Source organism: Homalodisca vitripennis, chromosome 3 (assembly GCF_021130785.1).
Source record: "Homalodisca vitripennis isolate AUS2020 chromosome 3, UT_GWSS_2.1, whole genome shotgun sequence".
Lineage (NCBI taxonomy): Eukaryota > Metazoa > Arthropoda > Insecta > Hemiptera > Cicadellidae > Homalodisca > Homalodisca vitripennis.
The window spans coordinates 75,839,452-75,961,347 of record NC_060209.1 but is presented as its reverse complement, the minus strand read 5'-3'; the positions used below and the strand labels follow the sequence as shown (position 1 = coordinate 75,961,347).

At 33.4% G+C, this 121,896-nt stretch overlaps 1 protein-coding gene across 1 annotated transcript; it reads right to left on the bottom strand.

Annotated features, from left to right (window-relative positions):
• Positions 1 to 2,636: 2,636 nt before the first annotated feature.
• Positions 2,637 to 51,100, bottom strand: LOC124357070 (vam6/Vps39-like protein). The gene is made up of 16 exons (XM_046808476.1): positions 50,876 to 51,100; positions 48,042 to 48,218; positions 45,773 to 45,873; positions 42,499 to 42,705; positions 41,533 to 41,713; positions 38,684 to 38,922; positions 36,128 to 36,257; positions 27,224 to 27,369; positions 22,104 to 22,214; positions 20,821 to 21,043; positions 17,356 to 17,528; positions 16,325 to 16,538; positions 14,417 to 14,565; positions 11,637 to 11,915; positions 10,843 to 10,937; positions 2,637 to 5,353 (listed from the first exon to the last, which is right to left on the bottom strand). Exons 1-16 carry the CDS (start codon positions 50,943 to 50,945, stop codon positions 5,278 to 5,280), a joined length of 2,571 nt encoding a protein of 856 aa, XP_046664432.1. The 5' UTR covers positions 50,946 to 51,100; the 3' UTR covers positions 2,637 to 5,277.
• Positions 51,101 to 121,896: the final 70,796 nt, after the last annotated feature.

Sequence of the window (121,896 nt, the reverse complement as noted above, 5' to 3'; positions counted from 1 at the left end):
GGTCTTAATTTAAGATAAATTTAGTTTTCGTCAACTTATTCAAACACGTCATGCCATGGCCCATCAGCTGCTGATCTACTGTATTTATTTATAATGTTTGTTTTTCTTGTTTGAGTTCTAACCTATTGTTTTTTCAATTTATGTAAATATTTATACATTTATATTTATCTGAAGAAGTGTACCTAGATACACGAAAATTTATAAATGTTTCAAACCAATATACCGTGGTTTATTTATTAAGAAGAGAATAACCTGTTTCTGTAAATATATATATATATATATATATATATATATATATATATATATATATAAATTAAATTGTATAAATGACAATAGCCTTATTTAATTTCAATAAACATTGAATCACAAAAAGTAAGACAAGACTTGATTAAAAACCTATGTTTATGCTGTTCCTGTTGTTTATGGCTGTTCCTGAGCCTTACAAAATTTCCTTTCATAACCATCATAATTTAACACCATAGTTTTCCTTGCTTTCTGTATTTTTAGAATATAATTTAGATAGCACAAGTCTTTTGGTTCAGGTTATGTTATTGTAATAAATAAGAATTTTTATTCAATAACAGGTAGGAAAAATTAGCCCTGCATTTTAGAAATGTTTTATTATTTAGTTACCTTAAATAATAGCACTGATTTTTACTATTTCCCTTGACCAACGTCTCTGGACCATTGTTCAGCTTGTTCAGATCTCATTATGTACATCTACATGTGGTTTAAGATTTTACATGACTTTCATCTCTATAATAATTTTTTGAGGTGATTGTCTGACCTCACGCAGTACTTTAAACTAGGTTTTTGATCCAAGAATGTAATTGACAGCTCTATATAAAGCACTAGCTCTTTCCCACGGCTTGGCACGCTTTTTGTAAGCTTTGCCCATGTATGTGCACTTCTGGTTCAAATGAATTATATTTCCAACGCCGATGTAGAGTTTGTCTTGCTGCCACGATCAAGAAAATCTGTATATGTTTATAGCCATTGTACACGTGTACATGTATTTTTTTTTAAATGGTCTAACACTCAAGCTACCAAAAATTTATCTTAAAGACAAATATACATCATAACTTAGCGCCTTCAAATAGTGTTTGGCTATTTAATATACATAACTATTTCGTAATTGCAGTTTATTATCTGTAGACGCTTTGAATACTTTTGCGTATAAACCTTCTCCGCAAAAAAATACATATACATACAAATTTTCATAATGATCGGTGAAATAGATTACAATTCTATAAAAAACATACAAATATTCATTTATATATATGTAATATTAAAAAAAAACCCAGCAGGGATCACTTCTGGCTGGTTTATACCTTCCAGTTGAACCCACCACTGGGCACAGCAAAAACCGATGTGTCACTTAAATCTGGGCAACCTTATGGATGTCCAGGAGTGGCACATCACTAACCACAAATGTTGAGACTCTGGGGTTCATGGGCAATTCGATAGGTCTAGTCTACTGTGGGAGATGACTGTTGGAGTTGGTGGGGTTTGTTCCTTAACTATCGGAGGTTCTTCCTAACCTCAACAAGGGTATGCCACCCCCTGCCTACTTTGGCTGGAGAGGCTGGTTCAGAGCTGGCGTCCCCTTCTTCCGGGGTGACATGACTTTGAGATGTAGTGCCCTAATTTTTCCTCATGTATCTTGATAGGAGGCAGCCCCTAACCCCAACATTACCTATCCTGAATATCCTGTTACTCCAGAATCAGCACAAAGATTCTTACGTGCAGTTTATATTTCCAAAAAGCCAATAAACTTTAAGTCTAACCATATTCACAATCCATTATCAACATAAAACACGTGAGAAAAGATCAAATTCAAACCAGGAAAAGAATGAGCAAGTGATGGACACCAATCAAAGACTGTGAAACTGGGTGCAAATGCCCAGTCTTGTCCTTACCTTGTTCTGTTTCATTAGTAGTGGCCTTATTGTGATCAATTTAAATCCGTGCTGTGATACCTTGATCACTGAGACTTTTGTTTCTAGAAAACTATTTTAGGTAGTGGTCAATTTTTTATCATATGTAAACAATTTAAATCTTTAATATGAAAACTTGATCACTGATACTTCTGTTTCTAGAAAACTGTTGTAAGGGTTTCTTCACATACAATGATATCCTGCTCCATGGCTCCTTAAGCCTCTTCTTCGGTTTTACTTTTGAGCCTGAACTGTTCATTGACTTGAATTTGAATTTATTTTCAACTAGCAGGCTTTGATTTACCTCTGTGATTCATCATCAATACTAATTCATAATCTGGGTAACTAATTCATTCTCTTAGACAACATTATCAACATACTTACATCCAATGACAAATCAATTCACTACTGGAAACGTGACATCCGTTTTGCATACCAAATGATAAGCATATCGTTTTCCCTTTTTTATTAAAGAAATTGTGGTAAGTTATTGAAAAGAATGAATACTTTACAAAAACAACAATAATATTTATTTAATTACAAAAATAAACTTTGGTAGCTAAATAAATTTAATATAGTTTGTATTTCCTACCAAATGAAACATATTTACAAATCGCAAAATATGAATTAATAAAATAATAAAATTCCAACATTTATCAAATATATTTCTATTGTTTACACCAATAATAATATAATACATTTCAGTAATTATTCTCTGCTATTTATTAACTAAGCACAGTCAAACACATTTTACCACAAGACATAAAAAATTAAAACGCTGTTTGATAATCTATATCTTTCTGATTTTAAGCTGTAAAATTAAAGAGTAAAAAACATTTACTATCTAAAAAGACAATTACAAAATATGATCAATAATCACATGGCATTAAAGTATAAATTTTAATCGTGCATATTATTGTAAATGAAATGGTACATTTAAAATAGGTTGGTCCATTATAAGAATTCTTAGACACAAATATTGTAGTAAATTTATAATCAACCCTTTATAATTATCAAGTAAAAATGAAGTGTAGTTGATATTGCATTTTTTTAAAGAAACATTTTGCCACATTAATCCATTTGTTGCTTTGTGATTTAAGATTAAATGTTGTTCCAAAGTAATGAAGATGGTTTAACAATTCCATGAGGAAAAAAACATTTATATCACATTCACAATAATGGGATTAAATATTCTAAAATAGCTGATCAACAACTACATAGTAGAAATAAGCCAGCAAAATAAATGATGCTTCACTCATTGGTTATGTATTGGAAAGTTCAAAAGACTTTATGTATTATAAATTTAACTGTCAAGATTTTATGCATATACGAAATTGCAAAACGAAAAGAAAAAAATAAACCAATAATTAAATAACTGTCCAAATATTACATTGTATTTTACCTCACTTAACTGCAAAGTATCAATATTTAGTATTAGGCAAATAAAGCACATATAGGGGAAATCCTGTTAAAATTTAACAGTTCAGACAAAATAATATAATGCACATATTTGAGAAGAAAATGTATCACCACTTAAGAGATGATTACTAATTTTAAAAAGTGTTTTACTTCGGTTTATTATTTCCTACATACCAATACATAAATTATTCCTACATCTTGCAGGAAGTTACAATTAGGTAATGGAAACCTGATATTATTTATTCAATTGTCATTTGACGCCAACGTCTGATTGATCAGCCGTTGGGGAAAGAAATAATTTTTGTTTTTATTACTATCTTTTAAAGTTTGTTTCTAATGGTTTGGTTTTTCTTTTGAAGTAATTGAGTACAAACTTTATCAATTTTCAGTTGGTATCAATAATGAACTTGGCACATGTGTTTGTTTTTAGTTATTGTACTCACGGGGCCTGGCACCCCCTGACAAACTGCCTGATAGCAAAGATAAAAATTATTCTTTATGTAGCTAAGTACGTACAGCCAAAGGTGGCGTAAGGAAAAGAAATAAATTTGTAGAAATTACAAGAAAAGTATTGACCCTTTGTGTTTTTCTGAACAAAAATGTTAAAAAAGTTAGTTAACATGTACAAATTTGTAAATATTTGCCATTAAAATCTTTGATAAATTTTAAGTGAACATTGGTGATGTACAAAAGAAACTTTCAAATTGACTACTAGTAGTGAATATAGCCAGTATTATCAAAATATATAAGTACTTCCAAACTTATATGATATTATAAAGTAATGCTTGTAATAATGGATGTTAGTGTAATAATCACACTTATTACAAGAATTTATTGTAAATCTATTTTTCAAAAAAGTTCTATAATTTTGTAAAGAATACGACGTAACCACTTAATCAATTAAAAATATTTTCAATTGATAAAAATATTTTTTGTACGGATCTTCTGGTCTAAAGTGATTATTTTATGAAAGATTCTTTTTTCGTAGTAATTGCCAAATACGTAGTGTACATAATACACTTTTAATTTATACTAATGTAAAGCCAATCTACAAACAAAAACATCTACAAAAAAAAATTCAATTTATATAAAAACTATAGGCAGTGCGGAGAGAAACTTAAAGCATTATAAAAGTGTACAAATATGCCTTAGCAGTATTGAGTACTACTGGCCTTTAAGACACTGGCATCCAAAGGGTTAACTTTAGGTATTTATAAGTAAAAGTTTCTCTAAAAAATTTATTTTTATATCTTTAATTTAATTAATATATAAAACTAATTATAGCCTAGAAACTTAGGAATATGAAAGATCATTCTTAATATGTGATAACAGTGCAAGATATCCCAAACGATTTAATCAAATGCAATATTTTGAAAGATTATGCACTTAATTTTCAATGTAAACTAAATTTTATCATGGAAAACTATTGCTTGTTTAAATTATTATTATCTCTGCTAATAAAACCAATATGTTGATCATGACCTCACTTTATCGCTGTCACTAATAGAATTTATAACACAATATTTAATCTTTAATTTCATTTATATCGCTCACTATTTCATTGCCATGGACTAATGTTGGTTTCCATTTCTTAGTATCAAATTGAATTCAATCTGATCAAACATATGGTGCAGGAATGACTGTAGTTCATATGTACACACTAAGCACAAAATAGCCCTAACTTTGTCATACTCAAACAAAAAATGACTAGTGTTTCTGTATTCTATGCAGCAATGCTGCAATATAAGCAGGACCAATATTTTATGCTAACTTGAATAATTTCATTAAATTTCTCTCAGTTATGACTGATAATATAAATAATGTCTCTAAATATAAAAATAACCGTCATATGCAAAAAAATATAAAACTCACATGATATAAGTATAGCTAGCACTAGTATTGCTTTAAACCTAATTCACTATTATGAATTAGTGGCTGCTCTTTTTTCTTGGCAGGAGTAGTGGACAATATCTCCGTTGGGATAACGAACAAAAGCACTGAAACATATGGTACATCATTTATTATTTCTATGTGGTTTCTTTTCAATAGATATTATATACAACTTAACATATAAACTTTATTAATCCCTTACCAGTTTTCCTTTTTTTACCTTGAACAATGTTTTTTAGTTCTTTTGCTGTTTTTTACGGTGACAGGTATGTAGAATGTAGATATATACTTTTTATCCAAAAAAGTTATTTTTAGAGTAATTTAAAAGACATTTATTATTTTTTATATCATCCACTAAGTTATTTTCAATATCAGTGTTCTTATAATTATTATGTAAACAAAACCAATTATCTATCTGGTAAAAACCATTAGAAATAAAGCATTAAATACTCCAGGACGGATGACATGCAACAACACTTGGTAGCTATTTGCACTGTGTGACTATAATAGCAGATTAAAAAAGGTGCAAACACTTATAACAGAGGACCAATGAAGTGCTGATATCTAGTAGAAAAAGCCAGAACTCTTGCGTGATGGGCGGTTCTCATATAAACGCTCCTTGCATAATATTACAGAATAAAACAGAAACAATATAATGATGCGTAATATCACATCAGTAACACACTTTTACATGATGGCTATGAACGTAATATTAAAAAACCGTTAGAGAGTTAATAACAATAATCCACATTCAATCTTTTCTGTTTTGATGTTTTACGTTTATTTTATTCGTAGAGCCCTATTTTTAATTTATTTTTTTATTTTTCTTAAAGACGGTTTAAGCCAAAATACAGAAACTGTTTATTAATGTCTTCCTATTTCTTAATTTGATTATTTCTAATATATATATATATATATATATATATATATATATATTATTTTTATTTTTATTGTTTATTGAAATTAAATAAGGCTATTGCCATTTTATATAATTTAATGTAAATAAAAGTCGTTTGACAGGTATTTGGTCTTCCAATCATATGTTAGTTTGCTTATTTAAAAAACGCATATGTGACAGATACGGCCAAATACAAAATAATTGAATCGGAAAAAGTAAGCGCTCTGTGGTGTAATGGTAGCACATTCACCCGGCAAGTGAGAGATCCGGGTTCGACTCCCGGCGGAGCAAGTACTTTTTGTGATTCAATGTTTATTGAAATTAAATAAGGCTATTGCCATTTATATAATTTAATGTAAATAAAAGTCGTTTGACAGGTATTTGGTCTTCCAATCATATGTTAGTTTGCTTATTTAAAAAACGCATATGTGACAGATACGGCCAAATACAAAATAATTGAATCGGAAAAAGTAAGCGCTCTGTGGTGTAATGGTAGCACATTCACCCGGCAAGTGAGAGATCCGGGTTCGACTCCCGGCGGAGCAAGTACTTTTTGTGATTCAATGTTTATTGAAATTAAATAAGGCTATTGCCATTTATATAATTTAATGTAAATAAAAGTCGTTTTGACAGGTATTTGGTCTTCCAATCATATGTTAGTTTGCTTATTTAAAAAACGCATATGTGACAGATACGGCCAAATACAAAATAATTGAATCGGAAAAAGTAAGCGCTCTGTGGTGTAATGGTAGCACATTCACCCGGCAAGTGAGAGATCCGGGTTCGACTCCCGGCGGAGCAAGTACTTTTTGTGATTCAATGTTTATTGAAATTAAATAAGGCTATTGCCATTTATATAATTTAATGTAAATAAAAGTCGTTTGACAGGTATTTGGTCTTCCAATCATATGTTAGTTTGCTTATTTAAAAAACGCATATGTGACAGATACGGCCAAATACAAAATAATTGAATCGGAAAAAGTAAGCGCTCTGTGGTGTAATGGTAGCACATTCACCCGGCAAGTGAGAGATCCGGGTTCGACTCCCGGCGGAGCAAGTACTTTTTGTGATTCAATGTTTATTGAAATTAAATAAGGCTATTGCCATTTATATAATTTAATGTAAATAAAAGTCGTTTGACAGGTATTTGGTCTTCCAATCATATGTTAGTTTGCTTATTTAAAAAACGCATATGTGACAGATACGGCCAAATACAAAATAATTGAATCGGAAAAAGTAAGCGCTCTGTGGTGTAATGGTAGCACATTCACCCGGCAAGTGAGAGATCCGGGTTCGACTCCCGGCGGAGCAAGTACTTTTTGTGATTCAATGTTTATTGAAATTATATATATATATATATATATATATATAAATATAATATATACATATATATAAAGTATGTCATCAACTAAAAAAATGTATAAAATTTTGTACAAACTAGTAATTTAAAAACTATACTTAGCAATATTTATTTTCATTGCTGTTCACCCTTTCATTTTACCACTGCTAATAGATCCATTTCTGAATTTTAAGTGGTATAGAATTATCCCCATCAGTGGCATCTATCGGATATCCCATGATTTTTTTGTTGTTTGTGAGGTGGCAGCCTGTAATAATGTAATACTAGCGTTTTAGATATTATGTGCAAGCAATTTAGTAAACCTCTGCACAAAGGAAATAATCGGCCTGCCACTCGGGGAAATTATGACCGCCACTTATTAGGGTTAATGGAAAAGAGAGATCCACTATTTACCATTAGATATGATGCCAGTCAAGTACATAGATGTACTTTTTATTTTACGGTGTGAATCTATGTTCACATAATCCATTTGTATACTCAACTAAAATAAAGTGCGAGGGCACAAATTGTCAAATAAGATAACAGTCTTATGAAATCTTGTTTCAGCAATGGCACTTTCCACTGGTTAGTTGTCAGTTCCATGATTATGGCATGCAGATATATTTGACCTATATTATTTAGTTCAGTTTATAATAATGTGTGTTAGCTTCATAAAGTACGTTTTAGAGAGAGTGTATATGGACTTAATACAAAACATAATTTTGGTGATTCCTAAGTTATAGCTGTAACAACATGATGGTATAATTTGCTCATTTCAACCTAGATATAGGCCCCTAAGGCCTATATAAATTCACAATCTACAATTAGTATTTTCAAACTTTAATCTCAGAAGCGTCGACTTACCCATTTAGTGTTGATCGCGTAGCTACCAAAATGTGATCGATCACAGAAGGATCAATTCGAATTTTACCATTAAAGGCATTCTTATTTGTCAAAGATCTTTAAATTATACATCAATAGAAAGCATATGATTTGATTTTAAAGTTTAGTGGTCTTTGACTTTATATTATTCTATTTATAGTTGAAAATCTGTGTGTTTTTTCCAAATGGGATTTTGTTGTTATTCCCTGTGCAGCAGAGATTGTTGTTTGTAAAGAAGTTATTTTGTTCTTTGTTCGGAAGTTTTTTATTCAAATTGAGCAAAGTTTTATCATACACTGTTGATTGTATAATACGAGTACTTCAAAATGGATGATCGATCCTTGTAGTTCAAGTGATATTTATGACATTAAAGTGGAATCTGATACGACTGACTTTGCTAAGCCTGAAGTACAAGTGTTGTATCATGTTTTTATTTTTGTTTTCATGTTAATTTTTAAATGTGAAACTGAGTTATACACAGTTTTACATCAACTAACTTCATCAAAAGGTAATTTGCATGAGAGCCAATTTTATTATGGTTATTTCATTATCTTGCTTAGATACTGAAAATGGGTAAAAATTTGCCATTTTGCTCTTATTTCTGTAAATACAAAAATTATTTCATTTTTTATTTTTGAATCCCTTAACAGTATACATTTTTGTGTTCACAACTAGATTTTCTACAATTTGGTTATTTTGGGCTCTTGAAACATCTTATATTTTATTATAATACAGATAATTTTATGTAATATTTTTTTCACATGTCAAATACTAAACACAATATATACTGTAAAAATATATTTTTTTTATTTTACTTCAAAACTATGTAGCTTTATTCTCTTATTCTTAACATGAAAAATTATATATAACACTTTACACACATAAGATTTTACATGAAATTTACAAAGAAACACTGTAAATCTACAAAAATCAGAGCTCACTTTAAAATTTCCGATATACGCTTCCTGAGTTAAATTTTATTTGTTTACTGATTTATACATTAAATATGAACGTTTGTATCAAATGGGACTATAGTCAATCAATCAATCATATTTTTATTGCTTTCAAACAATTTTACATTGTATTTGCAAACGTCAATAAATAAAGCTAAAAATCCTGCAGTTTGCTATTCTAAGATTCATTCACTGCTTGCATACATACATTAAATTAAATTCTCCCTCTCATTCATACATGGCTTCAGTATTGGTACTAAGTTACGAAAAATTAGGGGTCCCAGCGGCGTAACATGAACTCATCTACAGAGTAAAACACTTCAGACACTAAAAGGTCCTTTAATCGAGCTCTAAACAGGGTTGGGTTGCTGACATTTTTTATGCACTCAGGGAGATGATTAATTAATCTGACACCAGCTTGTGAAGGAAGTTGTTCAAATGCCCGTGTTCTATCATGTTGCATCCTGTAGCTGTCCCCACCTCTAGTATCATACCTGTGGACATCCCTTCCACGCACTAACTCTCATCGGAATCGGCAATACAGAGCTACATCCAAGATATAGAGGCAGGGTAAAGTCAGAAAACCATGTTCCCTGAGATCATCGCGACACGACTCTCTAGGATTCAATTTGCACATGATTCTAATGACTTTTTTCTGAAGCCTGAAAACTCTATTGAATCTGATCCTGGCACATCCACCCCAAAGGCGTATGCCATAGGTAAAATGGGGATATAAAAGGCCAAAATAGGCGATCCTTAGAATGTCAAAAGAGCAAACCTGTGCCAAATTCCTCAGGGCAAAAACGCCTGAAGCAACCCTTGCACATACATGCCACATACATGCTCAACATGATCGGTCCAAGTTAATCCTCTATCGAGATACTGTATATACATAAAAATCAAGTGGATTCCACCTCCTCTAAAAGGGTGTCTGCACTGATAAAGCTAGTTTATATTTATAGCGTCTGATCTTGCTTCGTGGAAACGAGTCTGGTGTTGTCAATTTTTGCTGTAACCTACCTTAAGGTTATGAATTTAGAAAGAGTATAGGTTTTACTCTTGGAGATTTGCAAAGAAAACTTCATCAATATATTATACCTGGTTTAAAGTACAATCGTAAATCATGGATTGTTTGCCAAAGGCGATAAAACTACACTATTTTAAGTTAATTGACAGAGCATGAAAACCCGCATGTGCATTAAAATGGTACAGGAGTACCACCTCAAGTCCATAGTTGAGCTAGTTACGTAAAATATTCACAAATTAGACACTATGTATGTTTAGAGCTTATTTATTTCTTTTAATTTTAAAGTAAATTTTGAATATTAGGACAAATAAACATTTTGACAAAAATAAAAAATATATTTAATGATCAAACACCTCTAACGGCAATTGTTTTTACTTATGCTTAAATAAAAAATCTAGTAACAAAACTCAAAATATTAATTATATTAAACAAGAAATAATCTTTTTTTAATGTCTAAAAGAAGTACATAGAGTATAAAGAGTACACATAGTTCTTACCTCTGGTTTCCAAATCGTTTCTTACACACAGGACATACATTAGTTTCAGTCATCAGTACATTTTGTGACTCGTACTGCATTCTTGTTTCATGTACCTGAAAAACAAAGATATAATACACATAATTGTAAGCTATAAAGAAAATAAGATGAGCTCTTTTGTTGCTGTATCTATCTCACAAACAGAAAACTGGATGAATGATAAGAACTATTAAAGAAGAAGTAAGAACTATTAAAAAACTTTTATCTAAAATAAATAACATTTTATCCAATGTAAACACAAAGATAAGTTGCTAGCTTTGTAAAATGGATTATATGTATTACAAATGTTGCTACTATAGGAATACTTTCAGCTTCTAAGTAGGAATCATTTTTGCCAAAATTATGTGTGAGAAGTTTGGTTTGAAACAAGTGGTTGCAAAAATTCGTGCCAAAATTACTAACCAAAAGGTTGCACAGGACTTTTACGAAACGATGAACCAATGCTGACTTTGGACTGTTCCCGAAGTTGAAATCAGTTGAAGAGATTAAACTGAATGTGAGTGATTCCGAAGGAGACCGAGGAGGCTATGTTTGATTGTGATTGGTAACCTAGTTTTTCAGTAGTATCAAAATATCCTACACATTCTGGACAGCACTCATATTTCAAGAAGAATTGAATCAGCATCAAAATATGAATTGAACTGAAAACCTCGGATAAAAGTGGATCAGCCTCTTCTAAAAACTCTTCAAAATTACTAAATTACACTGACATTGCAACATAAATTTAATACATCTGTATTATTGCAGTATAGTACCTGTAAGTGTTCAGCGTAGAGAAGCGCTTTAAGCACCTGGGTCTTGCGCCGTTGGTTAAGTTGTTTCTGCAGACTGGTCATGAGGAAGTGTTTTATGCGGATGAGAGGCACAGAGTTCGGCAGCTCTTTGAGGGCCTTGAGGGGAGGAATGCGCTCTGCATTCCCCTCCAACAGTGAGAGAGCTGTCTCGAGGTCTGGCTCGAGGGGGGCAGAGGGGGTGATCCCCACCAGCCAGTTGTCTGGAGGACTAATCAGCAGTCTCATCAGCAACACGTACACCTGTCATGTGACAGCACAAACCTTATTATGTGGTTACAAAGATTACATTGTTTCAATGATCATTGTTTTTTTAAGAAAGTCCTGATCACAAGTTGTGTTTACACAGTGTCCACTTAAGGCGCGCCACTCTCACTCCACCCTCTCTTCCCACTGTTTTTGTTTTCTGTACATGTTACTAGTTTCATTACTCAATATGTTATGGTGCTGTGTTAATTATTGATAGCTACAATTATTGCAAACACTATTTCCTCACTCTGTTTACAAACACAAAAAATATACATAACACTCACTGAAGCATAACAAGTATTTTTTTTTTAAATAAGTAGAATGGTTTAATGAATGACAATACATTTTGAGAGATATTGAGAAACCTTATCAAAGCTTAGGCAGGGGCTACTTTCATACACCTTTGTTTGCTTCATGACTTCCTGGGAGCTGAAAGGCCAAATGAACAACAACATAACTCAACAAGTTTGCATGAAAATCACTGAGTCTACACTCGAAAGTCCTGATTTATCACCTACAGACTAACTTTTTTAAATAACTTGACCCTTTAGTGCCAAGTTTTCATCAGTTATTATAGACTACTGCCAGGAGATTCTACTGGTCGTCAGAATCTCCTGATTCTTCATATTAGGTCGTGGTTGGTAAATTGAGTCCACATCCCAATCACCACCATCCTCAGAAATGTTACACACTGCCAAAAGCCTAACTCACAACCATCTGGACAAATTAAAAATAGATAAAACCTTGTTATTATTATTACAAGTAATTCCTGCCATACTGACTGAACCACAATCAAAATATAAAATTTAAAAAAATTGCAGTAGCAACTTCAAAAAAGCAATTTAATGCTAGAAAACAGTAACGTTCCGTTTCTAACATCCAAGTAAAACTTCACCTCTCATTATTGTTCCTTAGCTGACTACCAGACTATAGAAGCAATTAAACAGCACTACTGTGGATTTGTTGTAGTTACTCAAAACCTACTCTGTAGAATAATAATACAGGAGCAGTCTCTCAGATTGAAACAAGTGATATTTCAAATTCATTATAAGACATTGCATTTACAAGTGCCTCTGATACTGTAAATACCCAATAACACCAAGCACATTTTGTAACTAGACAATTTTTTTTATGTTAAAAGTTCCTTAAAAATTTTGTTTCTCTGTTACTTCCTTCAAAAGATCAAAATATGTCTCTTCACATACAATGAATATAATTACTAGTTGAATGAAAATCAGCAGGCTTACCTCGAAAACTACCTTCTAGGGTCCGGTGAATGAAAGAACACATAAAAGTACACATTTATCACGAAATTAGAAATGTTAGATTGCACTAAAATCTTTTTCAACCAGTAGAGAGTATTCTAATTGTCTGTTCATTTTGTATTGCCGAGTCACTGTGGGAAGCAGGGTTGCCAATTGAATTATTTACTTTTATTCTAGACAGTTATCACTGTATAACTGTGGACAATGTACGAGTACTATATTAAGTATCTATGAAACTTTTCGCTTGCTGCAGGGAGTAAAGGGAGTGACTTATGTTAGGTTTAGGTTTGGAGCATTTCTTGATTTTTTTTTACCCATTGGTTTGCTAGTTCCCATCTACTTAACTGTGAGGGATTGCAGTCTATTGGTGAAGATTTTACTATTGTGGATTTAAAACAATTATTGAAATCTGTCATGTTGTGGCTTGCAGCATATTTGGAGACTGGTTTGTCTTTGTAGCCTACTTTGACATTTGTCTGTGCCCAATCATTCTTGTTCTTATTTATTGGTTGTGAAACCTATATATTGTACAGGACAATGTTGGCATTGAAGTCTGTAAATGGGATTTTCTGTAGAGCAGGTGTGGTATCCTTATATTAAAAAAAAACCTCCTTTGTTGATGAGCATGTGCAAGTGTCAGTAGGCTGGTTTGTGGAACATGTTTTGCATTTTTTGTTAATGCATGGGAATAAACTTTGGGTTGTATTGAGATTGTTTTTACTATTCGTTGTGTTAAAATCAGGGATTTTAGGATTGAAAAATAATTTTTTAGATTGGGGGGCTGTTTGAAAGTGGCAGTGGGAGCAGATGTTAAGAAATCCTTTGTATTAAAAGAGATTCGTAAAATTTGAAGCCATCTTTTAATATAGAATTTAGTTGTTGTAGGCCTTGGTTAAATGTTATGAAAGAAATGATCAGATTTGGTTCTTGGTGGGGGTCTGCTTCTAGATTGGCCAAGGCGGGTTTGGTTCCGGACTCATACAATGAATATATATCATTCTATGAGTATGAATGATACTGAAACTGTGCATATGCTGGTATTTCAAATAAAATATGAATGTTATTAGAATGAAAGATTGCCTTAGTTAAATTCTAAATTAATAGCACAATGGTAATGAAAACCATGATACTGGGGAGTCATCATACGGTTTGTAGATGAACTGAACATGTAATTTGGTTTTAGACTATATATTTATATATATATATATAGAGAGAGAGCTTTCTACTCACATCTTCAGCACCAGGTCCACCTTGCTTGTTGACTTTGTCACAGTATTCTCTAGCCCTCTGAATGTCTGACAGAACTGACACATATATGGACAACGCCTGCTCGTGACGCCCTAGTTTACCTAGGATAATAGCTCTTTCTTCAAACAGACCTGCATAGAAAAATGAATTTTGATTACATTTCACACAAACATCTAAGGATATTTGATGGAAAAATGGGTTTAGTAAACAGATTATAAAGCCATATTTTGTTTCATTATCAAATCAACAAATGTAATTTCTTTCCAGCTGTATTTATTGATTTTAAATAGTATAAAACAGTTCAAAATGTATTAGCATTTCAGTACTTATTAAATTTGGATCTGGATCAAATCAATTTCAAAATAGAAAAAAAAATGCCTCATCAATTATGTTTCATCATCTCCCAAATATAGTTTACATTTATAATTATGCTAACAATGTTGTTTTCATTTCTTTCCATTCAATATAATTTCCCACTACCTATTTTGACAGCGCATTTGTTTTATCTAGAAGTCTCTAAAATTTTGAAGTATTTACAGTCAGATGCTATGGTAAAGAAAAAATCTGTTATGCTATATTAGAGATGTCAACAGCACTTTTTAGTTTTTGTTGGGTTTGTGTATAGAAAATAGTTGAAAGAATTTTTTTCTGAATATAATATGTTTCAATAATCAAATATTCTAAATTTACTATCAACCTCTTTAAGTACATACACTTTCCTTCAAATGTTAAGTACTTTTTCCTCTTATTAAAAAGAATGCATAACAAATTTCTATAAATTTGCTTTGTATGAAAAAAAATAAAAACATTACATGATGTTTGTATTCATTAGTTTTTAACTTTATACTTGTAAAATAAAAACCAAAATGACATTTATATTAATAGTGTTAGCACAACGTGGGTCAATAAATTAACATAACAAAAAATAATATACATGCTAACCCAGTGTATATTAATTTTTTTTGTCAAATTTAATATTTTTTGTACCACGTCACTGTAGTTACAGATAAATCAGGTCTATACACCAAAGTTATACTCAGAGTCTGAATTTGGTTCCACCACATCTGACTTTAAACATAAGAATTGTACATACTTCAATGTAACAAAGTACAAGTATAAAATAAATCTGCATTATACACAGCACAAAATACAACATTTTAAATGTTTGCTAAATCACACAAAAATATTGTTCATACGTACGAATGAAACAATGATGACAAGAAAAATCAGCAGGTAGACTATCTATTGATTGTTACAAATGATAGTCAGACAATCATTGTCAACAGTAGATTCTAAAGAACTTTGTTATCAGTAATGTAGGTTTAATTTAATTCCAGATAAAATTCTTTTTATGCACGTCAATTTCATTACAGCAAAATATAACTGAGTGCATTGTTTAAACATTGCAACACCAATACTTTAAGTTAAAAATTGAATTTTGAATAGGAGTTTGAAATTAAGGATGGTTTTAGAAAATCAGTTTTTACAATCAACTCCTATCAAACCTCTCATGTTAAAACTTGACTTTTCACCATCTTCAATGAAAGATTCCAGATATAACAGATTTTTACGTGCAACAAGTTTCAGATTAAATTTTGAATATACTGAATTCATACTAATTCGGTTTATTCCTACAAATTATTTATGTTTGTTAACTCTAAACACTTTTTTATAGATTGAAGGACTTTTAACATGTTGACTGCATTGGACATTCTGTGTATCCTAGATCACTGTCCTCAAGCTGGTATTACTCTTGTGCTGCAATGTTAATCCAAGGGTATTAAACTCAAGCAAAAAAAGCTCTGTTTGGATCTATTAAATTGAAAACTTTTCCTATTGTAAAACTAAATATTCAGAAAATAAAATAATTTAACCGTACTGCTAGCTTACAATCAAATGGGAAGTGCACCAGTACTGTCTCCGGAATGTAGTGTTCGGACTTGTCGAGGAAGGCCAGCAATTTGGCTCGCATGTGCTGAGCTGCTTGCTGCTCTTGCTGAGTCGCATTAGCCATCATCAAAGCTTGCACCTTCTCCTTGTACTGGTGAATCAGCACGTTGTGGAAAATGGAGTTGGTGTCCTTCCACGTGTGGATCACATGCTCCTACACAAATCATTTTTTAACAATTGAATTGGCTGTGTCAGCTCCTGTACTTACTCATATTTTTCAGCGGTTTCTAATCTTTTTAAAAGTGATTTGCATGAACATTTTTGACAAACATATGAACAGTATACTACTGTCTGAACAAACATCATGGGACAATGATACATTATCTTTAATGTTTATCATCCCTCACTCAAATTACTTGGTTTATCCCTAGAATATTATTTATCTTTATCAGCCATTACAATATTAAGAAACATGTACTAAAAATGAATCAACTGAATAATATAAAAATAAAGGAATAATGGATGAAGAAAATTATGGAACAAAAATTTTGGTCACATAATGTACCAATATTTGCAAAAAAGTCTTCATGATAACCATAAAAAGAAAAAGAATTTTATAAGAATCTAATGAAAACTGATTTAAGCCATTAGGAAATTTGTTCTTTGGTTAAATTGTCCCTGTTCTTAAACAAAAAACGTTTGTAATGTTCTTATGGACAAATGAGCTAATTTCTAAAAATTGTGCTCATTGAAAAAATATACAGCAGTATTGCAAGCAGAGACAAGACAGCTAAAATGAGACACCTGAATGTACTATCTTCTGCATAATTATTGAAACTAAAATAAGCCCATCCCAAAATCAAAGTGCTTTCTGAACGGTGAACATATAAGTGCTTTATAAAAAAACATTCAACTTATTCAAAAATGTATCAGAGTAAATTCCGCTATATACCAAATCCTAAAAATAAACATAATTGTTTCATTTTTCTGTCTACAAATAATTGAAAATACTGGTATAGAGAATACAGTACCAGGTAAGGAATGACTAGAGATTTCTGAGTTCTGAGAAGATAATCGAGAACTTTGGGCCGTGGAAGATGTTCCACCTCTGCAGTGTCTTCAGTGAAGATCTTCAGACCATCTTCAGGATGTGATTCCAGCACCCAGCCTGCAAACTGGAATATAACGTAAATGTGCTCTTCTCCTGCAACAAAATAAGTAAAATTTGTTTAGACATTGGGTCAATAATTTTGATACAACAGAGAGACTGAATAAAGTATCAACTTCACTTCATCATAAACTCCAAAGGCTTGATATTAGCTCAAAATTTAAAATAAGGTCCAGTTAACATATGTGTGTGTGTTCTCTTCCTTAGCACGGAGTGAGATATTAAGTATGTATACACTCCCAAACGGCGAGATCTGTTTTCACAGTAAGGTCTGATACTCCGGAGCTCAGGTTGAATGTACTGCTTTTTCATGTTCCTGGCGGTTCAGGGATCATGAATATACCCGATTTGAGGTGGACTTCACCGTGGTGGATTTTACCATACTGTGTGTGGGTATGAGCTTCCGAAAGTTGCCACCAAGTTACGACACTATTGCGCTATACACACTTGGATTAATATTCCTGTCAGACCATGCAGGTGTTTGGGTGAAATTTATAATCTAACAACTGGCAGTGATATTCTACTAGAAAACAGAGTGGGTTATTAAAAATGTTTAACCTCAAGCAGCAGGCATGATGAATTATCTTACATTATCTTATGTTAATTGGTCAGTTTTGTATGACATATTTTATATAAATGTCTGTTTCTCAATGTTTGTAAATATTTTGATGTCTTGTTTTGATCTCTCATGTCCACAGATTTTTGTGAAACCAAAGGCTAAAATACTGTAGGTCTACCTAAACAAAAAATTAATGTTACTTGGTATACACGGGAATTGCAAAACATAAGTAAGGCATTGGTGGCATTGTATGACATTTGGAAATTGACACTATGAGTCGAAGATAGAACTAGATTTTAAAAGCATTATAATAATACAGTTAAGAATGCAAAGATATATGCAAATGATTCTCTCATAAAAACACTAAAATCAAATGTAAAACCACTTGGAGTCTTGTTAAAAAGGAAACTAGCCTATCTAGGTCTAAAGTAGGGCTTTCAACATCATATCACATGAAAGGTAATGCCTTGGGGTGGTTCCTATCTTAAGTAAGATTATTGAGTCCTGCATGTTCATTCAGCTTTACAATTACTTTAGCAAAAATCACTTATTGTATCTTCACCAGTACAGCTTTAGGCCCAATCATTTTACTACAATGGCAGTAGAAACCATTGTGGACTATATTATCAATTCTTTTGAGGACAACTTAATGGGCAAAGGCTGCCTAATTGATTTCTGTTAGGTATTTGATAGTATTTCACACACAATTATGTTGTGTGGAAAGCTTGAATTCTATGGTCTAAAAAGCAACAAGCTTAAGTTAGTAAAATCATACCTGTGTAACAGAAAACAGAATAAACAATTGTTCCTCAGCTGATTTAAATACGAAAGCAGGTATCCCACAAGGATCAGTTATTGGGTCTTTCCTATTCATACTGTTTATTAGTGAATTTTATTAACTCTTTGCTTTCCCAGTATTATAAGCAGATGACACTATCTTACTATGTTTCATTAAAGACTTTCCTTGCACTTAAAATCAACTTAAAATGTCTTTTAACAAGTCTAAACATTGGTTTGCCTGTAATGAATTAGTCATCAATGAATCATAAACAGAGTTAATTAATTTTTTATAATAATCTTGTAAATGACTTTGAGGTAAAAAATTTAAAGCTTCTTAGAATATATATATATATATAATAAATTTATAATAATATATAAATATATAATAATAATTATATATATAATAAATTTAGCTGGGAATTTCATATACCATAAGTAATTATAATGCTGTCTTGTGTCACTTATTTATTAGGAAAGCTTAAGACTGTTGTCGGTACTTGAAGGCTTGGTCACTGTTTATTATGGACCATTCCATTCTGTGATTATGTATGGGGTTGGATTGTGAGGGAATGCAACACTTATCCTTAAAGTGTTTTATGGCAGAAAAAGGCACTGAGATTAATTAACTGTAACTTGGCTCCAACAGAATCCTGTGAACCTAGTTTTAAGAAGCACACAATTTTAACTCTACCTTAAATGTATATTTTTATTAATTTAGTCCATGTAAGTTGAAATATTGCTGAATCTAAAAAGCAATCCAATATTTATAGCATAACACCAGTCCAAAAGCAAATCTAGTCATGCCTCATGTCAGATTGACATGTACCTTGAAAAGCCACACTCACCAACAGTTAAAACTATTAAAAAGTTAATTTTTAAGACTTAATTAATTTGACTTAATTAATTTTAAGAAATGCATTTGTAAAAGTTTAAAAGATGAAAAATTTATTCTGTAGAAGAATTTGTGAACTATGACTTTGAAATCTAATTGACTTCATACATAACTTAATTATCTCAGGTACTAATTGCCATTATTTTACTTGTATGTTGACTTGTGGCTATTGCAATGTATCTTCGATTAATGGCATAAATAAATTTTATTCAACCTTATATCTTATTATTGAATCTTATTAAATTAAAAGCCATTGATTATATATTATGTTGTGTTTATATGAGGTACACTTGGGGGACTTTATAATATATAATATATAAATATATATATATATATATATATAAACAAAACAAGGGGTTAAAAGGTGTATAAAAGTGTCAATAGACTTACTTGCTTTTACTTTGAGAGTTAATGCCTAGAGACTTTATATATTATTTTTAGTATATTACTGTACAATTGAAACAAAGTGTTTTTAAAACATTGACACTATATTTCAGTGAAAACCGTCTTCAGGAGCAAAAATTGTATAATATAAAAATATACAAGAAAACAGTACAAATGAAAGTAAATAATCAGTGAATAAATGTATATATATTTTACAAACAGTTTTGTTGATCATGCAGCAGGTAAAAAAGTCTGTAAGGTAGGAACCATGATTTTCTCACCAGAAACAAGTACACTCTGACAATTCTAAAACACAGCCTTGAATTTACAAGTAACAAGCATTTTCTTAAGCTGGTTTATTTTACACTGTATTCAAAATTTACTACACAACATATTACTGTTTAATACAATACCCCAGAAGTTAGATGTTTTTACTAGTTTAAAATTGTCCAGCAGAACTCTGTACAAATTCCAACAGGATCCTCTGTTTTCACTTGTATGAGTGTCCCATTAATTTCTTTTGGTGGGTGTTCATTGGGTTCTCTGTAGTGAACACTCCTTCTCATACTGAATATTCTACATCTAAGAAACAATAACTTTTAGGATTAAATGCAATACAGTTTTCCTCAGCTTATTTCCTTACGGAACACACTATTTCTCTAATGTCTGTACTGCAACCCCTTCATCTTATACAGTATGAACACACTATTTACCTAATGTCTGAAGGTACTGCACAGTGCGTTTGTGACCCCGCAGATTGCTGTCTGGCTGATTTGCCTGTTTCTGCAGCAATTCAAGTGCTTTGTGGTGCAACCCCTTCGTCTGATACAGGATGATCAGCTCACTGTACTTGTGGTGCTTCTTGAGCGTGTGTTCTGTCTCCTCTAGGTGGCAGTAGTTGCGCCTCAGCAGGGGTGCCACAAGAGCATCATTTGTCTACACATCAAATAGCAGTTAATGACTAAAAACCTACAGAATTCCATGGCTCGGTTTTGCAAGTAGTGTGTGCCAAGATAAATATCAACCTACTAATTAGTACCTAGACCTAAAAATCTAATTTTTGGTGTTTAGAAAGATTTAGTGCTACAAAAATGCACATTATTCACTAAATACTACTTATACAATGGTTTGTAATAGTATTGGCTGGCTTGGTTTTTATTATTTTTTAAACTTCTAGATTGGGACTGGGCAGCACGCACAGACTTCATTCTATGTGCTATACATTTACTTGATTTATATATATATATATATATATATGAACAAAATTGTGATAATTTCAAAGAAAATAAACGTATATTTGAATTTGGTAGGAGTTAGGCAATGAAAAAGTACTGGAAATTGGAACATGCTGCTGAATCAGGCTTTTGTGTCAGAGAGTGTACAGAAATGGCCCCTGGAAGTTAGGATATGTGGTCATAATGAGCTGGTGATGCTTGTGTAGGCACAGTCCTAATACTAAGAGTTTTGAAGAATGATCAGGTCAGGCGTAAATATGCAAGACCTTGAAAGTAAAGATATGATGTCTGTACATTGTAATGGTGATAACCAATGTCAAAAGTTGGATAACATGGTTGTGTTGGGTTGAAGAGTGTGTAGGGAACACTCTGACATCAACAATTTAGTGATACATGGTAATATCTGGCTGTCAAATCTTAGAATAAGTTGGGCAGAGTTTGACACTCTCAGACATGTAGTGAGCTGTTTGTTCGGAGTATGTTGTCAAGACTCCATTATGCCTGTATAAATGTGCAGTTCTGTCAAGCTGTCCTGTTTGATAATGTGTTTAACAAACTTTGAATTCTTGTCTTAGTAAAAAGATCCTTTTTTGATATTAATGTTTTTATTTTACCACCATAGAAATGAAATCTGATGTCACCTATGAACAAGAAATTATAGATAAATCAAACTTTTACCTTCTATTCAAATAGTTCTTAATATATTCAGACTTGGTTTTCTATCATCTAAGTTGTCAAGATTATTACCTTTCATGACTTACCTGTAAATAGCACTTTAATAGGGTTGTATCAATAATCTGCATTAATTGCTGAGTTGATTTAGATTCAAAGCTCTTATCTCCCGATTTCTTCTCAAGTATTTTTCTCCTAACCTAAAAACAAAATTACACATTAATTACCATCAAGACCTTTTAACCTTTGTGAATGATAGATATTCTGGTATTGTTATAACAATATAGCCCCATGAACATTGTAGAAGATAAACTAGGTGGTGACAAAAACATCACAGAATGATTTTCTATATTTAAACAGAGTTTTGTTAAAAGACTTCTCCTCCCATGGCTGGTAGCACTGCTGGTGACAAATCAGTCGAGTTGGCTCTTTCTCTGTTCTCCTGTTGAAACCATTATCCAGATTGTTTCCATTAGTGCTGTTTTTATTTATTTGATTTTGAAATGTCAGCTATAAATCAACATGGAAATATTACATTTACTGTTTTGCTTGAAAATATCTAACTGAGGCTCTTTTGAGTCTGAAGATGGAATATGGAGAATATTCAATGAAAATAACAGTACAGTGTAAGAGTGGTATAGCGTTTTTACAGCGATCACACAAAAGTGACGTTCAGAGGGGAACCTCTCTATTTCAGCCTGGTAGTAATTCTAGAAAAAATTGATCGTGTTTAAGAACTTGTTTGCATGGGCATGTTAACAGCAATTTTCACTAAAAGTTGAAAATACATTGTGTTTGTTTGTGCATGGTTCTAAGTATTGCTTGTACAGAAAGAAGTTAAAATTGTTTCCAGGGATTTGATTGACATAGATGATGAAGATGACAAAGTTTATTGAAGAAAATATTACAGGGTTATGAGACATGATGCTTTCTGTACGATAATCAGACAAAACATATGTCATGTGAACAGAAGGACATATTCTGCTTAGTCAAAAGCCCAAAGAAAGTGATATTATAGGTGGTTTATATATATATATATATATTTTTTTATTAGTCATACCTTGCTAATTTGAACCTCTTTAGTTAAAAAAAACCTCTAAAAAACTCAACACAAAAGTTGCCACATGAAAGTGCAATTTCCTTTATTTAATTGACATTGGGACTCGGGAGTCAGCGTCAGTCAACTGATACGTTAGCTACTTGTGCCATGTTGCTGCATTACTGTACAAAGATATTAAGTGCATGTGTAGTGACATAATGGACAAGTGTGTGTGCACGCACACATGCGCATATGTTACTACAGTATTTACCGAAATGATTTTTAAATGGGGAGCCTATAAATCTTTGACTATTGAGGAAAAGATTAAAGTTATAGATTCTGTGAAAATTGGCAATAAGAAGAAAAAGAACAGACAAGACTTTAGCATTCACAAGTGAAAAATATCATGGAGGGAAACATAGCAAAGAACGTTTTACACTGTTATTAGCAACAAACATGTCAGGGACAGAAAAGCTCAAACCTTTGATGTTAGGAAAACCTAAAAAGCCCTGCTTTGCTGGAGTAAAATCATTTCCTGTTGATTATGATGCAAAAAAAGAAAGCTTGGATAACTGCTGATCTGTTTAGCAAATGGCTTTCTAAATTAGATAAGCATATGATTAAGGAAAAACATAAGATACTGTTATTCATCCACAACAGGCCCATAACGCTATTCCATAAATGAAAGCTGGATAAGTACAGTTTCTTTCTGCAAATACAACATCTAAACTGCAACCACTAGACCAGGGTATTATAAATAACTTTAAAACTTTTTATATGAAAAATGTTGTTAGAAAAATTATTTTTGCCATTGACAAAAACACATTCACTTCAATCAATTTATTTTAAGTAATGCGAATGGTTGACAAGAATGTAACACAGAAAACTATTGCTAACTGCTTCAAAACCTGTGGATTTGTAAAGCCATTAACAGGAGAAAAAGAATAAAAAGAGCCAGAAGAACGAGAAACAGAAGAAGAAGAACCAGAACAAGTTATTGGAACGAACATAGAATTAGAGTGGAAACAAAATCAGCAATCTAATATTAAAGATCAAATTACATTTGAAGAGTTTTTAAATGTTGACGCAGATGTAGCAGTTCCTGGAACTATGACTGATAAAGATATTGTGAAGTCAGTTACACACATTGAAGATGAAAGTGAAGAGGAAGGGGAAACTGAAGAACTAACAGTGATGGCAAGGGAAGAAAAACGAGCATTATATTTACTGCAAGTTTTTCTTGAACAGTCAAGCAATATTGATGACAGTGTGTTCTCCTCTATTGTGACCATTGACAATATAATTGACTTTCAAATGTTTCAGTCATTAAAACAATAAAAAATAACTGACTTTTTCAATAATTTAGTAACTGACTAAAACATGAATTGTGTGCCCTTTAACAGTACTGTATAAATTTTGACCTCTGTAATTCAAAACCTCTTTATATCAAAACCTCTACAATATGAACGAAATAGTGTTTCCCTTGAACTTAGAATTAGTGAGGTTTTACTGCATGAGGACTGGCTTACTACGTTTTTATTCCTAATGTACAAACTGTTAACCAAGTATGAAGATTCTGAAATGATTACCAAATGCCATCAGAAATATGTGCAACTACAGATTGGTTTTTGCCATATGACAAAACTTCACCACATCTGCTTGACTTGCTTGTGAGACAGTATCTTGCCAAGCACAATGTAATGACTTTGGAAAAACCCTCCCTAATCTCTTGACCTGGCACTAGCAGAGTTTTATCTTTTTACTAATTAAAAGATAATTTAAAACTGAAATGAGACAATCCAACTGAAGGGGTTTTCAAGAATTGGATTTCAATAGGAATGTTATGAACATTTATGTGAAAGGTGGTGAAATGAGTGTATGAATGTACGAGAAATGTACTTAGAAGAAAATAGAATATCTCTGTACATATTTCCATAATTTGTGATTGACCAATTCGTTTTTGACTTTTTCTTGCTCATCAGGGATCTAACTTGTTGAGACATTAATATCATCATTATGTTCTTTTGGACTTACTACAAGTTTATTGTTAATATCTATTTTTAGGCAAAGAATCAAGCTTTAGATCAGCCTAAAAGCATAGTACACACATAATCTACCACTTATTTGTGAAAGTATGTATGTATATTAGGCCAAATATATATATATATATATAATTGTCACATAATCAGTAAGCATTATATAATTTTAGATAGTTCAAATATTTTACATTCAAAAAATTGTACACTGCCTCTCCATAATTTTTTGTTTTGGTTTAATTGTTTTAACATGTTTAAAAATAAAAATAATATAGCCAAAAGAATAAAAGTAATATAATCCAATGGCGGTTTGCACTGAACATACTATTTGTAAAACTATGATGCTTGATTCAAACATTGAATCAAATAACATTTTACCAAGTTTAATGAGTTGATTAGAATATTTTACAGAAAAGTACAATGATTCAACTTATGATTTGGCTAATGAAATGGTGGGAACTATCAGATTAAAATCATGGTGAAATTTGAAACATTATATCCAGTACGCATTGTATGACTGATTTCACATTTACAACTGATGACATTCAAAGGAAACAAGGAAATAAATCACTACATAATCTAGATTATGCAATGTCACTAATCATTAAATCGCCATTTCATACATCTTTTAGTTGTTTATGTAATTAGTTCGTAGATTTTTACAGTGTGAAGTCATTGTATGATACTACTTACATTTACTTATATAATGACTGACAATTCACATGTTTATTTTGTGTATTATATGTATTTTTAAACACATGTAAAGCTAATAAAAATAAAATAAATAAGCCTTGCAAGTCTACTGTTGTATAAGTTCCGTCCTATTGAGCTAAGAGCAGTTGAAATACAGGAAAAGGAACAGATTAATTTGCTGGTGAAAGTTTCGGTAAATGCATGCATGAGTTATTCCCAGACAGACTTATTTACGGGAATAAGAACAAAGATTATTATTATATCATAACCTCAGATGTTAAATTTACCCCCATTAAACATAGAAAGCATGAGAATCTTAACCTACTTGTGTAACTCCAACAACTGGCAACAGTCCTTAACCTAAATTCCATTGTGAACTCCTTCTCTTACATGCTCTGAAGAAGCCATTAGCAATGATGACATACCAGTGATTCAATATGTTAATTTTGCATCTGACTATAATAATGGTTCTTTCAAGTGAGCTTTGCTGATTAGTCTGTTTTACTGTGAGATGTGCATTTCTAAGTAAGTAAAATTTTGAAATTCGATTGCTTCATCAGTGTGGTTGTTGTCCAATGTATAGCTACATAATGTTAGCAAGCCACAAAAACCATCTATTATGTTTAAATTCTGTTATACGTATATAAAATGTCTCCACTGATTGAGGATCCTGCCAACTGAGAAATATCTGTTGTTAGTCACTTTCTCAATGTTAAAGGCATGAAAGCAAATGAAATCCATTGTCAGATTTGTCAAGTGTATGGAAAAAAAACAAAATGGATGATGGAATAGTACAAAATGAATAAGATATTTTAAATATGGCCAAAAATGTTTAAGATGAATAACAGTACTAGCGACCTTTAGTGATCACTGAAGATTTGGTACAAGAAGGAAACTAATATGAGAAACTAAACAGAAGCTTCATGATTTTTTTCATTAACAATATTATAATGAAAAAATTAATAACTCTCTACGATTGTCACTAAAAGTTTAAACTATCGAAAACAGAATTGTTTTTCTCCATGACAAAATGGGCACAAGATCATTTGGGAACAATGTGACCATCCTCCATTCATCACCAAGTGATGTAAGTTTTGTAACTGAAGAAACATCTTGAAGATCACGTTAAGATGATGATGATGATACTAAATGATCGGATTACTGTGGCTGTTAAATCAAATGGAAAATTTCTATGACATTGATACACAAAAGCTTTTGATATGATAAGTGACTTAATATGGTGACAGTAAGTAAATTAGTTGATTAAAGTGTTAGCTTTTAGGTAAACATTAAATTGTTACAAAAAATTCATATAATTTTTTAGTATCAAAATAGTAGTTAAAAAACAAACTTCGTATTATTGGTGTAGAGCTTTAAACCAAACTAATGTTTAGGGATCAACTGTCTGATGCTAATGTATAAAAATTTATAACATAGTTACTTCAGTTAAGTATTCAATGAGAGCAAGCAATCCACTCTCCAAATCCATATCTTCCAGCAACTCAACGACCTTCACAGAAGTCTTGGCGTCATCTCTAGCTTGCTGTGGCAGTAACATGGGAAACAATCTGATCACTTCATATGGATCTGCGACAATCATGACATAAAAAATTTACTATAGGATTTCATCAATGTTTGAAACGAAATAATACTATTAGCCTACTTTAATTTTGATATCTAACCTATTATTAGTATATAATTGGAAAAAAAAATTATCTGAGCTAATATGAGCATGGCTTAAGAAATGAGGTTACAGAAAAGAATGAACGAATTAGTTTTAATAATACTATACAGTATTTTAGAATTTGAGCCATATTTACATAATAATAGAGCTCTATTTTGAATCCTGAGATTAGTTGAATAGTCTACATGACTTAACTGTAAAGGAAAGAAATAGATTCTAATTAGTTATATTTTCTTAATTACGTATACAAAATAATTAGTTTAAAGTTTGTCTATGACGATGGATGGTTTGAAAAGGATTCGGACATTTGCTTTCATAATATAATACAAAAGTATAACACTTTTTAACATTATAACAATGGCAAATGTCTGAAATCCTATTAACCTTTCAAATTATTGTTTATTTAAGTTTAAAACTATGGCTTTTTTATTAATTAAAGCATCCATTTAAGATCCCACAGAGTAATAAAGGTTTTTGCTAACATTTCTATATTTACATATCTGTATGTAAACAATTATTCTATCCCAAAAATAAACATATTTTTAACGAAACTTGGCATGCAGGTGATATTCATGAATAACATATATTTAAAAGAACTTTGTAATAATTAAAATATTTCATATTTTCCCCACAAAAGGATATGTTTTTTTAAAAGATTTTAAAATTACACAAATTACATTCCACTAACTCGCTGTTCAATACTGAATATTAATTTTTGTTAATTAGCTGGTCTTAATAAGTCTAGCTTGTGACGAATATCTCCAATTACCTTTTTCCGTTTTCTCACAATACAGTCACATCTCAATTATCCCATTGGTAATCAATGGAAAGCCTTCCTCAGTTAACCCAAAAACAAGGTTAAAACAAAGGCAATACACTTTATTGACATGTTCGTTGAGAACAGTACATGCGTCATTGGTACAGATTTCATGGTTGTATAAAATTTACATAGCTTAATCTAAGTTACAAGTTTAAAAATTCACTTTCTGAGTAAAACGGTCTCTCTTGTAGCCAGGCAGTTAATGCTTTTTTTAAACGTTTGGGTGGTTCATCCTTTAGGGATTCTGGAAGTTTATTGAAGTAGGCTGCTCCCTTATATGATGGTTTCCTGGCTGTGAGGCTCAGGTGGTGTACAGGCAGTGTGAAGTCAAGGACATGGCGTGTGTGATACTGGTGAAGGTCTCTGTTTCTAGTTTTTCTTGAGTGTACTGCATGCAGAATTACTTCTAGGATGTACAAGTTTACTACTGTAAGGATCTTCAATTTTCTAAATGCTTCCCGGCAGCTTTCTTGGTATTGGAGTCCTTCTAGAGCTCTTATTGCTAGTTTTTGCTGCCTGAGGATCTTCTCCATGTTGCAGTTAGCTGTTCCTCCCCATAGTGCTATACCATATCTGAGATGTGTCTCAAATAGTGAAAAGTAGGCTGTTTTATCTGTGTCTTTATTGCTAATCTGTTTAATTCTGCGTATTACAAATATGCTGGTGCTTAATTTTTTGCAAAGCTGTTCAGTGTGTGCTTTCCAGGTTATATGTTCGTCAATTAATATACCAAGGTGATTTGTTTGGTTTTTTGTTTCTAGGTCAGTGATTGGAAGATGTGTATTTTTTTGCCTGGTGGAGAAGTTTATTTGAACAGTTTTATTGTCATTTAGCACTAAGTTGTTCGAGATGCAGTATTGTTTTGTTGTGATTAGGGCGCTGCTTAGACTTCTGGCAAGGTGTTGCGTGGTTTTGTTAGATATTGTTATGACAGTGTCATCTGCGTACATGGTTGTGTGGCAGATGCGCTCTAGGTAGTCAGGTAGGTCGTTCGTAAGCAGTAGGAACAGGACCGGGCCCAGCACTGATCCTTGTGGCACTCCCATCTGCATGTCGGCAGTTTTTGACTGAACTTTTTCTAATAAATTGTTTTTAGTGTATTTCCACCAGTTGTTTCCTGTTGTTTAGGTAGTTCCAGAACCAATCTGCAGTTTTAATCTTTTACACCCATGCTTTTTAGTTTTTGAAGAAGGCGTTTATGATTTAAGCAGTCAAATGCTTTTGTAAAGTCTAAGAATAAACTAGTAGCAGTGTGGCCCTCTTCCAGTTTGTCTATGACATGCTCTATAAGTTGAATCAAGGCCGTGGTTGTGGATCGTCCTTTCATGAAACCATGCTGATGTTTAGTTAGTAGGCTATTGTGCTCAAGATATTGTAAAAGTCTTTCCAGTACTATTTTTTCAATAATTTTGGAGAAGGTGGATATGAGTGATATTGGTCGGTAGCTAGTCATGTCGATGGTTGGTCCTTTTTTGTATTTCGGGTATACTTTTGCTGTTTTTAGTTTTTCAGGGTAAATCCCTTGTTGTAAGGATATGTTTATGATGTGTGTTAGGGGATCAGAAATTTCTTCTTTACAGATTTTTGCTAGTTTTGATGAGATGTTATCTAGGCCAGATGAGGTTTTTGTTTTCATGGAGTCTATTGTTTTCTTCACTTCTTCTTTTGTTGTTGGTTCGAACTGAAAAGTGTTGTTAGTGAGTGGCGGGGGATTTTGGCTTGTAGTATTTGTGGCATTTAAGTGGCTGTTTTGGAGAGTTCTTTGTGCTATTGAGGAGAAAAATTTGTTAAAGCAGTCTGCTACTTTTGCAGGGTTGTGAAGTATTTTTCCATTGATTTGAAGGTGTATTTGGTTGTTCGTTTTGTGACTGGCTGTCTTCTCTTTGTTTATTATTTGCCATAGGGCTCTGGGCTTATTTTCGGAGTTACTTATATGTGCTGCTACCAACTCTTTTTTGAGCTTTTTGAGCTTTAAGTCGTAGTCCTTTTTCCTGGCTATTGTCTCTGTTTTGTCTTCTATTCGGCCTGTGCACTGCTCTTTTTCTAGGGCTCGGATGTACTGTTCCTTAAGTCTTGTGCATTCAATGTCCCAGGTCTGGGTTTTGTTATGTTTATTTTTGAAGGTCTTCAGTGGGCAGGTGTTGTCAAGGGTTGCTTGGATGATATTGTGGAATATGTTGTAAGCTGCGTCAGTGTTGTTGGAGTGGTACACAGCATCCCATTTTTTGTTTGGCTAGATTTGATTTGAAGTTTTCTATTGATTTTTTGTTGAAATTTCTCTTCTTTGTTTTAATTTTGGTGGGACAGTGTTTTACTATGGTTAGTGTGGTTAATTGTGCTGTGTGGTCAGAGAGGCCGCTTTGGATTACTGATGTTTTTACTAATTCTGGGTTTATGTTAGTGCACACCCAGTCTATTGATTTTGAAGTTTCATGGGTGATTCTTGTGGGTGGGAGCTGCATCCTTACCAAGTCAAATGCAGCGAGAAGTTCTTTTAATTTAGTGTTATCACTGTTCTCCTGCAGATTGTCGGCATTAATATCACCCATGACTATGATTTTTTTGTATGTGCTAAGTGCTTTGTCCAGTACATTTAATAGTATATCGATGGCATTGTCTATCTTTGTGCTTGGCGGTCTGTAGACCCCGAGGACATTTATTGTTTCCTTTCTAAGTTTGATTTCGAAAAGGGCTGACTCACAGATAAGTTCAGTTTCATCTGAGCTGGTTTCTAGTAGTTTTTACACAAATTTTTGTAGGTCTTGTTTAACATAGCCTGCCACTCCTCCCTTAATGTGGTTCTTTCTCGTAAAGCCTCCAACGAGAGAGTAGCCTTCTATGTTTGTTCTTTCTAGTTTTTTCTTGATTAAGTCCATGCTCTGTTAATATAATAAAGTCTGGTTTATTGTGGCTTAAAAAATGATTTAGCCTTTCAATTTTGTTTGACAGCCAGTTAATATTCTGGTGAAGTAGAGTGAATTGATTAAGATTTGTGTTTTGTTCTGTTGGTGTAGCTATTGTTATGTGTGTTCTTTTCCCTTCAGGCCCGCTTCTAAAAAAGGGCTGTTATTTGGTAGTGTGGTGTATTTAGGGTTTTCAGGGGATGGTAATTGTCTGTTTGTTTCAGGGTTTAAAATACTGTTCAGAGGTGGTGGAGGATGTAGCGATTTTTGTTTTACATTTTCCAGTTTTAATTTTTTAGTTTGCTTATAGTAGAAGTCAGTTATGGTTTCACCAGAGTTGAGTTTTGTGGCTGTGATAGGAGGGGCTATTGTCACTTTGAAATTATTTTTGTAAGTTTCATTTTCGTGTGTGGAATTTTCGGTTCGGAGCTTTTTAATGGTGTGCTCTGTTGTATGTGACTCTGTATTTAAGCCTTGGTTCGATCTGTACTTTGTTATTTGCAGTGATGCGCTGTAAACATTTCTCGTTTTCTGTGTCTTTGATTTTTTGTGTGGGATTGGAAATTCTTCTTCCTGTCCTTGCTTTGTTTGTTTAGGTGTTCTGGAAGTCATTGGAGTCGGAAGTGTGGCTGTTCTCAGGCATTCAGTTTTGTCAAATGTCATATCTTCAGTTTTGTTAAATGTCATATCCTGTTTTTGTGTTGTAACACTCAGGTTCTCCAGCTTATTAAGTCGTAATTTCAGTTCGGCTAATTGTGTTAGTACATACATGTTTGTATTCATGGCCGGTGTTTCATTATTGCTTGTCTGTGTTTCTGAGTTTTTCAGTATTTTTTCAGATATTGTGTATTTGTCCATTGTGTTTCCCTTTTCAAAATGAGATTTGCGTTGCATTTCTTGAGCCCTTTTTTCTAATTTGGTAATTGTTACTTCTTTTTCTTTGTCATGCTCTTCAAAGTTCTTCTTCAGCTGTTCTTGCATTTCTTTTTCTTTCACTAGCTGCTTTTCCAGTTCGTAAGCCAGATTTTCCAAGAAGTTATTTCTGTTCAGAATGCGCTCCTTTTCAGTTTCTAGTTGTGCTATTTGTTCTTCATAGATTAGTTCATTTTTGTTTTCTAGTTCTAAGATTTTTGCATTTAGCTTACAGTTCTGTAGGCTAGTTTGGTATAGGTCTTGTTTAAGTTTCTGGTTTTCAGCAAGTAGCGCACTCCCTACCTCTGCAGCTAAGGTGAGCGATGTTTCGAGGTCAGCGTTTTCTTGGTTTTCAAAGTTTTTTACTTTGGTTGTAATTTCCTCTATTTCAGTATCATGGATTTTAGGGATATTTAGGCTCGTGTTATTTCTTTCTTCCGTCTCTAAGATGTCGCATGGGGTGTTTTCAGATAATTGGTTCACAGGTGATTTTGGAATGTTAAGGCATTTCTTGCACATCCAATTTTTAATTTCATTTGTTGTTAGTTTTTTTAGTTGTTTGTCCTTAATGTTAACACAGCCTCCATGGTACCATAGTTGACATGAGCCAGTGCACTTAATAGATGAGTATTTGACTCCGATGTCACAGGCACCACAGGGGTATTTAGAGCCACTAGTTTTAATTTTGGACATTTTAAAAGTCTGTTTTATAGGCTTTGGCTGCCTGTCTGTCGATTTTTGGTGGACAGGTTTAATTAAAATATGAATCAAAAAATCAAAAAATGAGTCAAAATAGTTAAATCAATCAAGTTAGTATTTATTAAATTTATTTTAAGTATTTTTATACTCCTATAAAAGATTAACAATTTAAATACACTCAAGCCAGTAATATGAGTTAAAGGGAGCCATTAACAACGTTAAACTAGTAATTAATTGCTAAATAACATGGTTTTCGGTTTAAATCACCTAATAAGAGCATTTGCAATCCATTTATATCGTCTATTTAGTTGATAATAAAAACATGTTACACAATTTAATACCAATAAAAATTAATAAACAGTGTACAATATTTCAAATTTTACTGATGAGTTATGATTACTTATTAACTCGTTGTAAGAAATTTATCTTGTTTTTTTTTGGTGTATTTGCAGCAGCTTCTTTTTTTATGATTGTCCAACATAATCAGTTTGTTACTAAGTAAACTGTCTTCATGTCCTCCAAATAATCTAGCAAACATTTGTGATTTATTAACCCTTTTAGTGCTACAGCGTCTACGTCGTAGACACTGCGTTTATGTCTAAAAGTGTTAGCGTCTACGTCATAGATGCAGCGTATTTTTATATATATTGGTTCAGTTTATGCAATTTACTGGCTGCAAACGATGACAGTTCATCCAAAAGCCATAGAGTAACGATATTTGTATATTTGATTGCTGACGACCAGCTGTTTATACGTCTTTGACATGAAATAAAAAGAAGGTCAGTTTGGATGTTTACGTTGCGATCGAACTGACACTGTGCTTTGTTTACTCTGTCTTATCTTATTTTATCCATTAAAATGTGTTATAATTTTGAAATACTACTTCATTAGTATTCCAAATCATTGCATTACTTCATTTTTCATTTGTGTTTTCCGTGTGTATTATATTTTACTAAGTTACAAACTATGTCTATTAAGAAAACCAAATTACTTCACCTTTTTTATAGTCTTATTACTGAATAAACCCATTATTTAGGTAAAAAAGTGTTAAATGTGCTTGAATTTCTTTTTTTTTACAAATAATAAAGTTGGTAAAGTATTGATGCTAATAATAGTAAGTGTATTACTTTTTCTCTTGAGCGTTTCAAACATTACATGTAGAGCAAAATTTGCCAACATATTTTATTTTTCATCCACACTTCTTATTTGTTGTGTAAAAATAAAATAATACATATGGAATTTGTTTAGTTTTTAGTTGCTCTTTCCGATGGTAGCATTAGAAAAATAATATAAAATTGTTTACATACTAAAATTGTATGCCAAAGTGAAAACAAAAAAAAATTATTAAAAAATTTACTATTTAAAATTTTTTTATAAAAATGCAAATATGTAAAAATGTATTTTTTTTTATTTATTTCTGTTTATTGGTTATTTATCTTTCATAAAAAAAAAGTAACAATATATGACCTCAAATAAGGAAATAATAAGGAATTTATTAAAACTCTGCATTTATGCACTAAAATGCTTAGCACTCTTGGGTATGGCAATGCGCCAGACCTCTTAGCACTAAAAGGGTTAATGCTCCATGTGTGACCTTGGGCTCAGCTGAAAACTCCTCCTCCTCTTCAAACCTTTCACTTTCAAAGGCCAGTAAGCTTTTTCAACATTTAATCATTCATTGACATTTAACAAGTTTGTAACAAAGTATGCAGGAAAACCAATGGGGGAGTCTAAAAATAGTCACAATCAAAACACTTGCTAGTGAACAGAAAGAGTGACAAAGCACTAGAACATAGGCTACACGTGTCTGTCTGTGTGTTATTATTACTTATTACAACTGTCATTTTTCACTCACTACACTGCCTCGCTGCCACTTGGTTTTAACATGATCTCACCTCTTATCCATAAATGCTGCATGGCGGCTAATAATCTAATATTTCCAATTAGTATTAAGAAAACTCAATTTAAATAACTTTTTTAACCCAATTAATTCACAACACAGTCGTTCCTTTCCCAAAAAATCAGAAGTTGACTGTATTTTATGAATAGCACTTAGGAATTAAATCACAAATGCTTAAAATTAATGCCAACTATTTATCAACCAACAGGGGTAGTGCATTTTTTGTTCCAAAAATAACCAATTTGTTAAAAGCATTAAAAATCTCAATAACAAAAAATCTCCAGGGATTGATGAGATTCGAGTTTGTGATTTAAAACTTATTTAAGAAAATAAACAAGTTTGATTCTCTGTGATCGAATTAATATTTCATTGAGGTCAGGAGTGTTTCCAGATATTTTATAGATCACAGTGATTCGACTAATATATAAGGTTGACTCAAAGAGCTCAGTGTTGAATTACCACTCAATAGCAATTTTGTCTGTACTAGACAAAGTATTTGAAAATATGTATCATTTTACTAACCAAATGTCCTGCAGAATTATTTTCCTTAAGAAACATGGTGTTTGGAAACAAAAAGGTACAGAGACAATTTTGTTAGTTTTAATCGATGTTTTAAATAACAGCTTAAACTGCAGCAAACATAATAGCACTTTTTATAAATTACTCCAAAGCATTTGACACATTAAACCATAGCATTTTTATTTTCAGTCAATAAGAAATATTTATTTTTTTTTACATTTTAGTTTAATTTCCTTCAAAGAAATAAAATATTAACTGTTACTAAACATGTTATAAGGAATAAATCAACAACCAAACTAGGTATCATTCCACTGGCTGAAAGCACTGCAAAATTACAATCATATTAGTAAAACTATACAAAATGCCTCAAACCTGGAGCCTGGTCCTTTTGGTTAGTAACTAATTTCAGGCGGTCTCTACAGGGTTAAAATGTAAAAATTCTCCATTGGTAGGTTTCTTTTAATTTATTTTTTAGCCTAAATTATTTCCAGATTTTATTCAAAAATTAAACATTATTAATAATAAAACACTTTTTTATCATTTCTACGTTTCATATTGAGTTTAGGTGATGCAATAGTTCTAGTTAGAGTGTTTGAAATGATGGTGCAAGATGGGAGCCAAATTAATTAAGGGGTTCCACAGTAAAAGTTTGCACCAGGTGTCACACAAGCTGATACTGGATCTCGTTAAAATAGTAAATTTTTCCACCAACCACTGACATGAAGAAGACAATTCTTAGTCAAAACAATGCTTTGAACCTGCTTACAACAAATTTTTCACACACTAATGCGGAGATCTAAAAAAACTAATATACTGTAGTAAAATAATTAATGCATTAATTGTTATTCCTGTAAAAATGCATAGCAATTAAATTATTATTTATTGTACAACTGAATGTATAAATTTACCTGTGTCTAGTTTTAAAAACTCTTTCATTGAAACATGAAACTTCTTGTTGTGGAATAGATCAAATGCATATAAAGTCTTAATTTGATGAATATTCTTAGCCTTTTCTTCTTCCAAATCATCTGACAAATTCTGAAAAAAAAAACATCACAGCTTTGTCAAATACTTCAAGTTTGAAGCTTAAATGATTGTAACTGAGTTAGTAAATATTAAGAAGCAAAAGAACTTAAGGAGAGACCAAAACATGTTTGTTACAATAAATTATCTGATATGCTTCTCTAAAACCTTTTTTAAAAGATAAATTTAAGATGTTATAACTAAAAAAGAACTCAAATGATACAACCAATTTTACAATACACACAACTTTTTGTCTTTAAGACAATGTTGATGTCTTGGCATATGGTGTACAGGATCAGTTACCGTATTGGGCCTTATGTTGGGTGGGATCCTTTTGTGTAGGATCGGTGTTGGCCCTCGTTGATTGTCTAATGCAGTGTTTCCCAAACCTTTTGGACCCAAGGCTCCCTTTAGGTCAATACTACTTTCCGCGGCATCCCACCCCCTCAGCTCAACTCAATGATAATAAATAACAATAAAGAATTTTGACTTTATAATTCACTTAATAATTAATTCACACCAGTACAATATTTGCCTGTATGCCTAATGTTTAGTATTAGCATAATATTAGCCATCATAAAAATATCAAGTAAAAACTGTGTTTTTAATAAAACTTTTTTATGTAAAACCATTTACTATTCACTGATTTTTAAAGAAGAACACTATTATTATATTATTGTCAGAATTGGAATAGTACAAGTAAATATAAAGAGGGACGTAAGTAAAGTATTTATTTAAAGTTTTACACAAGCCAATCGGACATATTTGCTAAATGTCTCTGCGAAGGATGAGAATTTCATTAAATTAATACATCAAAATTTAGACTGATGTTCAAAACAGCAACACACACATGTTCCAAAGTTTTTAAGTTTGGCTTGTATTTTGATTTTATGACTGCCACATCTGAGAAGCCCTCCTCAAACAAGTAGGAAATAGCAGAGGGTATCAACACAAGCAACGCTTTCCTGGCAATTTGCATATTTTAATCCAGTCTTTAATGAAGTATCTATTTGGAGTTCAACCAGTTGTTCACTCTCTCAACGTTTATATCATTCTCTTTGTTAAATGGATTTGATACCCACATTATCAACTTTGCATCGTTAATAGGGAGATATTCATAAATATAAACTCAGTTTAGAAAGATCTTTCTTCAATAAACTGTTTCAAGGCAGAAAATCTAGTGTATTCAACTTTAGTCTTGGTGGCCTTCCACAAACCGAATTTCTTTTTAAAACCTGTAACAGATCAACATTGATAAAATTCAAATTCATATGGTTCGCGCGGTGAGAATGGTAAGTGGAAATTGATGTATAACCTGTAGATGCAAATAAGGATGTTTTTCGTTCTATTCAATCATATCGGTTTGGGTTGGAGGTTTGGAGCTAACGACTTCCGTTGATTTCCGGTGTGTGACCCCCGTTTTGTGGGCCTCAACATTTGGCGGAGAAATCTCAACCATAAAAGTGGAGTATCTAATTCAATAGTGTATGTTTTGTTCTAAAACTTTAATTTGTTTGAATAAATAACACCTCGACTATTAGCACAATTAAATAACGACATGTATAACAATTCAAATTGCCATCATGGGGGATTTAAAATATCAAAATTCATTTTAAATCCATCAACATCAAATGACCAACAAGTGGGGTTTTCAGAATAAATATAGATCTATAAAACAAACCTTCCACTTTGTCTAAAAGTTTTAAGATATTTGTGTTCTTTTCTTGCAACTACTTACTTAGTATGTTCAATTTTTCAAACAATTCAGGAAGAAAAGCTTTCAACAGAAAGTTCCTATCAATAACTTTATCAGCAATGACATGGTTTTTATCCTTCTGGTAAGCATATATTTCGTGTCTCAGCTCAAACACTCTAGAAAGGGGGTTACCAAGAGACATCCTTGAATCCCTCTTTTCAACCCGCCATTGAACTGCCACTATCAGTAGACTACATATTACAAAACATTTTTGCCAGTCAATTTCATGCTTATTGGCTTGTCTGGGTGGAGTGATGTGCAGCATAAAGGTAACATATTCCAAGATATAATAGTGGTGACCTTTGAGTCTCTCACCACAATGGTATTGATTCGATGATGTAGCAATTTTTTGTTTATGCTTAATCGTTTTAATATCAAAGTAATTTGTGGAGCTATATAATTTTGTATGGCATTATAAATCTAGTCTAGTGTAAAGGCAGAAGTAAACGTATATTTTAATTTTTTGTACACAAAATTATATTTTTTTAAACACTGTCGCTCAACCGCAAGACTTCGAGGTACCCCAGGGCGCCATGGTACACACTTTGGGAAGCACTGGTTACCGATTCTGGTTCGATAAAAAATTACCGATTCTCTAGCCGATCTCTAAGCCAAATATAAACAACTGTAATACTGCAAAAGGACATCATTACTTATGATAATAAATAAATCAATAAATACAAACCGTCAGTTTGACTGCCAACTGGAACTGTTTTTGTTCCAGCAAGACATGTATCTGTTTGGTGACTGGCAAAGATTGTACACACCACACATGTTCAGTGGATGCCACATACACAAGCCCCTGCTTGCAGTAACAAGCGAGGCGTGCCTTCAGCGGCAGACTTTGTATCAATAGGTGAGGCTCCACAGTGCGCACCTCTATGCTTTCTGGTAGTAGGGCCAACAGGTAAGGCTCATCATATGCTGCAAATACCCACTTTAATTTCAAAATTGAACAGTATTATAAAGTAAAGATTATTTGACATCTTTTGTCATCAGATTTTTAAATCTGTTATTTCAGTGTGATTCAATTTTTAGTTAGGATCAGTTGTGGAGTGATAAAAGGCTCTAATCAGAAAAGAAAATATTTATTTGGCTCATCAAAAGTATATGATACAAAACACTTACATAGCTTGTGAATTTAAAGTATTCTAAACTATACATTTCAATATTATTTCGTATATCAATACAAAAATTATCCTTTCTAAAGAACCATGACAAAAACTACATGTACATAATGCCACCCACAGTGATGTCACTGGGATTAAACATTTAAATATGCAATAAACATGGGCATATATGTATATTGCTTATAAAAGTGATTTTAAACTTAAAATGTTTGAAAATGTTAAAACCAGCCTTCTTCACGATAACAATATAAAGATAATATATTCTAAAAGACATAATATTTATACAACTACACAAATTTTGAAGTTGTAAAAAATAAGAGACTGTCTATTTGTTTTCTGAGTGGCTAACATCTGCATAAACAAGCAGCAAATGCATGGCATTATACAGACATAAATATAGAATATACAAACTTCATGAGAAATATTATTTATAAAAGCATAATAACTTTGTAATTAGGTGATCTACTGTACAGGATTTTAGTGATCAGTAAATTGCATAATGCTCCTCAACTGAAATTCATGAATGAACGCAGCACACCAGCTGCGCAACAGAAATGTAAAGGTAGGAAATACTTGTACTAACTGCAAGTAAAATACTATTTACAAAAGTACGGTCATTTATCAATTAGGTTTTATATTTACGGCAAAAAAGCTTTAGCATTCCGTAATTTGTATAGTGATGATCATATGATGAATAATTATGCAGCAGATCCTGTTTATCAATTCTCCAATCTGAATCTTTGTTGAAGATTCTATGAATTAGAGATTCGGCTTCAACACATCACTATTTCTTTCTATGATTAACTTAAAGCCTTAATGTTTTTGACACCTGAAGAAGAGAATACATTTCCATCTCAAAACTTAGCATTTTTATTTTTGAAACATTAATGACGGCAAATGTCCAAAGCCCTAAATGTCTTTCATTTAGTAGATGAGAAAGTTAAAGAGAACCGACGGTTCTTAATAACAATGTTTCAGACATATTTCTACAAGTTTTCCACAGATACAATTATTGTTACTGAGTAGTCGGTTATCAGAATCATCTACTTTAGTGCTAGATTTTCTTCACTGGTAGGATGTATTTTTGCTTATAGTTTAGATAAGCCGATCACTGTTAAGACAAGTGCCTAAACAATCATTTGTGGAAAATATTTAGAAAAATAGTTTAAGGTAAAATCTTTAAGTAATATATAAAATGATCTTGCACAAATGTATTTGTGTTTTTATTTTCAATTTGTGATATTTTTCTATTAATCTATCAAACGCAGCATGTTAATATTACTAAAGTAATAAAAATAATAGTGCAGAACGTATTGATCAAAAAATTTTAACCCTCAAAGGGTTAAATAAACTCTACATCATGCTTGATCCCCTAATGCAGCCATCATCATGGTATACACGAGTCCTTAGTGATAACAAAGTCTATATACAAGGTATGTTAAAAAAATAATGAGAATTTTTTTATTTTTGAAAAAGATATAATATATTTATTTGTCTAAATTAATATTGTTACTGTGGTAATAATGCCACTTGGTTCAATGCCTAGCAATGATCACATTTTCTTCAAAATAGTCTCCATTTGATATTATGCACTTGTCCTAATACTTCTTCCAATTCTCATGTTGAACTTGAAGATAGTATTTCCTATTGACCTTGCGGAAAGAATTCATGATACACTACGCCATTAAAATCGAAGAACACAGTTAGCATAAACCAAGGTCTACTGCACTTATTGAGTCTTTTTTGGTCTTGGCTATCCCAGAATGCCTCCACTAGGATAATTGAGGTTTATGCGGTTTTAATGTAATAACCGCAATCCCACAATTAGTTACTTGTTATTACACGTTTCAGTAATTCTGCATTGTTGTTGACTTCATTTAGTGACTCCTGAGCAACTTCTATAGACCGTTGTTTTTATTCAAAATTCAAGAATTTTGACATGCCAACATCATACATGACTTTTCTGATCTTAATAACCATTTCTTTCATTTATTTCACGCTTTCATCGGTTTTTCTTTACGGCCTTCTTTGACATATTTATACCACTTGTAAAGCCTTTTACAAGTTTTACTCATATGAAACTTACCATAGATCTGTGTTAACATTTCCTGCACTTTGTTACATTTTATTTTGTTTTTTACATAAAATTTGATACAAATTCTTTAATCAATTTGCTTTACCAAACGAAAATCGTTTAGTTCATAAAACAAGTCTAACCTTAGCAATTGTCACTGAAAAAGTAAAAAATGAATACAGCTGTAAATGTTACTATATTTCAGGAGCATGAGTACCAGCATAATAAAAAAAGTCTACTTACCCAGCGTGCAAAACTTACAAATTCCCCTTACTTTTAGAACACACCTCGTATAGTCATACACATAGCAATAGCCAAGAAGTGTTTTACCTTGCTGGATGGGAACCTCAGACCACTTGACGGCCAGGTTGAAGACAGCATCTCCGGCAGTGTTCATCAACACACTCTGAGTGTCCTTGCCCAGCACGAATGTGTCTTCTGATACCTTGGTGACACTAGGCTCCTGATGTTTAGTCCCTGTTGGAAACAGGTCCTTCTGGGTTTTGTCCAACTGTAAACATAATACCAAACACTGTATACATCATCCTATTGTCTATTGACAACTTAGTGACACTAGGCTCCTGATGTTTAGTCCCTGTTGGAAACAGGTCCTTCTGGTTTTTGTCCAACTGTAAACATAATACCAAACACTATATACATCATTTCACTGTCTGTTGACAACTTGGTAACACTAGGCTTCTGATGTTGGAAACAGGTCCTTCTGGTTTTTGTTCAACTGTAAACATAATACCAAACACTATATACATCATTTCACTGTCTGTTGACAACTTGGACACTAGGCTTCTGATGTTGGGAATAGGTCCTTCTGGTGTTTTTTCAGCTATAAGTATAATTCTAAATACTATACACATCATTCTACTAAGTTTTTTTGTACTATTATATAGACTTCATACAAATTCCTTAAGTGCTGAATAAATTCATTTCAAAAAACTTATTTCATTACTTCTGAATATTTCCTTTAATACCTATAGTTAGTTACGTGGTAATGAAATAACATTATTGTACAGATGAACCGAATGAGTATCCAATCTGCTCTGGCTATTGAGTTAACATCTATTACAAGGTTAGCCAATATTAGCCACCCCGCTATGCCCCCAATACATTTCACACCAATGTTGGTTATATGATTGTACAGCCAATTTGTTAACCAACCTCTACATAGACAAAATCAAATTCAATTACATGTAGTTATTGCAAATAATTTAAAATCCTGTCAGTTATGCATTAACTTCTAAATTCAAACATATAAAATTAAAAATTAAATTAACAACTTACATAGACAAGTGAATACTCTCCTTTGAAACCCACACAGATGGTCTCATTGCACCAAACCAAAGCACGAGGAACATCCTTAACTGTGATATCATCCTGCATTAATGGGTGGAAGTCTCCATTCTTCCAGTAGAAAAACAGGAGTCTTCGCTTGACAACAGCACACATCCGAACTAGCACTGATGAGCCACCTGTGAGGGAGGTAGGGTGCTGACAACATAGAACCAACATATAAATAAAACTGTTGTCCTTGAACTATAAAATATACATATAAATTACTTCATCAAATAAAGGTTTAATTTATAAGAGACATGTTTGTAAAGTAAGTACCATTTTGGAATTCCACTTTTGTTGCACTGCAGTCGCCAATCACTATTTATTATGAGGTGATTTATTCTTATATACTAGAATGCAATATTGATTTTAAAGTACACCATTTGATTTGTAATTTGTTGTGAATCAAACATTGTTGTTTATAAACATTTTTAATATTTACTGAATCCATTATAATAAAAATATTTTTGTCACTTGTAGCCTGTATATAATTGTGTCCAGCCATGAAATTTTACTATTTTTGGAGGCCTAAAACCATTGCATTGTTCTAAAACTGAGAACCACTGTGTGTTAGTTAAGTTATTAAGCTATTGCATTTTATTGTGAATTTGTTGCATTGTTCCAATAGGTAGTTCATTAAACTATAGTTTATGAAAAATTTAATAAATTCCATAATATATCATGGAGAGTTAAAAATGCCAAAACAAAAATTCATTAAATCCTTTATAATCAGCCTTATGTATCACATCATTGTTTTATATGATATTTCTCCAGTAATTTTAATCACTAACAATTGTTTAATTTTCCCATAAATGTAATACAAACTCACGTACGGTTACTGTAAGGTAAGTCAGATCAGAAAACTGTATAAAGGTGAGGCAACTGCCACTTGTCGGCGGGTCTAACCGCGGCTGCAGCTTGCAGAATTGTTTATTTACTTTAACTCACTTTGTGAGCCAAACAGCTCATACAGAAAAATGTTTAAAAAAAGAAATATTGTTTTAATTTAATATCTCAAACTTCTACGCTGATGAAACTTGAATGACCAAACAGTAAATAACTTCCTCACAACCTCTACACTTATGCCATGGATCATAACTTTATGTGTCCCTAACACATTGACTGCGGTAAAAATATTTTACCAAATATGAGCATGGCTGAACCAAACTGAACCCTTAAACAAACAATGGCACGCGGTCGCCGGTGACTGCTCCGCACGTGGTGCAATAAAACAAAATTTATTAAATCAATAGATAAAATTGTGTAATGTTAGGACAAAATAATGTGTAATGACAAGTAGTAGATAGGGACACAGTGGTCTCCTTCTCGCTGACATGGTTCCTTAATTTTATCTACAAGTCAAAGGCACAGCCATGGGAACAAGGATGGCTCCCTCTTTTGCCAATTTATTCATGGGATTATTGGAAGAAAAATTCCTAAATTCACAGAACCATCTTCCTTTGGTTTGGTTTTGTTTTATTGATGATGTATTTTTTCTGTGGGATCACGGGGAAGAACTCCTTCAAGAATTTCTACATACATTGAACATGTTTTCAACCCTCATATTAGTTGGAAAGTTTCTCATGAAATTCTTACTTTCTTGGACGTAGATGTTTTTATAGAGTCTGGTTTGTTAAAAACTAAAATACATGTAAAAGACAAAAATACTATGCAGTATTTGAATTACAATAGCTGTCACCCCACTTATGTGAAAAAAAGTATTCCGAAGAGTCTTTCTATTCGTGCGAAAAATCTTTGCAGTAATGAGGGCGATTTTATTAATTATATCAATAAATTAACTTGTGGTTTTACAAAATTAGGATATCCCGATAAAGTTATCAAGAACAATTTGAATCAATCATCAAACAAAAATAATAATCCTTTTCTCCAAAACGATCCGAAATTCATAACAAAATTTTATCGTGGCCTTCACAAAATAAACTCAATTATGAGGACAGCCTTTAACCTACTTCAAAATTCTCAAGAAACTAAAGACTTATTTTCAAAATCTCCAAGAGTTGTATTCAAAAAGCCCACCAACAGATGTTAACAGATGTTGGTCTGTACTGATCCTCTAAAAAAGATAAATAAGGAATCACAAGTCCTTTGGTTGTAAATCTTGCCAAAAACCTCGTTGTGGAACCTGTAAGATCATGTCTACAAGTAAAAATTTCAAAAGTAATGTAACCAATCATGTATATCCTATCAAAGGTATCAACTGTAACACTAAAAACCTTATTTACCAATTTGATTGTAAATTTTGTAAAAAACAGTATGTCGGCCAAACATCAAATCCTTTACGTATACGAGTAACTGGCCATCAATTTGACATTGTCTATAGCGATATAGAAAAACCTTTAGCCAGTCACACTATCAATGCCCATAAACAAAATCATATAGAAAATTGTTACACCATCAAAGGCATAGATCCCTGAAAATTCAAACAAAAGCCTTAATAGATTTAAATTGAAAAAAAAGTGAAACTGCACACCATTTGGTACTTCTGACAAGACATTTAAGGGGTCTTAATTTAAGATACATTTATTTTTCGTCTACTTATTCACACACGTCATGTCATGGACCATCAGCTGCTGATCTACTGTATTTATTTGTAATGTTTGTTTTTCTTGTTTGAGTTCTTACCCACTTTTTATGTCATAATTTATGTAAATATTTATACCATTTATATTTATCTGAAGAAATGTGCTTAGATACACGAAAATTTATAAATGTTTTGAACCAATATACCGTGGTTTATTTGTTGGAAGAGAATAACCTGTTTCTGTAAGTATGTATATGTATATATATATATACTGTATGTATATATATATATATATATATATATATATATATATATATATATATATATATATAACTGATTGAGTCTTAGTTGTAAGGAATTCTGTGCAGTATTTAGAGGAAATAGATATTAGATCCATTTTCCAAAAATGTAAGACTAGGTACCAGTAGCGAACTGGGAATTGGCTTTAGGGAGGGAAGGATGATTCTGATTGAAAAGCACCACTGGGTGATATGAAATAAATCTGAATAAATTTTGATCTGTATTAATTAGATAGTCCTAATTCAAAGTAAAACAATAAATGATGCATTTTTAACTAGATGAATAGTTGTTACACAAATATTTTTCTTCTATCCATCCCCCTCATCCCACACCCGTACTTACACCACTGCTAGGTACAATAAAGTATTGATTGTCACATACCTTAACATCCAATGTGAAGAGTGTAGCTCCCTTGGTTTGCTGGACCGTTGTTATTGTTGGGAAGTTTATTATCGACATATCATGTACACATATTATGTTATCTGCAACAAAGTGTAAAAATTAATAAATGTTAAGCTAAAGAATTAAATTGTGATCTTTAAACAATTGTTTTAATATATTAGTGCCAGACCAAATTTAAAAGTCATTTCCAAGAATTACAGGGATTTTCCACTCAGCACTACTGATGGGTACCAGGCCTATTTCATCTATCTGTTTACTAAAAAAATTTTAAATTACATATATCTTAATATTTGTAATGTAATGTTCAGTCGCTCTACATAGACTGAGGGGAAATTGATCTTACCTTTGTGAAAATGAAGTTTCCTCCAAACTTCAAGACCATATTATTTCATTCTCAATATATCCCCTCCAGTGAAAGACATTGCTTACCCTCAACCATTTTCCATGGATGGACATGCAACATCATCAAACTCAATCTTGTCTAAGTAGAAATAAAGTTTCACATAAAATTTGAAGTCTACAGCTCAATTTATTATTGAGATGTCTCCCTGAGTGATAGGCTTCACTAACCCTCGCCAAATCCCATGGAGGGACCTACCGCATCATTGAACACAGTTTTTTCCTGACTGAAGCTTAATGCAAAAAAGCTTTCACATACTTAAGGGAATCTCCTTTAAGTAAGAATGTAAACCATTACAAAGTTTTAAAATACACTTTCAACTAAACATTTAAAATTCAAGGGTTGAGAAGTAACTTATGTTAAGTTACAAAACAATACCGGTACAAGAGATAGTTTGTTACAAATAAACTAAAGCTACTGAACTCTAACAAGATATTCTTCAACATAATTCTCCCTTACTAAACTTGACATGTAATTAATGATAAAGAATTTTTATTCCATCTTCAAACATATCTGGCTTTAGCCATTTTCTACTTAAGAAACAGTTAAAAATCTAGTTCCCGAACCGGGACTGTACATGTTGATCACGTAACTCATTTTGAATTGTTAAACATCTCTTGTATGTGTAATTCAACATGTGACCTAGCATTGTCACAAACACAATGCCAGATTTGTTTCAATCTCCCTCATAAACACTGGTCACTTTCTTATAAATTACACTATTCTCTCCATATATTGTACAGATCCGTATTAATACCTTCAGTTTTAACATTCTTAGCACAAAGAAAACAGAATAAACAAAGCTAGCGATCTTAGACAATCTAGGGACAAGAGCAGTCAATGACCAGGACCAAAATCTTGCTGATAAGTGGAAATTCATAATCAGATCGCAATTTCAGAGAACACAGAAATTAGTTTTAATAAATTTATGATGAGACAAAAGGAAATAATATATTAAGACATCAAGTATATCAGAGGACATTACAGACCAGGAAGTGGGTACAAAATAACAGGGAATAAAAATGAGGGGTTGATGTGAGCTAAGAGCCAAATGATAAAGAGTCAGACTTGTATCACAAAACTTGAGTTAACGCATTACAAACCCACACTATACAAACTACAGGACTTTACCAAAGTACTTTCTGGATTTTTCTGCTGCCTCAATGTTGGAACTAAGAGATAAGAACATGATACAAGACATTTAACTACTGGGTCCAAGAATCTAAGGAGCAGTAGTCGAGTCCAAGGGTCTATTTAAACATAGATTCATAATCCAAAGGCCCAAATAACAGTATAAGGGTGTGCACATTTAATTTGGAAACTTGAAACTCATTATGTAAAATGTAAGATTTTTGTGATGATGCTAGGGTAGTAACAAGTGACTTTTGGGCAATAGATTAGGGATTTGTAATGGAAACTCAACAACCAAAACTGAGGAATTGCATCTTTAAATCTGGAATCAAGTAACCTTTGTAATTATTTCAATTTTGACGTACTCAAGAAGGTACTTTAACAATAAACATACCTACTCCAGTTTTAATCTGGAGTATAATAATGATTTTCCTTTAGAAATTGTATGTTGATAGTTAAAAAAGGTTTGCATACAGACATAAAAAGATATATTGATAGTGCTCTGTGGTTTTTCACAGACTTCCATCCCAGAGAACTCATATCAGACTACTTATATTGTTTGTGTAGTAATTTAAATGTAAAAAAGGAAGTTTGCTGTCCAATAATATATGTTTTGTTTGATTTATTTTTTTTATAACACTTTTAATACTAAGTAACATATGTAATACTAAATTAGTAAATAATTTATAACAAATTTGATTAGGCAACATACAATACCTGATAATCTGATTAGAATATCATACTCCGGTACAACCGCCAGCTGTTGAATCGGTTTCTTACTGAAATGTTTGCTGTACCGTAGCAAAGTGACTTCATGTTTTGGATCTCCGTATTGAGACGTGACCTTGTACATTAACAAGTGCCCTTGTTTGGTACCGACCAACAAATGATCTCCTACAAATTAACAAAAGAAATAACAATATTGAATAAAGGGTGTTTGTAAAATTGATCTAGGCTATAAGGCTACAAAGTTATTCTAAACCAATTGATATTGTACTCATAAAAGTTCATAAACATTAAGGCTTATTTTTTCATCTACTTGGTATAAAATACTGGAATAGGCTAAAAGATAAAATTTATGTGCCAAAAAGACTAGTACCACAGGAGTGCAAGTTGTTTAATATATAGGCAACTGATGAGTACATGCAAATGTCCAATTAAAGGGTTGATGTCAGTATGTAGCTGGTCTTATTTTCTGTTGTATTATTATAGAACAACTCCATTAATCATGTGATATTTCTTCTAATAATTCAGTTTTGTCTGCTTTCTTCATATTCTAGTTGTTCAGGAAACCTGCATTTTTACCTGCATGTTTACCTAAAAGAGATGGGCCATGGTTTTTCTATTAATTCACTACTACCAAATTTTGGATTTCTATTTGATCACTACCACTTCATATATGTTTAAACATGTTTTCATATGTCTGTAGTCTACATGAAATGAAACTCAGTGTTGCTTATCAATTACAGTAACACATCTCTCATTGCCTTATTAGAGATAAATAAATGATAAAATAACTGACAAAAGTCATCAGTACCAGTTTATGCCTACTGTTTATTACTGACAATATGAACATTAACGCTATAGTGTCATTTTAACAATAAACAATATACAGTATGATTTTAAAATTAAAAGGTATTCTGCATAACCCACAGTTTTGTGTAATCAAACTTGAAATATAGTTCTAGATTTTAGATGCTTAAGATCACAGATACTACTCAAAGTGCAAGTGCTATGAATACAAACTTGTCTTTGGTCCTGACAACTTTTTACCACACACCAAACTAAACTATTAAACAATGTATTTATTATTAGCCTATAGAGTACAATTCCATTAACATATTTAAACACGTTTGTTATAGCCTACTGTCTGGAAAGGAGCATGTACCTCGCCAAAACTGCGGGGAACTGTCCGAACAGTTGTGCTAACTGCATTGCAGTGCTCGGTTTATTATCTATCAAGTGCTGCAATCTTGCAGTAGACCTCTAAAACTTCAAACTTGTTCTGTATGAAGTATAATTACTTTCTATGAGCTATTGTGCAAACAGTCTCAGTGAAATACAAAGTCTAACGAACAGTCGCAGTGAAACACAAAGGCTACTCTAACGGATCTCAATTTCCTATGTAAATGAATGTGTGTTATTTTTATATTAGATTTATGATTGGTATTTTCTATACCAAATCACCTTACGTGATCTAAGCACGAGAAAGTACTGATCAGATATGTCCCTGGTCAGAAGTGAGGACTTCGGTGGCTCCTTCCACCCCGCACTTCTGATGAAAAAAATAAAAACATCCCTCAAGATAGTACCTAATTTCAAGCTCAGATCAAGTAGGCTAGGTACTAGTTGAAAATAATGCAGACACGGGTAAACAGCCAATGCATCTTTATAATTACCTTACTCTGTGTTATTTTGTAAGAAATAAACATGCTAAAGGGCTGTGCAGCTATACCCAATGTGAGGAAATACTGTCTAGACAGGTACTACGTTAAAGCTTAGAGAAAAAAACTGTGTAAAAATCAAGGTCAGTAAAACTTCTGGTTCTTTTTGATAACACAGTTTTCATACCTAGAAATGTAATATGACTATATCTTTTAGAAAAATGCCTTTGCCAAACATGCTGGTAATTGTCGGACAGTCCCATTAACATGTTCACAATAACATGTAGCCCATCGGGTATACGCGATCTTTCACAACTGCCATCATGTACTTGATCGAGTACAAATAGGGATTTTGTAAAGCACGTCGTTTGCCTGATATGGTACTATGCATTTCCTTATTAGCTTTTTATTGTTTACCTGTCCTGGCGGTTTGTTAAATTCAATCCCGCAATTAAATAAATATCTCAGATTATTGTTTAGCCCGTCAGATGCATAATTGTTTTATTTTTAAGGTAAATTAATATTTCAAATGTATCCCCTGGGGTACATGAAAAAAAGCATTGTGCAAAACTGTGAAGGCTACATAAATTTCTTGTTATACTTAGACACTTAACATAAAAAACTATCACGGTTTTTTTGCTGCTATTATTGAAAAATTCAATGAGATATAAAAAAATCCGGAATTGAGCCATCGTTGTGAATGTGTTAATGAACCAAAATAGTGCTACCTCAACTAAAATTGTTATTTTGAATTTTATCGGTTATTGGGTACATTATGGTAGGCCTTTTGTCAAAATTAACATTAGTACTAATCTGAAACAGCAATATTACTAGCCTATTGGTAGGCCTACTCTAACTAATTATTCACAAAGCCAAAACAAGCTGTCTGGTTACAAAACTATCAATGGCCTAAGCCTTGTAGGCCTATCTAGTTTAATTAAGAATATACTAATCCAACTAAGTTAAACTAATTAAGCAAAACAATTTCAGGTCTACAGCTGCAATTACCTATTTAAACCTTTCTTACCACTGTTAAATTTGTAAATCTAAAACATTTGACATAAATACTGGCAAAACTAGTTTTAAATAGCATATCACTATTCATTTTATAGATATTTTGTTTCCTGTAACTCACTACTTACAAAATAAGAAATGGGATTCACCTACCATAAGCAGCTAATGACTCGATATGAACCGTTAATTTTAAAAGTTGTGCATATTCATATGCCTCATGCATGATTAAATTCTGTTTTATACACCAACCGCAATAATTTAAAAGATTTCTATTTCTTACTTAGTTAACTTATTCATTGAACACACGGAAATTCACTATCTATACTGACTGCATTACTCATACAATACTAATTTTTGGTTATGTTATGGTTATGGTTAGTTTTGTTTACACTTGTATTTTTCGTTTCGGTCCAGTGACCAAAAAATATCATGTCAGCTGACCAGAAATAATCCTTCCAGCGGTTTCGTAGTGCTGTTCCAGCTAATCTATAAATTTACTATACTTAATACTTTATAGTATACTACATTAAGACAAATTCAAGCTTTTAAAAAGAGTTTACTATAGAAGGAACACATACTCTCTAAAATACGAGTACAGGACGATTCACGAAGATGTGTAGAAACTGTGGTAGCTCAGTATGTATGTAAAAATAATTAAACATTTTACATAATTTATCAAGTTGTATCTAGATCAGCTACAGGTTGTGACAAAAGTTGATATGTTAAATTATTTAACTGAGTCTAATGTGAAGGCTGAGTGTATTTAACTTAACCCTAAATGCAACACTTAAAAATCATTTAAGGCCGGTGAATCTTCTGATTTCACTTCTTGTTTCTTGAATGCCAGCTTCTAGCCAACTAGTCCACTTGTATGTGAAATTGTTCCAAAAAGTAACAAAACTGCTGTTCTGTCGAGTACTTTTTAGTGAGAGGAGTAAACAGCAGGTTGGTTTCTTAAGCTCTCCCACCAACTTTTCGTTTAAACTCTGCACTATCATTATTCAGTGCCTTAGGAATGAAATACCTAAACTTGAGTCATTGTCTGCCGAATGACCTGGACCTTCGTTGTGTTTGTAAGCACTGGTTACCCACCGACGAGATAATGTACTATAGTCAAATTTCAAAAACGGCTGCCCACTATAGTAGGAGTTCTTCTGGAGGCGGAGTTGCAGTCTATTAAGAGGAGAGATCAGGTTTCACAGCAAGACCCCTGTACTTGAGTAACTATTGCGAGGAGATCCATTGTAAATTTTCAGGTCTTATGGTGACGGAAGTGTCTCTGAAGGTAGTCGCCGTGTATCGATCACCTAACGGTAATGTGTATACGTTCTTTGAACTTCTCGAACAATGTCTTACGTATTTAGTATCTATAGGTATGTCCATTGTTTTTGGCACTGATCACAATATTAACTTAGTTTTTTTATTCTCTATGAAGCCTCAGCTCTAGGCTATTTTGGGTCACTGTGGCTATTATTACTATCATGATTGGACCTCCCCAGGATTTGAACCCGTGATTTCTTAGTTAGAGAGCCGTGACTGTATGCACTAGTCTACGGAGGAGGACTATTAACTTAGTTAAAACCAGTAATGATGCTTTTGAATTTTTTAATATTCTAAGGAGTTTTAACATTTTTTTACTCTATAACTACGCCCACTAGATGGAATGCTTCCCTTTGATTCCTTTTTAACCAATAATGACACATGGAATTATGAGGTTATGAGGTGATCATCTGACTGCTGATCACAAACACATTTTTTATAGTTTAAATGTCTTCTGCCCAATAAGCTCAGCCAGACTACTGTAGAATTTAAATACTTTAATGAAACAAACATGCGGGCTTTTAATAATTCTGTGTTATTCCAAGTGTCTAATTGGTTTGACTTAGTTAAATCTCTCCCAGGCAACGAGGGATTTTTCCAACTTTTTAATAATTATTGACTTACTCTTTTCTGTTAATGTTAAGACAGTACCAAATCGTGGCAAAATTAAACCTAAAGCCAACAACTGCTGTACAGCCTAACTTGGTCAAATTAAAAATCTTATAGTACTACTGATCGGTCTGCGTAAGACAATACCTGATCTTGGGCCTTTACTTAGTAAACTGCTTAAGAAAAAGTACCGATAGAAGCTTAAGTTAGCTAAGTTAACAACTAATGCCGTATAAATTTCAAAGTCATGCTAAACTATATGAAATCTTATTTACAGGAACAATCCTCAAAGTGTTTCTCATAAAATACTTTTGCCTCTGCCAATGGCTTCAACGATTACTTCATTAGTTCAGTTGATTAAATTATTGATAATGTAAATTATGTAAGTAGTTTTTATTACTTGTTGAAAGTTCCTAATGTAGAATCTAGGTTCAGTTGGAAGGTTGTAAATAATCTAGATATAGTTACCGGTAGTGAAGTGAATAGGTTTAAGGCAACCAGTAGTAAAGATGTTTATGGAATAACTCTTATCCTTCTAGAAGGAATGGTATGTGTGTTGGCACCTATCCTGACCTTTTCGTTGATCATATATATTTGGTGTAAGGCATTGTTCCTGATGTGCTAAAATTAGCAAGAATAGTCCCTATATTTAAGAAGGATCCTAAAGTGAGATTGCTAGCCATCGTGCTATATCGCTGATCGCTGTTATTGCCAAAGTTTTTGAACCCACCATGTTATGCGATTACTCTAAGCCGCACAATATTCTTCTACTCGCTGAGAAGTAAGGTTTCAGAAGTTGTAAATCCACATTTCTTACTGTTGAGACTGTTCTGGGAAGGATTCTTAATTGCTTTAAATCAAATCAATCAACCTGTCATGATCTGCGACCTCTCACGGGCATTCAACTGTATATCGCATAATATTCTTCTTTCCAAATTAAGTAAGTATGGTCTTGGGGAAAGTACACTCGCGTGTAATCTCACGCAGCACAATTACAACAAATAGTAATTTTACCAGTACGTATTACACATCTACGTCGACTACCGCAATCAATTTTATCTCCATAAACTCCGTTAAAAATCGCGTACTAAGGGCTAAAAATAAGTCCAATGCCTTTATTTATATAACAAAATATTATACAAGAAGATTGAGAGATCAACTGCAGTTATTAAGAATTGTAAGTTTTAATTTAAATCTTTGGTCTAGGGAATTGACATGTACTAATGTGTATGTTCTTGCTATGAAGAGTAGCCTACAGGCCAAGTTACAAAATGTCGGCCTAGGTTGTAATGTAACGGATATTTCCATGTCAAATATGCACTAGTAGACTACACAAGTAAGAAGATTACAAATAAAGCAGCCATAGTCTTGGGCTTTAACAAATATATAATTTATAGTCAAGTGATTGTAATGGATTTTCTTGATCTTATCAGAATGTTATGGTGGTTTGATGGGGAGGGTGGTGAAGGAAGTCCAGAAGCCGTGTACCCTTAGAAAAATAACTTATTTTGTTACTAAATTCGATTCTTATCAGTTCGTAAAACGGATCTTAATAATAAATATATCCCTTTCGGATTATTCGGAAGTAACGTAGTGTTCACATGTTTATATTTTGTAATGTGTACTAGACAAATAAGATAATACCATTACGAGTACGAGTTTACCATGTTAATATACACATTGAAATATTTAGAAACATTACAAGACAGAATAAACATATAATAAGCATATATAAATGTGTGTGTGTGTGTGTGTGTGTGTGTGTGTGTGTGTGTGTGTGTGTTTCAAATTATGGACCTCATTTAATACAATCTTGACGATGAAGAAAACCTGATGGTCTGTGGGGTTTGAGCCTACTTCTCTCAATTTCCGGTTAAAATCTCTTTCACTTGAGCTACGAGACATTCGAAATTTCACTGTAAAATATTTCTTTTTCAGAATTTTAAAGCCAAATTACAAAATTACTTGATGGGGGTGGTGGGAGAAGGCACTTTACTGACGTACGGTAGACAATTATATTTGAATTCCATATACATATGACACCTTGTGCTCTCAGCCCGCGGCTCTACGCTGAGGCCTAATATACCTAGAGGTAAATTTGGGGGGGGGGTGAGTTTGCTTGATGCTGCCTAATAACTGTCATTATACATCTTTACAGAAAATACCCTCTGTTCATCAAGTATTCATTGTTCTTAGAATAAACAGGGTATATAACAATGAAAAGAACGGCTAAAACATTATAAAAACATTGTGTGCCCTTGTTCACCTGTGACTCATTCTACTAATATTAAATATACTGTTATTATTATATTGAAAATGTAAAATGCTAATAGTAGTATACTTGAGATAGCAGTAACCAGTCCTCTTTTGTAGAGTGCAGCTCATGCATGGCCTAGGTAAGTGCGTGAAACATATCACACAATCTTAAGATAAGACAAACTAACCCAAACTACATTTAAATACTGTCTCTTTAACACTTAGTTTGTTTATATTAACATTCTGGTAGTTGTAGTGTTTTCAGTTATTTCTGCAATGTTGTATACAAATCAAAGCTCAATACGACAGCTATCTGGAAAACCTTTTTCTCGTGACTTAAATAGACGTAAAAACAAACATCATTTGAAATAATATGAGAATTTAAAAATGCTTTTTTGTTTTGTTCTACCATGTATAATAACTATTACTTTTCGACACTTTGATCGGTTAAGAGGTATTGGAAAAGTACGAGAATAAAAGTTGTTTATAAGCACTTCACATTTGTCGGCAAACTTATAATTTTTTTAACATATGGGTTACATTTTTGAACAAATGATTGTGTCTTCTAATGTTTTATTATCTAAGACTAGTTAACGAATGCATTCAAGGAATGTGTATAATATATAGTATCTATAAAAAGTTTAGTCTTGGTTATAATATTACGGCAGTTATCGTCTTCAGAGGCTCGCATTTTATTGCATAAGCCTTTGCACACACACACACACACACACACACACACACACACACACACACACACACACACACACACACACACACACACACACACACACACACACACACACACACACACATATATATATATATATATATATATACATAATCTTTAGTATACGAGTAATTGTGTTTTTTTTTTGTTCTAGAGGCAATGAATCGGAGAGAATTTAAAAAGTAACCTGAACATTTCCACCACTCATTTGATTACAATATGCACATTTCAATGAAATCTACCTAAATGATGACTATTATTTGTAATGAAATATGTAGTTGTGAAGTTATATCATTTATTATGATAATAAAATAATTTTTTTATTCATACAGGCATAAAAGTGTTCATACTTCATACATTATAAAAGGGTTTAAGATTTGTTTAGTTTGAATTAGAGTAGCCTTCAATATTGAATACTGATATCAATTTACGGCGCACACAAGATACCTATAACCTAAAATGCCCGTTAGCAGTCTTCTAATTTTACCAGTAAATGTTACCTGACTCCTATATCTATGGATATGTGACTCTGATTAAACCAATCACCGTAATATTAAAGCTCGATTAAAAATATGAAACGTCTGTAACTGAGTTTTTTTAATTCTTTGTCACATGTCCTTATCATTAGACTATTTAATATTTACAAAAATAATGTTTTAGAAGGACTCTTTATTGTGACAAATACTTGTGATTATTTAATATTATAAGACTTGACATGCACTAAGCTGAAGATCAGTAGCTGTAAAGTGGTCTTATAGAGATTAAATGAATAGCGATCGTGAATATTTTGAAGGCAACTGAATAATTTTATCAACTTATGATAATTATAACTACGAACAAAAAATCGTTTTTATCCAAACAAACCATTAGGCGAATTAATTAATTTGAAAAGCATGACGAGGTATTTGTGAAGATTGCTTTTTTGACTATTAGTAAATAGAATTTCAATGTTTAGCCTTATATTATTTGAGTGATCTGGTTTCAAAACCAGATAGATCACTTTTTAAATTTTTAAGGTTATGATATTTTCTGCTCTTTGCCATTAAGATCTACATGATTAAAGACTAAAACATTTAACACCTGGCATACTTAATTCATTTCAATAGTGAAAAAGCAGTGGTAGGTTACAAACACAGATATATATATATATATATATATATATATATATATATATATATATATATATATATATATATATATATGAGTAGATATGAATATGAGGTTCCTAGCGCACTTTTGGAGCCGACCGAAAATCAATGGAAAATCTTGTTTAAGGTACCGAACACGAATTGACATGCAAAATTACGTTAAGTAGAACATAAAACACAACATTCACGTTCATGTTACGTTCGTGTTATCAAATTTTACGTTCAGAACGTAACATAAAACGCAAAAATCACGTTAATGTTATGTTCGTGTTGTCAAATTTTACGTTCAGAACGTAACATGAACGTGAATGTTGTGTTTTATGTTCTACTTAACGTAATTTTGCATGTCAATTCGTGTTCGGTACCTTAAACAAGATTTTCCATTGATTTTCGGTCGGCTCCAAAAGTGCGCTAGGAACCTCATATTCATATCTACTTATATGTATATATATATACATATAGATAATGTCAGAATTGGTTTAGCCGTTCACAAGATTAATGCGTAGCAACATATTTTATTTATATTTTTCAGAAGATTGAGTCCACAAATAGAGCGAGAGATACATTCTAAAATGCCATCTTGTTAACTGGTATATCTAGGTAACGCTATTTTCAGATTAAAAACTTCAGCCACTGTGTTAAATCCAGTCGCTGTAATAGTCTAGGATCCGAGTGCCGAAAATTAAAGTTTAATAAGATTCTTATAACCTTATAAAGACCTGTGACTTTTAATACGTCTTTCACGTAGTCTGACACATATATCAAATACTTCTGTGTCTGACGGATGGTTTTAAATGTTTCAAGTTAAAAAAAAATTAAAACTGATAGAAAAAATTACATTATTAACTCTTTCGATGCTCTCTCACAACCTCCACCAAACTAACATGGCTGATGATCGATTTGTTTCTTAGTGTAAATTCCTCCATTGATTTCACGAAAATCATGCTGTGATCTTACAGAACGTAGATTGGTTTTCAGCTCCTGGATTATAATCAAGTCACGTGGTTGTTTGGAAGGGGATGGTTCCTTAGTGTATTAGTTCCAAACGTTCCTGGCCTTAACCGGACAGGGTAGTTTGTTGTCAAGGAACTCTCAAAATGTTTTCCATTCTAGAAAAAAAGAGTATGTATAGCTACCGCAAAACACATGCAGACTGTAGTGCTAAACATTGTAAAATTTTGCATTTATATAATGTTACATAAGATGCCTTATAGTGATAACGAGAAGTCGTTTCGTTATTTAACTTTACAGTTCACTAGCCTTTTAAGTTTTAGTAGATGTAGTTCCAAAACTACAAAACCAGACATCTTGGCAACGGCTTTCCGATTTCAGGCTCATTCTTTTGCGTTTAATAGCTTCATATCTTAAAATCCTGGAATATCTCATATCATTGAAACGTGAGCCACTCTTCCTTTAATATTTAAACAATGAAACGGAAATGGTCTACAACTTTAACGTATCAACCCAGTGTACGTGATAATTATTGTAATCTTAGAGTTCACAAAACTAAAAGCTATCAAATTTACATCATGGTTTATTTCATCTCATATTTTCTCGTTATATAAATGATTTCTCTGCTACTTCAAGACTCCGATGTTCCTCGTCGAATGAATTACTTAAATTTTAATAGTAAAAATAATATATCTGCTTTAATACACTTCTTTTTTAAACATGGGCTGTAATTAGCACTTTTAATAGCTAATACCCATATTACGAACCATTAAATAGTACAACAGCATAAATTAAATAAAACCCGTTTACAAAACACCTTGTCAATTTTCCCATTTGGAAAATTGTTGCAAATTAAATTGTGTAATAATATACAGTATATTTTTGCTCAAATGATGAACAGCTCCCTTATAATCCATAAATATTGAAATATAAACTAAAAACTCCTGTATATAATCACGAAACCATTGCGTCTTTAAAATTTTATTTTCGCTGAATGGCTTCTGCTTAGTTTTAAAACGAAATACGGGTTATTTCAGCATTGATTGACCACTATTATTTACTGTGAAACAATTATGACGGATTTTATAAAAGGCTTTGGAAAATATATTTCTAGACTTTTCTTCTGATGGTCTGCGATGTGGAGGACTGTCACCCTTTTCTTGCGCATTTTAGATTAGAGAAGAAAATGAAGCAAAATGATAGAAATGTCGAAGGACGCTACAGAAAGCAACGAGTGTTTAAAAGGATATGTGGGTCCTTAATAATACGAGGCCGTAGCCTCTTATTATCAGAAGTATAGGGTGTCCATCAAAGTCAAACGACCGCGCTCGCACCTCTTGCTAGTCTTATATACACCAATATCCATACATTCCGGTCATACATTCATACATACAGATATATATATATTCCAAAAAAATATTTGTGTGTGTGTGTGTGTGTGTGTGTGTGTGTGTGTGTGTGTGTGTGTGTGTGTGTGTGTGTGTGTGTGTGTGTGGTGAGCAACATTACACCGAAAATTTCGTATATGCCGTCCTCCAAATGGCAACTTTGTTGACTTTGAGTATTTTACCCCAAAATCGGTACAGTTTTCTTGTGACAAGAGGAACGTATGCTCTAAGTTTCAAGTGTATAGGCCCTTTCCGTCAAGCTCTTTCTATACGATAATTTCAGAAAACGACTCGGTTTTAAGAAGGGCATGCCATTAATAATAAAACTTCAACACAAATGCTAAGTTAAACAATGAAGATATTCAACAACGTATTTTCATTAATATTACTATTACGTAAAAGCAGTTTTGTTTATTGAAATTACAAACCGTGAATAATTCAACATCTATTTTTAAATGACGGCCATTCAAAAGGCATTACTTCATATCAGTGCTTAATTTCTAAAATTTTAGGTGTGGGAACTCTTAAAGCGGGAAGCTCAGACCGGTGGGTATGGAATACACCCCAGGAAGGAGGGGGGCCCTCACCCAGGAAAACTTTTGAAAATTATAACTGTAAACCTTTGTTTTTAGGCCACCCAGACATAATAATACATTCATTTTTATAAAATACCAAGTGATATTTTAATGCTGTTTATTTTCTTTAAGGTGCTTGATTAGGATGTAAGAAAATAAAAACATGAATTTAAATTATTGAGTTTACTCTCTACTCTACTCTACTCCATTAACACCTTGTTGCCTACTTTAAATTTCCCAGAAAATTTCTGGGAATTTTTACTATAATTTTTACTATAATTTAAAATATTTGGTTTGATTTCATTGACCATTTTGTTTGAATCAATGAAGCTCGCCAATATTAATTTTTTAATGAATGGTAAAATAAAAACAAATTGAGCCTTATTCACAGTTTTATTTATACACATTACAGTAGTAATAATAATACATATTAATATGTAAATGGATGTTAGTTAATATAACAGCTTTTTTACAAGTTTGCATATTTTACAAAAAAATTGCATACCTTATGGGTACAAAACAATATTAATACATTCAAAATAAACCAACTTCTTGGAAAGGAAAAGGAAACGTTTAATTACACACAAAATAAATGACACACAGAGTGGAGTAACACGGTTTCATTTTTTTAAATTTAGTGTAGTTTTAAAAAGTTAAGGTTGATTATTTTATTTGCTTATTAGTTATTATAACAAATATGTACGGATTTGTAGTATAATATTGTAAGGCAATGCCAAGACTGTTGGTAAACTTAGTTTTAGTTGTTTGTTAATATTTTAAAGTGAAAACTACAAAAGAAACAAAACAACAATACACAATACTAACTGTAAGTACAAAAAAGAAGTCAGAAACTTGAGTTCAGAACACAACTATAAGTTAGGCATAAGCTAGTTATTTTAATGAAAACTTAATGTTCTGAAATTCTAAAAGATATTTAAAAAACAGATTTAGGAAAAAAGTTCCCACAATGCAATGCTGTCTTCATGGTAAGTTTTCTGCCCTCGTTGTTTTGACTTGGTGTCAAGTGCAGAATGGTGTCCCTTCGCCAGCCAGGTTTTGACGTGTCGCTCGGGATTGTATCTAGCCACAGGAGGTCCTAGGAGCCTGATCCGCAATAAATCGCAACAGTGCTAATGTAGAGTGAAGATCTAAGAGGAGACATAATTAGATTCATTGCAGAAAACCCACGTTCACATTCAGCACTAGACACTGCAATACTATTTATGATGGAAATCAGTTTCTTAAACGACGGCGGTTGCTCTAGAATAGTAGGTTTCTCTCCACTTAACATAGGCTTCAGTCCCTGCTTGAAGTGTCTGAAGTCTCTAATTATATCCTGAGAGCTGCTAATCTTAAATCTATCGCAGATTCGCTGGATCTCACATTCTCCGTAGGTGATGGATAAGTCTTTTGGCCAATACATGGGGTGGATCACTTTGATGTCATTCATGATTTTGGTGTAGTGTTCAGCCGCATTTGAAGATGATGATAGCAACCTTGAAGTCAAGTTGTTAGCGAGGCTCCGATAGAACTGTTTTTCTGGAATACTGGGTATCTTGGATCTTACACAAAGTTTAACATCTTGAAACATCAAATCGTCAATAGCAATTTTAGCTTCCACTGAACGTCTACCCATGTTTTCAACTCGGTTTTCAAACACTTTGATTAACGGTGTTACATCACTGTGGGCTTGGATAAGGTTGAGGCTTGATTTTTGAAGCTGTAAGGACAAATCCGATAACTCTTCTAGAGCATCGAACATCAATGCCAGGTTGTGTACAAAAGTTGTAGAAGATAATGTACTACAAAACCCTTTGTAAGTTGAACGTTGCTTCGAGTCCCTTTGTTTGTCTTTAGATGCTTCAATGAAATGATTGTACAAAGCTTTAAAATCTGTCCAAACTGCTTTCACCGCCATTAAGCTGGAGGCTACCCAACGAGTATCTAAAACACGGCCGATTTTCAACATTTGCTCCTCTAGTCCTTTAGCAACTTCTGCCAACTCCCTGCTGTTTTTCGGTGAACAACTAAACATGTTTCTAATTTTATCCATGAATATCTTAAAATGATTGATTCCAGCTACTTCTTCTATGGAATCGTGCACGGCAAGCTCTAAACGATGGTTCAAACAATGCCAAATGAACAAGTTGGGGAACGTTTCAGTAAGCTGTATAGCAAGGCCAGATTTCTTGCCTAGTAGCACTGAAGCACCATCACAAGTTAGAGCAATCATATGGTCTTTCATGAATTCAAAGCTTAGACCTAATGCTTGTAACTGATTTAAAAGTTCTTGTAATATACCAGCTGATGTTGTGCTATTTAGCTCAAAAAGTGTTAAGAACACTGTCATAGGGTTTTGCATTCCCTTTAGAACAGTTCTGATATAAACCACCAAAGCATTTTTGTTTGAAACTGAAGTGGCTTCATCCAAAAGCAGGGAAAATTTAGAGTCTGACTTGATTAGGCCATTTATCAAGTCTGATTTCATTTCATCAGAAATATGATGAATTATATTGGAGCAAGCAACATTTGAATGTAGGATTCGCCCCATATCTAAGCCATTCATTATTTGAAGATCAATTTCAGTTTCAAACTCAAAAAATGGCCTATTTAGTTTAGCTTGCTTATAAGCCGTGCGGAAAATGCGCTCAGTTACAATCTGCTGCTCTTTATGCATAGAAGCAACAGCTTTTTTCATTGTATCTTTCTTAGCTTCAATGAGTATTTTTTCAGCTAAAGAATGAGCTCGAGACCCACGGTGTAAAAATATCTTTTTCCTAAGAGAGGATTGCTGGTCTTTTTTATTGTTTCCATAAGCGGTAACAGTTCCTAAAACCCACTCTTCGCTAATCTTTAGGCCCTTCGTTTTCTCTGCACCTAGAGTACTCACACTACGGCAAACGTTGCAACCTAGTTCTCTGTTCACAATTAACCATGGATTTTTAGCCTTAAATTCAACAATTTGTTCTTCAGACCAACAAACTGGCTGTTCACCCCTATTAACAAAATCATTATTTTCATTACTAACCTTAGCTTCGTCTGCATCAGATCCCAAACCCACCAACCTGGATACTATTTTGACCGACGAGGAAGTCGAAGGGGAATGGTAATCGCAATTATCCTCATTGATCCCGATTGCGTCTTCTTTTTTATCTTGATCAACAATTGAAGTTGTACTCAATGCTTCCGAACTGCAGTTCTCATTATTCGCATAACCTTTTTGTTTCTTAGGGTTAGGTTTAAAGAAATCAACAATTTTTCTGGTAGTCATAGTCAATTAGGAAACTATTTAGCTGCACCAGCACTAATAAACATAAACACGAACACAATCAACGACCTGCACCTCAAAAACGAACTTAAGCGTGATGGGATGCGATGCAACTTGTAACTTAAACGCGAAACACACCAAGGTCAAGTCAACTAGTCAACACACTTGTGATCACTGGGGCGGTGGCGTGGTGAAGGAATGGAGGGGGTAAGGAAGGGGGTGGGGTGGGTATTGCTTTGTTATTGAGAGGCGCAGCCGCGCATGCGCGAACTAGGATGACTCGCCCGTCAACCTTCCTCCTGCCTGATTCCGTGCAAGACGCATCACAGCACAGCTCACAACTGCTTGTACGGGCGCTTACTATCTGCTTACGAGTCACTCGCAAACAAAGCATAGCATAATATTGATCCTACCTACAATTTTTTTTAACTAAAACTTGTACTCGTAGTTTTAAAAGCGTTCCCTTGCGTTCCGGCACTCTTGGGAGGTAAGGGAACGCCGTTCCCTTGCGTTCCCACTGAAATTAACCACTGCTTCATATCCATTTTCCGAAAACTTTTGAGTGCATATACTTAAAAATAAACTTAAAATATACAAAAGTAACACATTCCAAAAGTTTTAATTTTAATTTTAAGTTACTATTAAAATGTTTTTTGTTGTATTGTTAAAGTCTATTATATTTAATTAATAGGATGACTGTCGTTGAATTGAATTGGATTGAACTTATTCATTCCCAAAACTGTACAATACTTTGACTCCGCTAAATACGTACTTATCAGCAGGATCATTTTGATCCAAATAATTAATAATTAATTAAAAACTTATTATTTACAGTTTATAATATTAAGACATTATCAAATAAAAAAACCTAATAGTAATATTGGTGGTTTTTACTGTAAGAATACTTTTGTGGCAATTGGTAGAATACCTATATTAATAATAGTACTCCCGGTGCAGCCAATACCTTTTGTGAATAAATCTCCTTTTATTGACATTAAATTAGTCTATTTTCCTGTAAACAATTTTTTATATTTAAAATGTGTATATATTTAACAAGTCGTCAAAACAGTTGATGCCTTTCAACTGAAAAATGTTTCTTGCATCTGGCTTATGCAAACATACCTACAGGTATAAAGTGGTCATGCTAGCATATGCATAAAAATGTGCCATTGACATCGTAATAAAATAGTTAAAAATAGTTGGTATCTTGTAAAGCTGTCATAACAATATGGGCTTGTTATATGAGTTTTATAAGTTTCAACAGGCGCCATTTCCTTAATATTGAAGCAAGTCACACAACTATTTCTTCTCTGTTATTTATCACAGCTTATGTACACAAGAGGTATTTGTAACTTGAATAGTTTAAAGATATTTTTTGTATATATGTCTTCAAACAAAACAGAAGTAGTTTTAATAAAAGTTCAGTATATTTCGTCACTATCGATGTATCATTTTTTGCATCACTCTCAGGACTGTCATTTGACGAAAGGCAAGAACCTACTTTTAGTTGATTGGTTCTGTCTAGCAATCTATTTCAGATCTGAAAACGAAATATACTTGTTAAAGTAATTATAAGATAGTGCGGTGGTTGACTACGTGTATGTGAGTGTGTAAGTAAGGGTACGTATGCGATATCATTAGTTAAACGAGGGGTAAAACATTCGATAGCATGCGGCCCGTGCTGTGCACCAGCTTGCGTGAGCAGTCCTGTTTTATGTCCTTTAATAACTGGGTCAGATTCAGACAACTGTTTACGATATTTTAAGTTTTCTTTTCTTTTCTTCTGAAACATTTGTTCATATTATTGCGAACCATGAAAAGATTTCACGTTCAATTAATTTTTTTTAATAATTGTCCTGTATTTATCATATTTATGTGTAATTAAGCGACGTTTAATAAAACTACCACTTAAATTAGAATCAAATTGGTATTAAAATAACAGAATAACTAATATTTTACTTGGGGAAGAAGATAACAATACATTAATATATACTTGTATTTGAAACACTTACGTAATTACATTATTAAAATAATTTGTTTATTTTATTGGTGTTTTAGGTGTCCAAAATTACAATGTTATACACTTAATTCTTACGAATTTAAAGCTCTTACACTGTAGATGTGCCAGTCATGAATTTGAAATACATTCAACTATAGGAATCTGGGACTATTCCACTGGCTTCCAAATTACCAATGTTAATTTTATCTAAATATTTTTGTTTGGTTAAAATAGATAATTAGTAATCATGAGAATGCCTCTTCAACTATATTACACTACTGTCTGGGTGTCTCTGATGTCGAAACGATGTGAGAGGTTCGTTTTGAGCTTCTTCGTTCTATCGGGCCCCTTCAGATGAACATGACTCCAGATTTCAGGAGTCAAGTCTGTAACACCAGATTTCAGATGCTGCACTTAAGAGGAAGGTGAACTCGAGCTCAACTCAACATGCGCATTGAATCAGCCCTTCTCTCCATAGCTACGTTATGTGTAGAATACAGATAATTAATATTTGTTTTCCAAAATGTTTAGAATGCAGACCTTTAAAATCATCTACAACATGAAGTGTGATTTGAAAGTTTTTGAGATTTAAACATGAGACAATCCGTTTTTCGGACATCCTGTATTTTTAAAAAGTTTAAATTATATTTGTATAAAAAATAATTTTGTACTCGCTTTAGTGGGGATTACGTTTAAACTAAATATCTGGAGTTAGGCGCTTGACCGCTACATATTGAGAGTTGTAGTCTGAAACACGCTTTAGAATTCTATGTACGAATACAGCCAAATAAGTTGATTATACACATTCGAAACAAATGTAATCTTCCAACTCAGTCATACTATTTATCAAGACGGTGTTAGAAAATTCCAATTATTTATTGACATTTCAAGATACTATGTGAAACTGACGGTTGCAAATTGAATCTGCTTGTGTCAATAATATTGAATTAAAGGTATTTCAAAAGTAAAATATAAAACTGTTTATTGTGGCAAAATAGTCTTTTTACAGCGCCGCTTTTAAACAATATTCGTACTTGGAATTTTGATTTTTAGAAGTTTAACGTTGGATAATCGACAACTACAATCTTGATATAACAAATATTTATATATACAACATACATATTAAATATATATAAAACATAGTATTTTCTGAAGTACAGAAATCAATAAATGAGTACTTAGTTTACCGGATGAAGTCGGGTATTCATATAATGACGAAGCGACTAGAGGTCCTTCAGTTGAGGACAGCCGTCTCTTAATTAGCACAGAATGACGTTGTTGACTGTTCTAACTTAAGTATCTTTACTGTTTTATATCTTACAGTTAGAAATCAGTTATTAGTTAATGTACAAATTCATCATTTATAATATATATATAGTTTATTGAATTTAAATTCTCCAAACAGTTAACTTAAATATAATATATATATATATATAATTTCAATAAACATTGAATCACCAAAAGTACTTGCTCCGCCGGGAGTCGAACCCGGATCTCTCACTTGCCGGGTGAATGTGCTACCATTACACCACAGAGCGATTACTTTTTCCGATTCAATTATTTTGTATTTGGCCGTATCTGTCACATATGCGTTTAAATAAGCAAACTAACATATGATCGGAAGACCAAATACCTGTCAAATGACTTTTATTTACGTTAAATTGTATAAATGGCAATAGCCTTATTTAATTTCAATAAACATTGAATCACAAAAAGTACTTGCTCCGCCGGGAGTCGAACCCGGATCTCTCACTTGCCGGGTGAATGTGCTACCATTACACCACAGAGCGCTTACTTTTTCCGATTCAATTATTTTGTATTTGGCCGTATCTGTCACATATGCGTTTAAATAAGCAAACTAACATATGATCGGAAGACCAAATACCTGTCAAATGATTTTTATTTACGTTAAATTGTATAAATGGCAATAGCCTTATTTAATTTCAATAAACATTGAATCACAAAAAGTGTATATATATACATTGATACTATATAATTTCATATGCTTAATATTCTCTAGGATAAAGGGGTGTAATTATTTTTAAATTATTGATAATTTAAATGGCAAAATTTGATTAATAAATGCTTTAGTAATAGTGATTTGTTATAATTGATCTACAACTCCTATCAACGCCCATTTAACATTAATCGTGTGTCTGTCTTTCAAAGTGTTCCCTGTTAACACGCTATTATTAATGCATACAAATGGTACAATGGTATCCAATAACTGATGGTGTATCATAATCTTACAAAACAGGAATAGACAGTCTTTGTTGGTTTTAATTCAACTTTTTCACTAGGTAGCCTTTTTGTGTTGACCGTTTAAAATGTTTTATATATTATAACATAAGGTGATCGGCACTCTGGGAAAATTTTCCCACTCAGTCAATCGATAGCAGCGTGTTTTTACTTAATCATGATAAGCTTTTAGATTTTTTTCCTTTATAGACTATATACACCACAGTCTGATCTAATCTAATGGCATAACCCATCTCAACCTAACCTGACCTAAGAATAGTTCAATCAAGGTTAGGTTAGATAGTGCCTAAGAATTAAAAAGTAGTAGGCTATACGTATAAAGGAAAAGATCCATGCTTTTGACAAGCACTAGACTTACTTATTTTTACACGTGCTATAGGAAATAACAACAAAGGCTCATTGTTTTTTCTTATAAAACTTTTGATATTTATTTAAACTAAGGCTAATTGATTTCTAATATTGTACAATTTATTGAAAACTCCAAGCTTTCTTTCTGGATTTTAAATTTCGCCTGGATTTTAAATTTCAGAAAAGTCTGTACTGAAAGTTAAGTATGTTTCACAACAAAACAACACTAGAGAATTTAGTTTCTCTCGTGGAAGAGTTTATTTCTTTGCATTCTTGACACGGGTCTAAACATAAACGGGGTCCACCCAAACGGTCCAAGGAACAAGCGATCCAATTTTTCTATTGGAAAACACTAAGTACAAATCAGAGGGCAGAATGGCGGTGGGGGCGTGGTTTACGCAACCTCAAAAGGGGGTTCACCCAAACGGTCCAAGAAACAACCGATCCAGCTCCGCCCATAACAAAAATATACCGATCCAGCTCCGCCCATTACAAAAATATAGCCATTTAAGAACAGAGTTATGAATTTTTAACTAACCAATAGAAATTGAGCCAAGATAAGGCAGCGTTTCAATGTTTCACCTGTAACTGAGTATCAGGCGCGCAGAGATGGATAGAGGTTCAGGTAGCAGAACCTTGGCGATCACCGATTCCATCACAAACTGGCGATCGATTGAGGCGGGCAGTTTGAATGAGCCGCACTGTTTTTAACAAATATATATGTTAAATAAACCTGCACCGATATATTTATTTCTGAACATAACATTTCTAATTTCTACAGTCATTAACTGAATAAGTTGGTGCTTCTAACTGGGTGGATTTTTAACAATTACATATTTATTGTAATTTATTTTAGTGAATTAAAACTTATAATGTAACTTATATTGAACACCGTTTTAAAAACATAAAAAAGGAGTAAGCTAGGAACTTTTTTATTATTGGGCCAGGAAAACACTTCCTGCGGAAGAATGTTTTGGATTAAAGTACAATTGTAATCTGTATTTTAAACGTTTTTGATAGGAAGTCGTTTTGCACCGTTTATAAGCGATTACAAATAAGTATTCAAGCTATCATTATAGTTTGAATACTGGTTATACCCACTTATTAAAACAAACTTATTTCACAATCGTGTATCCAAACTACTTACTGCCAATGGCGCTGTGTAGCGGGTACAACGGTTATCGCAAGATAACTGGATCAAGCAACGTCGAGCGTGGCTGCTGCTTGGATGGGTGACCGCTGAGAGATCCAGTCCTTACAAGCAGCCCGCCTGCCCGACCATTGGTGGTGGTTCGGAAGTCACCTTTAAGCCGTTGGTCCCCAGTTTAAGTGTTAGAGAGGGCTTCACCTGGTAGAATACTTACTTACTTACTTACTTCCAATTATGGATATCGTTGCTATATCATTAATTTAGAATTTTAAAACAATATACTCCTAAATATCCCAAGAGATGTCTCTTACAATTTCTGAATAAGATATTTTTATTGTCAATATTTTCTTGTTAATTGGTTAAAGTAGAGAGCGCTTAAAATTAAAAACACAAAACTGATCTTCTTTAGAAAAGCAGTCTATACTAAAGCTGCATAGAATTGGGCTGGTAATAGATAAAAGCAGTTTTTGAACTGCAAAAATATGATGTAATATGTGATCAAGAAATACAACAAACTTATGTGTATAGAGATAACTAAAATGCGGCTGCAATTTCATTGTCTTATCTAATACATCCGTCGTGAGTACGGTGGGCTCTCATCGCCCTCTTCCTAAGCAGCTGTGAGGGTAGCATCATCCAATTCTCTTGCCAACCTCTGTGCGCCTGATACTCTTTGCTTGTATTACTTTGGAGGTTGCGTAAACCACTGGGTAAACCACGCCCCCACCGCCATTCTGCCCTCTGATTTGTACTTAGTGTTTTCCAATAGAAAAATTGGATCGCTTGTCCCTTGGACCGTTTGTGCGCCCCCGCATCAACCTGATATCTACGAAGAAGGCACATGTCTAAAGAACATTTTTGATTTTACGTGTTACATTTAGATAATAGTGGTTTATCTGATAATCAATGCTTTTATATACCAGTTTTTCAAAATGAAGCAAGTACGCTGAACCCGGAAAAAACAGCATTAGAGCTTATAATAAGAAAATACATACAAGTTTAGGAAAATATTGCAACAACAGATTTTTATTAGTGTTTATAATGAGAAAAACAGTGATTACATTTCTATAGACACTTGTTTGTATTGACCATTCCAACAGCGTGTTTCCTTTATTAATAACAAATAACAACAACAAAATTTGATCATAATGAAATTATGATTCTCCTGATTCTCCACCAAAATTGAAGAAATATTATAAATTAAAAAAGTTTTAAAATGGTAAAAACGAATTGTTACAGTAACATTCTACTTGAATGAACATAGTTGGCAATACTTGGGGGTAAGCGGGAATATTACCTACCATTCTAAATTATCATCTTAGTCGTCTAACCGTGAGGCGGGTGAAAAGAGACGGAAATATTGTACGTTTACGGACCCCGTTTACAGTAAGAATTTGATTGTTTTTATATTAAATACATTTTGGAAATAACGCTATGTTAATATGGGAAATAGATATGAATTAGTTTACACAACATAATGATTTAGTTGTTATCTTCTTCAGCTACTTATTCACATTTAAAAGTTTCTTCAACATTACTGCTGTGTTCATGTTTGACATAAAACAAACTGGATAAATCACTTTCATAGTCGTCACCAAGTTGAATAATCATTTCATGCACAGCATCCTCCATAACTCCGTGTTTCAACCAGTAGTCTCTCTCAATGATTACATGTTCTAGTCATTACTACTTTCCGGTCTGAAGGGTCAACAGATATCAGAGTTTCATTCGGTAGATGCTCTAGAGCTGATAACGACATGTTGCCGTTTGTATTCCTGGATCGAATATGGTGTTAAAATTACAAAGAACTTTTTAGCGAAGCCTTTTTTCAAAATTGACCGCATTCATTTGACCGTGATAGTTTCCATGTAAGTCTTGTAAATCGGATTCCCTCCAGCAAAAAAATCCACCTTCTGACCTTTTATTAGACTATTGAACGGTTCGAGAACTATTTAATCGGGTAGCAAGACTCTTTTATGTTGAGAGAATAAGTTTAAAAAAGTGACAGGTTAAACAATGATTTTTAAGATACAATGCAAAGTTAAATTTATTGGAATTCACATAGATGGCAATCTGAAACGAAAAATTCACACAACACCTTCGTCAAAACATTATATCAATATTTGCTAATATTCTGAATTTGTGATAAATCACACTGGATTACGGTAGCATATTTGTGTCATAGATGAGGTATGGCATTTTGTAAACATTACAATTTAAATGGAATCTTTTTTGCAAAACTATATATCATCATGAACCGCGAGAGAGTTATAAAGGATATTATTTTGGGAGATAGCGCATAACACTTTCCTCTTAATTAATTTAATATTTTATTGATTGTTGATTTCCTTTTTAAAAACCAGAAATTTTGAAATTCTGGGTTCTGACTACCACTAGTACCTAAGTAAAATGAGTTAAAATAGGGAAATTCAAGTAAAAAATGTATTACAAATTATATTCTCTACTTTAGTTCCAGTTTTAAATTATTACCTCTTGACATTGAAACAGATTTAAGTGTAATACTATTTACAATACAATTTGAACGATACCTAGTCGAAAGGAGTTTTATACAGTTTGCATGAAACTCCCGAATTCATTTGATTATCAAATTGCTAATAAACCTTTCATAATCATTATTTATTTATAAATATATAATTTATTTTGTTGACCTAACCAAAATCTCAAAGTGAATAATAAAAACGCTTAAAGTATACAAATTTCAATTAACATACTGTCTAAAATATCACCATATTTTCTTACTTTGATTTTGTACCTATTGTTTCCACGATAATTTGATTACAATACCATATGAAATCAATACAAAATAATTAATAGAAAAACGTGCGCACGCTCACACACACACACTTACACATCTTAGTCAAGTAGGATAGAAACAATACCGAGAAGCGTAACAGTAATGGCAATTCAAATTGATACTTTAAAGAAATAAATGTTTCAAAAATAGTAAAAATCAGCTAAGTTGTACTTTTTGATACTACTATACTCCTTGGATACACTTATGCGATAAAGGTCAATAAATAATTTATTACCGAAGAAGGAGAAACTCTTCCACTCAGTATCAAGATTGTCATAGAACATAAATTTACCATTCTAGCGAATGCTCTTAGAAGCGGTCACACCCACGACGTGTGCCTGTTCACGAGCTACTGTGGCTCTACAAGGACCAGAATATAGTGAACAAGATTACAGAGCTCGACGTTGGTATCATATTAAAACATCTGAATAATGCCATAAGAAATTTGCTTATATTGTACACTAAATATAAAGCTTTATTCTACTATTTTTGTATGCCTATATGTATACACTATCACGAATGGCAGAAATAAGTAATAATACACGAGCAGGATTGATGTAAAACAGTAATTAAGGATTCCATAACCAGGAATATTAAGATGAGCTAAATACCATGTTTAGCTGACCACGAACGTACATGTTTTAAAGATCAGAATTCTTACTGAAACAGCCAAACCTGGAAATCTGCGTGCGTACACAGTATAAAAATGTTTGGCTGAACTTTAGCGTAGCCAATCACTAATGGGGCTGGAAAAATTTATTTTCTGCCAGTACCTCTGTCTGTATGCACGATGTCTCGAAAACTATATGAAATTGTACAAAAAGCTTTATTTGTATATTAGCAACAATTGGTTCGATGACGGTACATACCATTCAATGGGAATTTCCTGTGCGGAGTGAATGTGTTTACATTAGTCTTATAGTAAACCATATTGAAAACGAGAAAATAATAGAATACATGACTTTATAAACAAACACTAATAATTTGAAATTTCAACGTGTCATTTTTATTGATAGTGAAAAAATAAAATAAATGTTTACTTAATTTTAAAACTCAGTTTTACAAGATTTGATTTCAGCACAATCTAGCCTTGCATTAACAGGTAAGGGTGCTCACCTGAACTTTTATTATTTGAAAACTGGGATGAAACAATTTAAAGAACAAAATGGTAATGCATTATGTAGCAAGATATCTCTAGAAAAATGTCACCTATTCACTTTAAGTTTTGTGTGAGACATTTATAAATAGGCAAGAATGAGATTTATGATGGAGCGTGTCCAATCATAGAATTTGGCTGAGATTTATCGAAGACTATGACTCTCTAGGCTTACAAAATTTCTCTTTTACCGACGGAGGGAATGTAAAACTTTATTTACGATGAGTGATATTGTCTATATCCAGACTGATGAACAACGACAGCCAAAACCTAGACGCCTCACTGAGGTTAGTACTAGGATCAATAATATAATTCACTAATGTTGTACTATTTTCAATAGTTGGTAGTTTCTAGCTCTGTCTGTAACATGGAGCTGTGAGCTGTGTTCCGGTTGGGATTGTATATGATTAATGAATACCCTGGTTAATTTACTATAAATTCCCTACAACAAAAGCTCAATACAATAAACAAATTAGATTATCCTTAGTAGTTTCTCTTCTAGTGATCCTAAATTATTTTCGTATCCATGGAAGTTAGCATATATGATTATATTTTATTACCTAAGCGTTAGCGAATCCTATTGATCGAACTGACCTATCTATATACTACTACATGACATTTTGTATAAGGCTTTATTTGGGATTGGCAGACCTGGTCTGTCTGGAATAGTCCAAATATTTGTATCGCTCTGTATTTAAATGCTTTTTATTAATTTTTCACTGACTGCTGATGATAGTGAGTGCCTCTGGACATTTTGATTAAACCTTGACGTGATTATTACTCGAGCAGTTATCATCAGAGCTCATTGTAAGTAATGTAAATGTTGAAACATCGTCACTAACAAGAGAGGCTGGCTGACAAAGGAGCGGACTTGATAGCTGTTATCAGGCGGACTGCGCATCTGATCTGAGTCGCTGCCTACTGCCGGGAGAAGTCCCACTAACAATTCCCGCCCGTCGTAGTCTGCAAAACTCTACCTGCCTAGCTGCGTCGCGGAAGGATTGTCTTGGCGCCTTCAATTTTACACAGACTATTAATAAGCTTACCTGCATACAAAACATTGCCCAGTATTTTCAGGAGTGATTTCTAGTCTTAAAAATGACATAATTTATAATAGGTTACATTTGTTGTGTTCATTGTTTAATCGTTATTAGCTACTATATTTATAATTTATTTATTGTACGTTTATTTGTTATTCATTTCATAATTAGATGTTCTCGCTATTTATTGTGGGTTTTTGTTTGAATTTAAGTACTAAATTAATTAATATTATCCCTTTGACGTTTATTGTTCCAGACTTATTTTTATCTTAAGACATAATATTTATTTTAGTTGTAAGTCATCTTTTAATCAGACCAAGTAGTTGTATTTAAATATTAATCATAGTAAACAAAATGGCGCCTCTGACCAGATGTCGTGAACTGCTCTCTTTCATTGACGGGCTCTCTTCATAGATCAAGAAATTATTGACTTAGCTTCAGAGTTTTACAGTGAACTAAAGGCAATGATTGCAAAATTCTGTTTGAAGACGCAGTGGAAAAATTGGGTCCACACATAACCTCATTTTTGAGCAAATTAAATGACATTTCTAAAGCTAATTCCGAGTTAAATGTCTGAAGTTGGTTCTTTACAGGGCAAACTCACATCTGCTGAGGCTAGATGTAAGAACCTTGACATCAGTTTTAAAGACAAAATCTGTAGCTTGCTGCGAAATTGAGGATCAGTTTGAAACTGAAGTGACCAGCCTTACCGAAACAATTATCTCACTGTAAGACGTACAATTTAAGGCTTCGTAGTATGCTGGATGAACGTTTGGAAACTGATGTTTTAATTGCAGACTATGAAGCAAAAATAACGACTCTTTCAGCAGATCGAAAGAACCTTCTAACAACACTGGAGGTGCTGGAGACGGACGTGAAGTGCTTGCGAGCGGAGCTGAGGAGGGCTGAATCCCGAGCCAAGCAGAGACGATCTTCGGTTGGAGATGACATCTTGACGGAGCTGTCCATGTCGGAAAAGATCTGCATCGACTTCCACTGTTCCTCCGAGTAATCCAGGGCCGAGCAAGCAAGCCTACAGCAGAGTGGATCACCCTGCCACCACACCTCCCAGCACCCTCCATCAGCACAGACACACACATTGCCTGTCACAGAGAGTTCAACACTGTCTTGATTGTAGGAGATTCTCACCTTAGACATTCAACCAAGGACTGTGAGATGAAAGGTGCTTTTGTGGAGTGTTGCCCGGGCGGACATTAAAAGTGTTCTGTTAGGTTATGTAGGTGTAAGTCTAAATGTTATTTATTTGCATGTAGGATGTAATAATCTTAAAAGGGGTTATCGGGAGGTCCCAGGCCTATAATGGAGGTCACGGAAAGCGCGAGGCTCTTCACAGCATGGCGGAGTTGCTGTTTTGTGGCTAAGACCCATTTTCCTGGAACAAAAATAGTTCTTAACAGTGTCCTGATCCGACGGGACATAGGGTATAAGGCCTTGTATGATTTCAACGCTCAACTTGAAGTTATGTGCATCAATTTTGGCGTTGAATTCGTCGAGGCCAATACCTGTGTTAGTCGTAGGGACCTCTCACGCGATGGCGTTCACTGCTTCAACCGAAGGAGCGCCATCTCGCTTGGGAGGTCTCTTTGTGGAGACCATTTCGTGGTGTACTGAAGTCGTCAGTTACCTCCCCTAGTGACCATGATGAGCCTGTCGTAACCTCTGGCCTGAGTCCGGACACTGAGCAGGTTGACGGCAACCTTAGAGCTTCCTGAGGAAGCTGATGCCTCTCAGTGTTCGGGAAACTTGTTGGAGGGGGGACGGGGACCGTCTCAGAATTGCGCATTTGAATGCGAGATCGTTAAACACAGGTTTTGACGTGCTGTGTGCGTTGATTATGACTTGTTTGCTGTCTCTGAGACTTGGCTACATCCGGCCACGCCTTCAGATAACTATAACATACTGGGCTACACTATGCTGAGGAGGGAACGCACTATTGGTGTTTCAGGGCGAGCACTCCAGCCAGGTCACTGGTGGGTCGTTTGCTCTGTGCATCAGAGAGGGCATACCTTTTGATGTGTGTTCTCTCGGTGATGATGTCAATCCGGCATTTGAGGCTCTAAGTATTGTGCTAAAGGTAAAAGGGTTGAGGCTCGGCCTATGTACAGTATACAGGCCTCCAACTGTGAGGTACTCCTACTTCACTGACTTGTTTCATTCCCTCTTTGTTGAGCTTAGCTGTTGAGGTCAACTCCATCATCTGTTTAGGCGATTTCAACATCGATCTCTCATCGAAGACTTGCAGTGGAGCAGTATATTTGCGCCGACTCTCGAAGGAAAACAATGCAGTTCAACTCATCAACGAGCCAACGAGAGTGACGAACACGTCAAGTACATTAATAGACCACATATTTATTTATTTATCAACGGTAATACACCATTTTACAGATAAGGATATCAAGATGACAATACAAATTATAGAAATATAGAAATTATAGAAATTTATCAATAAACAAACTTAATAAACTGAAACAACAATTCCAATAACCAAGCAATCATTTTTTTTTTGTCAACCAACAATAAGCTAATTCAATAGGCAAACTTAATAAACTAAATCAATAATTCAATAAATAGATGTAATACGAGGAAAAACAGTATAAATAATAACAATAACAGTTTAACAATAATAGCAATAGCTAAACATAACAATGACAAAGAAACAACGATAACATACATAAACATAAAACAAATAAGTAAGCTCGAGATATAATTTTATTTATTTATATAGGAGAACTCCATTCCGGAAAACAAACATTCACCGGGGAACCCGACTCTGGAAGACTCCTCTGATCACAGATTGGCTTGTCATCAAAGAAGTCGAACTGGCGACACAGCTGGTTGCCCAGTCGATGCAAACGTGGAAGAGGGCCGTGCATGATGTAGTTGGTGGGTGCGACCGACCAAAAAACAGGTTACATGAGCGGGTCAGTCTTGAAGCTCGCAGATCAATGCGACAGAGTAGGTCAGGACAATCGACCGTGCCACGAAGAACTCCCCATAGGAAAAAGAGCATCAGCCTGTTGCCTTCTAGTAGACAGAGGGAGAAGTCCAAGAGAGGCCTCAACTAGATCAATGGGTACATCAAAATAGTTGTGACCCAGCCTAACACCGACAGCTCGGACGAAGCGTCGCTGGATCCTGTCTAGACGTTCAATGTGATTGTGCTGAATAAGGAGACCAGACAACAGAACAGTATTCAAGTATACTCCTTACCAAGGACTTATATAGGATATTTCAACGCCACAATGCCAAGACCACTCTTAGTATGAAGTTGAGCATTCGTAGGGCTTTGCCGCAGATGAAATCAATATGCTTATCAGGGCTAAGATCTGCAGAGAAGACGACACCCCAGATCACGGACGATTGTACTGCGAGATAGTACAGTTCCATTGAGCACGTAGTCAGATACCACAAGAGGTTGGGCAGAGCCAGTGAAAGAAACCAATGAACATTTGGCGGCATTTATGCTCATAGCGTTAGTGATGCACCAGTTTCTCAATTAAGCATAGGTTCATCTGCAGTCTCTCAGTGTCAGAAGGGTCCCTAACACAGCACGGAAGACCTTGACATCATCCGCAAACATTAGGCAGCTCAACATTTAATGACTTGACCAAGTCATTAATATAGAGATTGAAGAGAAAGGGGCCCAGGCGTGTGACCCCTGGGGGACACCAGAAGTGGCGGTGAAAGGTCTTGACAGGGCGCCAGCGAAACTAACTAGGAAAGTTCTATCATTTAAGTAGGAGTGAAACCAAGAAAGTAGGCTACCACATATACCATAACCGTGAAGTTTGGCCAGAAGGTGACCATGGCTGATAGCATCAAAAGCTTTGCTAAAATCAATATAAACACTATCGACCTGGACGCCACTCGAGAAGGCAGACAAAATGTAATCCACATAAACAACCAAGTTGCTAACTGTTGACCTACCCCGGACAAAGCCATGTTGCTGCGGCGCTATTGATATTTTTGAATTGGAAGCTCACATAGTCAAGAACTAAGCTTTCGAAAATCTTCCCCAGAAACTGGCTGAATAGCAATAGGTCGGTAATTGTGGACATCAGAAGGATCATTCGACTTATGAATCGGCACAATAAAACAGCTCTTAAGTCCACCAGGGAATATACCATCCTCAAGTAATCTATTGAAGATGACTGTAAGTTGAGACGCAATAATGGGAGCACAGAAGCGCAAGACGGATGGAGGAATCAAGTCAGGCCCAGTTTCCCTTGGAAGTGTCCAATGAAGAAAGTTTTCTCTCTACATCCTCAACCCCAAACGAACAAGACGACATATTGATCTGGGTAGAGAAGTCAAACTGAGGGATGAGGTCAGCCGAAGGTCTATATACGGATGCAAAATAATCAGCAAATAGGTTACATATACCCTCAGGTCTAGATTCACGTTGATCATCCGAGAAAATATTCATTTGCTCTGGTAGACTCAGATTTCAAGTTCCTGACAAAACTCCAGAAAGCCTTGATATTTAGGGGAATAGAGTTTGTTAACTCGCTCTATGTATGGCAAAGTCACTCATCTTCTTACAATGGTGTCGGGCCCTCTGGAATTCTAAATAAAGCCCATAGTTACCAGTAGCCTTGTATTTTCTGTGCAAGATCTTTTTGCACACGACAGCACTCCTCAACTCAGGAGAAAACCATGATGGAAATCTACACACACCGCCTCTCTTCAACGGAGTATGCTTCAGAACAATATCATGAAATGGTCTTTTGAAACTTATCGAAAAAATCATGACTATCAGGTATATGATAAAACATCTCACCACAGCAAAGACTAAGCTCGTTGTAAACTTCTTGAGTGTTGCATCGCATAAAGTTTATAATTCATTGCAACATTGGACACCGACCCACAGGTTTGTACGGGTACCTCGATGTGAAGAGGAGGATGAGCAGCTTAAGAAGGCAAGACAGGATCAGAGGCAGGAGAGACAACACACTTCTCATCGCTGCTGAAATACAAGGTCAAGCATAAACCCTCGAGCATTATGGACTCTATTTATTCTGATACAGTCGGTGCAAGGACATCAGGTCGCGCAATACCTGAGATGACTTATTGCTGCAGGTGGAGACATGTCAGACCAATTAACATCAGGGAGATTAAAAATCACCAATCAGCAGTACTACACATCATAATCAGGACCAGTACTCAAAAACTCTTCAAATAATGTCGCAGAAGTTCGAGTAGGGTTCAGCAGGTTTATTTGGTGGTATGTAAAAGTCCAGCAATAAACATGGATGGACTTAACGATGTCTTGTTAATTGAAGAAATACAGATTCAGTTGTGCTAATACAAAGACTAAGTTCGGTAACCATTATTGAATTTTTCACAGCCACCAATACTCCACCACCACTAGATTTGGATCTTGTGGCAGAAGATCTATCAGAACGAAATACTTTGTAATTAGAAAGGCCAAGCTCGGCTGAGGATATGTCACCACTAAGATTGGTCTCAGTCATGACTACAATATCGTATACAGAAACAGGGATGGACTGTTTGATATCTTGAATTTTAGTTCTTAACCCATTAACATTCTGATAGTAGACACTGGTGACTACGCCGCTCAGTTTTTTGAAGCCTGCTTCATTATCTTCGGCGTTCCATTCACGTACCTTATAGTGAGATTCTTCTCTCCCTTTCTCTGAGCGCACTTTGAGCTGATCCCTCAAGCTGTTGAGATGATCACGTTCAAGGGGTGTGCGATCTCTTGACACTCTTACATCAGCAAATTCGGGATCGATGCCACGAAGGACGTTTTCATCAAAGTTTCTCAAGAACTCAATGACAGCCTGTATAGTAGGAAGAATGAGTTTTTAGGGGGCGCACCTTTTATTAGTCGCAGCACCAATACGGTAGCACTTGAAGGTAAGAACAGTTTGGGATGGACAGAAGGCATTAATCAAGGCTTGAAACCTTATCTGAATCGTGACGCACTCTCATAGCCACATCGCCACTTTTGCTTTCAGATAAGCTATACACAATAACATTATTTAGTACGACGAGCTCTGTCATTAGATTTCCTCCAGTATTGATTCTAGATTTTTTCAGTTAGAGGGCAATCTTTAAGTGATTGAACGTCTTGCTGTAAAGCAGTTATCTTGAACTCATTAGCAGAGACTCGAGGCTCCAATTCAGCAATAGAAGCTTTAATGCTGGATAAATCGTGTTTTAATTTCCTCTATTCCCTGTGACAGGCCATCAAGCAAATTCAGTTTATTAATAACACGATCAAATTTCGAGGACAGATCAGATATTTGAGCAGACACAGGTCTAACGGACTGTGAGTCTACACAATCAACGCGACCACAAGACCAGTTCTTAGTAGTTCCATCAGCAATCTTCTTGTATTCACCGGCAGTAATCTTTGACGCAATCGGGGTGAAACCAACGTTTACAAGCCGAATCACATTCCACCCCTTTGTCAATCACTTTTTTGTAGCAGACTAATGCAAACAGATTTATCGGCAAGGTTTGCCATATCAAATTCTTACTTCTTTACCAATACACTGCACCGACCACCGCTAGCTACTCGATCCACCAACACTAGCCGGAAAACAGGTATTAGTTTATAAATGCTGATCTTTTTGAGTAGCGAAGATGTTTGAGAACTAAAAGGCTGTGGATTTCAAAGTGACAGGGATTGTTTCTCTTTATAAATCTGCTGACGGTTACTTGTTATTGACAGCTGGACTGGAGAAGAATGGAAAGGTCTGATATTGTTTACAACATTTAACTATTGATGCAGTGGGGCTATAATTATTGCAGTATGAGTTGGTAAGTAGGCTGACACACACATTTATCAACACTAAGTACTCACTATGTTTCTAAAGCAGCGAGGAGCAACAAGAAACGAGATAATACACTCGTCAAACAACCATACTAAGCGAGGCGAAGCGAACTTAGAATATACAGGCTACATGCATAAATAACATGCCAAGCTATTGGGATTCAGTTGATTGAATTTTAGTGTCTATGACTTGCTGAGTGATGATGACAGCTGGAGATCGTTTGCACTCTCAACGGTAAGTGAAATAGGGTTGAAAAATTAATTAAATTATGTAAAGATTACACAATAGAATTTAAGAACTAATAGGTAGATGCACTCACTCTGGTTCAATCGATGATCAAATATAGTCTAAATAGACCTGAGCACCAACAAAAAAGTACAGACAGTAAATAAATTGCACTAGTAAAATACGTTAGGTTCAAACTGCTGTCCAAAGACCAAAAAAAGCTGCTATCCACATATTCGTGGATAGATCTGTTGAAGTTGGGAGGAGTGGCGTTATTGATGCGCCTAGCATTATGGACAAAAGAGGGGTGAAGATCACGGACCACAAGCTAATATACTGTGAAATATTTTGCAGAAAAGAAAAGAGAGCTGCCAAAATAATAAAATATAGAAGCTTCTCTAAGTTTGACATTGCTGAAGCTCTTAGAGAGGTATCCAGTGCAAATTGGGATAGCGTAATACAGATGCAAAACGTAAACGAAATCGAAGAGTTTATTACTGGCAAAATAACAGAAGTATTTGATAAGCAAGCTCCCATAATATTGCAATAGAGTAACTAGAAAGAAATCTCCTTGGATGATTGCCGACTTGTAACAACTTATAAAAATTAAGAACCGAGCGAGAAACAAGTACGTAAAATCTAGAAACACTGAAGATTGGACCAACTATAAAACCCTAAGGAATGTAGTGAACAACTTAGTATGGAGAGCAAAGAAAGAATTTTTCTCTGAAAAACTTGCTTCAAACAAAGACCCAAAGGAGTTTTGGAGATGCTTGAAAAGGTGTGATGTTGTAACCGAGACTACAAACAGAACTATACCACACAGCTTGGATATCAACGATATGACCAAATATTTTGTTGAAATAGGTAATAGTATTGAAGCAAGTGAAGAACTAATAGAAAGATTGAAAGAGAACAGTAACAACAGTTCAGAGACTATATTTCAGTTTTCACCTGCAGACGGTAATGATGTAAGAGATGCAATGAATAGCATCAAGTCAAAAGCAGTAGGAATTGATGAAATATCTATAGATATAATCAAAGTTGTGAGTCCGTATGCGCTGAAAGCTATAACGCATCTCATTAATGTATCTCTTTCATCGGGCGACTTTCCTGAACGATGGAAAAAAATTATCGTTGTGCCACTTCCCAAGGTACCTGCCCCTAAAAGTGTCCAGAATTTAAGACCAATTTCGATTTTACCTGCAATGTCAAAGATTTTGGAGAAGGTTGTTACTAGCCAAATTGTAGAATACATTGAAGAAAACAAGGTATTGCCAAATACTCAATCCAGCTTCAGGAAAAACCATAGTACTTGTTCGGCTTTAGCAAACCTGTTTAGTGATTTAATTGACTCTAAAGATGCAGGAAAGTGCAGCTCTTTGGTATTACTCGATTTCTCTCAAGCATTTGACGCAATTAACCACGAGTTGCTGATAGCCAAGATAAAGTCCTACAGTTTTGATGAAAATGTAATTGAATGGGTAAAATCTTACATGAGTGGAATAAGTCAGGTGACAACGTTGGGAAATGGGACATCTTCTCCACTCTTCAGGCGTCGAGGAGTGCCTCAGAGCAGTTGTCTTGGTCCTGTGTTGTTCAATCTGTACACTTCTGATTTCCCCAGCTGTGTGCAGAACTGCAACGTGCACCTGTACGCCGATGGACTGCCAGCTGCACTTGGCTTATGATGCTTCCTTTGCTGAGGACGCTCTGTTTCGGATCAATGCTGACCTCAAGGCGATTTTCGCCTGGTCGTCTGCAAATGGTTTGAGGCTGAACAATAGACAAGTGTAGTTGTGTTGGAAATAGCACCACGTGATCTTGTAGAGACCCTGAGAGCGAGGGGTGTGGGTGTTGTGCTTGGGGGCGTGAGTTTGCAAGTCTGCGACAGGGTGAAAACACTGGGCGTCGTACTTGACAGTGAGCTCTCGTTCTCCGATCATGTTCACACATGCTACTCAACGCGCCCTAGGGCGACTGCGGGGCCTCTACAGGTTTAGATCTTTACTCCCTGAGTCTGCAAAATTGCAGATAGTTCAGTCTTTGGTTTTGTCAGTATTCTACTACTGCTATCCGGCTTATGGGAACAGTATTTCAAAAGGGGACATCGCCAGAATACAGCGAGTTCAAAACTCAGCTGTGCGTTTTGTGTTCTCTCTCCGCAAATTTGATCATGTATCCTCCCATCGTGATGCTGCGAACTTAATGCCGATGGAAGCGGTCTGTGGGAGTACTGACTACTTGTATGGTCCACAAGATCCTAACCCTTGAGGAACCCCAGTACCTTAAGGAGAGACTACTGTATCGGGATCAAGTGTCACAAAGGGTCTCTCGTCACGGAGGAAGTCTTCATCTTCCTAGAGTACATTTTGAGCTCGGAAGGAAGAGTTTTCTCCTATGTCGGGCCAAAATTTGTACAACGGCCTTCCCGATTGCCTCAAAAGTCTAGTCAACTTAGCTTCATTTAAGAAAAAGTATTAAAACTAAATTATGTGAGTAGATTTTGTTCCTGTAAGTAGCCATTTAATATAGTTTCATTATTTATTTGTATGTAGTATTTAATGTTAGCTTAATTTAAATTATAGTATTTTGCGTATGTTGTAGAATTGACTTGAGTTGTTCTGTAAAGAAGTTTTGTATACTTAGAAACGAAACGCTCTAATAAAAAGAAATTTTTATTTATTTATTATTTCTATAAAGGCAATATCGAGTTGGATGGTATCAACTCAGAGTGATATCTTGAGAATGAATTGTGCTATAAAACTGAACTTAGGTATATTTCGCTCAGCTATCACTAAAGGTTCTGGAAAAATTAATCTTACGTCTGTATTTTTGAATGTGTGTATGATCTCCTCTGAATATCTCAATAAATAAATTAAACTACGGATCTGAAACGTTACATTTAATCACCATTTATATACAGAATTTGATGATGGGTTTGTGAGGTGAGCATTTACACAGCTCAGATTTCAAGCAGAATAACTTGAGAATGATTTCATCTGTAACCTTTGCATTTTTAACGTAAAACTTTATTTATTTAGAGATATAGAAGTTCGATGAAGTATATCCACGGGATTTGAATGAGTGCAATAGAAGTTTATTTATCACTCAGCAGGCTAGCAGATTTTCTATTCTGCCTGCTTGGGTGCTATGAAAATTTCCTTCTGTCTGCTTATAATTCTGTCTGACTGTATTTCCACAGGATATCTCGAGAATGGAATGCACTACAAACATGAGTGAAGCCTATCTTACATGTCTACGAAAAGTCTGCTATTATAAATGTTTCATAAAAAGCAATATCGATATCCAGCTTTAGCTATTATTCAAACAATGTTTCTCTCCAATCCAACAATTCTAAGAATTTTGGAATTTTTGAACGCACCCGACACGCATATTACAGTTATGATACTAAATAAAGTATACTCTTTTGATAATGATCATGATATTTTAGTTTACTATTTTTTAAAGATTTCATGAGATAAATTTATAGGCATAACAACCTACCATTCCGTCTCCACCCCTCGAGCTGTATATTATTTAAATGTGCACTAATTCCATACTCGAATATGTCTATTTATTGATGTAAAATACTTTCTTTTTTGTCTCTCTTATTTGGTTGTAGAATTTTCCAAATACTATCATAGATTTAGGCTATCAAGAAAAACAATATCACTTGCTCTTAATACTGAAGTACTACACGTTGAGTTTAACCTGTAGCTTCGTACATGCCTTATGGTTGATACGGTCAAAAATTTAACAAACACTAATAACCGTCAAAAGAGTCTTGTTGCAGAATGTTTATTTAAGTTAACTTGGTTATTGTAGTAGGTTAGTGCCTTATTTAGAATAATTTATTAGTAAGTTAACAACAGAAAACAATGCTTGTAAAATTAAATATAATACTTTGATTTATACGGCATCATTTAAGTGTGTTACAGTGTGTCCGAGACAGAAAAGGTGATTATTCAAAAAGTTAAAAGTTTATCACGAGCCAATAAGATATCAGAGTATAATGTATCTAGGACTGGCCACTGGTCGATTTTTATTGCATTAGGCGCTGGTGGCGGGGTGGCGCTGGTGGCGCCGACGCGAGGGGTGGCAGTGACGTAGCAGAACTGTACCCCCAGTGCCAGTGTAGTCACCCAACTGTCCGTGTCTCGCGTCACTTGTATAGCTTGTTTTTATACCACTGTTTGTATGTTTGTCCATTGATTCTCAGTTTCGTGCTCGTTACAAGTTTCGGTGTCAGTGTTACCCTATTTTATACCCTTGGCTTGCTTCCATGTTGTAAGATTGTACAAAAACACCAGTAGTTGAGGTAAGTCGATAACCTAAAACACCCTGATTCGGGACTTTGTTTTGTGTATTGTCTCACCGAAACTCTTTCGTCTGTATTTTGAACCTGGTGTTAATGTGTTTAAGGGCCGGTTTAGATTACGACATTGGCGTTAGTCTTTCAAAATCGTTATTTTTGGAATTGAAATGAATAAAAACAGTACGATGTAAACGATTTGATAGCAGCGTCATTCTGATCTATTAAGAAGTCATATAAAAATGTTATTACACGCCGTAAAAATATTTCAAAAGTAAGAACAAAATTAAAACTATGTCTTAGTAAGAGTCTTCAAGGATATGAAAATTTCAAGGAGAATTCGCTTACTTAGTGCAGCAGTATGCAGATTTAAAGAACGTCAATTGTGTTATCCCAAGTTGCAGTAAACAATATTGTACATGGGTGTGTACTGAATTGATAAGGTCTACCGTACAGTTTCACCAATTTACTATGAAAACAATGATTGGTAATTCCATAAAATTAGAATGTTACCGCATTTATTTAGTCAGAAAAGCATATGTTTTAAATAGATCCATGAATTGTGTTTTTTGTTTAATTTAATTGAAGATGGTAAAATGAACACGGAGATCGGGATTTCAGCAGTATATTTAGTTTACAGAGGAATTATAAACGTAAAATAGCTATCATAATTACACGTTGTAAACAAAAAAGTGCTGGTAGAATTAAAACCAAACAAAAAATCACATAAATTCCCAAAAAATTAAACGATAGGAAAATAATCAGAAACGGAATTTTTGAATAGATACCATATACTTAAAAAGCTTTTTATCTCCTCTCTGCTTTCATGTTTTCAAATAACATTGTTTTTTATAACTTGAAACATCAACTACATATTTATTATTATTGTAACTCACAAGCTCTGAACAGAAAATAACCCATAAGCAACGCTACCAGTCAACTTGAAAATCATGATAAAACTTGAAACTGCCATTCAGTTGGATAGGATTTCTATAAATGTAAGGTATCAAATAAGGATAACTGAGTAGACTAAGGCGCTAGCTCCGGAATGGTACTACCATGTTCTTAGCTCTTGAACTTTAACTGTTTGGAATATTGAAGCTATGAGATTGAGAGGATATTTTTAAGTAATGGTTGCTTTGTTGAGTGTTATTTGTGAGTATGGTACTGATATTTAAATTAGAGTAATCTCAAGTCCGTTTGACTGTTTGCGGACCAACGTCTGCTCGATAGTTTACCTCGATTGGGCATTGCAAGAATCGTTGCGTAAAGGCTGGAATATAAAATATTCTTAAAATATTTTAAGTGGGTACAATGGATGGAACGAAGAACTATCAAGAATAGTAACACTAAAAAACACACACACACAAAACACAAAATCTTAAATATGAATTTTCCATTGGATGATATCAATTTCAGACTTAGTCTGTTTTACTAAGCGTTAGCGAAGTAACTCTCACAGAATGGTCTGCAAAGTAGGCGTTTAATTCATTTGTCTCCATTCCCACACTGGCCAAATTCCCAATAGGTTGAGTTACTATCTTCATTACATCCCAAAGGAATGGAAGTGGTAATTTTACCGAGAGGAAACATAAACCTTGGTCAGAAAACATTTATTGGGGTTAGAATGCTCTCTAGAGTTTCAAATTTCAGTATTAGAATTTGTATAAGAAGTGAAAACTATGGTTGAATCGACCTGAAGCATATAGGGGTAGTGAAACTTCATGAAATGTTTTTCCTCCACTAGCACTAGCACTAGCTCAGTTCTATGTATAATTCGCGGATTCCCGCAAAAGAGCCTGGCACTGTCGTGGGGGACTCCCCGTCCCATACTCGCGATCTTTGACGATTCATTTGCAACATTTCTCATTTGTTTCGTGAAGTGTGTTGTGTTTGGTTGGCGTGAATTGTTAAACGTGTATTATTCTATAGCGATAGATAATAAAAAGAAAAAAATATTATATCCATGACCTTTATCATATAAAATTGATTGCTTTTTATTCTTGATGGGATGACACCACCAACTTCCGCACCGTGTGCCATCCAAGGTAGTGTCTCCAGGTTAAGTTTAAGAAGGTGCTTCATAGTCCAAACTTTGCCGACATTCTTTATTACATTCTCTCATTATACTGTTAATTACAGTGAGCGTAGTAAAGAACATCATATTTTACCAGGCAAATTAGGGCTATTAAGCCCTCTCTAACACTTAACCCGAAGACCATCTGCTAAAAGATGACATTCGAACCACCAACAATGGTCGGTTAGGTAGGCTACTTTGAAGGACACGCGGTCACCCATCAAGCAGCAGCTACGCTCGAAATTGCTTGATTCGGTTGTCTAGCGGTAACCGCTGCGCCGTACCCTTTACACTTTGTGTGAGGGTTGGTGACATAATATTCAGAGTGTCGATCTCTATTAACTTTTTACCATAACGTCGTCACTGGACTGTAAGAGGCCCAGACGTTTTTACCGTAATATTTTAATATCAAGAACTATTCCCATAATAAATATTTAGGTTTAGGTATGAATAACACGTTTTGACTGAAGGATAACAGATATTTGTAAAAAGAATCCGCCAATATTTAAAATAATTTAAAAAATTGTAATGATTTATTTTATAACTGATTTTTGTCTTTAACCTAAAACGAAAACTCAATTCTAGAACACACTTCCTACGTTTTAATTGACAGTGATCGTCTACATGTGAGATTCCAGCTCCGTAGTTTTTCAGACCGTAGAAGGCAGAAAATGGGCTGAAGATCGAATCAGTCAAGGGGATGTGTACAACTTGAATATAAATTACGGCTGTGAATATAAAATACTATAACTGAAGTTTGCAACGATTAACAGTCAACATAGCTTTCGTTTTGTAAAGGACTTTAAAGTAAGAGAGAACAAAGGCACAAGATAATTGTTTAAATCCACAACAAGGTGACAATACACGGGTTTTCTTTTTCGTTTTCTTTCTCTGTTAGTTTAATAAATATTTATACTTAGTGACTTTCTGATATTTCAGTTAACTGTCATTAACAGTTGGTGGGTTAAAAGAATCGTTTTGATAGAGTGATAATTAATATTGTATTATAGTATCTGACATCCATTGTGTAAGTACCAATCTAGTTTTCATGCAATTGATAGAGAATTTTCTTCTAAGGAAGGACCCATCTTAAGCCTTCAGCTACTTTTCGTAGGAATCAAAATGGGAGAGTATTAAAAGGAAAAAATTTCAAATCATATTTTTTAGCTTTATACTCTTAAATGATTATTCAGACAAGTAAACAATAGTTTCATCACAGCAAGCTAAAGATATATTGAAACTAAAAGTCGCCATTTTAGCCAAGACAACAGTATTCGTATGGTTGGCTGTCGCTGATATAACGTTTATATACCCATCCGACTGTTGGTATTAAGTGTGTCAAGTTAAACAGTGTTATCTGAGAAATAAGTTTGATATTTAAATCCCTTTTGATAGCCTTCCAATTCTACCCTTGTTAAAATAAAACTAATAATCCATTTATTTCTCTGCGACGATTTTTTTATGGAATTTATGAAAACTATACTGTGTATTTTATACAATACAAATCGGTCTTGGCTTATTGGAATAAACACATAATTTGTCTGTAATCAAAATCTACAACCCATGGTTGAACAAGGTTTATGCAATGATTGTTTTGATCTTATTATACTCATACTGAAAAATCAAAATTAATTGGTAATATAACATAATTAGGTCAGTGAAGATGAGATTAAATACCAGACATCAACGTGCTATACAAAGCAGCTATGTAAGCTAGTTTATGATTATAGACTTTAGTATTCAATTATATAAACGAGTATTCGAGTGTTATACAGTGTAAAACTGTCAAATACATACAGTGTAAGCTTCACACATAAAAAATCAATGACGTCATATATCATTACTTTTAATTTTTTGGCTGAGCGTTAGCAAATTTATTAGCGGAAGTATTTTAATTTCTGTTTAACTATGAAGAGTACCTAAAGTTGTGATATTTAATTTTTTAACAAGTTTGATTCCTAACAAGTTCTGGGTGCTTTCAATTGAAGAAGTATAACAGACAATGTTATTAATCTTTTTTGTAATATAGATTTTTCGTACTTACTTGTTATTAAATATCCCTCCCGGCTCAGTGAGAAGAAAGGTAGATGTCACATCTCGAAATGTCAAACTGGAAATGCATTATTAGTTCAGAGGTTTGACTAGCACGAAACTGATGTACCAATAATAAACCACAATATTATAATGTTAATATTTTCATAAACCTATAAAACATTTAGAAAACTTGCTAGATAAAAACTTGTACAATCACATAGATTTCATCGTAAAAATGTGGACTTTATTAAGTTAAAATTATTCTGAAATTGTGTTAATTTGTGTAGCTCATTTGTATTTATCTTTACATTTAGACAACCGCAATCTCGCAACCTGGAAAAATATTGAAAAAATAGGCACAAATGTTTCTTGAAATTACCTGAATATTTTATGAAAAGTTAAAATTTTTATTTATTTTGTGAAATACTCGAGATAAAAGATATGCCCAAATGCGAATGACCACCATTACGAAACTTGGGAAAGTGATGATTATATATACCTCACTCGCCATTAGCTCGCTGGGGGCTGTGTTCCCCAGAGATAGGTTTTAACAGATTCGGGGATAAGAGGATCTATATGGTAATTTGAATTCGGAAATGGGGGTTTCCAGGGAGTTAAATGTAGAACGTAGTGTTTGTTTTTTGGATTGAAACACATTTTTCATTTTGAAAAAGTTTTGTGGCTTAACAGTTGGAGATACGTCAAAAAGTGATTGGAACTATTTTGTAGGAAATTTAAAACACTTTGCAACGATTCTGCCATTGGATTTGAGGTATGATCTCGGCTTAATCAGTAAATATCTGGTAAAAAGATCCCCTGGTCAGCCATTGTAAATTATTTTACTCACCCGTTTGGTTTGTACTACTCGTTTCAAATGAAAACTAACCTACTTCAGATGTTTTCTGGCAATTATACGGTCTAAACTACAATTATACTAAATTGAAATGCATACCAAGGATCTATTAGATTCTGGAAGTCATAATCGGAGAGAAAAACCCAAAAAACTCCGGGGAATTCCGTCATGAGTGCGATTTCTATGAAATTTACCTGATACTGACTAGTTAAAACTTTTTACGCCCGCTATCTGGAAATCATTAGAGATATAAAAAAACAAGTTTGAAGAAACATTATTGTAAATGACCAGATAATCCTAAAACACTTCATTGTTTTGTGTTATAATGCTTAATAACCCATATTTAAGCATTTATTTTCCAAACCTTGAATTGACGCCATCTTGGTAATATCAAAATTTACAGATTACCGTTTACTCAAGCTTGCGTAATATTGAGCGCGGACACACACACACACACACTTTATTATTATTGCTTCTTATGGGGTTCATCATCGGAGAAAATCCAATCTCTCGGAAATTCCGTCACGAGGGCGGTTGTAATAGGAAGACTTTCTACGTATTTACCCAAATACAAACGTATGAAAACATACGTTTCAAATATAGTTATTATCGTAGATGTTTTAGATATATATTATTGTTTGCTACTTTAGGCGCCTAGATATCTGTCTCAACCACAAGGACACAATTTCCCTCAAGCCTATGTATTGTGTATCTACTGTTCTACTCACAATAACATTTGATATTGGTAGACTAATAATAACTAAAGCATAATATTTAAATACCAAATCGTCAATATTTTGTTCCGTTTCATCTATCAATTAAAAATATTCCCATATGTTCTTTATTAACGGTTTTAGGTACGTTTTGGTTCGTAATAGTTTTGACATTTAATCTTTTTGGGCAAACGAGTGGAAATCAACATTTTATTTAAAGAAGCGTAAGCATTTGTTCTTTAATCCCCCAGAAATAACTGTAATACAATTGCAGCAAACTGTATTTCAATAAATATGTACTTTAACAATTAGATCAAGCAAAGATTCCTTATTACTACGTGTAACAAACTTGATCATAAAGCGATCATTGTGGTAATAAAACAAAGCTACATTTTGCTCGCGTTTAATGGTAGTTTATAAGTGCACTTATATAAATGTCTCACTTCTCGTGATACCTGAACTTTAGACTCGAATTGACCTCTTTACGAATAGAATGGCTTCCATAATATTTAGATTCGAATATTGCCATGGCATAGAGAGCGTTCTTACTGTCATTTATTCCCTACTTTTACACAAGTTTCTCTCGTTATTATTTGAATACAGAAAAGAAATATGTGAAAATATATAACACACATTACGATTTTTCAAAACAAAAAAATAATGCTTTTGGATCCATATATAAACATTAACTAGTAGACATATTCAAATTTCTTACTGAAATTAAGAAATAACTAAATAAAAATTACTAATGTTATTTACGAATGTTAAGATACGTGTAGTTTTATATTACAGCAAATTTTTCCTTTTAGGAAAACAGCAAACTTTCTAATGAACAGTTTCAAAAACTGGAACTATTGTAAATAAAAACCTCAATACTGACTTACTAAGAATTGAACGGATAGTAAGTTGATCAAACATAATTAAACATTGAAATTGTATAATACATACTGATCTTAATAAACAGAATTATAAGTCAATTATTGCTGTCTGAAAATGGCCTGATTACCTTTTATCTGCCTTCACACCTTTTTACCTATTTTATGGATCCCACGCACTATCTCTTATCAGACACAAAGCCTAGCGTTCTTATCCGCCAGAGAAAACTCCTTCACTATTTAAGCCATAAAACTAGTATTTTTGGCAGCGAGATACTTCATAACTAACTCGAATTTTCATGAATTCAAAAATTGCTAGGAATCGTTTTTGTTTCTATTTCATAGAACTTAATTAAAAAAAAAACGTATATATGACGTGGTCTTAGAGATGTTTGAAACGGTGGGCCACTGTGTTGTTATTATTGGAATTCCTTTAAATAGAAATCATATAGCGCATTCATTATTGAATGAATAAATTAGGTTTATTACACTATCACTAATTGTTCGATGAGTGTAAGTGATCTTCAGAACACTCTGCATCAGGTGGAAGAGATGGTGTCAATCCACTTAGCGTTTAATCCACCTAAAAGCTGCGTTTTCATTCTTATTTCAAGGAGCTCTGCAGAAACAGCAAAACGGGCTGTAATTGCAACTTTTATCTCAACTTTATTTGAATTATGGAATTACTTGATATGACCCAATCGTTCTAAGAGTGTCTAAAAACTTAACGTTGGCTTATATTATATTAATGCAAAATACATTTAAACGTAATCATGTTTAATTATAACATATAATACGGGCAGCACCTTAATTAATCAATGACAGTGAGTGCACACAATGATTACCCTGAAAAATTACCACAAATACATCAATTATTTTATTGCCTAAGAATAGGCATACTTAAGTTGTAAGAAATAGTGAAATTAAACACATAGCCAGTTTAGATTTAACTGTCCCTAATATCGATAGGAACTTACAATAACTTCGACGTGTATATCGATACATTATAGGGACGCCATAACCTATAAAAAATACTAGTAAGCCTAAAAATGAATAAAAAAAAAACAGTTTATTAAGAATTGTAATATATAGTGTATTTACGATTTTTAACAATATGAATGATTGAAAGACACATTTCCTTTTGAATAAATATCTTATATTACAGGAGTCGAGACGCAGACGAAGAAAGTAGTAACCAAGCGGGAGCAGCGTACGTACGTACAGCAACACAAAACAACACAACAAGGTACGCGCTGCATCAGGCTGCGGTGGCGTTATCGATCTCATTATGGGATTAATTTGCCGACTGCTACACTGCGGAACACGTACTTTTACTTAAAACAGCCGTACTCTGGCAGTGTCATATTTCTGTCCAATGTTTACAATTCGCCATTGGTTTGTTGTTGTTTCGTATGTTTATTGCCAATTTTTAATAGTCTTGTTTTGCGAGTTTTACGAATGGAACATTCTATTTATGTTTTAATATTTGTGATTCAGTAAAACATATACACTATTTTTAAATCATTTTAACATAAACACAGACATGTAATAATAAAAAAGGGACAAAAATACGTTAAATAATTACAAATTAGGCTTACGCTGTTGAAATTATCTCTGTATTTACATATCAGTAACTTTAACTTGCCTCTAAAATCATGTTTTATTACAAACAGCCTGAATCATGTAATAAAATAAAACTAACTTTAAGCGTTAACTCAAAATATACTTGTTTCTGTTTTCTAAGTCATCTTTCATGTGAGAATTAAATAACTGTATAACCTAACCCTAGATAGTATTTCAGGATAGTCTTTGTCGTTAAAGTTATTTTCTATGTCGATAAGACGAAAACATTAGATTTTCAAAAAGTCGGTAACCAGTGGAAGAAGATCATACTCATCTCTGATTTCTTGAGCTTCTACGAGTCTTATGTGTAGCACAATGCAAATACATAAATTAAAAATTAATTATAAAATAATATTTAAGTAAATTTAAGTTATTTAATGGAGAACAAACTTATGAATAACAAAATTTAATAACGGTCTCTAAATAACCTTCACTTTTTTTGTAAAACATTTCTCTTTCAGATTCTAATTAATTTTTAAAATCGGCCAATAAATTCCTTGCATTTCTTATATAGTTAAAAGCATTACTTAGGTTCCGCCAAATTGTAATTTAAATGTTAATAGGAGTGAAGTGAGGACACAATTGAAATACAGGAATTTTATTGAAATAAATTCTTTTCATAGCAAGGGCTGTAGAAAATACATGTATAACATTTTTATATAACAATGAACAATTCTTGTATTTTAAAGGTTTTTCTTATTTCGCACTACATTTCTTTTTGAAGTTAATATATTTTATTAACTAATACTATTTTAATGCGGTTAAATACATTGTTCCAGTGTCAAATTAACTCTCCATTTAACAATATATGTGCTTCACACAACTGTGATTATTTAGGGTCCAAATATATCATATAAATACCATGGAAATTCAGAATGATAAAAATAGTTTAATAAAAGTTCATTTTGGGTTTAGGTAAGTTTTAGAGAAATGTGTTTTCAAGTACAATATATTTATAAATAGTTGATAGACCGATCAATAGTGATGTGCAAAATTAGTCGATAACAGTTCACGGGAAGACACTGAGTTCAATAACCGATAACCAGTCGGTTGTTTGCCGTAGGTTGACATGGCGACGCTTATAAACTTTACTGTCTCATGCCTATAAATAACTGCTGCTGCTCTCTTAAAATAATATATACATTAAGCAATTTAATTAAAAGAGTCTTTAACTGCTTTTGTAAAAATAACTTTTTGACAAAAAGTTTACAAACATTTTTTCGGTAGAAAAATTATATATTTATAAAATGTAATATTTTGTTTTTAAATAGTTTAATATTACATAAAGATAAACATTTTACGCAATTGCCGTACTAAACATGAGATGCATGTGAAGGTTTTATGCATAAGTGTTTTATTACGGTTTGAATTCAACAGTTAGGACATAAAGGTTCAACAAAAATCAAAGTAAATGCAACCTTTACATTGTAGAAATGGTATTTTTCATCTAGTCAGTTATATTTTAGGGATTTGATGAGGGAATCCTCATAAATAAAAGAGTGACCTGGAATGCATTAAAAATACAGGATCCAGATTGTAAAATAAAAGAAAATATGCTATCGACGAAATCATATTTTTATGACAACTTTGATAGCCTATATTTGAAACCCATAAACAAACTAGATTTCATGTGAAGCAAGACATATCATGCTTTTTGTTATCTGGTAGTCTTAGGCAGACACAGCCTTGATAAGTATATTGCATTTGATGGAAGTCTATTAGCTACTTATATATACCACATAAATGGAATGAAAGTGATTGATTGTTAATAAAATAGGAAAAAAATGTAAGCAAAACACTGGTATCTAGTACGGACCTTTTTATCCGAATCCAATCCATACATTAGGATACACTACATATTATTTTTAAGCTCTAGTGGTAATTTTATTCAACCGATAAGGCTGCACACTCAGAATCCCAGGTATATCTTCCCTAAATTGAACCGTAAGGATAAAGTTATTAAGATCTGTACACTCTGGAGCAACTAAGTCACCCGCGTAGTACTCGCCCATTATTATGAAAAGGTAGAGTTATGCCACAGCACTAAGGTGGCATACAACATTTTAAACGTATAGTTCATTTCATTCCCGAGACATCCTGCTGACAGATAGACGGACAGGTAATCATACAGACAAGAAGTTGACAATAAAATGGTGCATCATGGAGCTCATTCTTGTAGAAATGAAATTTCATGCAAAATTAAAAGTCTTCATATAAAAATGTTCTTGAAATGTCTTTTAGAACATGATACAGCATGATAAATTTAGACATGTTTCCATATAAGTGTTTAAATAATCAAACAGAACACATCAAGTTACTATAAAAAGAAAAGTTTAATTTTTGTTCTGTATGTATGTTTGTCTGCACTATATCTCGAGCTATGAATTTGGAATTTTGCATGAAGCTTTATTTATTCATATGTAACCACTATCGAGTTCGATGTTGGTTAGTTAGGTTCGAGTTAGCGAACACTATTGCATTTGACGTATGTGTAATCATATGGAAACAAGAAAATCACGTAATAAATAAATTTGTAAATAACATACGACATTAAAAAAATTTAACATAGTAATAAAATAAAATGAGCTGTAGACTTGAAATATTGCATGTAACCTAAGCGAAGTGCAAATGACCTGATACGTCTCAAGTGGTGTGTTGTACTCCTACTTCGTTTATTTTCACGTCGTGAGCAATTTTTAATTTACTAGAGCTAACAAACATTGCATGGCATGTAGGAAATACACCAATACACGGGAGAGGTATTGAGTAGCTCGCTCTCTCAAGGTCATACCCGATATATATATATATATATGTGTGTGTGTGTGTGTGTGTGTGTGTGTGTGTGTGTGTGTGTGTGTGTGTGTGTGTGTGTGTGTGTGTGTGTGTGTGTGTGTGTGTGTGTGTGTGTGTGTGTGTGTGTGTGTGTGTGTGTGTGTGTGTGTGTGTGTGTGTGTGTGTGTGTGTTAATGTATATTGTAACACAAGCCTCTCTTCAATTACCCGAAACACAATTTTTTCAGTGATGTATCAAAGAAGTCCCTAGCTAAAGAAACTCTATGCTCGTACTACCAGAAGACTATTGTTTGCTATCAAAGACACGGTGCGACACTCATTATTATGACGTCAGTTACCGGTAACCTGGTAATGAGGCGAGGCTCAACTCATTACCTCCCGTTTGCTGCTATTGTTCTTCGGTACAAAAGATCAAGAAAATTAAACGCAACAAAGGGTATTAACTCAAAAGAGTCCTTTCATCCACATGTGATGAAATAGTTAATCAACATAAACGCGCCCTTTGTACCTCTGGGGAAATAAGACGATACTTTTCGCTCAGAGCAGGGCTGCTATCCTGTTTATTGAAACGCCGATATCATCACTTCAAACTGCCTTAAAGACTATACTTTTGAATGGTCTGCTAAAAGAGATGAACGTGGAATATATATATATATATATATATATATATATATATATATATATGTGTGTGTGTGTGTGTGTGTGTGTGTGTGTGTGTGTGTGTGTGTGTGTGTGTGTGTGTGTGTTTCAAGAACGTTAGATATTCAGCAAATGTTACTGCACGCGATTGTAAGAGTGGCCAGAATGATTCATAGAAGTTTTCTATACTATCTAATCACTTAATTATTTGTGGCAAGTTTTCGATTTGATAATCTCACACTCTTGGTCATAAGTTTTGTCATTTTCCGGTGATTGACGTATGGGAGATATATGGTAATACATGTTTGGTAAGGATTCAGATTGTCATTAATCCAATAAGTGGCTTTGTAAACGGTTTTTATGGCCCCCAAAGGGTCGCTGGGAAATCTGATCAAGATCTACTCAACTCATTACCTCCCGTTTGCTGCTATTGTTCTTAGGTACAAAAGATCAAGAAAATTAAACGCAACAAAGGGTATTAACTCAAAAGACTCCTTTCATCCACATGTGATGAAACAGTGAATCAACATAAACGCGCCCTTTGTACCTCTGGGGAAATAAGACGATACTTTTCGCTCAGAGCAGGGCTGCTATTCCTGTTTATTGAAACGCCGATATCATCACTTCAAACTGCCTTAAAGACCATACTTTTGAATGGTCTGCTGAAAGAGATGAACGTGGAATATATATATATATATATATATATATATGTGTATATGTGTGTGTGTGTGTGTGTGTGTGTGTGTGTGTGTGTGTGTGTGTGTGTGTGTGTGTGTTTCAAGAACGTTAGATATTCAGCAAATGTTACTGCACGCGATTGTAAGAGTGGCCAGAATGATTCATAGAAGTTTTCTATACTATCTAATCACTTAATTATTTGTGGCAAGTTTTCGATTTGATAATCTCACACTCTTGGTCATAAGTTTTGTCATTTTCCGGTGATTGACGTATGGGAGATATATGGTAATACATGTTTGGTAAGGATTCAGATTGTCATTAATCCAATAAGTGGCTTTGTAAACGGTTTTTATGGCCCCCAAAGGGTCGCTGGGAAATCTGATCAAGATTTGATAAGGAGTAATGAACGGTGTATTAAGGAAAGTTTACTTAGTATTCGGATGTAAGATAAGGAACCGTCCGCGTCAGGTGCAAGATTACGAAAGATGCAGTGGTGTTTGGCAACTTCTAAAAGTCAAGGTGCCAAAAAAGGTAATGGTAAGGGGTAAAGATTTAATGCACTGAACATAGTAATTTGTTACCATGGTGAATGGCAAATTACTGGATTGCATTGAGGCATCAGAGCAGTCAATGTAGAAAGTGGTAGTGAAGAAAGGTTTTGTGTTGTAAAAAAATTATATTAAGAAGTACATATGAGTATTTTGTAATTTAGGTTGTACTGGAGATAGTTTAAATAGTATTAGCACCACTGATTTAGTTTGCGAATAGCAATGAGATGTACAGAATTTTCTAGAGTTTTGGTAAGTCCTCTGTGTAATCCTGTTCTTCCACTGGCTACATTTGAACTGATACAGTCTATTTATCTCATTTTTAAATTAGATTCTTGGTTATTTTCAGAAAAGCGGGATTCGTGGCAATTTAAAAATGTTTAATTTCTGCAAACGTTGGTTTGTCGAGTATTACTGCGAAAATAAATTAACTACAGTGTAAACGTATAATGAAAAAAATACAAACTATAATGAAGAAAGAAATATCACATTATTTCCCCTTGAACAACAGCCCAAATTTTCAGAGACGCATATTATTATGTTATTATTATTATTTGCTAATTGTTATTATTCATTTCATGTAAACTATGTAAAAAAGTGTGAAGTGGCAACATACCTTAGTTTTTATTTGAACAGCCCCATTTAGTGTGTACATTATTGCCATGAAGTTTTTATACAAATTGCTGTAATAAGAATTTCAATACGCATTTATAAAGAAGGTGAATATAATAGTGAAAAACAAAACTATTTTGAAACTCCTTCCTATTGGCTTTCTTGTTTTTGGCGATTTGTTGATTCAAGACCCATTTGGACTGGTGGTAATCTTCATTTTATTCCCATTCAAATTTGAAATATTTTTATTTCATTTTGTTTTAGGAATTTGAATTCATCCAAGCACTCTAAAGGCTTTCGATATTGTTACATGTTACTTAGAATAGCGCCTCTAATGTAATAATTCATCGCTTAGGTGTTGAAAAAGAATTCACTACACACAAAAATTTAAAAATCTTCTGCTCAAAGTAGCAGCTTTACAATAAAACGCTTCTAATCATTCTTATAGCATAACTAAGAGTGTAAATGTGTTTAAGAGATTAAAGAATGTAATCATTTATAAGTTAAAATTCAAGATCGTTCCACTACGGCCAACTCTTGAAGACCACTTATCTCAAGAAATTAATATACTTTTTCTCAACCACAATTTGTAAAACGGAAGGATTAGTTTAAGAATTCATTAAAACATTCTCAAGTGGGATTATTACTAATATCAAAGGGTGTTGGAATTCCTTCCGTTAAAACGTTTAAGGGGGTGAGAGAGAGCTTATTCATGAGTAGACGTTATATAGGCTATATGCAACTGGTAAAGTGAATAATGCGGCAAAGAAATGCTTGCAAGTATTTTAATGAAGCGTATTCAAAATACTTATTAACAGAACCTGTACAATACAGTACACTGTCCCAGTATTATATTATTTTCTCTTCTGCATATTAAAAACATACATATGCAGATATAGATATGTGTGGTAGGACGAAATGTACTTTGAATAAAATTTACATTAGTAAAAGCTAAAGGCTGCTTTGGTGCGCACTTTTGTGTTGTAAGCTAAAACTACTGTTTTTATCTTTACCGTTTTGGTAATAATTCCAGTTCCCTCGCCCTGATGCGTTGGTAGGGGCTGGTAACATCGTTGAACCTGGCCGTAGAATGTTTTTGCTTTATGATCGGAGGCAACATAGTATATTCCACACAAAGTGCGGAACTAGGGTTGTAAATTCTCTCAATAAAAAGTTCACTTTTATCAGTCAACCCTTTTATAGATGAAGTAAATAAAAATATTCATTTGAACTAGTAATTAAATTATGATTAGTTAAGGTTTTCCTAGATCGCTTTTTGTGTGGCGATGGCATCGACTGCCCAAAGATGTAGCTACTTGAATTTTCCACGTCACAGAGCGTTAAAATACGTAATGGTACACTAGACGTCCCCTCTCTGACTTTCCCTCTCCGTAGCTTGATGCTTGGCATCAAGTCAAAATCACCGGTCGTTACGGCACTTTCCGGTTCAGAACGGGTTGAGAAAGGAATCGTTAAGCTGGGACACAGACTTTCCACTGATCTTATTGTAATTGGATCAAAGGTTATGAAGATATACATTACACAGATGCTGAGGGATTATCTGATGCTGGTCAAAAAATTGCATAAATCAGTGATATTGAAGAGGATTGCATACGAACTAACATGCTATTGTGCTAATGAATCACAAAAATGTCACTAACAGTCATTTTTATACTGATCTTGTCAGATGATTTCTGTTTCGCTAAACAGTTGATTCCAACACTATATGCAGTGAAATATCAGTCAGGTTTACCAACTATATGAATAGTATAATACAATTTTCTTCAAACAACCATACATAAAAAGTGTTTTTATGAATTATTTGGCGAAAACCACGAGGAAAGTACAACGTATTTGGTATTATTTAAATCAGTAAAAATTATTTTAAATTTAATTTGATAAAAAATGGAGCGTTGCCTTAAAACAATACTCTAACCCTACACCTTCTGCTTTGTGGTCTGAAAATGTTTCATTTTAATGATTATAAACTAGAAGAAGTTTAATGCAGATTGCATGAAAAAAACGTTTTACCATATTGTAGTTTGATTTTGAAAAGAAGATCCCTGACGGAGCCGGGTCCCGGCGATCTCTCTCACATGCTAAATATCTAACTTCAAACGTCTACTATATTAAAATGTACACCTATATCACCTCGGAATAAATCTTTTTACTGTTTGGGTAGTATTAAACGATGTATTCAACTATAACAAAACTATCCTGTTTGAAATGTTATGCTTACTCCACTTTAACTGATCATTATGTAAAAACTACTTACAGAAAAATATCTCTTATAAAGCTCTAGTTGTAGGTCTCTTGAATGACTAACTAAAATTTGAGAGTTCTAAGTTAATAATTAAAGGCGTAATTAATTGTTTTGTAAACCCTCACGCAATCGGTTATTAGTCATTATTTATCGATTTTTAGAATACTGAATGATACTCGACTTACAGGTCTTGGATACTGATTAGGATACGCACTAATTCAATTATACATCGTACCACGAACATAAGATATTTAAAAAGAGTGTTTGGTGATTATAAAGGGTGAGCAGTGTTTGCACCCTGGGCCGGGAGTACAGTCTATGTCTTTAGGCAACAATTGTAGCCAGGAGTCATCGTTCACCTGAAGTCTGTTAAGTTGACATACCAAACAACGTTTATTCATAAATATCTTCAGTTCTTCGTTAGTTGCTGTTTGTTCTCACGAAAAAAATTATTTACTTTATTGATATTAATTATTTTACATACCTAATTTACATTACATTGTAGGTTACATTTAGTAAGAAGGTAAACTTCAAAGCCTAACAAGTAGCTTACACACATTAAAATATGATAATTAGGTTTTCAGTATATATATCTGTGGTTCCTGATATTACTTGTGAAAAATTTATTTTATCAGCAATATTAACCATTTAACAGACTTACTTCAATGTGTAATCCAACTTCGGGGCATGGACATTACCTAGATTATTCACGTTAAACAAAAACAATTTTGTCTTGAGAGACTGTACCTTATTCAATCTGCACCCTTATTCACAAGTCGACATATAGTAATAAGTATCGGCTGATTCCTAAATAAATACGGCTAATGCGCATAAATCCAAATAATTAATCTAATTTTATTTACAATGCGTAATTTGTAAAGTAATACCTCAAAACGTCTTTCCTTTAAGTCAAAATATACTCAAATAACATAAATATATTATATCCTAGTTCTCAACAGTTTTCTTTGCGTCTTTCGATTTACTTTACAAATCCTCTTAATACATGGTGGATTCGTAATGGATTTATTTTATTTTTCCTGTCTTTAGAGTATAACTGTTGGATTTTAACTCTGAACATTAAAATAAATAAAATAACTTAAATAGAAACCGATTGCACGTATTTTATCAGTGGAATAACTACAGGTTGAAATGACTTAAAACATTAGAGAAAAAATATTTAAGGCTTTTTATCTATGTGGTTAAATAAATGTATTGGAATTTAATAAAAAAAACCGATTAAATAAAATTGAAATCATGTGTAACTTTTTATAATTCATCTTCCAAAGATATGAGAACTAGATATTGTCGTGCCAGAGCAAAAGAAATGACCAAGAAAGATCAGCGCAATGTAATTGAGTAACAGTCGACGACAAAACAGCACGATATGTTCGAGGACGTGCTGCTCTGAACGATACTGCACTGCTTGTGCAGAGTTTGTTTTGTTTTATTGGAGAACAGCGCTTCTGCAGAACACAGTACAGTAAACAGCAGTAGCAGCAGAGTGGCGTTGTAGTCTTGAACTCGGGGGAGTCGTTCTGAGCAAACCGCTACAATTACTCCAACAAATAAATTATTCCATTTACCAACTAACTTTCAGTGATATCAATGAGTTTTGTTCTAATTTAAAGTGAACTTAGCAACACATGGGGATTTATATTAGCCTAGTTAGGAGTAAGAATTCTGGAGTTACAATACTCTCACATTGTTGCGAGTGTTACAAACTAACGTAGCCTACTGGGTTGCAGTACGGCTTGTCCAACACGATGCAGCATTCATTGTTGATGAAGGGAGACTACAGCCTGATTGGGGACAACTGCCATCAATAATTCACCACGAGGTGATCAGTTATACGCATTTGAATAGTTAATGTCCTCAAAATATTGCTGTGATCAAAGCTGTGTTGAAACAATATATGGGATTCAGCCAACATTTTAGGACATTTACACCCTAACATCAGCATCTTGAGCTGATTTTCTTTGTTATTTAAAACAAGAGCTATCGCCATAAAATTAAAAAAAATATATATATTTTCTCACTTAATGGAAAAAAATATTTTGAATGGAAACACTGGTTGCAATATTTTATAAGCACTTTTTCTTAAGAAAAAAGGAGAAGCCGGTCCTCTTTTATGCCTTACTCTGCCCGTCCTCATGGGCCACTGGCATGTACGATGATCTTATCAAACAGAATAAGGGGAAGAGTCGATACAGTACAAGATCGATGGTACTGATAAAAAGAGCAACGGTCAGAGACAGGACTCGAACCTGTGCTATATCTAACTCAGACTCAAAGTCCAACGTCCTAGACGACTCGGCCATCGGCACTCCCATATATAACATTATAGTGATTTAAAATACACTATGCTTAGACCAATATTTTTGAAGTAAATAAATATTTTTCATTGAGTAAAAGCAAGTCAAATATTTTTAGAAACCTGTTTATTTAATAGCTAGCAGTTACCTACGACTTCGCACGCAATTTCCTGACGAAAACAGGAACATCATGGGTATCTTAATTTTAAACACTCCTGAGAGTCATTGAAAGATACTCAAATCTAATAATATATAATATGATGATTACGATTTTAGCTAGAAGGAATAAGAAGTCGGTTATTTTAGAAGGCTATTGGATGAGCTTTAGTAGACGTATACATGGGGGCTGAAAAGTCTTGAAACGGTCTAATATCTTCTGTACTCGTATACGTACAAGCATAAAACTTTGTACAGTGACATAGGGAATAAAATCGAACCTTTTGATACAATCAGTAGCTCGTCATCACCTCAGGGGAATGGCCGTAAGGAGTCGGTGGAGAATCTTAAATGTAAGCATAGCGACATGAACACTATTTTAAAGGTTTTAATTAGTAGAACATCATGGCGAAAAATTAGACATCAAAAGGCTAAAGCCAAACAAAAGGGTAATGTTTGAATTTTTCAATACTGATGTTATGTGCAAGTTCAAGAATAGCATAAATTTATTGTCACAAAATCAAATGAAACTACAAAACTTCACACATGATTACTATACACAAACACCTTCTTTAAGATGTATTCAGAGTTCTGCTATTCTTCTATGGGAATAGTCCCCGAGGATTTAGTAGAAAAATTTTGATGTAAGCATACGTTGATATACAAATAATTTTCAAGGGCTAGTCAAAGGCTTCTACAATAGTACCTGTATAAGAAGCTGTGCGTATGTAATAAACAACTCGTTGTCAGCGTTTTATTATCGGCTGGGATATTGCCAAGAAACCGAGGGGAAACAATTTGAGCACCTCCTATAACAATCTAGGTAGGTGATTTTGTGTTGCTAGCCCTTTAAAATGATTTGATACCCTCGTAGGTTTTACCCCGTTTCTCGTGCTTAAAGGATAAAGAACATTATTCGAATAAAGAACATCTTTAAATGTTTTGTGTATCAATCTTTTATGTATATAAATATATAAATTACGTAATAGAAGAATATTTAAATATTGGCCATGTATTTTTTCAAACCTTCCCTCACTAGAAATCAATCTTATGATTTTTTTTACAAAGTTATAATATGATATTGTGTGGAGCTATAGGTCCCGTGCTAGCTCGTTATTCCATGGCTGAGTCTAGATCCTACAAGTGCATACTGTACATTAACCTTGTATATATTAACCTTACTAGTGCAACGGAGGTCACGTAGAAAATACAACTTTCTCAAACTAATATAAAACTCTCTATTTTAATTTTGCTACACGTTCCTTTCATAAGAGGCAGGACGCATTGCAATTTGTAACCAAAACTGTTGTGATTTTGGATTTAATAAGACGTCTAACTAAGATAGTAACTGAGTCTTTATGTTCACAACAACGAGTTCTTTTAGCATATACTTTGTAACTGCATCTTTATCATTGGGTTTGAGATTTATATTACAGGCAGTTTTGGCTTTCTCCCAACTGCAGATCTGGAGCCTACCCTGAACTTACCCTTATAATACAAACCTTTATTCCTTGCTTAAAACTTACGTTATAAAATATATAATAAAAAACGTTAAATATATATACATACAAAATTTGTGTTCAGTAAATAGGGGAATAGAGCATTTCATTAAATAAGTGATTTGTTTATGACGCAGAAGACGCTGCATAATGGCAGTTCCCGTTTAAAAAAATACAATAGTGAAAAAGAGATATACCAGTAAAAGTGACACTGTATCAAATCAAATAGATGTAGATATGCGTGCTGTATGCCCTCTATTTTGAATTCATCCTAGTTTTCCTACTCATTTACAATTTTCAACTTACTGGTTTGTTAGATACATTCTTAAATAAAATGTATTAATTCTTATACAATATTTCGTAACATGTAAGTAAAACGTATTTATCATCTTGTACCCTATTGTATAAGGTGGAGTATTAAAATTTTGTAAAACATTATTACACAGCGATCTACGCTGATTATAACAGGGAACTAAGGAGCTTTTCATTATTTTCTTTCTTAATAATTCGAACCCTCTTTTAGTTTACGCTTCATGAGGTAAATAATGTATCCAATTTAAGTTATAGAAAATTACAAATAATTGTTATGTACTTAATTTAAGACCTAAATTGCTGATCTTGCTTCCCTGTTTATATTTGATTAAATTATGTACGACATGTAAGTCAGCAGGAGTTTTAATTAAATAAGACTAATCATACAGAATTAAGGTAAAACAAAAAGAACCTAAAGTTGGGGTTCACCGTGAGAGAAGCAACTTTATGTAATAACAGTCCAATTACAATGGAGCCACACCGCGGAAACCTCAATGATAACCACACTGCAGGCAGGGAACGCACCCCTGTAACCCTCTCTCTCTCTAATTATACGGTAGCACCTGGAGGGAAGAGGGAGGAAAGTGTTATTTTGTCACTCTGAAGGACAATGATAGTGGAGTTGAGGATGACAATACCCTTGAGAGAGTCTAATGAAAGGCCCTGACACACAACAAACCCCTGCGTACAGTTGCAGTAAAGCCTGCACATTTTTATTTGAGTATTCATCTTAAAGACTGCAATAAATCAACAATGGGAGGTGATTGGCTGTCATGTCGGTTCAGGAGAGCGCAAGACGCAGCTATTGTCAGCGCATTTCCATGGGAAATGAGGTATTGTAGTCAGCACCGTAGAACACCCGAATCGAGGAAGGTGAAATATGTGCTGATTTACCTTCTAGATAACTTTTTACAAGATAGTTCAAAACTTTATATTTCCATATTATTACTAAAATGCCTTAATGTAGGGACTCTAAGTTATCCAATATTCTGTCAAAAATTCCATAATGTATCATCTCGTAGACTGATTACCTCCAAAGATTTTTTCGGTTCACTTAGAGTTGAGGCACTGCTTACACAATTAATTAGTTCTTTAAATATTTCAACCTCGCTGTGAGGACCGTCACCAATTAGCAGACATGAAACGGGAAAATCTAAAAATAAACATTCGTCTGTGAATTAATAGGGCGAAGCTTTATAGCTATTGTGTACGTTTTAACCGATTAATTACCATTTATGATAAATATAGCCTCTTTATAATAAATCTTGCCAGGGTTTTAACAATTTCTCACTGTCTTCTTTTTTAATGAATTAAAAAATAGACAACCGAGAATAAATACATTTTATTTTTGTGATACTTTCGGTATTAATGAAAACGTTCTCAGACCCACATAACTAAAATAAATGTCGTTATAGTAATAATATAAAAGTGTATATATATATTATATAGTATAAATAGTAGTATTATAAATATAGTAGTGTATATATATATATATATATATGTATATATATATATATATAAATTTGATCTAATTACGTATTAATTTTATTTTTTCCTATATCATCCAGCCAACAAATTCGCTTTCTTATAGATTTACCATTTGAAACACTCTATAAATATGAGAGTGTCATATCAGTTGAAGTTAGCATCCATACATCTTTTAACGGAGTTGCACAAATACCAATGCACCAGTTACACAGTAACAGTGCGTAGCAATAAATCATGTAGAACATTATGTGATAATTAACTGACCACTTGTAATACAAATATAGCCACTGCATTGCGGGTAAGCATACTAAGTCAATGCATCGAGAAGGATACAGACATATTACAGTGTAAACCATAGAGAATACGCAGTACCTAAATTTAGATAAATTTGAGTCAGTTAAGCAATTATTACCGTATTATACTTGGGATAGAATTTTAACCAAGTAATAAAACAATCATCACTCTTAGTGGCTTAGGAATCTTTTTATAGTTTTATTTAAATACATCTGGTAAAGTTGTTTAGATATTAAAAATTTAAATATTGTGAGACTCCTTTTTGCAACAGGTTCTCAGTTATCAAGTTTTACTTATTCAAAAATGCTTTAGTTAAGTTAACACTATTTAAATATTGAAAGCGATGTAGTACAAAAAAATCTAACATATTTCCATAAACATAGTTTTTCATGTAAATAGGGTTTGTATGTTTGTTATATGTAAAATTAAAATTACATATCTTTTGTAGTTCAAAACTAAAAATAAAGGATAAAAGTTTTTGAAGTTAACATTGTTCTTATAAGGTTAAAATGAAGATGGCCGTAAGTATATACATTAATAAACTCTAAAGAACGTAAAAAGTGTTGTTTATAGGGATAATTATTGCATGAAATAAACTTAATTTTTAAATTGAAGGATTAATTTTTTATAGACATTTTCAAATCTACAATCATTTATTGATGGAACCAACATAAAATAAAATTACTCCAATCATAGCACTCAGTTATTTAAACTGATCGACATACTTTGTATTCATCAATGACAGGATATATCAAGTAATTCAGAACTACATGTCAAGGAATTTATTTTTCTCCAAATCCTTAGGCCTTTGGTAAATTTGAAAACGGTGAACCCGTAGTAACGTTATTCTCAACCATGAGATAACCAATATAATTTTATTTGACACATATAAAATCTGAATTGAATCTTAAGTAGAAGGTGGAAAAGAACGTGGGAAAGAACGAAGGTGGACGTAACACCTCGGGAAGTTTTAATTTTCACATCGGGTCAAACACTGGATAAGACAATGCAATTGTGTCTTGATATATTTCAGTCTCGCTGTGGAGAGTCAATCATCTTTCAGCTGAAACAGTTTCAATTGAATACCTTTCCAGTGAATGTTCTTAGTAACGAAGCTGAAATATATCAAGATCGTATGAACGCGTTGGTGTGAACCGAACGTCAGGATTCGACGTGGTGTGAACCGAAAACCTTAGAAGATAGTTATAACATCTAATAAGTACAAGAACAAAGATTTTAATTATAATATCACACTTTTACTTATACAAAGAAAGATGAAAAACAAAAAAGCTTGAAAAAGTAATATGTAAGAATTATTTTATGCGCGAATTTAAGAAAATAAATTTCTCCCAAAGAGCAAGAATAAATATTTTAGTTCTGGCAGAGATTGTTGACCTTAAATTACTCTTTAAATATGACCATAATAGTAATAATAATAAATCACGATGATAAAATACATTACACGTTAAGACCATGGATATTACTGTTGCCATTAAGCACTTGTTTACTTCGTTATTTATGTTTCACTCAAGTTGTAAGTTTTATCTACCATGAAAAGTTCAGAGTTTTACTAAGTCTTTATTTACTGAATATTTCATGATCCTGGATCCATAAATCTAGGGTGGGTATTGCACCTTCCTCTCTCTCAATATCTCATATAGCATTCGATGCACATTTCCTTTGTCAATTCCTAAAAGTAAATTAGTACAAAATAAAAAAAAATGTTTCAGTTACTCGCTACGTTTATGAATTAATATCCGACTTATTAAAAAGGTATTAATATTTAAATAAAGTCGATGCTTGAAATTTAAGTCCCAACACAAACGCGAGTTCTCAAAAAATTTTCACGTTTTGAAAAGGACAGAAGATGATATGTAGAGTACCTGTATTTACTCCGTATAAACGACAAACCTTATATGTATTTCAAAGATCCTAAAGCCACCTCACCCAATTGTTATTATTCACAGACACCAGCATAATAAACCTGTATCGGATTTACATTACTAACTGAAAAAATAACTTAAAGAGTACTTATAGAACTATGCTAACACCTTCACTGCGACACGAGTAATGTACAGACTTTGGAACAGCCAGAGTTAGTCGAAAGGAACAACCACTGCAGTCAATGTTTTAAATCGATATACTTTTGTTGAGTTCTATTATAAAGAAAATTATTATTATCTTCTGTAATAAAGAGTAATGTTCTGTAATCAAGATCTCTAGTAGATAATTTAACAATTTCAAGTATTATTTTTAATTGATGCTTTAAGTTATAACGTGTTCAAGAAATGGTTTTAATTCGAGTTAATAATACTTTTTAGTAAGAAGTGTTTGAAAAATTTAAGCTTTTTTCTCTGTACCCTCTATTTGCTTCAAAAAAATCTAGCATGAAGCTATGAGGAATGTAATTGAGCCACAAAGGAAACGGTTAGTACGTTGTTAAACAAATAATTAAATGTAAGATTCTGATTTATGAATTATTTTAATTTTGATAGTCTATAAAATGTTATGCTTTAAAAATTATTTTCTTTTGATAGTTTGACTTAAATATTTACAGAGTTTGGGAAATTTAGAAATTGATATATGATAATAGTTTCTGTTGTATGATGAACTGATGACCTCTCTTTAATTTGTCTAAGTGAACATGTTGTAGTAGTAGTTTTCTAAAACATATTTATGAAAGCTTTTTCCAGTTCTCAAATATAATGAATGTTATTCAAAAAGTCAATGTACAATAATTTGACCTGGTTTTTTGTGTAAACTATTAGAATATAAAATGACTTTGATTGGTTATTAATAGATTTTTGTATTCAGTATTAAAATAACTGTAGTAAATAATAGTAAATAACTGAGCGGTAGCGAAGCCTATCATTCCAGGGGCTAGAACAATTGTATTTCTGTCCATCTATCAGTCTTCTTAATATTCCCGAAACGAACATGGAAACTTTGAATTTTGCATGAAGCTCGGTATAGGCATCAATTTCGAGTGCAAATTTGGATGGTGCACGTCACTCCATGGACTTCGCTGACTAATATTTTCACATTGGTAATATGGGTAAGCATCATGGTAACGATAAGGTAGTAGAATAAATAAATAAAAAAAAGAACTGATAACTATATGCGATTTTTACATGTGATATTTTTTATTCATAGAATAAAAACAGAAATATTATAGTGGAAAATCAATGTTAATCATAAGTGACAAGATTAGTTTTTTAGTGTAGTCTAGCGATGTAGTACCTTCTCTAGCTCTTCGGAATTTGTATTATTTAAAACGTACTGTGTTTCATGTGTTACACACACAGTGAAAAACTTTATTTAGATGCACGCCCAAGCAAGATATTTGTATTATTTAAAACGTACTGTGTTTCATGTGTTACACACACAGTGAAAAACTTTATTTAGATGCACGCCCAAGCAAGATATTTGTATTATTTAAAACGTACTGTGTTTCATGTGTTACACACGTGAAAAACTTTATTTAGATGCACGCCCAAGCAAGATATTTGTATTATTTAAAACTGTACTGTGTTTTCATGTGTTACACACATCGTGGAAAAACTTTATTTAGATGCACGCCCAAGCAAGATATTTGTATTATTTTAAAACCGTACTGTGTTTCATGTGTTACACACATCGTGAAAAACTTTATTTAGATGCACGCCAAGCAAGTATATTTGTATTATTTAAAACGTACTGTGTTTCATGTGTTACACACATCGTGAAAAACTTTATTTTAGATGCACGCCCATAGATATTTGTATTATTCTAAAACGTACTGTGTTTCATGTGTTACACACATCGTGAAAAACTTTATTTAGATGCACGCCCAAGCAAGATTTTTGTATTATTTAATAACGTATGTGTTTCATGTGTTACACACATCGTGAAAAAAACTTTATTTAGATGCACGCCCAAGCAAGATATTTGTATTATTTAAAACGTACTGTGTTTTCATGTGTTACACACACAGTGAAAAACTTTATTTAGATGCACGCCCAAGCAAGATATTTGTATTATTTAAAACGTACTGTGTTTCATGTGTTACACACATCGTGAAAAACTTTATTTAGATGCACGCCCAAGCAAGATATTTGTATTATTTAAAACGTACTGTGTTTCATGTGTTACACACATCGTGAAAAACTTTATTTAGATGCACGCCCAAGCCAAGATATTTGTATTATTTAAAACGTACTGTGTTTCATGTGTTACACACATCGTGAAAAACTTTATTTAGATGCACGCCCAAGCAAGATATTTGTATTATTTTTAAAACGTACTGTGTTTCATGTGTTACACACACAGTGAAAAACTTTATTTAGATGCACGCCCAAGCAAGATATTTGTATTATTTAAAACGTACTGTGTTTCATGTGTTACACACATCGTGAAAAACTTTATTTAGATGCACGCACAAGCAAGATATTTGTATTATTTAAAACGTACTGTGTTTCATGTGTTACACACATCGTGAAAAAACTTTATTTAGATGCAAGCCCAAGCAAGATATTTGTATTATTTAAAACGTACTGTGTTTCATGTGTTTACACACATCGTGAAAAACTTTATTTAGATGCACGCCCAAGCAAGATATTTGTATTATTTAAAACGTACTGTGTTTCATGTGTTACACACATCGTGAAAAACTTTATTTAGATGCACGCCCAAGCAAGATATTTGTATTATTTAAAAACGTACTGTGTTTCATGTGTTACACACATCGTGAAAAACTTTATTTAGATGCACGCCCAAAGCAAGATATTTGTATTATTTTTAAAACGTACTGTGTTTCATGTGTTACACACATCGTGAAAAACTTTATTTAGATGCACGCCCAAGCAAGATATTTGTATTATTTAAAACGTACTGTGTTTCATGTGTTACACACATCGTGAAAAACTTTATTTAGATGCACGCCCAAGCAAGATATTTGTATTATTTTTATAAACGTACTGTGTTTCATGTGTTAAACACACAGTGAAAAACTTTATTTAGGATTGGCACGCCCAAGCAAGATATTTGTATTATTTTTAATAACGTACTGTGTTTTCATGTGTTACACACATCGTGAAAAACTTTATTTAGATGCACGCCCAAGCAAGATATTTGTATTATTTAAAACGTACTGTGTTTCATGTGTTAAACACACAGTGAAAAACTGTATTTAGATGCACGCCCAAGCAAGATATTTGTATTATTTTAAAACGTTACTGTGTTTCATGTGTTACAAGACACATCGTGAAAAACTTTATTTAGATGCACGCCCAAGCAAGATATTTGTATTATTTAAAACGTACTGTGTTTCATGTGTTAAACACACGTCGTGAAAAACTTTATTTAGATGCACGCCCAAGCAAGATATTTGTATTATTTAAAACGTACTGTGTTTCATGTGTTACACACATCGTGAAAAAACTTTTATTTAGATGCACGCCCAAGCAAGATATTTGTATTATTTAAAACGTACTGTGTTTCATGTGTTTCACACACAGTGAAAAACTTTATTTAGATGCACGCCCAAGCAAGATATTTGACTGAGCATCATTGAGGCATACTCGGAAGGCTGACTCTTTCTTTTTGCCGTGGGATGTAAAGATTTCCTTTCTGTATGGTTGTTCCCTATCTATCTGTCCGCAGGCCATCTCTAGAATAAAATGAGTTGTAGATTTTAAATTTTGCATTCAGCCTCAGCGAAGCCTGTTACACGATATTCAGTGTGGCGTATTCCTACATTGTATAATTTGTAGGAAACCCCAAAACGCATTAATGGAATGTTTTTCATTTTGTGAACACTCTATATTTTGTAGTACATGATAAAGTATAGACCTTTACAGTAGAATACATACTATACTTCAGTAAGAAGATTTGTGTGTGATTATATACCCTGAAGTATATTTCAGCGTGACATGAACTCCATATACATTTTTAAAACATTACAACAACAATTTTCGTGTATGCAAACTGCGCAAGTAATTCCCGAGGAGCAGTTTGCATAAATCTCTGTTAATGTCCCACTCGTTGACAGGTGCTATTAATAATATGAAGAACACGACACAAGTTCTGGACCTGGTCGTTCTGTTCGGGACGGTCATGTATAAAAACAACTGGCTTTACAGGTAGAAGAGAATGAGCTAAGGATAAATGTCTTTTCGGATAGATTTGATGAGATAGCACGAAATAACCTACAAAGATATTTTGCAGTGCATTTATTAAATATTCCTCTCAGTTTGCTGCGTCAAATATGTTAGGTTTTTAGGGATGTCGAAAATATATTACTCTAGCAGTAAAAACTGTCTAAGTTTAAACTAAGTTTAAAATTTTTCAAATCGTAATAGCAAGATAAAATATTTATCTGCTCTTTTCCAAAATCGTAGTTTGCGGCGTAAATGTGCATGCACGCACACGTTTATGCTTATAACACTAATGGCCTAATTAAAATACGTTTGACACAAATAATCCTCTCTGAATTATCTTAGTGGAGGGCGTTTACATAAGCACTGGCCGCTGAACAATGATAGCATTAAGATCATATTAGGCGTTTCAAATAATTAAGAAAAAACCTAACCATATAATATTATAATTTTAAGCAAGTTCATCTTAAGGTGCATCAAGATTGAAGGAGTCTCTAAATTGAAAATCATGAATCCGTATTTCTCTATTTACAAATTTTATACTTATCGTGAAATATTAGAATTTTAAAAACACACGTGTCTACTTCATCAATAATTATAATCACCAGTTCTTCCAACTAGTAAGTGACTAGAAGTAAACATAAACAGTCCCTACTTTTTAAATTCATAAATAACTTACTTAAGAAGTCAGAAACCCTTTATACAGAAATATGCAATATCTTAACATGCAACAATAACCCAGACACCAAAAATGGCTTGTGAGGGCATTTTAATTAATCAGTAATTAAACTATTTTTTATTTTATGTGTGCCTATCTCCATAATAGTATTCATAATACAACAACCAATAGATACATTCTCACTATTCTACACTACATCTACCTATCACTTATAAATTTATAGATAAATAGTATATAAATAAACACTTTATAAACAGCAGTAACAATAAATAGAATATTACATCTAAATAACAATAACAATAAACAAAACAGAAAAGTAGCAAAGCTTAATGAACCGATCATGCAAAAAGAATGTTATAATTTATAAATAAATGAAAAACAAGAATATTACCACCAGAGCACACAACAGCTCTCATGCTTATCACACAGTCAAGACCAAGAAAGCTTTTATAGTTGTTATAAATAATAAATTTTATATAACAACTATAAAAACGTAACACTAACTCTTTTTTTACTTCCTCAATCATTAAATAACTAAACATTTCATGGAGTATGTTACTTAAAATAACCAGTTGAAATATACCTCGCACCATCATGGTAGATAGATAGTTTCAATAATTAAGCGAAACTGACGGGGTGGTGTGCTCTGATTAGGTTCACCACGCTGGTGTAACATGCGTGATAATTTGATCAGTCCTGGTAGAGTTGCACGCTTAACTACAAGCTACAGAAAGCAGTTCCAAATGCAATTACATAAATCCCAGCTGTGATAGTAAAACTAATCAAGGATTTTACATGCGTATAATAGGATTTACCGATCCTTTCATACACCAATGTATGATTAGTTTGTTAGAACACGTGTATCTTATTGTACACCTTAATCGTAAGTATTTGGAATTAAAGGTGACTCAAAATGTAATGAACGATTAGCAGTTAAGAAATAAAAGAATTGCTGATTAATACATTTCAGTATTCTATGATAAATTATTTCCAACGTTCAGAACGACTATACAAGTGTCCCGCCTATTATTGTTGCCAGTTGCAGATAGAAAAATGAAACTTGATATCGGGGTTTCCACATTTTACAAATAACCTGTACTCCTCAATTTATTTTAAATTAAACTCTCTAAGCTATTTGTGACACAGTATATAAAATCAGTATAAAATCACTGATTTGTTTTTAAACCGTATTTATTTGCTGTATTTCTGCCTATCGCAATCGCCTTCAGAATGCACTGTTCGGAAGATATTTTTGATTTTTCACGTTCTAGCTCTCAAAACCCAAAACAAGATTGTATGTATGCAGGTATACGTATTCATGTATGTATGAGTTTATGCAATAGAACTAGAGCTTGTGAATACGATTACTTTTTAAATTTTACTGCATTAATTACCGGTGCTAATCAATGAAATGTTTCGATTGCAGACATTAGCATTTGTGCAAAACTGTTACACAATTATTTCTCACTATGGACAAAATGACGTTTTATATAAAAAATCATAAATAACTTGCACTATGACGACCATAAGGTCATGAGTCTTGAAACATTTGATTTGTCAGGTTGTAATAGAGATGTTTGTTCTTTATATATGTTTATATATCACAATGGTTTTAGAATAGCGGAGGTATACAGTTTTTCGCAGTATACAGTTGTATATAATACGAGCACAACCATATAACGTTTTATCATATGACAAAACATTTGGTAGTGGTATTGAATGGATTGGTTGATAAGATATTCGTTACAATCTGTCGCGTTTTTCGTTGCATTAGTTCATTATTAATCGTGTTACATCCTATATACAAGACATTTTATCCAACAATACACTCCGTTTTGCCACTTTATTCTGTGACTGGCAGAACCTTTTAAACAATATTGAAATGTGAGCATAGACAATGGTAATTCAATAACGTCATCACCACATCTGGCTGAACCTTTTACACAGTACCGAAATGAGAGCATAGAAAATGAGTATACCGTGTTTGATCATACACAATGGAACCAATAATCTGGTCACATTGTAGCGGTCACTTTGTATCGGCAAGCAATCAGGGCAGTACTGCACAAATTGCAATAACATCATCACCTCATCTGGCAGAACCTTTTACACAGTACCGAAATGTGAGCATAGAAAATGAGTATACCGTGTTTGATCATACACAATGGAACCAATAATCTGGTCACATTGTAGCGGTCACTTTGTATTGGCAAGCAATCAGGGCAGTACTGCACAAATTGCAATAACATCATCACCACATCTGGCAGAACCTTTTACACAGTACCGAAATGTGAGCATAGAAAATGAGTATACCGTGTTTGATCATACACAATGGAACCAATAATCTGGTCACATTGTAGCGGTCACTTTGTATTGGCAAGCAATCAGGGCAGTACTGCACAAATTGCAATAACATCATCACCTCATCTGGCAGAACCTTTTACACAGTACCGAAATGTGAGCATAGAAAATGAGTATACCGTGTTTGATCATACACAATGGAACCAATAATCTGGTCACATTGTAGCGGTCACTTTGTATTGGCAAGCAATCAGGGCAGTACTGCACAAATTGTAATAACATCATCACCTCATCTGGCAGAACCTTTTACACAGTACCGAAATGTGAGCATAGAAAATGAGTATACCGTGTTTGATCATACACAATGAAACCAATAATCTGGTCGCATTGTAGCGGTCACTTTGTATTGGCAAGCAATCAGGGCAGTACTGCACAAATTGCAATAACATCATCACCACATCTGGCAGAACCTTTTACACAGTACCGAAATGTGAGCATAGAAAATGAGTATACCGTGTTTGATCATACACAATGGAACCAATAATCTGGTCACATTGTAGCGGTCACTTTGTATTGGCAAGCAATCAGGGCAGTACTGCACAAATTGCAATAACATCATCACCTCATCTGGCAGAACCTTTTACACAGTACCGAAATGTGAGCATAGAAAATGAGTATACCGTGTTTGATCATACACAATGAAACCAATAATCTGGTCGCATTGTAGCGGTCACTTTGTATTGGCAAGCAATCAGGGCAGTACTGCACCAATTGTAATAATGTCATCACCTCAAAACATTATTTTAATTGACTACCTATTACTATTATACACAAATGTTCGATTCCCTTCAAGCGTGTTCAATCTTATTTTTAATATTTATGAGGTATGTTTTGTGCTTTTTATTAGCCATCCAAGTAAAATGGTACAATGTACTATCGAATTTAAATCTGTATTTCACTATATATTCCAAATCCTTTTCGTACATGTATTGGGTTTTTGTGCAGATATATGCGTATTTAAATAAAAATTAAACAGAGCGATGACTTAAGAAACTCATTTTGGACAAACATGTTATTATTATAAATGTGTTAAAATAGGAATAAATATCACATGTATGCATGTTCAACTCATTTGCTGATTTGTAAATTATTCCACAAAGTCAAATTATTATTTATTTTTTTCGTATTTAATAATCTGGGTGGTTATTCGTTTAGTCCATAAAAATATGTAGTCATAATAATTCAGTTTCAATTTTTTATCGTAATACTCTACTTATATTCTTCATTTATTATATGAAACGTTATAAAATTTTATCGCTAGTTATTATAGCCAATGTTGAGGTACGATATGGCTAGAATAAAATAAAAAATATGTTCAATCGTTTGGTCTTTACAATATTTTACATTTATTGCAATTGCGCGTATTATTTCTAAAATATTCCAGAAGTCTTTTCTAATTTTCGTTTCATAAAAACCTTCATGTGATTTTTAAGTTACAAAAATACATTATCTGAATTTATCCAGTAATTCTTGATATTAGCGCCCATACAAACCATTTAATGGTTATTTTATTGTATATTATATAGCACTTAAAATTATGATAAAATAAAAACATGTTAAAATATTATATGCGTATTAAAATCAATTCTAAAAAAAATATTACGTCATAACTTATGGAATACGGTGTATATAGGATTTAAACTTGGAAACGTTATGAATTGTTGATACAGATTAAGCATGGAAATTCCTTGTAAATTAATGTGCTCATATAGCCTTACCTACAATATATTGCAATGACGAATCAGCTCTCCGAGGATATCTGAGCGATGAATTCATCCTAGAAACATTGTGTCACGTGGCAGGAATACGTGAGAGCCCTACCATCCTGAGAGACAACGTTAGAGCAATACTAACTTCAACCTACAATAACCAGGTATGATACTATTTCATTTAGGAACTGTGAGAACTGTAATTATTTTACTTTTTTACTGTAGGGGATTTTCTTTCAACGCCAATGGTATTTTAATTGATTAGACTAAAAAATTAGGTAAAACGGTCAACAACAATCTTAGAAATTTTCATTTATTTACCATTTGTGGAAGCATTATCTGTGAAATATTTTATATATATATATATCCTTTCTACCTTCATAACTGGCTTCGCCCATTCCATTTTATAAAACTAACTTTAAAGTGAAGGGAGATTTTGAAAGGATCATTTACAAAGAATTGGATCATTTGAAATAATTTCACAAACAACATTTTAACAAGTTATGTGTCTAAAATATAATACGCTTACCCTTTTTTACTTTTACGTCACTAAAGTCAAAATATTACTTCACAGTGTTGATGTGAAATTTATGCTAGTGCGTCTATTAAAAGTCTTTGGGTCAACTGTTAATGTAAACCACATGAGCATTGCATCATTTGTATATTGCAATATATTGTCTGTTGCGTTGCCATTTAGAAAATCTGGTTTTACATTTCCAGTCTCCCGAGAAAACCCGAAAAATACTAAATATTTTTGTACTACTAAATAGTAACCAAGCTGCATACTGGAATTAGATTTAGAGCAATACCGCAGCGGAAATTGTAATTAAAGCCGTAAATTACCGCTTGTAATTGTGTGGCATAAGGTCACCTGCATAATGTAGTTAAGTAGCAACGTCTCTGTTGTGTAACGGAGTTACTAATCCGATTTCAGGTTCCCTCCCCTCCTCTTTTATCTTTGTATAGACTACAATTTTTCCCACCAGTAAGGTTTACTTAGCTTCAGTAATTATATGGTTGTATCCTTAAGTATATTTATAAGTTACACAATTCGGATGCTCAAGGTAACAAATAGTGCTTGTTCCATCTGACAATTCAGTTTTCATTTCCCAATGAAGTTCCTCATTAACTATAGCTTTAAGGAATTCTTCTAGATGTGGAGTCTGATTTAAATTTTGATATTGTGTAATTAATTAACAAGTTTAGATAGAGGAAACGAGTGATTGCTGTTTCCCTCGGAAGGGCTGAATGCGTACCGATCAAAGGCTCCAGTTCACGATTCGAGATTTTTCAAAAGTGTTTGTATGTAAGTGTGAGAAGGGGGATGGGAGAGAGGGAGAAAAGGAGATTGGGTGGCACAATCTACCGTCCTGAATGATCCGTTCAACCGACAAAATCCGCTTTGTGGAAGAGGGTCTTGGGGAATTTATTCACTAAGATTGTAGTATTTAACATTATTTTCCAAATAAAGTTGTAACTTAGTCCCATTGGAGAATAAATTGGTAGAGAAATAAATTTCTTGTACCTTTAAGTGTATTTCTAGTTATAGATATTTCATGAGAAAATTGAATTTTAATTTTGATGTAGAGAAAATAAATTGCCTAAAGAATTTTAAGCTACATAATGTAGACATGTTGGCAGGTTAACTTTAAAGCAGAAATAGGGACCAATGATAATTACAGTACATTAAATATTAGAACAGCTATTTGCTTACTGTATTCCGACAATACGTGGATCTCTATTACGGAACGTATTGGAGAGAACGTGCAAGGTATATCAGATATTAAATATTAGAACAGCTATTTGCTTAATGTATTCCGACAATACGTGGATCTCTATTACGGAACGTATTGGATAGAACGTGCAAGGTATATCAGATACCAAAGGAATTGAAATTGAACATTCGTTTCAGCTGACATTCCACATTGTCAACTCCAAAAAAGTCAGGGGAATTATTTTCAACTTAAATTTTTACACTGATTCTTTTGAGTTTTGTGTGTTGATTTTGTAATAGTATTAAATGTAATCAGAAGTCACATTATACATTATTTAAACTTCTGCAATGTCTGATTATTTTAAAATGCCAAAATATTTATAACTTACTAAATAATTATTAAATTATTTTAGCAGTTAACTGTGGATATTTTATATAACCGAAAGCATTATTTCTAACTAGTAAAAAGTAAGTTTACTCTGGAACTAAAATAAAATTTATAATTCCTATTAAAGAATTTTAGGGATGAAATAAAATACGCTACTTAAATCCCTAATTTTAAGCTGATCATTACTTTCTATTCTGAGAAACCATTGGGAATTTTTAAATTTTGTTATACATTGTATCAATTTTTATTTTTAAATAATCACTCGTTATGGGGAAATGGAGAAAACTCAGAAAAATACATTAAAAAAGTTATATAGCTAAATAAGTATCAGGATTAATATTGTTTTCATTAAAGTAATGTAAATGGATTTTAAATTCAATTGAATGTTAGAAGCTTTAGATTATATTAATTTCCGTTTCTATTTATGAAATATATTATAGGGAAGCGTACCTCTTCATCTCCATATGATATGAACTGTATTGATCACACATGACAATTAAATTGAAATATATAAAGGTAAAAGAAATAAGGAATGAATGAATATGTAAAGCTGTTACCTGGGCAATATATTGCGGCTACCGCACCGCCTTGAGTCTCTCAGGGATGTAGCAGCCGTGAATTCATTCTAGAAACATTGTGCGACGTCCTGCCAGTACGTGCGACGCCCTCGGCTCCTACCCTTGTCACTTTTGTAACGACTGAGTCACAGATCACTGCACCAAAGTTATTACTCACACATACAATTGATTATGAAAAAAACATAACGTAATACATAACCCCTAAGTAGCACACACCAGTCCTTGAAAATAAAATTTAGTGAGTCTTTTTGAGCAACTTCTGACGGAAGAGTAAATGTGTGCTTAAAAGAATTACATGTACATGAAACCCCCCCCCCTCTCTCTCTCTCTCACTATCTCTCTCTATCACACACACACACACACACACACACACACACACACACACACACACACACACACACACACAACACACACACACACACACACACACACACACACACACACACACACACACACACACACACACACACACACACACACACACACACACACACACACACACACACACACACACACACACACACACACACACACACACACACACACTCACACACACACACACACACACATATTTTTTGGAATATATATATCTGTATGTATGAATGTATGACCGGAATGTATGGATATTGGTGTATATAAGACTAGCAAGAGGTGCGAGCGCGGTCGTTTGACTTTGATAGACACCATATACTTCTGATAATAAGAGGCTACGGCCTCGTATTATTAAGGACCCACATATCCTTTTAAACACTCGTTGCTTTCTGTAGCGTCCTTCGACATTTCATCGATTTGCTTCATTTTCTTCGCTAATCTAAAATGCGCAAGAAAAGAGTGACAGTCCTCCACATCTCAGACCATCAGAAGAAAAGTCTAGAAATATATTTTCCAAAGCCTTTTATAAAATCCGTCGTAATTGTTTCATAGTCAATAATTGTGGTTAATCAATGCTGAAATAATCCGTATTTCGTTTTAATACCAAGCAGAAGCCATTCAGCGAAAATAAAATTTTAAACACGCAATGGTTTCGTGATTATATACAGGAGTTTTTAGTTTATATTTCAATATTTATAGATTACAAGGGAGCTGTTCATCATTTGAGCAAACATATATATATTATTACACAATTTAATTTGCAACCATTTTCCAAAGGGGAAAATTGACAAGGTGTTTTGTAAACGGGTTTTATTTAATTTATGCTGTTGTACTATTTAATGGTTCGTAATATGGGTATTAGCTATTAAAAGTGCTAATTACAGCCCATGTTTAAAAAAGAAGCGTATTAAAGGAAATATATTATTTTTACTATTAAAATTTAAGTAATTCATTCTACGAGGAACATCGGAGTCTTGAAGTAGCAGAGAAATCATTTATATAACGAGAAAATATGAGATGAAATAAACCATGATGTAAATTTGATAGCTTTTAGTTTTGTGAACTCTAAGATTACAATAATTATCACGTACACTGGG

Excerpts from the sequence above, each read along its gene's own strand:
- LOC124357070 (XM_046808476.1), bottom strand. The coding sequence starts at position 50,945 with ATGCATGAGGCATATGAATATGCACAACTTTTAAAATTAACGGTTCAT. Across the intron at positions 41,714-42,498 it reads GAGAGTATTCACTTGTCTAT|TTGGACAAAACCCAGAAGGA; the intron begins GTAAGTTGTTAA and ends TTATGTTTACAG. Across the intron at positions 11,916-14,416 it reads GTGGACCTGGTGCTGAAGAT|GTGTACGTGTTGCTGATGAG; the intron begins GTGAGTAGAAAG and ends GTCACATGACAG.